We start from the raw sequence: 144,179 nt of genomic DNA on the forward strand, positions 1-144,179 counted from the left end.
GTAATATAAGCAACAAGAAAGTGCCAACAAAAAAGCCAACATCGGCATTGGCTTGAAATACGACGTAAAAAGCGTTATTTTGTTTTTTTCAACGGTTTTTTCAAATTTTTCAAAATAACTAATATTTGTGGTGGTACACAAATAGAAATTGTTATATTTTAGCCGTCTCTGAACCGATTATGATCAAACAAAGATGATTTTGTCTTTTAAATATTATGTTCTTTCAAATTTGACACTCAGTTTTTCATTATCTCACAAAAAAAATATTTTGTGTAGCGCCCTCTGCAACAGAACTCAACTATCCCTTTAACATTACATCTTAAAGCTAATGCATTGAGTTTGACCGATATACACATATCTATCTATATATTTATATAATTGTATATATATATATATATATAGATACAATGTGGAAGGAAATGAGAGCATAACGGTTGCGTAGCTTCAATCAAAATTCATAATGCTGTTTACCCTCCTGTTATACAGTTGACTACTTATTCAAACCCCTTGCAAATTTGACGGGTCCCCTCCCCCTTTTTTTCTTAACTAAAGAATGAAAGGTGGACTGGTTGAATGACAGCCTTTGTCGAATGCTTCCAGGTGTAAGCTTTAATATGTCACATTCTCAAGAAACACAAACCGCGACGAATCAATCCTTCACATACTTAACAAAATACAAAACTTGGTAAGGGTACGAATGCTTAAGTTGTTGACTGTATGGATATATTCATATATTATATACTCTGACATATGTATTTCTTGATTTTAATATGCACAATCTACTCAGAGACTAATTGAATGCAAGCATAATTATATATATGATTAGTACTCAAGATTATTTTAATTAACCGAAAAGGATTAACGCTTGTGCTTGTGCGTTCTATATTCTTAAAAATAAGCATTCTAGATTTAGGCATTTAGGGTGCATAAGAACTCAGTATAAACATTTTGAATGGAGGTACGAATGATTTAGTTGTTGACTGCATTGATATATTCATATAGTATATAGTACTCTGACATATGTATATCTTGCAAAGCCTGATTTTAATATGCACCATCTACTCAAGAGACTAATTGAATGCAAGCATAATTATATGATTAGTACTCAGGATTATTTAAATTAAACGAAAAGGATTAATGCTTGTGCTTGTGCTTCGTATATTCTTAAAAATAAGCGTTCTAGATTTAGGCATTTAAGGTGCATAAGAGCTCAGTATAAACATTTTGAATGGCGGTACGAATGATTTAGTTGTTGACGGTATGGGTATATTCATATATTATATACTCTGACATATGTATTTCTTGAAAAGTCTGATTTTAATATGCACAATCTACTCAGAGACTAATTGAATGTAAGCATAATTGTATATATGATTAGTACTCAAGATTATTTTGATTAACGGAAAGAGAATAACGCTTGTGCTTGTGCGTCGTATATTCTTAAAGCCCAAGTCCACTCGAAAAATAACTTACTTTCAATAGAACCAGAAAAATCAGAAAAACTAATCAAAAAAAGTTTGAGCTAAATCGAATAACTAATAAGAAAGTTATGAAATTGTAATGACATGAAAAACTTTGAAAATCACTACACAAATTGGCAACTCACTCATGAGTCTGTGACGTATGGTCCTCACTATCCACTAATTATTTTCTGTATATTGATAATATAAATTTCCTATTTTCACCCTAAGAATCTTATCTCTTCACACCAGCATCCAAGTTAGATTGTTAGTAATATGTGTTTGTGTGGATGCACAAATATAGAGTAATTTTTGTCCAGTCAAATCATGAAAAAATTGAATTTTGATAAACTATTTATATAAAAATCAATAATTATGAAATACAATATTCAGAAAATAGTATCAATTCTTCAAAATTCATAACAGTTTTGGGGATATGTCATGCACGCAATATGATACAAATCATATAACCTGGGCAAAGGTAGTGGGAAAATCGAGTTTTGGGGGATAAAAAGGGAAATTAACGGGATTAAACTATGTAAAGCAATTAATAAGTTGTGAGGACATGACGTCACAAACTGATAACCATCTTGGCAATTTGTGTTGTGATTCGCATTGTTCCATAGTTTTACATACTTTTTCAAAAATTCATAACTTTCTTATTAGTTATCCGATTTTGCTCAAACTTTTGTTGATTGGTTTGTCTGATTTTTCTGCTTTTATTGAAAGTAACTTATTTTTCGAGTGGACTTGTCCTTTAAATAAAAACTTTCTAGATTTAGGCATTTAAGGTGCATAATAGCTCATTATATACGTTTTAAATGGAGGATATAAACCAAGATGTCCATACGTTTGAGGGTGTAAGCACCATGCTATGACTTTTCATATGAGAGTCAAGAGCTGTTTTCAATATGCCAATGAGTTCCGACTGGTTCTCACTCTAAGTACAGTAGTAAGAAGATGGAAATATTGAAACATGACCTGGATCTGCACATTACAAATCTCTTCTTTTTCAGATAAAGTTCATTATTTTGTTGAGTACTCTGCACTTTAAAATGTTGTAAGAAGCATAATAAATATAAGGAAATAAAGAAAGCATTCTTCCACGGCTACATATTTTTCTCTTTTTTGATATATGAACATCTTTGCCTGGAGAATATTCCTTTAAATCAAATTGTATTCGTTCTTTGGCGTGACGCACCCTCTATTAACGGAACTATGTCCTATTTGCATGCCAACAAAATGAAAAGGTTAAACTCCAACGATATTTGAAGACATTAACAACTTACATTTTCCTTCAAAACGAAAGGGCTTGAAAATGGCTTTTAGTGGGAAAATAATGACCATTAGTTCTCTTTTCGAAAAGTGATTGCATTCACCTAAGGCGAGGCGTCAAAAATAAATATACCAGCCAGCGGCAGCTAACTGCACTTGTGCGTCCTGGCTGCATTTTTAAAATTAGCTCAGCCGGCTACCGCTGGCGGTAGGAAATGGCATTCAAAAGCATGCGCCGGCTGCCGCCTTTTGAATGGAAACCGAGCCTCAGATCCAAGCCTGGCGCAAGCCGGCTGGGCTAATAAGTGAAAAATAATTACTTCGGCCGTAATTGCAGCCTCGATGCGCCAATACGTGAGGCGGCAGCCTGCTGGTATCGATATTTTTGACGCCTCGCCTAAGTAATAGTCTAATTTTAAGCCCATTTGACTGAACGGTCGTACGTTTTGTGCTGCACAAAGATTCAATCAGTTTAAATTCGGCCATTACACGTAGTAGGTTTAATATTGATGTAGACAAATGCTCGTGTATCTTTACAGCCCATTTCATGTTTGTCATTACCAAGGAAACAAAGATGTCAGTCTGTCACTCAATAGTGTCTGACTGTGAGGTCTAGAAGGTAAACGGGTTTCCTTGCATAATTTGAATACTAGGACACTGTTTATGTTTAAATTTCACATATAGGACATACGTGACATATTCATTACTCCTGACAAGTTCTACATGATTTGATGTTGGCTGCAAAAAGAGACACAGTACCTTTAAAGAAATGAATTGAAAACAAGCTGGGCCATATTATGGAGTTAACCGTTACAGAATGCGAATAAACGGATCTAAATTCAGGCTCTAATGATAACGTCCAGGAGAAGAGATTATCATTTGTTAAACGTTCAAGACGACGAGTCCAATCATAGATTGATATCAACATTTTTACAGGCTCCCCGTAAACTCATATGTAAATCAAAGGGAAAAAACATAATTATAAGGTTTTAAGAAACGGCGCTATGATAATGTTGAAATGAGAAATGAGATGTATGAGTATAATCGTCATTATGGAAAATTCAATTGTGATTACTTTGTCGGGGTATGAGGCATGCGCGTTTTAGCCTTGACTTTAGGGGGTGACGCATCATGCTGATACATCTTAAAATTAGAACCTCTCCAGTGAGGAAGGGGCCGCGTGCGTGTTGCCGTGAGACCCAAATAATTGAATAGCCTGTTTAGACAAGAGGAAAATTATACGAAACTCGTACTCGTGTATTCAAAAGTGACGTCGCATAAAGAATCATCGTAGGGTGAAAGGGGCGTACACATAATTAGAAACGTCGTTTAAAAGATAGTTTTTTTTTTAAAAGGTCAGTTGACATAGCAGCTGGCCAATCATCAGTGCGCGCTCACAAATAATATTTCGGTGCATGAAATTGCATAAAATGTGATTTTTGTGGGCATCGATTAATATGACAGAGGTTCAAAAAGCTGTAGAGATCATGCATAACATTACAGGACTTTTACGGTTCTTAAATGAAGGTGCTTTTACATGACCTTAAAACAAAATATTTTAAGAGTCCTTTAAAAATAATTATTCTCCCCCTAGCATCTCATTTAAATGATGTGAGATGAGAATTTACGATTTTTTTTCTTCATTTCATTTCATTTATTTTTCAGTTCTGAAAAATAATAAAATCAGTATACATTAAACATATATGAAGAAATTATGAACTTATTTTAAACAGAACTGGCCAGGGCTCCAAGATAAGCGAAGGTTTATGTCTTGTGAGCACTGACAATTAATTTCATGTACAAGGAAAATACATACATCAGGGGGTTCCTGGTGATGCAAAAGTACAGCGAAGAGAAAAATGAAAGGTATAGACTGAACAGAGAGAGAAAGAGAGAAAGAAAGAGAGAGAGAGAGAGAGAGAGAGAGGGAGAGAGAGAAAGAGGAAGAAAGAAAGAAAGAGAGAGAGAGAGAGAGAAAGGAATTACAGTTGATTGCGCACTTCACTCTTCGTTTTTTGTTTTTATTGTTGACAAAACTGCGCATGCGCATTCTGTAGAAAGAAATAACTAGCACTGGAAAACAAGGTGTTTGAGAATGGTTATAAGTCCCCTAGAATGATTTTTAAAAAATGAGAAAAATGTGACTTATGTGAAATTTTGAGAAATAGAGTACCAAATCATAAGCTGAGGAGACGTCGCAAAAATTAGCAGGGAGTGCCTTTGACCTTCCCCAAATGTCAACTCCCATAGGTTCACGTGCAAAGCTTGCTTGCTTACTTGCTTAAGTCGGGTCAACTGCCCGAGCTGTGATGGCCATCCACACATTCCTGTCCAGCATGGCTGCTTTTATCTCTGACAGTTCAAGTCCCGTATCCTTCTTGAGTAGGTCTGTATAAGTAAGAAAAGGTCTTCCAGGTTTCTTCTTCCCGTGTTTAGGCTTCCAGAGTAAAAGCTGAGATATTGGTTCATTGATGTTCCTACAGCTGTGGCCTGCAAAACGTAGTCTTCTTTCCCTGATCTTTTCTGATACTTTTGGTAGATTCCCGTACAGCTCCTTATTGGTCATATGCTGGCTCCAGTGCACGTTGAATGCTGTCCTAAGAAGTCTGGTGTAGCAACCATCTAATTCTTTTGCCAACTTTGTTGTAACTGTCCATGCTTCGCAGCCGTATAGAAGCACTGATTCAACTGTAGCAACAAACAGACGTTGTTTGAACTGCCTAGGAAGAGTAGATTTCCAGATTCTTCCAAGCTTGCTACACGCTCTCCATGCTGCTGACTTACGAGCTTTCACATCTTTTTCTGTGCTCACCATCAGTGCTTCCAGGTACTTGAAATCAGGTACATTCTCCAACTGAATTTCATTATTTGTTTTTATAGTGATGATCCCCCTGTGATTGAATGACATGAACTTGGTTTTGCCTGAATTCATCCGGAGCCCGACCTTGCCTACCGATGTCTCCACCCTGCTCAGGAGTTTTTGGGCTTGCTCTAATTCCTCAGATAGCAGGGCTATGTCATCGGCGAAATCTAGGTCTGTTATGATTTCCGGACCAACTCTCCTACTTCTCCTTCTTTCTAGTTGGAATCCAAGTTCTTCTTCATGGCCGTCTATAGCTGCTCGCAAGGCATAATCGAGGACTATTACAAATAGGTAAGGTGCAAGCGTGTCACCTTGAAGCACACCAGCCATGATTTCAAAGAGGTCAGTCTCTCCATCAGGTGATATTACTTTTGCTTTGGTGTCTTCGTACATCTTGCCAATAGCATTCACCAGTTGTTCCGGTATGCCATATGCAGTAAGGATCTTCAACATCTTGCCTCTGTGGATGGTATCGAAGGCTTTGCGAAAGTCAATAAATGTGATAATAGCCGGGAGCTGATTTTCTTTTACTCCTTCTATAAGCCTGCGAAGTGCCAAAATATGTCCCACTGTGGTCCTTCCAACTCTGAATCCATTTTGGTTGGTTCTCAGGTGACTATCAAGTACTGGTCTGATCCTGTTCAAAATCAATCTATTGAAAGTTTTGGCCACGATGGAGCTTAGACTGATTCCTCGATAGTTTCCTCCTTGGCTCAGGTCTCCAGACTTTGGTATTGGTACAATGTTCAGTATGGACCATTGGTGGGGCTTTTCTTCATTGATCAGAGCGTTGTTGCAGAAACTCAGAATGATTTCATCCAGGTCACATCTTTTTAGAACCTCTGGTGGTATGCCATCTTCCCCAAAGCTCTTCCCTTCTACTAGTGACTTTATTGCCTTTGAATATTCTTTCAGATCAAATGGCCCTGTCTTGATGTTCAGACTCTCTAGTATAGGCAGAATTTCTTCATCCTCATCATCTATATCAGGAGGGCTTCCAAGAAGATTCTTGAAGTGGTTGAACCAGTTTATGACCCTGTCTGTGTGTCTCCTTTTAACTGCCCTTTCGGGGATGCTTTCCTTCCGGTTATGTCATTTATGAGTCTCCAGCTCTGCCCATGTTTACTGTTGGCATGCGCTCTCTCCACATCTTTTAGTTTACTATCAAGATCTTCTTGTATAACTACATTGTATGCTTCCTCAAGGTTGTGCTTGGCTTGCTTGTAGATCTGCCGATTTTCATCAGGTGTATCTTTCTGGTACTCCATGTAGGTTTTATTGATCTTATTTCTAGCACTGATTACACGTGTATCGTTGGGAAAATGCAACTTTCTTGTCTTCTTTTTCACTGGGATAACTTTCTCAGTAGCCTCCTTATGTGCTGTTATGAATCGCTCATACCTCTCGGTAGCTGATTCTTCCTCCTTCTCTAGGGGCTGGAACCTGTTGCGTACTTTAATGCTGTATAGCTTCTGAAGGTGGTTGTCAGTGCTGAGAAGTTTCCAATCGTGCTGTTTTCCTTTTGCCAAGGTTTTGCTCTTTCGAAGGCTCAAACGGACTCTTGCAGATACTATTCTATGGTCGGATCCTACACTGGCAAAAGTACTATACGCCTCGACATTATTCAAGCTGTTCCTCCACTTTTTCCTTATTAGTATATAATCCAGTTGGCATTTATTTCCACCTGGGCTAATATAGGCAGGCGCGTAGCCACGGGGGGGGGGCACGGGGGGGCACGTGCCCCCCCTAAAATTTCCAGGATCGGTTGAAATTTTGTAGACCCCTTTTTTTGACCTCGATCGATTACATGTATGTGCCCCCCCCCCCCCCAAACATCAAACTCTGGCTACGCGCCTGAATATAGGTCCACAATTTCCCTTTCTTCTTACAGTACTGACCACTTGCTATAACTAGGTTCTTTTCAACTGCCATGTCCACTAAGTACTTTCCATTTCTGTTGGTTGTTTCATGGTAAGTATATTTAGCATCCTCAGGTCCAATTCTGGCATTGAAGTCTCCAACCACAAGAAGAACATTGTGTGCTGGTATGGAGTCAATTGCTCTTCTTAAATTGTGCAAAGACAAGATGATTATTCTTACCCTAGAATCTCTTTGAATTGATTTACCTGTAATTTTAAGACATGGTAAACATAAGAGAGGCTCATAAATTTGCAGGAAAGTGCATTATATTTGCCTTCCCAACCACTTTACAAGGCGATTGGCTTCTCTCTTCTAGATTAAATTACAAAAGGTTAAAAAACGAGCGCACGTGTAGTGCTGGGAGAAGGATTTGAAGTATCTTCAAATGATATGTTTAGTCGCTTAAGCTACAGTCCCATATACGTCCCGGACCGTCCCGGACCATCCCAGACCCCATTCGGGGTGATCCGGGATTCGGTCCGTGTTGACACCGTGTTGGCACCGGGGTGGTCCTGGATGGTCCTGGATGGTCCTGGGCGGTCCGGGAGTCGACCCCGGATGTTTTTGACGGTCAAAAACTGCCGGGGTGGTCCGGGACGGTCCGGGACAATAGTTTGATCCGGGGTGATCCGTGTAGCCACCGTGCTGGGTCCGGGGTCATCCGTAGTGGCGCCGGGGCGGTCCGTGTTGATCCGTGGCAGTCCGGGAGTGAGTTATTGACCCCGGATCACCCCGGCGCCCCTACGGATGATCCCGGACCCAGCACGGTGGCGACACGGATCACCCTGGACCAGCACGGGATGATCCGTGTTGGCACCGGGATGGTCCGGTGTCATCCGTGTTGGCACCGTGTTGGCACCGGGGTGGTCCGGGACGGTCCGTGGCGGCTCCGTGCTGGGTCTGGAATGATCTGTACTGCTGCCGGGGCTATGCCCGGACGGTCCGGGGCGGTCCGTAGTGGTACCGTGTTGGGTCCGGGGAGACGGTCGGCGGTTGCGATTTTTTGAACAAAACATCCCGGACCATCCCGGATCACCCCAGACCATGGTCCGGGATGGTCCGGAGTGGTCCGTGCTCGTCCGTGCTGGTCCGGCTTTATATGGGACTGGGGGTTTAGTATGGATGCCTATTCAGACACGTTTCCAGTTTGGACGTGCAGTGATGATGTATAAATCAATGCATGACATGGCACCGACATACTTAAAACAAGATTTACATCATGTTAGTTCACTACATGATTACAACACAAGACATGCTGTAAGGGATGCATTGTGTGTACCCAAAGCGGACAATTATAAAAAATAGTCCTCTAATTTCTGGAATTAGAGTATGGAACCAACCTAAAAGTCCTGTCAAAATGTCACCTACTTTGAACAGTTTTAAACACGCTCTAAAAGCCCTGTTATCTGTAGATGACGTGTAAGGGAACTTTTGGTGGTTTCGTGCGAAGGTAACCATTTTTTTCCTATTTGCAAAATTATGTAATTTGGTTGACATGGTTATCGTTATATCATGTATTCATACATGTAATGTATCCATTTTCAGCTATCTTGTAAACAACCTAAGTGTATTAGTTAAAGAGCAATTGGATGTAAATATGTATATAACAATGTTGGTATCCCGTGCGTTAAGCTAAATCAGATTATTAAATGAACGTTTTTAAAAATTGTATTTAATTTGAAAATTCCATTCAACTATTTCTTGTAAATGATCAAGGATGATTCTTGAATAATCAGTTATTTCAAGGGGATACCAATTAATTTGTATTTTACCTGTTTATATGCTTGTGTATTTATCTATTTTTTTTTAATGCTGTTATTTGTTTTTATTATTACCAAACAGGGCCTCATGGAAGACCACCAAATTGGTGATATGTGTGAGTATAATCGTCATTATGGAAAATTCAATTGTGATTACTTTGTCGGGGTATGAGGCATGCGCGTTTTAGCCTTGACTTTAGGGGGTGACGCATCATGCTGATACATCTTAAAATTAGAACCTCTCCAGTGAGGAAGGGGCCGCGTGCGTGTTGCCGTGAGACCCAAATAATTGAATAGCCTGTTTAGACAAGAGGAAAATTATACGAAACTCGTACTCGTGTATTCAAAAGTGACGTCGCATAAAGAATCATCGTAGGGTGAAAGGGGCGTACACATAATTAGAAACGTCGTTTAAAAGATAGTTTTTTTTTTAAAAGGTCAGTTGACATAGCAGCTGGCCAATCATCAGTGCGCGCTCACAAATAATATTTCGGTGCATGAAATTGCATAAAATGTGATTTTTGTGGGCATCGATTAATATGACAGAGGTTCAAAAAGCTGTAGAGATCATGCATAACATTACAGGACTTTTACGGTTCTTAAATGAAGGTGCTTTTACATGACCTTAAAACAAAATATTTTAAGAGTCCTTTAAAAATAATTATTCTCCCCCTAGCATCTCATTTAAATGATGTGAGATGAGAATTTACGATTTTTTTTCTTCATTTCATTTCATTTATTTTTCAGTTCTGAAAAATAATAAAATCAGTATACATTAAACATATATGAAGAAATTATGAACTTATTTTAAACAGAACTGGCCAGGGCTCCAAGATAAGCGAAGGTTTATGTCTTGTGAGCACTGACAATTAATTTCATGTACAAGGAAAATACATACATCAGGGGGTTCCTGGTGATGCAAAAGTACAGCGAAGAGAAAAATGAAAGGTATAGACTGAACAGAGAGAGAAAGAGAGAAAGAAAGAGAGAGAGAGAGAGAGAGAGAGAGGGAGAGAGAGAAAGAGGAAGAAAGAAACAAAATAGTCCTCTAATTTCTGGAATTAGAGTATGGAACCAACCTAAAAGTCCTGTCAAAATGTCACCTACTTTGAACAGTTTTAAACACGCTCTAAAAGCCCTGTTATCTGTAGATGACGTGTAAGGGAACTTTTGGTGGTTTCGTGCGAAGGTAACCATTTTTTTCCTATTTGCAAAATTATGTAATTTGGTTGACATGGTTATCGTTATATCATGTATTCATACATGTAATGTATCCATTTTCAGCTATCTTGTAAACAACCTAAGTGTATTAGTTAAAGAGCAATTGGATGTAAATATGTATATAACAATGTTGGTATCCCGTGCGTTAAGCTAAATCAGATTATTAAATGAACGTTTTTAAAAATTGTATTTAATTTGAAAATTCCATTCAACTATTTCTTGTAAATGATCAAGGATGATTCTTGAATAATCAGTTATTTCAAGGGGATACCAATTAATTTGTATTTTACCTGTTTATATGCTTGTGTATTTATCTATTTTTTTTTAATGCTGTTATTTGTTTTTATTATTACCAAACAGGGCCTCATGGAAGACCACCAAATTGGTGATATGTGCCACCCTGTATAAATATCAGAAATAAATAAATAAATTGAAAAAAATAAAAAATTAAACTGTACATGGCGACATGCGCATTCGGGGAAAAAGAGACAACTCTTCATCTCTCATTAGATTAACACGGGAAAATAGTTGAATTTACCCTGGTATGACTTTGAAATCGGGTAAAATGAGACGCAGATGACATTTGAGGACATGGAATACCACAACATAAACTCGAAAAGCTGAAAAGACCTCGCATAAATTTGCAGAAATATGCATGGGTGCTTTTGACTTTCGAAACAATATGAACTCCCACGCAAGATGAAATGCGGTCGTATGCACTTATTGATTCAAAGCATGAAAGCAAATATTAAATCGCGCGTCTTAATATGGAATAGTTACAACAACAAGGAAATAGCCACCACATAATTCTAGATACTCGAGTGTCTGGTATATCGGGATTGGCCTCAATTAATCGTAACAAGATGAAGGAACCTGATAAATGTAGAATGATTGGTTTGCTTCTGGTAATGCATGTGATGGCATCTGTATACGCAGTTGGTGAGTTACAATTAACATTTTGGGTTTGTAAAATACGGTACAAAGCTTATCAATCTAATAATTCATAAAGGGGATTACACAGCATTGGTACATGGTTTGCCTATGTGTATTATTGTTTTGTGTGAATGTACTCTGCAAGTAATTTCCTCATAATTGTGTTGCAACGTATACCCGGGATACCAGATCACCGCTAAGTACAATCTTATGGTTTCCTTCTCCCTTATTATTTCAAAATTCACGTGTTGTTCTTGTTTTCAATCAGATGAAGATGACGTCTCCAATACTTTTTGTTTAAGTTGATTGCATTTGTTTTTATAATGGAGGGTGAGGCAGAAGAAGACACTTTTTTTTAAAAGTCAAACAAAGCTTTACCAATGATTACGGTTTGCAAGTGGAATATGAACAAGAAAAAAATGATCAGCAATTGAGAGAAATTAAACATATATATCTTTTACAATAATCATTTTCGTTTCAACTGAACTGTTTTGCATCCTCCCCAGATTTATGGGTTAGAAAACTTTGCCATAAATTATGGTCTAATGTGAATAGTCACATAAATGAGACTAACCCGAGACTGACGACCAACTGAACAAACTACATGTATATCATTACCTTATCTAGTTCTTTAGCATCTAGTATCTAGTTGCCATTGCTAGTTTGCAGCCCGTGTGGATACCTGATGGAATTCCATAATTTCGTACATCATGAAAAAATGTATGGAATATCTATTCTGAGTAATATTGATATAGTAATCGATTTAGCCATTAAGTGTTGTGATTCGACTAACTAAGTTCCACAAAACATATCAACAGAGGTAAAAATCTGCCCTAAAATCGCGCGTTTTTTCGCTAGTTTGTTTTTGAAATAGTAGAAATAATAATAATATTGCATTGTTTTGCTAAAATATGTCAAGATTACTAAAATCTTTATTTTTATATAAGAAGTTTTATTTATAGTGCATGATGGAACCAGTAAGGCCCGCTGAAAAAAAAATTTCTCAGGTTATATTCGTTTATTTATTCGTAGCAACCAAAGGTTGGATTGATAAAGTACATACTTTTTCAACATGATTATGAACATTATTCAATTGAGTACAATGAAATTAGTAAATTATGATTATAAATACATGTAGATCATTAATACAACGAACATTACAAATCATTCCCGTATATCATATTACAGGTAAATAATTACAAGGAAAAAGTAAACAAAATTTGAATAGAGAAGAAAAGGGAGCAAGAGGGGAGAAAAGAAAAGAAAATAAAGAATTGAAAAACTGCAATGATCAATCAAATAAATTCTGGTATCCAAATATAAAAATAGATAATATAATTATAACGAACGTCGACGTATGGGTATAAACTGATAACTACATGAACTGACAAATTATTCCAAATTAATGCTCTGAAGCAAAGATAATACATAATTAAAAACCAGCTGCATGTGTCGGGTAACAAGTTCAAAGGAATATGGAATGGTTGAAAATGTATATCGCACTAATCGCCTGCTTATTGTAAAGTACATACACTTCAAGGGATAAAACTATTCTTAACTCGATTTGTTTTACACCTGGGCAGACCCACTTGTTTATTTCTCCTAAGGTTATATTTTGTTTCACGTTTTGGTGGAAGAAGGACATTTAGTTTGTGTTCTGGTTTCTGTTCTGGTTTCTGTATTTGGTTAAATAATTGCAAGCACATATTATTTCTACGATCAGCTAGGGAATCAATGTTCAGCACATTTAAAGAGTCATTTGAACCAGATTCATGACCCCATACCGGAATTATGACCCTTTGGGATAACGAACGTTTGTGGTATCAAACGAACCTTGATCTACAAGCCTTCGGAAATCGAACCTTCGTAGTCATGAACCTTCGGAAAAACAACTTGTATTCCAATCAGTTATACATTACTCAAAGCTGGAAGATGGTAATCATATACTCTGGTAAATATTCATGACAACAATGTCCAACCTGTCGGTAATCTAAATGTAGATGGCGTCAGTTTTCAACGTAAACCTGTCAATAATCTGCATATTCATGACGTCTCACATGTGGACATTCGGTATATTCATGATATTAATCTAGTCAAAGCAATTTTATTCTTTATCTGAATGCATCAAGATAATCTTTTATAAAGATCTTTCGCACCCTTAAAATATTTTTGTTACATTGACAAAGGAATTTAAAACATGAAATGTTTATATTCTTATCACAACATGATGATAGCGCCTTGAGCATTTAATCAAAATGGATAATGGCGCTTTTTAAATCTCATGTATTATTATTATTATTATTATTATTATAGTGATTGTTATTTAGTTCGATTCTTGTTTACATAATAACAAAAAATGACCTCGGGGAACATATATCCATGTGTTAAACATGCGATTGCACGGCAGAAAGTATTTGTTACTACACTCCGAGTTACCCAGTAGGGATATGACAAAAATGAAAGATGAAATTGTGGTAGACAGCGAAAGAATGAGAAAGAGAGAGAGAGAGAGAGAGGGGGGGGGCGAAAATGAGATGTTAGCTTTAAAAAATTACATTGTTTTTCCTTGTCTGTCATATCTATATATTTCGAAACTTCGTACCTATTTTCTGTACATTGTATTTGATAGAAAGAGAAAGAGAGGATAGAGAGAGAGAGAGAGAGAGGGGAGAAAGAGAGAGAAAGAGAGAGAGAGAGAGAGAGAGAACGAGAGAGCGAAAGAGAGATAGAGAGAGAGGAAGAGAGAGAGAGAGAAAGAGTGGGAGAGAGAGGGAGAGAGAGATTGAAATGGACGGGGAAGGGGGGGGGGTACCAGTCTTGCTGAAAGTCACATGTACCGTAGCATACACAACTGTGTCCTATAGTAACAACAAAAACATGTTGCATGGAAGTTTGGTCTAATCTCATCAGCTATTCCTTTGTTTTTTGTTTTTTTAATACTCGATGTGTACTTGAAATAATCATGCCAAACATTTTATAGACCCCTGGTTCTCCTGCCCCTCCCCTTCATCCCCACTGATTACAATTCCTGTAAGTTAAATATCTTCCATCATACAAAGACAGGATTACCAAGTCTTTTTCCGGAATGTTAATCACGCGATTGTGATCCAAAAGCTGATTGGGTTAGGAGTAGATCGCTGTATCATCCCTACTTGACGTAGCTTTTTGTCTCAGAGAACGCAAACTGTCAGCTACCATGGAACAACCTCCCAGGAGAGATCCATCACTTGTGGAGTGCCGCAGGGAACACGTTTAGGCCCGATACTTTTTTTTGTATTGGCCAACGATTCTGCACAGACGACTGAGAACCGCTGGAAGTACGTAGATGACCTAACTTTGTTGGAGGTCATTAACAAATTTCAACAGTCCCAATTACAGTCTCACGTCGATTGCCTTACTAGTTGGTGTCAGGAAAATGATGTTATTCCGAATGCCGCTAAGTGCAAGGCTATGCAAGTCTCCTTTCTCCGATTTCCACAGCATCCTCCTGATCTCCTCATCGACTCAGCTAGCCTGGAGATTGTTTCCGCGATTAAGTTGCTCGGGGTCATCATCCAATTTGACCTCAAGGGGGATCAACAAGTCGATCGCATCATCTCAAACGCGTCGAGGAGATTGTTCATCATCAATAAGTTAAAAAGGAATGGGGTCAACACACAAGATTTGGTGACAATCTATCAGCTCTACATTCGCCCGGTACTGGAGTTTGCGGCTCCCGTTTGGACTTCTGGTATAACGAAGGCTCAGGCTGAAACCATCGAACGTATTCAGAAGCGAGCCTTGAGGATAATCGTTTACCCAAATTTACTGCCATATAGTGAACTCCTAAAAACTTTAAAACTAGAATCCCTTAGTAATAGGCGTCTCGAACTAGCAACTAAATTTGCCAAATCAGTTTTAACCTCTCCCGACCATCACCATCTCTTGCCACAAAGTAGAGAATCAATCACAGGTCGCAATCTTCGGAACTCTACACACATGACATTACCTCGTATACGAACTCAAAGACGCATGCTTTCTCCCATTCCTTACTTCATACAACTTCTGAATTCAACTTCTTAGCTATGCCCTCATATGTTTGCTCTTGCTTGTACCGTTTGTATCCTGTATACCATAGTGACTTTTTAAATGTTAATTAATTATTATTGCATAATGATTATGTCAAGTATTAGTATTGTGATCTCTCAAAGCTATTTTAATTTGTTTTTACTTTGAATTCCAAGTCCTTTCACCAGCAATGATAGAATTATATTTAATTATTTATGGTAATTGTATATAATTTGTTATGGTATATTTGATTAATACTGATTCAATTTGTTTTGAATTTGAATTTTAAGGCCATCAAACAATTAGTTCTTTCACGTTTAATGTGATAACCTTTTATACTAGAATCTATTAATATGTTATTATTTAGCGTTAAAATTAAATCTAATCGTGTTTTCACTAGCAATGATAGAATTATGTATAATTATTTATGCTGTATTCCATAAAAAGTTATATTCTTCATAGTATTTTGCTCTTGCTCAGACTCTGGACGGTTTATGTATTATGTTTCATTGACTCACCTCTTTTGCTTTTGATATGTAATTGTTATTTATAGTTTGTTTAGATGTCAAGGATATAGTCTGCTATTTCTTGCTGAACTTCTTAGGTTTTTAACATTGTAATTTGATTTAGTAGGCTACATATTAAGTCTCTGTTTTTTAAAATACTTATTAATGATTTAATTTATCCATGTTTTTTTTTACCTTGTTATATTTTGTTATGCATTTTATTAAAACTGACTTGTTTAGTCTTCGGACTTTTTAATCAGTATTTTTCTTGAATAAATCCAAATATCTATCTATCTATCTAAGGGCGCGTTCATGCTTGATTTTGACGGCCAGAATCAGGCATCTGTTACGCGTTTAGTTTAAAACACGATTGCGTTCATGCTCACTATTGTAGAATCACCGAAAAACGGCGATCACGATCGCCGATCGTAAACTCCCAAAAAGATGCGTTTACAATTTGTAAACGCGTTTAAATGGGGTCAACGCACTGACCTCTAGTGGGTCTACGTAGCATGCGCACACAGGTTTGCGAATCCAGCTGAAGGCCACCCAAGGAGAATTGCCTGGAGAAGTGAGCATGAACAGTACACCGTAGAACTGCGATTACGATGAGCGTTTACGATGAGCGTTACAAATCGCTCATTCTGCCTTCAAAATCAAGCATGAACGCGCCCTAAAGCATTGCAAAATGCTCACTCCTCGAGATTTTTGGTAATATTTCTTGAAATTCATGGTTTAAAGGACGCATATGAAACTAGCCCACATTGCTCCCCATTGCTCTCATGCAAAAATGAGACAATATAACGAGAACTATTAAGTAAACAATAGACACATTGAACTTAATAAGGCCCATCACCCCGCCCCCGGCCCCGAAATAATCAACACGTAAAGATACGAGAACGACAATTATTCCACGACTTTTTGCTGCATGAAATCGTGTAAAATAAGACTTTTCAGGACATGGACAAACATAACGTAGTTCCAAACAGCTGCAGAGACCATACATACATTTGCAGAACTTTTACGACGCTTAAATTAAAGTGCTTTCGCATGACCTCAAGAGCGTAGCCAAGATTTTATTTTAGGGGAGCGGTAGTGAGCACCCGAAGCGCGCTCCTTAGGTGGTGGGTGCAGGGAGGGGAGTTCCTCCCGCGCAAAAGCGCGGAAGCTTTGACGTCTCATTAGATTATTAGATAAATAAGACAACTCGTTGTACCCTTCTCGACTCTAAATCCTTGTTTGAATTCAGTCCCCGCCCCCTCCCCCTCTCGCGCGAAGCGCCGAAGCTTTAACGTTTCATTAAATTATTAGAGAAAGAAGGCTATTTGTTCTAACGTTCTCGACTCTTAATCCTTGTCTAAATTCAGTTTGACGTTTCATTAAATTATTAGAGAAAGAAGACGATTCGTTGCACCGTTCTCGACTCTTAATCCTTGTCTGAATTTTCAAAAATGTTTCTTTGTCTGCTCCTTTTTTCCCTACACCTCTTACTTTTTTCTCTTCTCTCTCTCTCTCTCTTTGGCCGGCTTTTTTTTTAGGGGGGGGGGGGCACCGCCCCCATCGCCCCTGGCTACGCGCCTGTATGACCTAGACACAATCTCAGCACACAGAACGCTCAGACGCACAGATAAGTCTTCATGTACGATTATTTTCCCATCTCATTTAAATGATGCGAAATGCGAATTTCATGACATTTGAGGCTCAATAGCTGGAGAAATGGCCGCAATACAAAAATATTAACTCAAAAAGCTGAGGAGACGTCGTGTGAATTTGCAAGGATATATTATGTGTGCTTTTGATACGTGGGTTAACACGCGAAGACAAGTTCTTAAGAATGTTTATTCTCCCCCTAGAATCTCTTTGAATTGAAGTGAATACGAAAACACATGACATTTCAAGACATACTAGACAAACAAAAGAGAGACACTTGAAGGTGGAAGACTGGGCATACATTAGCGGTAATATGCATGGGTGATAATGACCTTCGATACAATCAAAACTCCCAAAGAAAGTCTGACAGCTCGTATGTTGTCATTGCTTCAAAGAATGAATGGAAATCAATCGCGCGTCAAAATTTGGAATAATAACAATAACAAGGATATAGCCACCTCACCATTACAGCATAGACCTACTCGAGTGCCTGGTATATCGGGATTGGCTTCAATTAATCGTAACAAGATGAAGGAACCCGATCAAATTAGAATGATTGGATTTCTTCTGTTTATGCATGTGATGACAACCGTAAATGCTGTTCGTGAGTTACATTTAATATTTTCGTTTGTAAAGTATAGTACAAAGCTTATCAATATTCTTAAGGGGGATAACAGAGCATTGGTACATGGTTGCCCATGTGTATTATTAATAGGTGCGTATGTACACAGTAACTTCTTCATATTGTGTTGCAGCATACCCAGGATACCAGATCACCGTTTAGTACAATCTTATGGTCTTTTTCTTTAAAAATTCACGTATTGTTCTTGTTTTTAATCAGATGAAGATGAATCCTTTTACTTTTTATTTAAGTAAAATGCAATTGTATTTACAAGGGAGGGCGAGGCAGAAGAAGACACATGATGTTTTAAAAAAGTCTAACAGATATTTGTCAATTATTACAGTTGGCAAGTGAAATAAGAAAAAGAAAAATGATCAGCGATTTAAAGAAATGAAACATATATATTTTACAATAATTATTTTCGTTTCAACTGAACCGTTTTTCATCCTCCCCAGATTTACGGGATAGAAAACTTTGCCATAAATTATATCCTAATGCTCAGTCACATACATTGGACTAACCCGAAACGTACGACCAACCGAACAAACTACATGTATATCACTATCCAGGGGCGTACGCAGGGGGGGAGGGGGTTTAGGGGTTAAACCCCTAAAAAAACCTAACCCCCCTTTGTTTTGTTTTTTTTGTTTTTTGTTTTTTATTATTAAAAAAAAGAAAATGCCCACGGCTAACCTAAAAAAAGGTGACCTTACCCCCCCCCCAACGAAGAAAAATGTCAAATTTTCAAATTTCGAGACCAGAAAAAAAAAAAAAATGTCCGCTTACCCCCCCCCCCCCCCTCCCCCCCTCCCCCCCCCCCCCCCCCCCCCCCCCCCCACTGAGCGACTTTTCGGCTGGCTGAGTCGTTGCGATTTTTTTTGGACTCCAAAAAAAAAAAAAAAATGTCCGCTTACCCCCCCCCCCCCCCCCCCCCCCCCCCACTGAGTGACTTTTCGGCCGGCGCGATTTTAAATTTTTCGGGAGCAAAATATTTTGGGCCCGATTTTAAACCCCCCCCCCCCCTTGAAAACATCCTGCGTATGCTACTGTCATTATCTTATCTGGTTGATAACAGGGGTCCTAATGCAGAATCGATGCATTTTTCTGTTTAGTTATGGCTCAAGTGTCTAGTTCCCATCGTCAAATCGTGTCCCACGAGGTTCAAAAAGGGTCTTTTTGAAGCCCGTTTGGATGCCTGATGAAATTCCATAACTTGCATATCTATCGAACTGTACATCATGAAAGAATGTATGAAAGATCTTTTCTGAGTAATATTGATATAAGTAATTGATTTAGCCATTTAGTGTTGTTATTCGACTAACGTACTTCCACAACAAATATGAACAGTGTTAAAATTTGCCCTAAAAATCGCGCGTTTTTTCGCCATTTTGTTTCTTCATATAGTAGAAATAATGATAATATTGCATTGTTTTGCTAAAATATGTCAAGATTGCTAAAATCTTTGTTTTTATACAAGAAGTTATGCATGATGGTACAAGTAAGGCCCGCTGAAAAAACATCTCTCAGGTTTTATTCGTTTATTTATTTGTAGCAACCAAAGGGTTAGATTGATAATACATACATTTTCAACATGATTATGAACATTATAAAATTGAGTACAATGAAATTAGTAAATTATGATTATAAATACACGTAGATCATTAATACAACGAACATTACAAATCATTCGCGTATATCGTTTTACAGGTAAATAATTACAAGGAAAAAGTACACAAAATTTGAATAGAGAAGAAAAGGGAGCAAGAGGGGAGAAAAGAAAAGAAAGTAAAGAATTGAAAAAACTGCAATGATCAATCAAATAAACTCTGGTATCCAAATATAAAAATAGATAATATAATTATAACGAACGTCGACGTATGGGTATAAACTGATAATTACATGAACTGACAAATTATTCCAAATTAATGCTCTGAAGCAAAGATAATATATAATTAAAAACCAGCTGCATGTGTCGGGTAACAAGTTCAAAGGAATATGGAATGGTTGAAAATGTATATCGCACTAATCGCCTGCTTATTGTAAAGTACATACACTTCAAGGGATAAAACTATTCTTAACTCGATTTGTTTTACAGCTGGGCAGACCCACTTGTTTACTTCTCCTAAGGTTATATTTTGTTTCTCGTTTTGGTGGAAGAAGGGCATTTAGTTCGTGTTCTGGTTTCTGTGTTTGGTTAAATAATTGCAAGCACATATTATTTATACGATCAGCTAGGGAATCAATGTTCAGCACATTTAAAGCGTCAGTGTGAAGTAGGTTGGGGTGATTATTCTCAGAGCATGCTTTTGTATTGATTCCAATAAATTAGATTGCACCTTGGTTAGGCCCCCGTGAAAGACTTGACATGCATATTCCAATACAGACCTTATGCAAGCTTTGTAGTACCTACACAAATCGCCTTGAACAAGACTGGATCTACGTAATTGGACCAAGAGAAACGATTGACTTTCAGCCTTTGCATAACCTTTTCCACATGAGTATTCCAATTGATCCATATATCTTAATTTCTTGGACACAGTCTACAGGTTTGCCATCAATGGTAGATGAATGAACAACCGCATCTTTAGTAAAATTTATTACCATTTCGTTTGTTTTCTGTGGATTGATCTGCATATAATTCGTCTAATGCTCGTTGTAAGGAGAACTGGGATTCTAACTTTCATGCACATAATAAGGCCCATTGACTATTGTGTTCCAAACATCGTAGACTTCTCTGTACTAGAGGCCGCACTGTTGAGATACTCACATTCACTCACATGTAGCCATATGATTGGCGTGTTTAATTTTACATGCTTCAAATTCCATTGTACCTTTACATCATGTTGTACATTACTAAATAGTTTTCGACCATTTCATTTTCAAAAGGATCAGACACACCTTGATCTGGCATCTACCTGACTCTTTCTCATTTCTCCACCGCCCTTATTTCCTCTTTGTCTCTCTCCGTCCACCTTTCTTCTTTCCCCTTCTCTTTATTACACAAATACCAATGCTTATGAAAAGAGGCATTAATAACAACAATAATAATAACGTTTATTAACCCAGGGTAGCCACTTCAGTTATGAAACTGCTCTTCCAGCTGGCCCTGCATAACATAATATAATACTACCCTTCTCCAATCTAATATGCTGAGCGCCTAGCTAGAAGGCAGAAGGTCCCATTGTTATCAGTCTTTGGTATGACTCGGCTGGGGTTCGAACCCACGACCTCCCGTTCATTAAGAGGGCGCTCTAAAAACTGAGCCACCATACAAATTATAAACAGTTCTGGTAATAAGAATTTTAATTCCATAAATCAGAGCACACATGACATACACTGAGGTCCGAATCTCCAAAAGAGGTCTATAACCTAAACCATGGTCTCCCAACATTTTTTTTTAACAGAGGAAAAGAAAGTACAGCTCTGAGAATCAAGCCGTTGTTTTTAATCTCAGTGAATATGATTTCATGTCATTCATACGAGGGTTTGTTAAAATCGTGTGCCTTTTAGAGCAACCCATCACAATTTGCTATGTGGTGTGGCTCTTACTCGGTTTTTGCATGCAAGCCCACATGTGATCTTGTTGAAAGTCTATACAGAACTGGTATTAGGGACTTTTCGATTTGCACGGCGAGAACGTGGACTGCAACTGCCAGTGCCTTAAAATGACGTCACACGTGACTGACAGTGCCTGAAAAGGAGGTCACACGTCCACGTCCACGCAAAGCGAAAAGTCCCTATTGTTCGAATGTCTACAAAACCTTATTCCTAACAACATTAGGGCCCTATTTCTTGAAACATGAAACTATCAATAATAAATGCCAAAATCCAATGACAAATTAGCTGTCAGCCAATCAGATGCCACGATTCAGTTGCTTGTAAAATTCATTAGGGGCTTCGTTTCCGTGGACGAGGACGGCGTTCCCGTCCTCTAACGATGCGAATTGGCGTCAGACCCCCGTCCTGTCCACTAGTTAATAACCCTTTTCGTTTTTAGTCGACGCCCGTTCTCTTCAGGATGACGTAATGGCCCCCGCACGCGCTTATTCAATTTCTCCTTTTTTTACTTCTTATCTTATTCTTCGTTTATTATTCTATTATACTCTCTCTATTTTCCTGATGTTATTCTTTGTTTTTTCCTTCTTTCATCTTCTCTTCTATCTTTCCATTGTCTATTCTTTATCATTTTCTCTTTTTGTCTTTCCTTATGTTATTCTTCGTTTTTTCCTTCTTTAACCTTCTCTTTCTGTCTTTCGTTATGTTATTCTTTTTTTTTCCTTCTTTCACTGTCTCTTTCTGTCTTTCCTTATGTTATTCTTTATTTTTTACCCTTTCCCTTCTTTCACCTTCTGCTTCTGTCTTTTCTTATGTTATTCTTGGTTTTTTCCTTCTTTTACCTTCTCTTTCTGTCTTTACTTATGTTATTCTTGGTTTTTTCCTTCTTTCACTTTCTCTTCTGTTTTTCCTTATGTTATTCTTTGTTTTTGTCCTTCTATAACCTTCTCTTTCTGTCTTTCCTTATGTTATTCTTTGTTTTGTCCTTCTTTCACTGTCTCTTTCTGTCTTTCCTTATGTTATTCTTTGATTTTTCCTTTTCCCTTCTTTTACCTTCTTCTTCTGTCTTTCCTTATGTTATTCTTTGTTTTGTCCTTCTTTCACCTTCTCTTTCTGTCTTTCCTTATATTATTCTTTGCTTTTTCCTTCTTTCACTTTCTCTTCTGTCTTTCTTTATGTTATTATTTGTTTTTTCCTTCATTCACCTTCTCTTTCTGTTTTTCCTTATGTTATTCTTTGTTTTTTCCTTCTTTCACTTTCTCTTCTGTCTTTCTTTATGTTATTATTTGTTTTTTCCTTCTTTCACTTTCTCTTCTGTCTTTCCTTATGTTATTCTTCGTTTTTTCCTTCTTTCACTTTCTGTCTTTCCTTATGTTATTCTTTGTTTTTTCCTTCATTCACCTTCTCCTTCTGTTTTTCCTTATGTTATTATTTGTTTTTTTCCTTCTTTCACTTTCTCTTCTGTCTTTCTTTATGTTATTATTTGTTTTTTCCTTCTTTCACTTTCTCTTCTGTCTTTCCTTATGTTATTCTTTGTTTTTTCCTTCTTTCACTTTCTGTCTTTCCTTATGTTATTCTTTGTTTTTTCCTTCATTCACCTTCTCCTTCTGTTTTTCCTTATGTTATTATTTGTTTTTTTCCTTCTTTCACTTTCTCTTCTGTCTTTCTTTATGTTATTATTTGTTTTTTCCTTCTTTCACTTTCTCTTCTGTCTTTCCTTATGTTATTCTTTGTTTTTTCCTTCTTTCACTTTCTGTCTTTCCTTATGTTATTCTTTGTTTTTTCCTTCTTTTTTACGTTCTCATTCTGTCTTTCCTTATGTTATTCTTTGTTTTTCCTTCTTTCACCTTCTCTTTCTGTCTTTCCTTATGTTATTCTTTGTTTTTTCCTTCTATTACCTTTTATTATGTTATTCTTTGTTTTTTATCATTCTATCACTTTCTCTTTCTGTCTTAACTTTCTGATTTATGCTGCGATGTAGCAAGATGACGTCATTCTGACGACGGGCCACTAGTTTTCTGACGAACCTCAAATCATCGGTGAACAGGTTCGCAAATTTGGACTGACGACGCCAGACGACCCGACGCATGCGCAAATCGCCGAAATGACGTCACATCTTTGACGTCGACTATGTCGACGTGACAAACGAAAAACCCCTGATAACTGTTGTACTGGAACAGCAGCTTGTCGAGCAGCCATGCGGACTATTTCACAAAAGCTGTTTGTGCTCCACTGGGCAAAGTACATAGATTCACTTACATTCACAGTAACAAATGAAACGGGATGCGTTTTTGCGGGTACTTGAGATTTAATAGAGGATGGAATCTTGTTACCCTGAATATCAACATCATGACAATAATAACAACTACGACACAAACTTTCCCAACTGAATATAAAATACGTTTACTTAAACGTTACACTGCTCCAATCTGCCCCAGGGAAGGACCCGGGTATCATTTTCGAATCTTTTGATCAATTTATACAAGTATCTGCACATGAAAAACTGGATGGAGCCGGCATGTCCAATCCATAGTACTCTCTGCATCAGGGCCGTCAACAGACGAGAACTTGTGTACAACCCCCCACAGCCCGTAAAAAGGCGACACTGTTTCCTCATTAAAGAGGGCGAACAGAGTTTACCTTCTCATATGGAATTTAACTGTGAGTACCACAAAGTGGGCTGTACGTATAACACCCCTCTGCATACAAAGAAGACACACGGTTCCACTGCATTAAACAGGCGAACAGATGCCTACTTTACAGGCGGGTACATGTTATAAATAAACAGGATACCTGTTATCATCGGGGCCCTTACCGGAAAACCATAAATATTGAGCTCTGAAAAACTGGATGGAGCCGGCATGTCCAATCCAAAGTACTCTCTGCATCAGGGCCGTCAACAGACGAGAACTTGTGTACAACCCCCCACAGCCCGTAAAAAGGCGACACTGTTTCCTCATTAAAGAGGGCGAACAGAGTTTACCTTCTCATATGGAATTTAACTGTGAGTACCACAAAGTGGGCTGTACGTATAACACCCCTCTGCATACAAAGAAGACACACGGTTCCAATGCATTAAACAGGCGAACAGATGCCTACTTTACAGGCGGGTACATGTTATAAATAAACAGGATACCTGTTATCATCGGGGCCCTTACCGGAAACCAATAAATATTGAGCTCTGCAAGATACAATGGCCAATTAAAATAATCCAAATCATATTCTCCAAAACACAACCTTCCCATGGGGTATTCTGCAGCAGTGTGTAATACACATAATAACCTTTATATGTATATATTAACATATATACACATACACATATATATATGCGAAGAGGCAAAAATGCCAATTTCCGCCACACGGGCACCGCCCGCCGCCACTGAGCGTATATATTTTTATCGCGTAATGTACGCATATAAACTGACATAGTAATTTCACCCTAAATTCTAATGGGTTACTTTCGTTTCACTACGCGTTTTAAACGCGAACACGAACTTGAACCTATTGAATTCAACCAATTACCTTAATTTCATTTCAATACCAACGTTGTGCGATTTCGAAGCTTGAGCTAAATCAACCAACTAACCAAAATAACGTGATAACCACCTTTCGTTTTCAACCAAAAACAATAAATTAAACACCTTAATGACCTCGACTGTGACTATGCTCATGAAAGCACTCCGCGATAACAGTAAGTATAGTAAAACAAAGCCACGAACGGCTATATATATATATGAACTAAGTACACAAACTTGAACGTGAACATATTGAATCCAACCAATTAGCCAAAATAACGTGATAACTACATGTACCTTTCGTTTCCAACCAAAAACTATAAGTTAAAAGCACATTTATGGCCACGACTGTGACTAAGCTCATGAAAACACTCTGCAATAATCGGTAAATAAAACAAAGCCACAAAACGGCTATATATATATATATATATGTACAAAGTACGCGAACTTGAACTTGAACATAATGCATTCAACCAATTACCATATCTTTTCAATACCCACGTTTTGAAATTTCAAAGCTTAAGCTAAATCAACCAATTAATCAAAATAACGAGATAACTACCTTTCATCTTAAACCAAAAGCAGTCTTCAATGAAAAACGCGTTCATGGTCCCAACTGTGACCAAGCTCATGAGAAAGCTTTGTAATTTTCATTAACTGAAATACACAGCATCAAAATCCGGGTATATGTAATAAACTTAACATGTTAATCGTAACCATTAGCCTAATAAGTCTCTTTCGCGTTACATAAAAGTTTTATGCTTTTAAAGCTCGAGCTAAATAAACCAATTACCCGAAACCTAATAACTACCTTTAAACATCAAAATGGGGAAACATATACTGTATATATATATATATATCTATACGTTAAATAAATCAACTTAACATCTTAATAAAAACCACTAGCCTGATAAGTCTCTTTTGCTATAACGTACGAGTTTTGTAATTACAAAGCTTGAGCTAAATAAAAATAGACCAATTACCCGAAACAAACGTGATTACTACGTTTCATTATGACTTGAATAACAAAAAACTCCACGAAAATCTATGCCATGTTTTCCAACCCCTTAATAAGGCTATGAAGAAACATATTATTTCCGGTCTCGGAGAGATGAATACCATCATTCCTAAACAGCTCGCGCCGCTCGTGCCTGATGCCCAGGTGAGTCAAAGCACTGCCCCCGATCGTGCGGCATATGCGCCTGGCGTGCTTGTTTAGAGCTCGCCGCGTCCGATCAATTTTGGGCTGCTCGTCTTTACTGAAGCCGCTGTAGGTCCTGCGAGGCAAAATATCCGACCAAATGATGCGGGCATTGGGGAAATGTTCGTGCAATTGTCCGAGTGTTGTATCCAAAAGCAAGAACAATTCGTCTTTTTTAGCTTGCCCGACGTCGTTCGTCCCCACGTGCAGAACGATGTGCGACGGAGAGGAACCTGGCAGCACCCGTTGGACATGTCCACTTAGTTGACCTAGCTTAAGGCCCCTCCTTCCTCTCCAAACGACGTTGGCTGCCGACCCCAAACCTTGTTTTCCCTTACGATGCGCGAAGGCGGCTAACCAGTGGATCGTGGAATCGCCTATGAGCAGGATTGTACGAGACTGGCAACCTACAGCAGGAATGAAAAAGAAAAAAGGAAAACTTCCGGCAGCTCATTGTTGTTGATAACTCGTTTCAAAATCACCAATGAAATGTAACAATATTGATCTTCAACTGCCTCATGCATAAACATGAGTCAATTATAAATACTATTTAAACATATAGATCAACCCAAATAGCTGATAATTTTTCTTAACACGCTTCCTTAAACTCAAATGATTAAAGAAGTAATATGGTACAATACATCATGAATTATGCAACAGGTAGCATATTAATACGAACATATCTCTTATGCGCGTCCGAGGACCAGCGCCCCGTGTTCTCAATTTCCCCTGCGTCAAACCGGTCATAGCGGCTAATGTGGCCGCGCCTTTTCTGAAAGAATGTGAGTAAATCGTGCCACTGGCAGATCCAAAAAGGACAAACACTATTAATTTGTCTGGCCGAAGGGGTCGCTTTCACGAATTGCATCACCGTAGTAGGCGGGGGTTGAATGCGTGCATGGTGCTGTGGCAGTCATAAGCCACAATTCACTATCAATGACAGCCCATGATCTAGTGGGTTCTCTTGCTTGCCTCAGCCTAAACTGCGCATCGTATGTGTGCCAGCCGTAGCCGCCAAATCTAGCCGCCGTCCGGACGGTGTCCATATACTTAAACATCTCTAAGGCCCGAACTATATGCTTCTCGGTATATATAGACGCAAATACCAAAAATGCGCTGGTCCATTGCTCTATTGAGGTTATTCGCGGCACCCCTCGCTGCGGTTGTACCTGCAATGTCGACCCCGACAGGGCAATAACCGTGGGTGCGCTGCCGTCTGGAACGGGGACATTTTTTAGCAAGGCCCCTAAATCAACAAACTCGCCTTTCCAGATTCTATCCCGCAATGCGCGAGGAACAGCTGACCCCAGCACCTCCCGAGGAGTTGCCAACAAGGGAGGGGCATTGATCATAAGCCCCACCTGCTGCGCCTGCTCAGGGCCTCCAATTGAGTTTAATGTATCAATACCCGCGCAAACCAACGGCCTAGAATCGTACTCACTTGCGGATGGACCCGGTCCCCGCTGCTCCACTCCGGGGTTCGGCTGCGGTGCCTGGACGAGAGGCTCTGATACGGGCTGGGAAGGCGGAGCTGTTGCAGTTGCAGTTCTCCGTGGACGTGAGGACCCAGTTCGGTCAACAGTTGTCCACCTGGATTGCTGCTTAGCCTTCGGCATTATAATTCCCGACGCGATGATACAATTAACAGAGTTATGTAGCTAATATAAAGTTAACCAGTTATGAACTCCAAATGTACACAATTCAAAATCCCGTCGCCGTATATAATTACTCTGAAGAACCAAGTTGTATTAAAATGTTCCCTTCTGTAAATCCGATGTGGAATCGAAGTATAATAGTTGCCGACTACAATGTTTCCTCAATAAAGTCCAATAAATTAATTTGCCACCGAACAATGTCTATGACCATCCTCTAAAAAATCTGCCAGGTGAATGAGGATTCTCACGCCAACACCGTGAGAACCAATATATCCCGGCTAAAATAATTCCATATATAAATTCGAAACATACATTGCGCACATTCCTTTTATAGATACGCGTACATGAAAGAAGCCGCGCGGCTGACTCAAAGGGTGTCGGCATGTTATTGTTTTCTATCAAGATGCCGCTAAGGGTCATCACAGAAGAGAAGCCGCCGCGAACTCGTGATGTCACTGATGAATGTAAACCATTTATATCGCCCTTCGTTCGATAAAATTTCTTATTCACCCTCAATGAGTCATTTGAAAATGACAAAAAACACCAGGTTGATTGATGCAAGTAGAGAGCCAAAGTAAGAAAAGAGGCGTTTACCTGACACTAGGACACAAACCGGTGTGTTGGCTTTATACCGGTGATTTGGCTCAGTCAGTAGAGCGTCCGCCTCACAACCGAGAGGTCGTGGGTTCGAACCCCGGCCGCGCCATACCAAAAGACGTTAAAAGACCGAGAGTTGCTGCTACCTTGTTTGACGTTCAACAATAAGGGGGAAATAAGGGTATAGAGCAACGTCGATCTGGCGCTGCTCAGTGGCTGCCAGGCTCACGATCAATTGGGCAAAAAGAATTTCTATTTACGGGTTTAACTTAATAAAATTTGGAGTGGACTTTAAAAGATTATTATTATTATTGATTAATATATAAATTTAAACACACCTTCTTTTCTCGAAAGATATGCAATATTTCAGAGATGTTTTTTGTTGTAGCGGCCACCCTTTAAATCGGAGGGGGCGTAACAACAAAAGTGGCCCTTTTGACGAAAAAAGTATTTGTAAATAATGTTCTGAATCACCATGAATTTGATAATTATGAAAGAAATTTCAATCATCTTCATTTTGAAACCAATTTTAATGGAATTGGGATCAATAAACATCTGAATTTTGAGTAAGAAACATTATTTAGTATTTTTTCTTTCAAAAAACACCTTATTTCAAAAGCTACGAAGATCTATGAACATTGCTTGACATGGAAAATACTATTGTTAAGATTATTTAAATGGTACCGATAATAGGCCTATGCCCATTATGCAGGGAAGCTCGTTCCTGCGTTGGTTATGGTTACGTTAGAGGCTATATTTAGAAACACGCCTACGACTGGTTGAATAATGCGTAGCTGATGCACACCTATGTTGTCGCTAGTGTCGCTAGGCATGCTGGGAAGGGTATGCCGGTAACAACTTAAGCGAATTACAGGACAAGTCATGCAAAATGCAATGACTTTTTAATGAATATCATTCTTCTTAATTCCGAATGTATACTGCCTTTGACGTATAAGCTTGATAATGCTTAAGTGACTATACGAGCTGGACAGTTAGCTTAATGGATACTATCCAGTCAAACAGCCAAAACGATACCAAACCAACACCAAACCAACCGATTCTGGGCCTTTTGAGGCATTGTAATTTCTTGTTCGGTCCCCGTTTATTTGACTGGGGTATTTAAAGAGGTATCATTTGATGCACATTCTAATGTCAATAAATATTGCTTAATATTAACAGAACCTCTGAGGACCCGTGTGCGTGGTGGAAGAAGTGGATCATTGGAAGGAACAGTTGAGGTTTACTACCAAGGAGCATACGGTACAGTGTGCGGCGATGACTGGGATTTAGATGACGCCCACGTCGTTTGTCATACATTGGGATATCCACGTGCTTCTGCTTATTACACCAACGCAACCTTTCGCGAAGGCACAGGGGAAATTATCCTGGATAATGTGCAATGCACGGGATCTGAGTCAAACATCGCCTTCTGTCAACACAACGGTTACCTATCTCACAACTGTGAGCATCGTCAAGATGCAGGAGTCACGTGTGAAGGCATTGGTAATTATACTTTTTCTTTAAGTTCTAGGGGGGGGGGGTAGTAATTACTCTGAATGAAATAAATCATTTTATATACCGCACATGAACATTTAAGGCCTATGATTGGTCAAAACTGCAGGATAGAAATTCACCATTAAAGGCTCGGCAGTAATAGTATAGATATATTGACTTCTATGAAAATAAACAAATATACCATGCACTAAGAGACTCTAGTTAAAATTATGGATCAAGGTGGCAGGAATAGCACTATTTTCTGAGGGGCGTAGTCCCGAAGAAACTGGTGGTATTTCTGTCGCCGAGGAATCCATTATTTCACAAGTGGCTTGAAATAGTGCATGATATATTTGTTTTATATTTTTCAAACCAACCTTCAAAAAATGATAATGATAATAATAATGTTTACTGTCACTGAAGTAGTGAAGAGTGAAGTGAGAGCAGCGCAGACGCGCGACCGCGACCGATAGCACATTGATCTTGATCGATCGTATATATATGACGTCATCCATGGTACAGTGCTATCGTATAGTGCACTATACCATGGATGACGTCACGGTTAAATCATAGCAATGTTATGTTTGGTCACGTGATACCATGTTGACCAATAACTTAACAGGATTTCATTGATCAAAAATATAATAACAGTTGCTTCTATAGGCTCAAGGAACATATCAGGATATAACATCCCCAAGAGCCTATCGAAACAACTATGCCTCGAATATTAAAGCAGTCAATATATCTTTAATATACCGTAAAAGAGCCAAAGAGTACAGTTTGCGACTAGCTTATATACCAATCATGGGGTTCTCACATTTACACAATTATCATCAAACAGTGCTCCAGTAGAACAGGGAAAACAGAACTGTGCTCGTATTTTTTTGCGGCATAGTTAAAAACACGACTTCACCTTCATCCAATCAGATGACAGGATTAGGAAAGATTCTTAAAGTAAGGTATATAATATAGTAAAATATAAGGTATATAATATTGACTGCTATGAGAGACATAGTTGTTTCTGTAGGCTCAAGGGGACGTTACATCTTGCTATGATCCTGAGTCGTCTTTAATTTAATACTGGGCAAAGCTCTACATGCGCGTATTAAGCAAGACTATCAGCCTTTTCACACACAGCTAAAATTCTATAAACATGATTAGTATAAACGTGTTTCGAACGTGTTTAAACTAATCACGAGCCTTTCACACACAGAAATTTCGTTGCGATCGTTAATAGTTTCGTGATTAACTACTGCTCGTAAAATGCGCAGTAGTGCCATTGCGCATTGAAGGTCATGTCATATCAATCAAAGCGCACGCTCCATCCAGTTTAAAAACGTTTAAACACGTATTTCCTTTCACACACAAAATGTCAAGCTCTCTAGATACGAACTTCGTATCTGCAGCCTGCTTTTAGGGGCGTATGGATCGCGACTTCGTATCTATCCCAACATCGTATAAACGATGTTCACACTGGGAAATTTTGTCTATAAACATGTTTAAAACTGTTGAGTGATTCTAATTATCTCTAGATGAATTTTAGCTGTGTGTGAAAAGGCTGAAGGACGCAATGGTTCCTCGTGAAGTTAGTAATGGGTATGCGCACAGTGCCACAGATTCACATGCAAGTACATTTTGGTAGGCATATGCTGTTAACATAATATTTAGCATTGACATGCGGGATGTGGTATATAAGACTGCTTACTGCGACTCGAGTCACGTATATATCTCGTGCGCAGGCCCCATACTGAAGCAGGGAAGCAAAATTTATTTCTCCCTTTATATTTTTTCCCTGCATGCTCCCGGCCGCGCAACTGCCAACTATCTAGTGGCCGCGCCAAGCTGGACTGCACTGTACTACACCACTGGCGTATTAGTCCGGCAGCCATCTCGGTATACCTTGTTTTAGGGTCTATAGTTTTTTTTTCTTCGGATTATAGTTCCTTAGACCATCAATTTGAAGAATTCGATTGCTGACACTCTGTCAGCATTGAGCAATTTGAGATATGTGACGTCATACAAAATCCCCTTTTTAACCAAAATTAATGATATAAAAAGTTTTAACAGCATTTTACTACATTAAATGGCAGTCAAATATTTTGATTTTTTTTATAGAATCATCACTAAATAAAAATTGCGATGCTCTATGATCACAAATGATATGCAAATTTGCATAATTCGGAATGGCGCCCTCTATAGACACATTAACTTGCATAGTTCAAAATGATGGCCAAATACCAATTTCTAACATGAGATTATCATATGTCATGAGTCAGATGCACTGGATACAGTGAGTAAAAATTGTGCTGCACATTTATTTTTATTTTGTAATTTGATACTCGAAGAAAACACGGTTGAATTTTATGCTCTCTGTCCCATAGATATGAGGTGGCATATGGTGATAAATGCCCATTTTCAGTGACAGCGTTAAGAAACTAGATTTGTATTCAAAGGTACTAGATTATTTTAAATTAACCTAAAAATTTCGAACTACCAATACGATACAGGACTATACCCGTTTATAAGTTTGCTTCAAAATCTTGAAATTTGTTTAAAAGCCCTCTAAAGTGTTGGGAACACTAACATATTCTATGCGGAAGAGGGTGTCATCTAACACTTAATTCTGCAATGTGAGGTCGTGACTGTAATGCGTGCTTCCACACGCATGTTTGCAAATGAGCTCTCTTAACTTTTTCTACAAACGCTTTAGTAGTTTGAGGTAGTGAGGCAAGGTTTGGGGGTATTTGGAGCTCCTAGTCTTCGGACCCTTGATAGCCACACGTTGATACGAGCCTCTGACATTCAGTTGGTTGTTGACTGTCCATAACATGAAGCAAAGCATTGAGTAGGTTGAGGGATGACATATGACCATGCTGCATCAACATTGCCAACTGAGTCCTAAGGGAGTCGAATCTTCTGCATCCCGTCAACGCATGTCCTGCCAACATCGATGAAATGATATCTCCTAACTTGTCTACATTGGCAGGAGCATCAATAACAGTTCGATTTGTGAAGGGCGTCTCCATGGTCATTGGCGTTTTATAAGTCCGTCATGTAGATAATGATGCAAAAGTAGTACGTAGACGTCTGTGTAATCCACTAGGACCCTAACATACTTCTTCTCATTAGCATCAATTCAAATCGCTTGCTGCACATTGATGTTGCCTGCTTCATCATAACTATGTTGTGGACAGACCTTTCCTTGGCATGACATCACTGCCTGGAATCACTTCAACAGGAACCTCATCTTGACGGTAAAGGCCTGCTTGTGCTTTTGCCTATTTCTGAGCACCCAATCATCCTGCAGACTCGCGCATATAATTATGATGTCGATCAACTGTAGTTTGTTGTCATGAAAGGATAGTGAAGTTAGCAACACTAGAGACACGTTTCAACAACTTCTCTCCCTAGCTTTATTGATCTTTCCAAAGCTTTTGACTGCGTACAACATAAACGCCTATTATGAGCTAGATGGGCTTTCCAGCACATATAATTCAACTGATCCAGTCGCTCTACCAATACCATGAAGCAACAGTAAGAACAGAGAATGGCTACACCGAAAGGTTCACTATTGGTCAAGTTGTCCGTCAAGACTGCATCCTATCACCATAACTTTTCAACATCTATGCTGAATTCATCATGAGAAAGGCATTTTATGGTCAAGTTTCTGTTGGTGGACGAACGATCACCAACCTAAGATACGCCGACAATACAACACTCTCTGGCGTATTGATGGGGAAGGTTTGGGGGGGGGGGGGGACAGTTGAACCCCCAAACAAAATTCAAACTGTTTTTTCTATATATTCGATACCAGTGATTTACAAATGTTGCTAAATTAAATGATTTTCCTGGGTTTTTTCTCACTTTTTAGTAAATTATTATTTGTTAAGCGTATGTTGGAAAATGACAACTCCTAAATTCACAGTCAAGCAAAAGATATGCTTATTTAAAAGCCTACATGTCAGGTTCCGCAGAACAGCGGGGCTCAGGGGACTCGAGCCCCCTCACTTTTTGTATAAAGTATGTTAAAGAGAACTAGAAAGAAAGAAAGAAAGTGACCCGAGGTGAAATGAGGTATCAAAATATGTTCATCTTACAGTTAATAAATGCCTGAAACCCTTGAGCTTCCGGGGGCTGTGCCCCTTGAACACCACGCCAATTTGCGCTCCTCTCTTCCTGGTCGTAAATACTTCACCCCCCCCCACCTCGCTTTAAAAAAAGTTCCGCGGGGCCTGCATGTAACATGTATGAGTGGTGGTGATGAAGAGATTGTTTTTCTGCCCCTCTAAGTGTTTTTGCTCAGTATGCCACTGACAACACTTATAACAAGAACATCAGAAGAACTACTAGAACTCCTTAAAAAAGAGTGAAGGATGCAAGCGAATAATTTGGACCCTACCTCAATGTGAAAAAGACCAAGATCATGATTGGTGGAAATTAACTACATGCAACAGAGCATGGTGGTTGATGGAGAAGAAGTTGATCAAGTGGACAAGTTTATATAATGTTCTTGGATCAATGATTGTCAAGGAGGGTGGAAGCTCGGCAATATCTGCCTTTGAAATGTGGTGTTGGATGAAGCTACTTGGGATATCATGAAGAGATTACAACACCAATGGACACAACTAATGTCCATCATCGGAGATCAACCGCCACTTGCTACCAGGATTGACAAGTACAAGCTACAATAGTTTGGTCACGTTAGCAGAAGATCAGGAGACAACCTTGATAAATTATCATTCAAGGTACCTTTGAAGGAACACGTAACAAAGGAAGACTCAAGCTCCGATGGACTGACGACCTTAGGGAAATCACTAGCCACCCTCTGAATACTAAAGACACTCTACCGGATTGCAGGAGACAGATGCCGATCAAAAGGTCTCATCAAACGGGTCATAAGGGTGAACCATGATCTATATGACAACGACGACGACGATGAACAGTAAGAGTTTCTTGGAGGGCAGCAGTAACGCAGGACTCAGTTGGAAGACTCTCGACCCGTTATGATCTCTAGATACTCTCGGATCTGTCAAACACCAAGCAAACATCATCAGATTTTCATCCACAGCAGAGCACAACCATCAATGACTGTCTTTGACATGAGAGTACTCGTTTCCAGAATCATCAAAAAGTGCTGTTGGGACTGGTGAAAGCTCTTATGACAAAAGGTCCTTGACATTGACCTCTCTTGAACTTGTCTGCAGTCCTATTACTCTGGAGTAGATCAACTTTTCATAGACTTTCGTACCCCAACATTGACTTCTTCATGGCTGCCACGGTTTGAACTTTCTTGGAAATTGTGTCATAGAATCCACCAGGTAATTTCTTTTGAAAATCATGCATCTGTCTAGTATAGATGTCAACTGTTTTATCCACATTCACTGACGTTGAAGCAATGCTGGTCTAAATAAAGCCTATCAATTGAATAATAATGTGTGCCGTAAAACCACTTCTCACCGATTTGATGAAAAATGAATTCTTTCATAGCCATTTTTTTTCTTGACATATGTAGGGTAGGTGTAGGGAATTGGAGACCACCAAGCTTGAACGCATCACTGTCTGTCAGTGTTGGCTCCAATATTGATATAGCGACATATGTGGCCTTCAACAACACTACTGCATATATCCAATTCATTTCGAAGACTACAATGCGTTCTTTCTCTGAGAAAATTGGCAAAATTGACCAAGATAAGCAATTTTGATCGTAAATTTTGCTCTGATATAAAAACACAATTTTCACTGAATGTTGTGGTGTATGCAGATATTTAGGGGTGGCTCTTGAAAATTAGTTTTAAAAGGAAATTTATGAAATGTGCCAACCATCACAGAAAGCTTATGGCCATTGTGTGTTGTGAATGGGTGTTGCAATTCACATTATGAATGGTGTCTGATCAGAAATGTGTGTAGGTAATGGGGGACTCCAGGTCCAAGATGGGGGCCTACTTCTCCCCAGTTGTCCATTTCATGTTGAAAGGCACTATCATGAAACATATTTAGTTGTACGTGTCACCATTCTAATTTGAATGCATTTAATTTTAAGAAGTTGTTTCAATGCTGTGAGTTTGATCAATGTAAAAGTCATATTGCCAGAACATTATTCTGAAAGCATTTTAACATAATTGAAAGCACCTTTATTACTGTAAACAAAAAACTACAGAAATATTTTGGGCCACATTGTTTTAAAATCGTTTCAAAATTACAGTAAGTTCATTGGCTGCATGTATCTCTTTCAAAAAGTGTTTGAACTAACTATAACAATCCCATTTTCATTCAAATTGTATTTAAAATGTCTTGATTTGTAACTGTCCCTTATTAAAAAGCAAGCAAAGGAAGATGGCTTTCATATTTAGAGTTCAGAAATAAACAATATGAGTGAGAGGGGTTGGAGAGACAAAAAGTTGGACGAAGTCTGTACTGTATTCATCATTATCATATTTGTCTCTCTAATCCCCCCTCCCCTGGGCTCTTTTTTTTGGGTGTCTTTCTGTTCTGTTTGTTTATGTATTTTCGCCTAAGTATAATGTCTGACGTATATTAACACCTTCAATATAGCATAATAAACATTTGTTGTCATATCAGTTTGATGCAACAGAGATTTATATTTAAAAGTTTACTTCTGATAATTATTATTGTACTGTTATATTCTTCTCTCCGTTCATTTTAGCTTCTTCTGAATGTTTACGTTATAGTTCTTAATCTCTTGATGAAATATAAACACTAGAAGCTAGTATTTAGTGGATGCAAACAAAACATTGCAACTGATGGGTTCGAAAATCAATAACATGAATAGACTTCCTGCTTTTTCACTGCAGATCATAACAAAGCGAATAAAAATGGGCAGACCGTAGTTCAGATAATCCGGCTTTTGTTTTCTTTCATTGGAATAATCCCCCAGTTCCATCTTCACACACAAACAGGCCGGTGAATGGGTTTTTGTTGTTGTTGTTTAGCAAGTCAGTTTATGACCATTATTGCCGAATACTATGAACAATTTGTTTTGAATTCAAATTCAAGTATTTATACTTACATTATATGCTTGTATAAATAAACATGAATAATCTACACAAATATATATATATTTATAAGATATATTATTAAAATGATTTTCTTTGGTCACGCTTTGCTTGAACTAGATTATGATTGTACTATGTCCATCGTACAGACATAATGAATTGAATTTGTACTTTCTTTATATTATATTGTTTTCTATAATACAAGCTTGAATAGAAACACATAATAAATACTTGAATTTCTATAATATTATTCATTACTTGACTGAATGGCAAAGTGATCGCGATCAATATCAAGTCATACATATCATGTGCATTATATAGTTCATAACGCTTTCTTTCATACAAGTACTCCAACAAAGCTCCAAAAGCTTATTGACAGATGTAATATACATCGGACATTATACCAAAGCACAAAAGGGTTATCTATAGAAGAAGGTGGACAACATTATAAGAGAAAGAATAACGATTTCTCTTTTTTTTATACAAACATTAACAGCATAAATACCCTTACAAAAACAGAATAAATCTTGAAGAGAGAGAGACAAGAAAAATGTGAAAAGGACCCAACAAATAAAAATAAATAAATAAGAAGATTCTAGAGCGGAAGATGATGGGGGAAACGTAATAGTTTGGTAGTATTGGCAAATTTTGACAATAATAGTTTGTAAGTAAATTAACAAAGTATATACAAACAAAAACGACACAAAATATTTGAAAGATTTTAGAACTACCGGTATATAGAATGATTATACGAAAAGAGTTATGTCTGAGGCCTATTTACATCTATGTTACGTAAGAGAAACAATGAACTTGGGCAAAGGTAGAGTTCGTTGTCATGGTGTAAACTCGAACAAAGGAAGGGCGGATTATAAGGTACTAGGGTGCTTGCCGTCATGAGATTTCTTCAGGGCGAGCGCGGATTACGCTGCTCCCAATATATTACCAGCAGTATCAGAATTTCATATGGAGGAAAAATGGACATGCTTATGAAAAAAAAAACGATTATAATGAATAATATGAAAGTACAACAAACAGGAGCAATTGGTAGTGTTAGTTTATATGTTGCACGATTGGAGAAATAAAGTATCTTGAATCTTGATGCAAGAGTATTGATTTATCCTAATAAGATTTTTTTTTGTGATGTGAGCAAAATTAACGCTAATTTCTAAACGAATGTCAATCAATGATTTGTTACCTTCCTTCCATTACCCCCACCTAACAACAAACAAAGAAAAGCCGGAGACACATTCGTATACTTGGGGGAGGGAGGAAGACAAAAAATGTATAATGAGTTCAGTTTTCACATTTTAATGAGATTTATTGAATGGAAGAGTAAAATCAACCCAAATTTGTAAACGATTATAAACGAATTTTTATAATTCATTGCTTTCCTTTCATTATTCATCACCCTCCCCATCTAAATAATGATAATAATAGTATGATGATGATGATTATAATGATAATAATAAGCCGGAGAAACACTAGCGTACGGGGGGGGGGCACGGTGCAGAATGCGGATATAGAGGCAGACTGCACCCATAATGGGTGGCCAGTGAAGAAACAAAAGAGAGAGTGGGGAGAAAAGAGAGAGAAAGAGATGAGAGAGAGGAAAAGAGATGAACAGGAGCAAGAGAAAATGTTTTCTTTGGAGAGGGCTTTATACCAAGTTCAAAGAAAAAAAAAATATTTAAAACCTTCCGTAAAATGTGTTTTGCCTCTATGAGTTAAATGACAATGGAATAGCATAGTCTCCAAACAAGAATTCATGAATCAACACATTGGCTTTATGGCCAGCACGTAATTGTTTTTAACGGCGAGATAGAAAAAAAAAACACCAGTCTTTATTTCCATTAATTGCTGGAGAATTAAATTTGAATGGGGCGCCCATAACCCGTGTGTCTAGATTGACACCTCCAAGTTACCTCCCCGAAAAAAATCTCCTTTTTAAAAATTAATTCGGTTATATATATATACACAGATAAAACGTAATTGTTTAAAATGCTAACAGTTCATTACAATACAACAGCTTGTTGAATTTTTTAAACAGGCCTTATTACTTGTAAACAACCCTTTTAAACGGTGCTTTTATTGTGCATAATGATCCATTCCAAACATACAGAGTACAGTGTTAATAAGACACGAACTCAAGCTAAGCTAAATAACTTAGTTTAGCCGCAGAGGGAGCTAAACAAGTATGACGAATCTTTCAATGGGTTGAAAATTTTCTGGCTTGAAAAGGACGTCACGGTGTTCGGACACACACAATGCGTCTTCTCGTGGGCAAATCGTGCATCCGGGATTAACTCAATACGGCTTTCATGCATGCGCTCTCAGGTTAAAAACACGCAGCTTCTCGCACATGAGAATTAATCCAAGGCGCCTACTACATGTAGGTAATGAGAGACCTTTGGTGATGACGTCATTAATCATTGTTATCTTATTAATCAGTTACATCATGACTACAATTTCGTTACCAAATAAAGAGAAAAAATACTAAAGAGAATACAAAAATATCTGTATGTGTAACATTGTTCATGTTTATGTAAATTATGCAAATGTGCTTAAGGGTCTTCCATTCCCCACACCTACCCTATCTAAATTTGTACCAAACACGATGAAAGATTAATGCAGCACAACTGCAATTGTTGCCCCAAAAAAGCATTTAATATGATTTCAACGTGACATAGATTTAAGAAATTGGCATTTGGCTGGCACACATATTGTATTCAAATTAATATGTTTATAGAGGGCGCTATTTCAAAATATGCAAATAAGCTGGTCATCTATGGCCATGCAACATCACGAAACATTTTTTTAGTGATGGTCCTAGAGAGATACAGACATTTGGCTGCCAAAAATTGTAGAAAAAATCCTTATTATATATTTATTATTCATTTTTAAAGGAAAATCATGTACTTTGGCGGCCATTTTGTATGACGTCATATATCTTAAATTGCTCAAGGCTGACAGAGTGTCAGCAATCGGATTCTTGAAATAGAAGGTCTAGGCAATCAAAATCCATTGAAAAAAAACTATAGACCCTAAAACAAGGTTAGGCCAATAATCTGGATTTTGCTGCCGGACTATAGGGCCTATTCCAAAATCTTCCCAACCCGGTAGACGCAAGTGGAAGATCATCTCGTTCAAACACAACAATAATGGTTCTAATTGTCATCTTTACGTCATGAGTTTCACGTAGCTAGTCCAAAAACCTTGTGAGGGGGTATGCTATTAAAATTTTTCCTTTTTTCCTTCTGCGGCGATAAAGCGCAACCACAAAGTACAACGATACTTACATGCCGACAAACATGCAGAGCGACCAGGGAGACAGCAGTAGCCTCCGCCCGGCAGCGTAATTTGTTTCCCACTTGTGCTTCGGACCCCAGTATGAACGAAGGGTACGATGCGAAGCTCCTCACACACGAACAGCGCCTTGGCTATGTCAGCATGCATGGTGTGCGTGCATAGCCATGACACAGCTAGACTTGGTAATAGTTTCATTTGGGCTCTATACCCTTACAAAAATGTACCATGGTAACCATGGTACTTTTGTCCAAATTACCATCCACCATGATAACCATGGTGGATGGTAATTTGGACAAAAGTACCATGGTACATTTTTGTAAGGGTAGCATGTCTACCTTTAGCAAATTTATTATAGATCTACTGTTTTACACCTCTAATAATAATATCAGCTCATGAAATTGCTGTGAATAGTTATTACTTTGCACTAATTAAAATTTATTTTGGCAATTAATGATAGGCCTTATCGTCATCAAAGCCGCTATATAGGGACTCATTTCTAAAGATTTTACGGTTGAGAAATTCATTATAGATCTGCACCTCTAGAAGGCTCTAATAATATCAGCTTAAGAAATTGCCGTGATGTTCATAGCTCTCAGGTAAGAATCCCTGCAATAAAAGAAGTAACAAAATAAAGCTGATATTATTAGAGCATTTTAGAAGTGTATATAGTCTAGATGTATAATAAATGCTCAACCGTAAACTCTTAAGAAGTGAGTCCCTATATAATGCCTTCGATGACGATAAGGCCTACCTTTGATTGCTAGAGTTACTTTACCTTCGTGCTAATTGATAGTTTTTCACAGCAATTACATTAGCTCATATCACTAGAGGTGTAGATCTATAATAAATTTGGTAAAGATATGTACGAGCCTATGCACGCCCACAGTGCGCTGTGTGTGTGAACCTAAAGCTTCGCATCACCGTTTCGAATTTCGCATCCGTCAAATCTTTAGCACGCGTATAGCTTGTTATTAACAAGATGAGCTCTGATTGGCTGTATGAAAATGAGTTTATACTGGGGTCCGGAGCTCAAGTGGGAAAAAAATTACGCCGCCCGGCAGGCCAGGACGGGCGCTTGTTTGCCAGCTATATACACTTTCGCCAGTTTTAGTTAGCTGCTGTGCTGGTATGCTATATGGTCTTCGAGACGGCACTGCTAGCTAGAGCTAGCTAAAGCGCGCGGACGCCAAAGGCAAAGAGTAGCTAGCTGCACTGGTACGCTGAGAGATGGCGCTATATAGTAACAACAATTTTCACGATCGAGCAATTTGAATTTTGAATTGGACCGTTGGCGAGCACTTGCGAACTGGCATTCTTAGACATTTATTTTGAGCTAGATTATCATATTTTGACATTATATGATGACTTTGTCTTTATATAAACTCTTATATGCATATTTCTAGTATTTCAAACCATGAAATACCTAGGTTTAGTAAGGGGAAAATTTCGCTCCCACTTCTCAACCTTCTCTTTAAAAGCAGAAAGGGTCAAACATAAGTTTCCAATGATATTTAGAGCAATGTCAGACTTGACACTCAAGGCGCTCCCGAGTATTACCCTGGCTTAAGCACGGCTGCCATCAGGGGCGGATCTAGCCAGCGACAAGGGGGGGGGGGGGGGCAAATCTTGAGAACAAATTTAGCGCCGACTCAGCCGGCTGGTAAATAAGTGGGGGAGGGGGGGGGGGGAGGTGTAACAAAACTTTTTTTTGGGGGGGGGGGGTGTGGAAAGGAGAACCACTTATTCTGTTGGGGGGGGGCGAGAATATAACTTTTGTTTTTTTTGGGGGGGGGGTCAAGGGGGGGGCGATTTTTTATTTTAAGAAAAGGTTAAATTTACGTTATTATCCTATTTTTTACTGTTTTTTTAGTTTAGGCGAGGTAGGGAGGGGGGAGGGCCTCTCAAATCTGCACGTGGAACCGCGCCTGGCTGCTATTACGGCGCTCTTGCTCTAGCAAATGTATAAATAGATACATCCTTTTGGAACTATGTTCAGTGCTATGGAATTAGGTTAATTTTAGGTAATTGGAACAGTTACAACAATGAAACCCTCTCTCTTTATTAATGCATAATAAATAGCTCAAAAACTCGCAAACTCGGATAATGATGTACGTTTAAAGGTAAAGACCAGTTATGGTCATGCGATTGCATTGTGAAATCGATCAGAAAAGGTTGATCATCTAGCATCTAGCATCTGCAAGGTTCTGGAATCATCAAAATGATAAGAAATTTGGCCCATTCTTCGTAAAGTTACAAGCACTATACACAGAAAGATGTATATGGGACTACCCTATATCTCTCACAGTCCATGAGAGAAACAAATTTACCAAATATATGAATTAGTAGGCGGTTTCCCGGCGAATTTGTTATCCTCACGTATTAGTCAAAACATATTCTTTCACATGATTGGTAATGAGAGCTTCCATTTCATTTTTTGAAATTGGGGCGTTTCCAATACTGGTCTTTACCTTTAAAACAATCATGGATTTGTGAACACGTGTTAAAAACGCATAGGCTAAGACAATGGAGGTATGCGCGTAATCAAATAAAATCTTTGGATAAGGGGACAGTTGAGTTCTTACTTCAGACCGTTAATGCCTTCAAAGTGCATGGTTATTGCTCTATTCTCTTTTATGGCATTTATATGCTCATTTAGGAACTAACATTGGTTTGAAGGTAATTTAAGACCCCAAAATGTGTGAAATTTACCATTCAGCTCTACTTTCCCCAAAATACGGTGACAGTTAATTCATAAATCAATAATAACAATACACGGGCCGGCTGGATGTGCGTATTACAGCCAACACGAAAAAGCCAAGAAAAAGCAAACATGGGCATTGGCTAAAATAAAACGTATTCGCCGCTGTCTATTTTTTTCAACGGCTGGTTCAAAATTATCGAAATAGTTATATTTATCGATCAAACAAAAAGATTATTCTGTCATTTAAATTGTTTGCTCTTTCAAATTTGACCCTCATTTTTTTCGTTATCTCACAAAAAATAAAAGCAAAATTGTGTAGCGCCCTCTATACCAAAAACTCAACTATCCGTTTGATGGCAAAATACTGTTTTCGTATTACTTTGTTCACTGTGCAAATTAATACAAAAATCAAGGATTTACTGGCGAACCTTGTCAGTGGTACTAGGTTTCATACAATTGATAATAAAAATGTTATATGGCTATTTTTGTCTTCGTGGTAAAAAAGGTGTATAAGCACGCTCTTTGGTATTATTGCACTCGTCGTGCCACTCGTGACATGTTTTTAGTTCGACGTGCGATATAGCCTCTTGGCTTACCAATCGAGGTCATATTTCAATATTGAATTAACAATACCTTAACGATGGATACAGAAAAAATGTGGGAGCCAAATGTTTTAAATGATACTATGCTTTTTTTTTTAAAGAAAGTACAAAACTGTGCGACGTGAAATAGTTTTTTTTCGGTAGGCCCACAGATAATAAGACCTTTATTAAATTCAAAGGTATGAATTAACTCTGCTTTGTATGGTTACCTATATATTGTTTTAAAATGCTCCCCTATTCCCCCCCCCCCCCCCTCTCTCCTTTTATTTCCTAATTGCTTTTCTTTTTCTTTCACCTTCAAAGTTAACGCCTATTTGAGAGACGGGAGCAGCAGCAGAGAAGGTCGGGTCGAGGTCTACTATCAAGGATCATATGGTAATACCGTCTGCGACGATGGCTTTGGTATGACTGATGCGAATGTAGTTTGTAGAATGCTAGGTTATACCTTCGCAGAGTCCTTTTCATGCTGTGCGGCATTCGGCGAAGGAACTGGGGACATTCTTCTGAATAATCTCCAATGTACGGGAGACGAAGTGACGATTGGACATTGTATGCAGAATCCATTTGGAATGCACACATGTGGACACAGTGAAGACGTAGGAGTAACGTGCATTAAACGTAAGAATAACAATGATAATAATATTACAAGAACTTAAAGGAATTAATTCCTGCCAGATACCCACTTGCTTCACATGGGTCGAGTGCGGCAAATCAATGAAGATTAAAGTCTTACAAAGGACATTAGTTTCATGACAGCAACTCGCCGACACTCCCTTCAAGTATCAACTGTCAGGAGGACGGTGTAAAACCAAAGCTAACTCTGTTCTCGCCTTATTTCCAATTTAGATAATAGGGCCTATATTCCTACAAGTAAACTGATTCTAGTCGAATTCATGGACTTCACGTGTTAAACCCCACCGAATAAATAGATCACATTAGATTGTTTTTTAGTTTCAGTTTTCAGTTTTATTTTTCATTTCCAACAGAACAGTAATTTTGATAGGAAATAAGATACACAGTACAACATTCAATAATATAATACATACACTTTACATGGTTTAAAGTTGTGAAATAGAAAGTATACATAAATATCCAGTATATTGGATTTTTTAAAGTTTTTTTTAAAAGTAAACCTGTGGAAATGGAGGGATCTACTGAAAAGCAGAGCTTGTAAAATGTGGAACCTCAAAATAATGACAAACATAGATTTTGTAACATGTAAATATATTGACTTGAACAATATATATATATACATATATTCAATTGTTCGGGGACGCCATACCATGGTAATTGTGATTTTGATTGTTTTTATTTTTTTTTAAAATAAATTGAATTGAATTTATTTTCTTCTGCAGAACATTCAAATCAAATTACATTTCAACGAAACAACATGTACAAACTTAAATAATTTTGTTGAACGTGTACACAACATAATAGTATTAGAAATGTTGACATTGAAGCAAAATGTAACTGGTAAAACACTATCAGTCTATTAGTCAGTTATATATACACTGTTGGTCATAATGGTGGAATATTTATTTTTACCCCAGTTTAGGGAAGGATTTTTAAAAATTATTTGTTTCTAATAGATCTAGATAATGGCAAACATTCTCAGATTTTATTTAATATTAATTTGCGAGTGTTTGTTTTGCGTGACTGCTAAATCATATGTGTGCTACTATGCTAATCAGCTAGGGAACCTACGTCCTTACATTTACTGATTCAACGAATATGAAGTGCCTATACGTGATTAGAACTTGAACCAAAATATAATTTTCTTGATTGTCCGATTACATTGAAACTTTCACATTTATGTTTGTCTAATTTCTCTGCTTTCTTTTGAAGTACTAGTCTGCCAAGGTTTTTGTTCTCTCTTTTTAATTTGGAGTATTTCTAAACCGATTTCTTTTTAATCTGGCATACATTCAGACCACAAATACAACATTACTTCATTTGTATTAGTTCCCGTGCGTCTTGTTGACGGAGCTTCAGCCAATGAAGGGCGAGTCGAGGTGAACTACCAAGGATCATGGGGTACAATCTGTAATGACTCTTGGGATATCAAAGACGCTACCGTCGTTTGTCGAATGCTAGGTTACCCTGGAGTCTCTTCTGCTTTGGTGGGCTTCGGAGAAGCCACTGGTGATATCATCCTCGACAACGTTGAATGTGACGGGTCAGAAACGCACATCGCACAATGCACACATGGCGCCTATCAGATCCATAACTGCGAGCATTCTGAAGACGTTGGTGTTATATGTAGCGGAGAAGGTAAAGTTGCAATTTCCGAAAATGTAATACTATCACTCCAAAAAAAAAAAAAAAAAAAAGTAAAAGACGTGCAGTATATTCCCTGTATTAACGGCGGCCTATCCTGAAACAAATATTCAATTCAATTCAATTCAATTCAATTCTGGTTTTATTGTAAATAAAAACATACTGAATAAAAAGTCCGGAGACTCATACAATTCAGTTTACAAATTATAAATACATACAAGAATAAAGAAATCAATACTTTTAGCAATCTTTTTTATATTAATTACTGATTCTAATGAACTAAACAACTAATTTCAAACAATCTTGAAATAATACATGTTCTAATTATGCAGTTGTAACATTTAAATAGTAAAATATGTTGTTACCCTTTTCTAAATGTCATATGCAATTAAGTAATACACTTTCAAATTAATAAATAGTCTTTTTTAACCTAGTTGACATTTCTTTTAGAAATATATTTTTATATACCGGTAGATGATTTTCGGAGAGATATGATAATACAAAATATACAATATATGTTTACTTACAGAGTATAGTCCTATCATTATACAGGTACTATGAAATATTAATTAATCCGATTAAATGGCATGACAAGAAATTCGCAAAGAACAGAGCGTCGTTCAGACAGTCTGACAACACTCAGCGACTGCAGAAGTTGAGCATAAGATATGGTGTCGGGAAATGTACCAGTGATGATACCCAATGCTCTCCTCTGCAGTCGCTCAATGCTGTTTACTTGGACAACAGTTAAACTAGATGACCAAACAGGTACACCAAATTCAAGACACGGACGAATGTACATCATGTATATCAATACCAAGTCCCGAGTGTTGACACCGTTCCTTTTAAGTTTGCTCAGTACATATAGTTTTCGTGATGCGTTTTTGACGATGGTTTTGATGTGTAGATCCCATTTAAGATTATCTTGGATTGTTATACCAAGTAATTTCATATAAGATACCACTTCAAGCTGATTACCATTGATCTCCAAATGGGGGGCAGGCGGTGCATTACGTAAGAATGAGATCAGCATGGTTTTGCACTTCGTTGGATTGGGCCTCATGTCGTTTATTTCACACCAATCAACAAGAGAATCAACGTGTGTTTGTAACTGCGGAGGGTCCGACTAGTTGACAACCTCTAGAAGGCTTAGATCATCGACATATTTCCAGCGGTTTTCTGTAGACAACGCGGCACCATTAACCATTATCAGGAAAATAATGGGTCCTAATTTAGTTCCCTGCGGAACACCACAAGAGAGGTGGAGAGATTTGATGTAACCCCACGATAACGAACAGTTTGCGTTCTTTGCGTCAGGAAACTACAGATAGTCGGGAGAATGGAGCGGTCAACTCCTATGTCAATCATTTTTCTGATTGCTGTGACATGGTTGATATGATCGAAAGCTTTACTGAAATCGATCATGCATGATTATTTATGAATCATGTTATTGGACTTCAAAGCACAATATTTATCATTTTCTTCCCAGAAGGTTTTATTTCACTTGTTATTATTGGTTCTAGGACACCTACCCCCTTGACATCCCATCCCCGGATAACCACCCCAGTCAGCTACCCATAAGACAAGTACTCCCCTAGGGCAAACACCTTCTAGGACGACTACCCCTCGGACAACTATCCCTCGGACAACTACCCCCGGATAACCACCCCAATCAGCTACCCCATAAGACAAGTACCCCCTAGGGCAAACACCTTCTTGGACGACTAAACCTCGGAACAACTACCCCCGGACCGTTTACCCCGGACAACCATCCTCTAGGACAACTACCACTGGTAGGACTATATAAAGGGGTAGTTGTCTGGGGTGTAGTTGTCCTGGGGGTAGTTGTCCTGGGGGGTAGTCGTTATAGAGGGTGCTTGCCCTAGGGATAGTTGTCCTAGGGGTAGTTGACTGGGGTGGTAATCCGGGGGTGGATGTCTAGGGGTAGGTGTCCGGATACGATTATTATTACTTGATATCATCATCCAAATATTATGGCTCACTTTTTGTTCTCTCAGTGGCCCTTCTCGTACATAGCCAGCCGCAAATGGGGATTATTTGACGAAAAATCAATGCTTTTATAAAGCCCAGATAATTTCGCAAACATTAAAAAATTAGTTAACAGTTAACAGTTAGGTACTTGTAGAAAACCAAGATAAAACACTTGTCAAAAGAAGGCATCTGCACCTATTATACAATAAACTCCCAGTTTGTAATATCTCGTTGGTTTGAAACAGATTTTATGTAGTGCAGCTATAGGCTATTATAACAAAAATGCCAGAAATACAGAAAAAGGTGTTCTGGCCCATATGCAGAGACTACACAGTTCATGCATACAACTCGAATGAAAGAAGAAACTTGTGCTGACCTATACGTCGCCGACTGACTGCGTGGAAGACCTTGCTATATATTCTACAGACCCGATACATGTTAATAGGGCGGGCGATCTGCCATTTTGAAGAAAAGACCTATTGGCCAAATTATTGGTTCAAGCCATATTTGTATCATGGATTGGTTTTATTTTATTTTTTCTATTTTTAATAATAATAATATCGTTTAACAATTTTTAATGAATCTCATTCAGTTATACATTGAAATTCATTTTGTAATTTGTACTTGTAGCTGAACTCAAGGTTCGCCTCGTAGGCGGTCCGGATGAGAGCCAAGGTCGTGTTGAGTTGTTCTACTTCGGATCATGGGGTACTGTCTGCCATCACACCTGGACCTCATTGGACTCGGAAGTGGTTTGCAGAATGTTAGGATTCGTCGGGGCTATCGCATATTCATTCTCCTCATTATACGGACGTGGGACAGGGGAAGTGATACTACGTCAGCCGAGATGCTCTGGAAAAGAATCGAGTCTTCTTGAGTGTGATCCAAGTTTTAATCTGGGCAACACTGGGTGTGGACATACATCCGATCTCGGAGTTTCATGCTTAAAAATGGGTAAGAATTCAACCATATTGAAAAGTCAAGAATTTCGCGAGGATGTGTCATGGTATGTCACATGACACCCTACTTGTTATTAGTGGCGTATGTAAAAGGGGACAAGGGATCACGTGCCACCCTTACATGTAGAATGGCTAACAAAGGGTAAAGATGCTCGAGAGCGGAGCGGTGGACAGTCGTGTAGGGAAAGGCAGCAAAATACAAAAGACAGAAACAAAGAAGAAGAAAAGCATGAAAGGACCCATTCCCCTACACTACAACAACGGCCCATTCCCATGGCGTTTAATCTACTGGTGACCGGTGTCCACACCATCCCTTGACCTCTTAATGGTAGGATCGACGCGTCAATCCAACTATTAATATTATGCCAATAAAGTTTAACGATCTTCAATATATGGAAGTCGAGTTTTAAGCATGTGCTTCGGTGCAGCGCAATTCCCAGTCAATTTGAACACTCCGTCACTACGAACTTTTGTGACTCACAAAGGTTTCAAGTGATGGATCCTAGTCTCACTCCTGAGGGCTCGTTCGACCAAACACAGTCAGACACAACTTTGGAAAACGGAGTACGGGCAAATATTTGGAAAACAGCTTATAACTATCAGTAAAAATCAATGCGTGTAGGCATTGTGTTAAAAATACATTGGACAAATCTTTCAAAGTCAACCTACGGTCAACATAGATTTTAGGGGGAAATAATACTGTGGGTCAGTTATCTTCAAAATCTATGAAGAATGGGTCATGTAAAGAAACGTTCCTCATTGCAAACAGCAGGTTGACTCAAGATGATCCCCCCCCCCCCCCATTTCTACCACGCACTGAACGATGAGGGCACTATATTCACTGTGCGATATCCGCTGTTTTGTGATCATTTGCAGGCAGTACTCGGTTTTCCCAACTTTAACAAAAAATGTTTTAGCCCTCCATAGGCTATTTTATCGAGTCAAACAAAATATTCTACAATGCAATGAAATGAAGTCTTTCTTTAACTGAAACGAAATCGAATACTTTAAAATTTCTCTCCTTGTTGTTCACACAGTGACTGTTACTTATTAAAAAATAAACGTTTTACATACCACCTTTAGAATAAATATATCTCTCGTCTTCATAATATTGAATAATCTTCAAAGAACTAAATTTTGGAACTTTGTTTATTAAGCTTTTGTACGAATAGTTGCCACGTCCTTTTAAGGCACTAGCAGTGCCTTAAAAGGACGTCACATTGCGTTCACGTTCTCGTCGTGCAAATCTAGAAGTCCCTACTGTTGTCATTTGATTTCAGATGATTTCCGGGTGCGTTTGGTCGGCGGAAGATCTGACAAAGAAGGCCGTGTTGAGATTCTATACCTTGGTACTTGGGGGACAGTGTGTGATGACAACTGGGACCTAAATGATGCCAACGTGGTTTGCAGAATGCTCGGCTACGAACGGGCGGATAACTTCTCCTGTTGCGCTGCCTTTGGACTAGGATCTGGACCTATTGTTCTGGATGAAGTGGAATGCGAGGGTACAGAACCAAACATAGGCCATTGTCGAAGGAGTGATTACGAAACCCATGACTGTGATCACTCGGAGGATGTTGGTGTCTCATGCATCGAACATGGTAATTGTTCACTTTCGAACCTGCGTCCTCGGCTGGATCAATTTTAACTTCCACTGTTAGCTGGATTACAGGCGCACGCCATAACGCGTAGTTGCGATCACCTAGGCAATAGTCTGATTTTCCGATCCTTTAACCGAATGGTCGTACGTTTTGTGCTGCACAAAGATTCAATCAGTTTAATTTTGGCCATTACAAATAGTGGGTTATTAATGTAGATGCTCATGTACCCTTTCAATTCATTTCATGCATGTTACACTGTCGCTCATATAGTTGAGCGACAGAGTATTACCAAAGAAAAAAAGATGTCAGTCAGTCAATCAATAGTGTCTGACAGTGAAGTCTAGAAGGTAAACAATTCTCCTTGCATACTAGGACACTGCTAATGCTTAAATTTCACAGATAGGACATACATGACATATTCATAATTCCTGCAAAGTGCTACAGAATTTGATGTTGGCTGCAAAAGGGACATAGTATGTTAAAAAAACATAAGTATGTTAAAAAAACATAAGTATGTTAAAAAAACATAAGTATGTTAAAAAAAACATATTCGGATCTTTGGCAAGAGTTCTGAAAGGAGATTCTCAATGTTTCCAAATAGCATGTTGTTCAAAACGTTATGACCTTTCTTTCAGTCCTTATAAGGACTACTTACAATATGCTTCCGTAAACTTGTGCATTTTTCTACCTGTTTCGCAATGCGAACCTACAAAACTCGTGCATTGCAAGTAAGGTAAAATATAAGTAAATTTAGTATAAAGGTTTTGATTCCCTTTAATTCAGGGCCCAAGCGTACTCTAGCGACACTATAAAGGCGCCACCGAACTACTTCGTCTTTTGGTTTGGTTATCTCATCCCCACTCCATTGACTCTACATCCACATTAAACTGGGGAAATAATTTTGCAAACGTTTTTCACGCGTTTTAAATGCAATGTTAGATGCAAAACTCGCAAAAAAGGCCGTAAAAAAGCCACCACAATATACATATTTTTACCTTCAATTCAATTCAAGTTCGGTTCACTTGTGCTTCGCGTACTGAAGGCTCATTGGATATGTTGTTGTACTGGAAACTATTGCACGCTTTTTTTAATGAAAACAAAGTAGGATAGTCAAGTCACATTTGCTCTACGGTTGGGACACGGCGGCCGAGGCTCCCGAAATCGAAAGATACATGCGACGGCCGCAGATGATCTGCTATGGCCACAGGGTCACCCTAGGGAGTATTCCTATTTTCTTCACAACCGTAGGGGTCGCTGTGGGATTATAGTGCGGAGTTATACATTTTTGTTATTCCCAGGTTCCAGTTTTTTTCATTTCCAGGTTCATATCCAGTTTCGCAATAAGACCATTAGACCTTGCGTCTGCCTTGGTATTTGTCAAAAACCTACTGCCGCCGCAGGGACGCCCTAAGACGACCGTGCGTCATCACTTCAAAGGCCGTACGGCAGCCTGTTCTTCATATTATATTCCCTGCAATAATGACTGATTCAAGCCGCTGAAGATGGCGTTATCAACGAAATCATATATACGGTCAACACTCACCAGCCCGCGTCTTATTTTTTCGTGTCACAGCGAGCCCAGATTCCAGTATGAGCTAATTTTCATACATAACAAGCTACGAAAGCTTGCAATGAGGTCACACAAAAATAGACTTTGATTATTTTCTGTTTATTTACTATTTATGAAGGGAAAACAAAAACTGTGATTCGAACCTTCAAGACAACTCCAAGGTTCTATTAATAATACGCTGTCCTGATGAAAAGTTGATTTGTATAATTACTATTACCCTATTAACAACCCTACCGGATTTCATGTGCGCATGCGCTGGTTTCCTTCGCGAGTGCGCATGCGCAGGTTTCCTTCGCGAACTAAATCTGGTCTCGCTAGGGTACGAAAAAATAAGAGGCCACCAGCCCAGCCTAAGCACTTAGCATTTTTTTCGCCGCGCGTCCTAATGTAATGATCACGCCATCTTCGGGTGGCAGCAAGTAGCAAGTTGGTGTGGTGGAGATCAAAATTAAATAGGCCATACTGTAGACTACCCCAACACATGTGACTGCAACCGTTTGTGAATAATGTGACCGTGGGAATGCTGCGGCGGTCCTAAAATTGCTATTGGCCGTATATATTTTAGACCCCACAGCCGCGGCGGCAAATGAAACACATGTAACCGCGTTTCACCAATCCTTTGATAATGATTTAGGAGTGAGTTGTATAGTGATTAATTAGTGATATAAATGTGATATGCCTAATTTATATTCATTCATTAAATTAACAGAAGTGGAACAGGAATCCTCTACAACCATGGCACCGAATGGCAGTGAAATGGGTCTATCCCAGCCTGTCACATTTGGTGAGTTAAGTTGCAAGTTACTATTAGCCTTCAAAATGTTTACCTTATAGATTTGATCATTTTCTATTTCATTCTTCTAGGCTTAAGTGTTTTATCTTTCCATTGTCTCTTAGACAGGAGAGTCATAATGTATAAATCAGTAACACGATCGTAAATACTCCCGATAGATCACCCCAGGCAATCTTCAATAGCCTTGTGCGTTACCTAGTGATGAGTGTGGTGCTTGACAATCACGTATAGCGTAATCAGAACATAATTTGTATTGAATATATTACGAGGTCGATATTAGTTTCATATTATATTATATATTATATAGGTATTGAAATTCTCCTCGAGGTGATTTAATAAACTTTTCTCCCATCTTGTCCGGTATATTATTGTTGCCGGTCAGTGACAGAAGCAGTGAATGCTCACATTGATACGGTCTATCATAATTGGGATTTCGTACGGTTTCCAAACGGTCCTAATCTTAGTCACGAACCTTCCTTTTATACGGTACACATTACACATTGATATGCTATTTGATTTTATGTTTGCGGCTGCATGTCTTTTTTAAAGATTCCAATATTATTTCTTACCCAGGTTTAATTGGATTCCTCTCCGTTGCAGTTATTGGTATCCTTTTGGGTTGTATCGTCATGACATTAATGGTGCGGAAGTACAGGTATGCCTCACAGCAAAGCACGTTACATTGATATTGCATTTAGCTTCTTTTTTTGGACTGAAAGAGAAGGTTGAGTTCTGGAAATTGGAAACAACAATTTGTGAGATTTGGCCGTTCTTTTGATGTCAGTTTGGAAGTCTTTGCCCGTATTCAATATACTTCAAAGATTTATTAGTAAAAAACTCCATTGATCTAGATCCAACATCAACTCTAGACTACCAATACTTTTCTATCAAACGACTTCGGAAAGCCCCACATGGCTATATTATGCTGCGGTTAAAGTCCATGAAGGTAGATCTTGAAACGGCCGGCCAGTTCTTGTTATTTACGCTACCGTTTACATCATCTCCTGCTAGCCTAAACTGAATCAAATTGCTAAATCTAACCTTTTTCAGACTCATAATAATGCACAAGATTTGTCTCATCGAATATTATGCCGATAACACATCATTCCCTGTTTACACATTTGCATTCCAAGGACCATGAGATAATTTCTTTGCGACATTATGTTCAAAATTTAGAAGTATAGTCCTGAAGGCTATATTCAGGCTATGCCTAGATTAGCTATCATAGCGCTATTTGCATTACATGCATGCAAACTGATAACCTGAGCTGCATTTTGTACGTTTTATTTTTATTCCATTTGATCGAAACCCGAAGCGACACTGCGTGGCACTCCCGAAATAGTCCCTATCCAAACAGCCTCAGAAGTATCCTTACATGTAGGGTAGAATTCTTACGTATCTGAGGTATCTCATTTGTACAAGAAAACGACAAGCTAGTTAAGCACTTTCTCTTAATTAGATAAAATCTGAAAATATCAACTACCTCCTAGGGGGAAATTACTTAGCCCCCAATGCTTTTATAGAATACGCATTTTTGCTAAGACTTTTCTCTAAGCAAAGACATAAGAGAAGCAAAGAATTGTCATGAATAAAAAGTTTTGGGGTCGGTCGAAAAGGGCAATACAACGTTTTTTTTAAGGCCTTATTTAAATTGCTGCCAGACAGTTTCTTCCACAATTTCAATGTCATTAACTTTATATTTTATCATATTAATATATAGGTAACTAGAGAAAATGCTAACTCTCTTTTACTTTCATCTTCTTGTCTCTGTTAATTGCCTTGAGGAAATAATTTATATTTTTACTGTCATGTTTAATTGGGTTCTCTACAACTACAGGAGATCAGCGAATCAGGCTAGTAGTCAGCAGCAAGGGACAGCGAAACAAAACTGTTACAACGGACCACAACATGGTGAGGAAGGTTGCTTGGAACTTAACGTTGTCCCTCCCAAGCTACCAGAGAGATCTTCACGAGATCAGGGTGAAACATACGAAACGCCACGACATGCTGACAATGGAGATGTTTATGAAGATATTAAGACCTAAGAAGAAGAAGAATACAAAATCTAGTAGTACTTCTCTAGCTCTCCCCTTTCCATTTCTCTACTCTTATCACTCTTCCTACCTCTCTAACCGTCTGCCTTTTATGTTTTACCTCCTTTTTCTCTCTCTTTTAGTTATCTTTCTCTGTTCTGAAAATATATATACATTTTGAAGAACAACGTAATTCTTTGACCATGTTAATCGTTCTTTATATTTTCCATTTGCTTTGTAATTCACTTTTATGTTTAATTATTTGAACCTGCAAGATTTAACTTCAGTTCAATGCATCATATCTCTGATTTGAAGCATTTCTTAATGTTCAATTTGAATATATTAAATCAATATTTACTATGTTTTTATTTACTTTGTATGAAATTCTGCATTTCTGCAATTTTCTTAAAGAATAATTTAATATGGAGCATACGTGTGATTATTACGCAAGATTATTTTAATTGAATCTAAATGATGGTGTGCTTTGTTTTTACTACCACGTTTGCTTATGCGTTCTCTAATATATAACAAAATTTATATCTAGATTTATGTATTAAAGGTTTTGCATAAAAGCTCAGTATAAACGCGTTTAATAGGACATATATTCAGGATTTTCTCTAGAAACGTCCTTTCGTTTAAGATTGTGAGAGATTATTTTAAAAAGGTAGTACTTCATACTTCGTTTCCCAGTTACTGTAGATACGTCTTGTCGTTAAAGATTGTGAACGATAAACAAAAATAAATATAGGTAGTATACTCTATGATGAAACTTGTAAATACAGCAGCTCTACATGTACAAATGCTTTTTGAAATGGTGAGAAAAGATGGAACTTTGGTTAGATGTACACAATCAATCACATAGCATAACCGTCATAGGTAAGGTATACTTTGTATTACTTCTATTTACCTCATACTGTAACCATTAGAAACATATTGATTTTTTGTTTAAAAGTAATCATAAAGATTTTTGATATGTATAATCATGATTCAATGTAATGTGATAATATTTCACTGGTATACATTACATTTAAAAGCTAATGCACTGAGTTTGACCGGTGCACACATATCTATCTATATATATATAGTTATATATTTATATATACAAAGTAGAAGGAAATGAGAGCATAACGGTTGCGTAGCTTAAATCAAAGTTCATCTTGCTGTTTACAGGTACTACGTCTCATTTGCAGGCCAACAATTAAAAGGTTAAATTCCAACGGCATTTGAAAGATAATACATATCTAGAACTTCCCTAAAAAAAAAGGGGGGGGGGGAGGGGGCTTGAAATGTTTTTAAGTGGGAAAATAACGACTATGAGCTATAGAGCCGGTAAGTAATAGCCTGATTTTCAGACCATTGTACCGAATGGTCGTACGTTTTATGCTGCGCAAATATCCAACCAGTTTAATTTTGGCCATTACAAGAGGTGGGTTATTGATGTAGACAAATGCTCCTTACAGCTCATTTTATGTATGTTATTACCAAAGAAGAAAAAAGCCAGTTAGTCACTAAATAGTGTCTGACAGTAAAGTCTGGCAAGTAAACGGGTTTCCTTGCATACTTTGAATATTAGGACACTGCTAACGTTTAAATTTCACAGATAGGGCATACATGACATATTTATAATTCCTGCAAAAGTCTACAGAATTTGATGTTGGCTGCAAACGGGACATAGTATCTTTAAACTCCTGTCATGCAGTTGATAACTTATTGAAACCCGTTGCAAATTTGACGGGTCCCCTCCCCCTGTTTTTTTAACTGAAGAATGAAAGGTGGACTGGTTGAATGACAGTCTTTGTCGAATGCTTTCAGATTGTAAGCTTTAATATGTCACATTCTCAAGAAACGTTAACCGGACGAATCAATCTTTCACATACTTAACAAAATACAATTTTTTGTAAGGGTACGAATGCTTAAGTTGTTGACTGTATGGTATATTCATATAGTATATAGTACTCTGACATATGTATTTCTTGCAAAGCCTTATTTTAATATGCACCATCTACGCAGAGACTAATTTCATGTAAGCATAATTATATATGTTAAAAACCTACTTTTTTGTTAAATAGCCTTTTTCATTTGCATATGCAGCCCCCTCGATTGTCCACTATCTATTATGTATAACTTAATATTTGGCTGTAATTCCCTCTCTTTCTATTTTTCTTAAGCGCTTAGAGACATATTTTGTGATAAGCGCTATACAAATGTTGTTAATTATTAATTATTATTATATGATTAGTACTCAAGATTATTTTAAATAATCGAAAAGGATTAACGGTTTTGTTTGTGCGTTCTATATTCTTAGAAATAAGCATTCTAGATTTAGGCATTTAAGGTGCATAAGAGCTCAGTATAAACATTTTGAATGGAGGGTACGAATGATTTAGTTGTTGACTGTATAGGTATATTCATATATTATATACTCTGACATATGTATTTCTTGAAAAGTCTGATTTTAATATGCACAATCTACTCAGAGACTTATTGAATTTAAGCATCATTATATATATGATTAGTACTCAAGATTATTTTAAATAATCGAAAAGGATTAACGGTTTTGTTTGTGCGTTCTATATTCTTAGAAATAAGCATTCTAGATTTAGGCATTTAAGGTGCATAAGAGCTCAGTATAAACATTTTGAATGGAGGGTACGAATGATTTAGTTGTTGACTGTATAGGTATATTCATATATTATATACTCTGACATATGTATTTCTTGAAAAGTCTGATTTTAATATGCACAATCTACTCAGAGACTTATTGAATTTAAGCATCATTATATATATGATTAGTACTCAAGATTATTTTAAATAACCGAAAAGGATTAACGGTTTTGTTTGTGCGTTCTATATTCTTAAAAATAAGCATTCTAGATTTAGGCATTTAGGGTGCATAAGAGCTCAGTATAATCATTTTGAATGGAGGTACGAATGCTTTAGTTGTTGACTGTATACGTATATTCATATACTCTGATGTATTTCTTGAAAAGTCTGATTTTAATATGCACAATCTACTCAGAGACTAATTGAATGTAAGCATAAATATATATATTATTAGTACTCAAGATTATGTTAATTAACCAAAAAAGGATTAACGCTTATGCCTGTGCGTGGTATATTCTTAAATAAAAGCTTTCTAGATTTAGGCATTTACGGTGCATAAGAGCTCAGTATATACGTTTTAAATGGAGGATCATCAATAGTGATCTGTCAGTTTATGACAGGTTCAGTGACCCATTCAAAATTCTATATCAAGTGTCTCTCCAAGTTTCTCTCCAAGTTCCTCGGAGGATTTATACCAAGATTTCCATACGTCTGAGGGTGTAAGCACCATGCAATAACTTCTCATACGAGATTCAAGAGCTATTTTCAATATACCAATGAGTTCCGACTGGTCCTCATTTTCAGTAATAAGAAGATGGAAATATTGAAACATGACCTGGATCTGCACATTACAAATTTCCTCTTTTTCAGATAAAGTTCATTACATTTGTTAGGTACTCTGGACTTCAAAATGTTGTAACAAGAATAATAAATAGAAAGAAATAAAGAAAGCATTCTTCCACGGCTACATGTTTTTCTCTTTTCTATAAACTACTCTTCATATATATTCATGGCAAGATAAAGAGCCGTGCATGCTTTAAAAAAAAAAGTTTTCAACTGCTGGTGCAAGTTATGATAACCGTGTAGGATACTGGTAAGTCAGAATGAAATCATTTCTGTTTTTGTATGAACTGCTTGGTTTTATGAGCTGTGATAAAAAAATAAAAAATAAAACAAGATTGCAGAGTATCAGCATATAATCATTCCAAGGTTATTACATTGATGCGTGATATTCCCTTTGACCTATAATACAAATAATTTTAAAAAATCCACTTCTCTGCGCATATCAATTTATATTTACATCTAAAAGGTGCTCTCTATTAAAGTTCTAAATTATTTATTGATTCCTTTTGCGTCAAGAGAATTGACCAACCTTGAATATATTAGAAAAAGACTATTCGATATTAGAATATTTTTGCCTGGAGGATATTTCTTTAAAAAATAAATTTGTATTCGTTCTTTGGCGTGACGCACCCTCTAATAACGGAACTATGTTCCATTTCCATGCCCCCCAAAATGAATAGGTTAAATTCCAACAGCATTTGAAAGACATTAACAATTTAGATCTTCCCTCAAAACGAAAGGGCTTGAAAATGGACTTAAGTGTCAAATCGACTTAAGTGATTGCAATCACCTAAGTAATAGTCTGATTTTTAGACCTTTTTTACCGAATGATCGTACGTTTTGTGCTGTAAAAAAATTCAATCAATTTACTTTTGGCCATTACACGTAGTGGGTTATCGATGTAGACATATGCTTATGTAACTGTACAGCTTATTTTATGTATGTTATTACCAAAAAAACAAAGATGTCAGTCTGTCACTCAATAGTGTCTGATAGTAAAGTCTAGAAGGTTAACGTGTTTCCTTGCATAATTTTAATACTAGGACACTGATTTAATATGTATAAATTTCACATATAGGACATACATGACATATTCATAATTCCTACAAAGTTCTACAGAATTTGATGTTGGCTGCAAAAGGGACACAGTACGTTTAAGGAAATGAATTGAAAGCAAGCTGGGCTAAATTATGGAGTTAACCGTTACAGAATGTAAAAAACCTCAAATGTTGAAAATGAGATATTTACCGCATGCCATGTTCAGCAAAAATATCTTGAATTGAAATTATATTGCGTGTAAAGAACTCCTCATCAAAAATCTTTCTTTTTTCAATAAGAAATTGTTATTGTTAAAATAGTATAAACCCAATACACACACACAACACGCGCGCACACACACTGCAAAAGGGGTTACCTGACCTGGCCCCGTCTTACAAAGAGTTACGATTGATCAAAATCAATCGCAGTTCCTCCAATCAATCGCAAGTTTGCAGTCTCCTACCTCTTACGTTTATATCGATTGATATCAACTCTTTGTAAGACGGGACTCTGGTATGAGGGGCTATCTCGAAAACATCAATAGAGGGCAGCTGTCGTAACCTGTGGATAATTGGAATATGGCGCTGAATATGGAAAGTTGTTACTTTTAAAGCTGAATCTTTGGTCCATTTTTCGCCTCACGCACACCGCCAAAAGCTTCCAAATTCGAGCTGACTGCCTGCTCAACAAAGAATACGTCCGACGTGTATCAAAATCATAGGTGCAGTGTACAGTATAATTCGTACAGGGTGCGTGTCAGGGATTGACATGAAATAACACCCTGCAGGTTAAATAATTATTTTAAGCTCTTGAACAAAGACTAAACGCTTTGTGGCAACAAATATGATCTACTTGAGGCACATCAACCACAAGATTGACCCCAGTTTTCTTCATTTTGGCCTTAGAAATTGAAAGTGTGTTGTAATTCGCGCTAGTATTATTGTAGTATAATCAAGGAAGGTTCTGTATACTCTGTTATGTTTTTATTGCATTCATTACATCCAAATTTATGTGTAATTTGATTCTCGAATAAGAATGATGTGTTCAGATTGCCCGTTTCTTGGCATTGGTACTCGGTCATAAGCCGTGGAAGTTGAGTGTGGAAAGCATGTTTATGTTAACACTTATCAACAAAGTGTAAGTAGATGATGAAACTTGCTGTAATTATTTCCCAGGTGTTTTAGGAACCTGCCTTAACGATGCTTAAGTGTTAATTAATTTGCAGATTATCTTACATATTGGGACTATTTTACCTTCATCTAGGTTAAGATTTGATTACAATTGATTGTGTTGCAAAACCTACACAAAACCTAGTCTGCATGCCAGTTTCGCCATAATACTCGTAGAAGTGCGCTGGTGGGAAAGTCTACACACACTAGTTTAGTATTTAGTTATCTGTAGATGCCTCATTGTATGTAGAGGACAAAGGCAGCCAGTCTAGCGTTTACTTAAATTAACAAAGCATTTACCCTAAAGTTGTCATTGTCATTGACATTGGTTGCTCGCTGATGATATTGCCATGCATGATGTATGGCCAGGCTTACGTGTAAAAACATGTGCGCACACGGGATGTTCCGCGGAGTGATATAATCCAAGAATGTGGGTGATTCGCCACAGGGGAAGTCTTGTATCAGTCGCTTGCATTAATTCAGAAATAAGACTAAAGACACCTTTAAATGTATGTAAAGGATTATTGCATTATTGAATTTGTTCCAAAGAAAGATAACATATTTAATGTGTACAAGGAAAAATAAAGAAACATTTTTAATTAAAAAACAGTTGTGTCATAGGAATTTCTGTATTGCATGGAGACTTAAATTTTACTTTTTGTTTGACGTCTAACTTGTCGACAATCTGAATGTTTATGACGTATTACCTGTCAAAAATCCGGTTATTCGTGACTTTCATTTATAACCTGTCGACAATGTTATTCTCCATCTGAATGCATCAAGATATCCCTTTATAAAGATGTTTCGTAACCTCAAAAATATGTTTGTTACATCGACATAGAAATATAAAACATGATATTTTTTATATTCTTATCACGAAGTGAATGTTGTTTTGTGATGCTCATGCCTGTCTAATTCTTTTCCTCACTCTTTCTGTATGACCTCTGAAAAGAGCAGCGCCATTCAACTAATGGTTCTGTATAGAGTGGTCCATCCGTAGTAACTAATTATTTCCTATTTTCATTTAACATACTGTATGTAATATGTATAATTGTTTTATACGGAAAATAAAGCCGAACCAAACCAAACTAAAAGATATGTTTACATAATAAATAAAAACTGAGGAGGAAATATTTCTATTTATAAATAATAATTATAAAAAACGGTGATTATAAAGCGCTCACCACCGAAGTCTATAACCGCTACAACAAACAACAAACAAACGCTATGTGAAACATGTTTAATTGCACGGGTGAAAAGATTCGTTACTACATTTCTAGTTAGCTAGTAGGGATATGGACAAATGGGAGACGAAAATTGTGGTATAGACAGGAAGGTAGTGAGAGAATGAGAAAGAGAGAAAGAGAGAGAGAGAGAGAGAGAGAAATAGAGAGAGAGAGAGAAGAGAGAGAGAGAGAGAGAGAGGGAGAGAGAGAGGGGGAGAAAGAGATAGATAGAGAGAGAGAGAGAGAGAAAGGGAGAGAGAGAGAGAGAGAGAGGGAGAGGGAGAGAGAGAGAGAGAGAGAGAGACACACACACACACGGGGGGGGGGTACTAGTTTTGCTAAAAGTGACATGCACCTTATGCCTATTATACATAACTGTGTACTACACAAACATGTGGCATACAAGTTTGGTCCAATCACTTCAGCTATTTCTTGTCATATTTCACTAACATAAAGAGAATGAAATAGCCCTAAATATGACCTAAAATAAACCGGGTCCAAACAATTGGTAATACGGGAGAAAAAAATACAAAGACAGGTTCACCACGTATAGTTTACCGAACGTCAAGTTTCCAGCCACATTTTACATTTTTTTTAAAGACTCGTGATGCTAAGGGTGTCATCTCATTTTAGAAATCCATCTGGCAGTTAAAAGCATTACAAAATGCTCAGTCCAAAATATCATTTGAAATACTTCTTGAAATTTCTGTTTTAAAGGATGCATATGGAAGTATCCGTTATTGCTCACATGAAAAAATGACAAATTATGAAATAAAATGAGAGCTTTTATTAGGAAACAAGAGACATGTTAAAGTTAATAAAGCCCATCCCCCTGCCACCGGCCCTGAAATAATATTTCGCTGCATGAAATTGCGTAAAATGTGACTTTTGTGGGCATGGATTAATATGACAGAGGTTCAAAAAGCTGTAGAGACCATAGTCCATGGGCCAGAGGGGGCTACCGTGCACACCCCCCCCCCTATGATGCTACTTCTTGGGTGTCATTTTGTTCATTGGGATCCATAATATCAGAAAAAAGATGTTCCCAAGAAAAAACTCATTTGGACACTGTTTTTTTGCTCCTTATTTGCAGATATGTAAAAATTTCAGTTTTTCGTGTTTTGCACACTTTCTTAGGGTTTGTGAATGATGTGCTTACATTTTACCCTGTTTCTCAGCAGATATAACTCTAATCTCCACCAAATTTATAAAAGATCTTCTTATTTTGTCTGCTATTATCATGAAATAAGTTTTCAAACCCCCTAATTTGGTGTAAAATTATTCATTGATATGTTATCTGATGTTTCCTGCAAAAAAAAATTCAGTCAACTCTTGTTGACATTGTTTTTTCCCATTATTTGTTATGTAAACATATAAGTTTCCCGTGTATTGTACATTTTCTTAGGGTTTGTGAATTATGTGCTTACATTTTACCCTGTTTCTCAGCAGATATAAGTCAAACCTCTACCAAATTTATAAACGATCTTTGTAAACTATACAATAATAGGTAGACAAAATTATTCTATTTTATTTTATTGTCTTCAATTGTTAATGACGTCATAAATTTGCATATATTTAATATGCAAATTTCTGTCTCAAAACCTGTCAAAATCACCTAAACGTTGTATTTTGTATGCCATTATCATGAAATAAGTTTTCTAGCCCCCTAATTTGGTGTAATATTATTCATTGATATGTTATCCGATTTTTCCCGAAAAAAAAATCTGTATTAGTCAGCTCGTATGCGCCCCCCCCCCCCCGCTTATTACAATTAGTACATTCTGTACATATAATGTACATTTAATCCAGGTTATATATCAACTCTTTGGTACAGTCCACAAATCACAAAGTCCTGCCAGAGGTTTGACAAATTTGTTGCGTTGCTGCAACAGTTTGATTAGCTTGACTTTGCCGGTTCCTTTAAATATGCGCTTTTGGAGTCACAGCCTGAGAAAGCATGTAAGTCCAAGGAGTGCTGGGCAAAATTAGTGCAATCTTTGAGCCGCTGCTTGTTGCCTCTCCCTGTATGGAAGAGTAATGTAATGTTTGGAGTGAGATGAGCATAATGAAGCAATGTAGAAATATATCGCTGTTTGGGCTTTTGATCTGCACATGATCACAACCTTGCTCCTTTACCGTATTGGCAGTAAAGGATCACGCGTGAATCTGTTTCTTCTTGGGTTGAGTTGAGAGATGGAATCTCAGAATACAGTGTCTCTCTCCCATTCCGAGAAGTGAGCAGTTAGGCTTCTCCTTCTTTGATGAATATCATCTTTTCCCATATAGCCTCTTAGCCCGGCTCTTAGCCATGTTGTGCTTACTCCAGACATCCAGAAGAACTTGAATAAGTTGTTTCTTATTCTCATCATTCGTTAGGAACTGCTTCCAGTCAAATGGTCTTTTGGTCTTGCCTCCTTTAATCATCATCTTCTCTGCACACCCACGCTGTGTCCGTTCACTTGACTTCCCAGAGTCTGGCTTGTACATGTCTGTGCTGAAAATGACATCGCATTTGGACAACACTCCATTGTGAATTTTGATGCAAATATCGTGGAAGTATGCAGGCATCTCTTTTAGGTAGTAGAAAACCATTTCCCACTACCAACTAATTGCCAGTGGTTGGAGGTTGTGAGTTCTCTACATTCTTCCGGAGATAGTGTAGGCCCTTAAATGTATCTGTCTTAGCAAAGAAGTTGTTCCAACGTTCCAATTGAGAACAGGGATCAAAGAATTCCCGTAGATCAAGTTGGCTTTTTCTCTAATCGCTCTTTGATGAACATCTCTTTCTGGTATTTCCCTGTGGTAATTGCATGCATGTCATCTTTCTCAACCTCAGCTGGAACGCGGGCACCGGAAGAGAAAACATACAATCCATTCTTGTCATCAACATCAACTTGATTGAGGAAGCTTTTTACATCATATATGGCCTTTTTTTTAAATACACATCCCTCACTTTTCCTTATCTGAGTTGGTTGTTGATCTCTGTGCTTATTTCCACGGTGAGCATCAAACGTCATATCTGCATATATTTAAGCCCACCTCTGATATACACTGTAGTTCTCAATTATGCCAGGGAGACCGACACCACTACCAACCCCACTGCGAGATTTGCCATGCTTCAAGATTATCTCCTCAATTGTCTTGTCGACAGCACGGTTCCCTGGAATGAGCGACCTGGCAACACTTATTGCAACTCTTTCGAGCAATGTCATGGCACCATGATGTGAATCTTCAATGTTTACCAAGAATACATCAAGGTAGGTCACATATTGGGAGTAATTGTGACCAGGTCAGGCATAAGGAACAGGCAGTGCAAGTACAATGGACAGTACTGTTATTTTCTTTCACAGACCTGATCAATGAAAGATCAATCCAAACGCAATCAACATACGACATCAAAATTTGTGCCGTCTTCCAAAGAGATCCTCTTCGAACATCAGCTTTGAAGCTCTCATATTACTCTATCAACGCCTTCAGATCTGCATTAGCCACAACCTCAGCAAGCCTCTCCTTTGTTGGTGATCGAATTAGCTCTTGGAAGATATTCTTTGATTCCTCAGCTATACCAACAAGTGCATCATCTTTTCCAGTCATTGACAGGAACTCATAAAAAGGAGCCTTTCTAAGCACTCCACCATTGTCTTGTGACAATGCAGACTCCTGTCGCAGTTCTTTCCTGTTATGACGTCTTTCATAGACCCAGAAGACATGAGACCAGCTTCCAAGAGGATATCTTCAAGTCCGGATCCTTCCATTTTCTTTCCCAGCATTTTGGGGTATGCACAAATCAAATGGAAAGTGCCAATCAACACAATGTGTTTCTTGTAAGTTTATGGATGACTCCAAATGAGAGGATATGCCTACAGGCACACGCCCAAGTCAAATGTTGTTATGACATGGCCAACCTTGTGGCTTGCTTCTTCTGCAGCTCTTAGGCACTCTTGGATTGTATCGAATTCTGTAATGGGATATTTTCTTACAGGATAGTAATCTATGGTCGTCACATTTGAGGGCACCTCCCATGTTACTGAAACAAATCCAGCCCCAATCTGGAAGCTCTTGACCTGTCTCTCCACTACTTTTTCGGACAAGCATCCACGCAATATCATTTCTGGCACATTCTTTGAATGCTTTATATCTGTTGACATAGCAAGGTGGAAGAGGACCTTCATTTTCATTAGCCAAGGAACTTTCTTTGGTTCATGTACGTGCTACTGAGGGTACTGTGCTATTTGAAGATTCAACTGTCTCATTGTTAGAAATCTCCAGCAGCATAATCCCATGGGCTGTGTGGACAGAGCCAGAACCACCTAAGCTTGAAATGTATTGGTTGAAATCGTCAACGTCTGAATGGAAGACTGATAGCTCCACGTGATGGCGGACTACCTGTCTAGATAGAATACCGAAAGTCTACTGTAGCGCTTGTGCTATGGCAGATTCAAGCTCAAGTGAAAATGAATAGCTTTCTGAATGAACAAGCCGATTCAGGAATGTGATCAATTGAGCACTGCCAAGAGATGTCTCAGAGTCATCCATACCAGTATATGCTTGGACATTTTCCACTTTCCATTTGTGGCTGCCCTAGATATATCTTGTCCTAGAGATATGAGAAGTTTAGTCACTCTTTGTGACGGTCGAGATGGATTTCCACTCAACAAATGGTTCAGAAACTTCTCTAGCTTAGTAGGAATCTGGTCAACTGTGGGCTATTTCCGTTGTTCTCTAGCTGTTTAGCTACTTCATCGTATTTGCCACTTCTCCATTAATCTGGCATTTAGTTCACCACATATTTCTACCGACAGTTCTGTGATTTCTTGCTTCTGCAGCAAACAGATCAACTTCCAGGATTCTCAAAAGTAGGTCTTCATCACCCCCTCTCTTTGCAACATCTACAACATTTTGCCACCCACCAGAATCTAACATTGGTGTACTTTCTGTTGTCCAAGAGATTTTCACTTTGATTGATTTTGGGCCTTCCTTTTTACAAGAGATACAATCAGGATTGAGGATGACTTCATCAATTGACGATCTGGGTGGACGGGATGTTGAAGGTTCTGTGGCATCAGATAAGATCTCTGACAGTCGATTGAGATTCTTGGTAAAAAGTTGGTAGCACTCCCGATGATAACCGTGCACATCTGAAATGTCTTCAAGAATGAGGATGCATGCTTCTTCCATTGCTCATTGTGTCAAGTCAGTTGAAATTCGTGAAATTGTACCCCGTTTGTTCATTCATTTGTATAAACAACAAAACTATATTATAGCATATAATGGGATTAATGACCAACTGCTGAATAAGTTTGCTTTGTCTGATCCCCCCTCTTCAGGCTGATACTATAACAGGAAACAATGATGTATGTGGTAAATTACTGTATTTGATTTAGTTTGATGTTAACAGGCTAGCCCCAATAGTAATTGAAATACTGCTTGTTGAGCTTTTGTTTTTTTAAACAGGAACTTTAATTGAATGTACATTATATATACAGAATGTATTAATCGTAATATGCGGGGAGAGTGGGGGGGGGGGGGGGTGCCGGGGTGGGGATACAAGTTGACTGATACTGAACAAAATTTGCGGGAAACATCAAATAAAATATCAATGAATAATATTACACCAAATTAGAGGGTTTGAAAACTTATTTCATGATAATAGCAGACAAAATACAACTTTTAGGTGATTTTGACAGGTTTTGAGACAGAAATTTGCATATTAAAAATATGCAAGTTTATGACGTCATTGATAATTGAAGACAATAAAATAAATTAAAATAATTTTGTCTTCCTGTTGTTGTATGGTTTACAAAGATTTTTTATTAATTTGATGGAGGTTAGACATATATCTGCTGAGAAACGGTAAAATGTAAGCACATAATTCACAAACCCTAAGAAAATGTACAATACACGGAAAACCGATATGTTTACATAACAAATAATGGTAAAAAACAATGTCTAAATGAGTTGACTGAATTTTTTTTGCAGGAAACATCAGATAACATATCAATGAATAATTTTACACCAAATTAGGGGGTTTGAAAACTTATTTCATGATAATAGCAGACAAAATACAACTTTCAGGTGATTTTGACAGGTTTTGAGGCAGAAATTTTCATATCAAAATATATGCAAATTTATGACGTCATTAACAATTGAAGACAATAAAATAAAATAGAATAATTTCGTCTACCTATTATTGTATAGTTTAAAAAGATCGTTTATAAATTTGGTAGAGGTTTGACTTATATCTGCTGAGAAACAGGGTAAAATGTAAGCACATAATTCACAAACCCTAAGAAAATATACAATACACGGAAAACTGATATTTTTACATAACAAATAATGGGAAAAAACAATGTCAACAAGAGTTGACTGAATGTTTTTTGCAGGAAACATCAGATAACATATCAATGAATAATTTTACACCAAATTAGGGGGTTTGAAAATTTATTTCATGATAAATAGCAGACAAAATACAATTTTCAGGTGATTTTGACAGGTTTTGAGGCAGAAATTTGCATATCAAAATATATGCAAATTCATGACGTCATTAACAATTGAAGACAATAAAATAAAACAAAATAATTTTGTCTACCTATTGTTATATTGTTTACAAAGATCTTTTATAAATTTGGTGGAGATTAGAGTTATATCTGCTGAGAAACAGGGTAAAATGTAAGCACATAATTCACAAACCCTAAGAAAGTGTGCAAAACACGAAAAACTGACATTTTTACATATCTTCAAATAAGGAGCAAAAAAACAGTGTCCAAATGAGTTTTTTTCTTGGGAACATCTTTTTTCTGATATTATGGATCCCAATGAACAAAATGACACCCAATAAGTAGGATCATAGGGGGGGGGGGTGCACGGTAGCCCCCTCTGGCCCACGGACTACCATGCATAACATTATAGGACTTTTACGGTTCTTAAATGAAGGTGCTTTTACATGACCTTAGAACAAATGTTTTAAGAGTCCTTTGAAAATAATTATTCTCCCCCTAGCATCTCTTAAAGGGAGTGGATCGCCAGTTTCCATGTGCAGAAGGCCATAATTCGCTGACACCAGACTTGGTGGAAATACCATTAATGGGGGTACAATTTTGCACACAGCAAACCCATAGTCCAGTCAAGAATTACCCCCAATCTCTGGGAGAGCTCGAGAGTCTTCGGCAAATCAAAGCATTACATAAGGTCCAATGGTCATAAAACTCAAGGCTAACCCTGGTGATTGACAACACCTGTTATTGGGTAAACACCCGAACGGTGTCGAATTCCCCATGAGAGCCGACTACTCAGTGACTTTAAAAGATGTGAAATGAGAATTTATGAAATTTGAGGCTCAAAGGTTGGAGAACACTCCTCTTAATTTTGCGAAACATTGCCTCCATTTTGCCTTTCCAATCACTTTTTTGTCTTCATTTCATTTCATTTATTTTTCAGTTCTGAATACATAAAATCAGTATACATTAAAACACAAATGAAGTAATTATGAACTTATTTCGGGAGCGCCAGGAGGGTCAAATCTGACTGACATGAGCGCTATACAAGAACCCACTATTATTATTATTATTATTATTATTTTAAACAGAACTGGCCAGGGCTCCAAAATAAGCGAAGGTGTATGCCTTGTGAGCACTTACAATTAATTTCATGTACAAGGAAAGTACATACATCAGGGGATTCCTGGTGATGCAAATGTATATAGAAGAGAAGAATGAAAGGTACAGGCTGAACAGAGAGAGAAAGAGAGAGAGAGAAAGAGAGAGAGAGAGAGAGAGAGAAAGAAGGAGAGAATAAGAGAAAGAGAGAGAGAGAGAGAAAGAAGGAGAGAACAAGAGAACGAGAGAGAGAGAGAGAGAGAGAGAGAGGGGGGGGGAGGAAAGATAAAGAGGAAGGGGGATGAAGTGAGATGGAGTTACAGTCGATTGCGCACTGCACATGTCGTTTTTTGTTTTGATTGTTGACAAAACTGCGCATGAGCATTCTGTGTAAAAAAAAATAACTAGCACTGGAAAACAAGGTTCTTGAGAATGTTTATAAGTCCCCTATAATGATTTTGAAACCGAGAAAAATGTGACCTATGTGAAATTTGGAGAAAAAATAGAGTACCAAATCATAAGCTGAGGAGACGTCGCAAAAATTTGCAGGGAGTGCCTTTGACCTTCACAAAATGTCAACTCCCATAGGTTCACGTGCAAAGACAAGATGATTATTCTTACCCTAGAATCTCTTTGAATTGATTTACATGTAATTCTAAGACATGGGCAAACATATGAGAGGCTCATAAATTTGCAGGAAAGTGCATTATATTTGCCTTCCCAACCCCTTCACAAGGCGATTGGCTTCTTGATTAAACTGTGCATGGCGACATGCGCATTCGGGGGAAAAGAGACAACTCCTCATCTCTCATATAGATTAACACGGGAAAACAAGGTTCTTGAAAACGGTTTTAATTCCCCTGGTATGACTTTGAAATCGGGTAAAATGAGACTCATATGACATTTGGGGACATGGAATACCATAACATAAACTCGAAAAGCTGAAAAACCTTGCATAAATTTGAAAAAAATATGCATGGGTGCTTTTGACTTTCGGAACAATCTGAACTCCCACGGAAGATGAAATGCGGCCGCATGCACTTATTGATTCAAAGCATCGATGCAAATATTAAATCGCGCGTGAAAATATGGAAAAGTCACAACAACAAGGAAATAGCCAGCACATAACTCTGGATACTCGAATATCTGCACTATCGGGATCTTCTTCAATTAATCCTAACAAGATGAAGGAACCTGATGAATTTAGAATGATTGGTTTGCTTCTGTTTATGCATGTGATAGCATCTGTATATGCAGTTGGTGAGTTACAACTAATATTTTGGGATGGTAAAATACGGTACAAAGCTTTAAGCATTAGTAAAGGGTTTGCCTACATGTATAATTGTTTTGTGTGAATGTACACTGCTAGTAATTTCCTCATATTTTGTTGCAACGTATACCCGGGATATCAGATCAATGTTTAGTACAGTCTTATGGTTTTGTTCTCCCTTTTTATTTAGAAAATCACGTGTTGTTCCTTTGTGTTGTTCTTTATCTGTTTTTTTATATAAGAAGTTTTGCTTATAGTGCATGATGGTACCAGTAAGGCCAGCTGCAAAAAAACAACATCTCTCAGGTTATATTCATTATTTATTCGTAGCAACCAAAGGGTTGGATTGATATAATACATACATTTTCAACATGGTTATGAACATTATTCAATTGAGTACAATCAAATTGGTAAATTATTATTATAAATACATGTAGATCATTAATACAAAGAACATTACAAGTAAATAATTACAAGGAAAAGGGAAACATAAACTTGAATAGAGAAGAAAGGGGAGCAAGAGAGGGGAAAAGAAAAGAAAGTAAATAATTGAAAAAGCTGCAATGATCAATCAAATAAACTCTGGTATCCAAATATAAAAATAGATAACATAGTTATATAGAACGTCAAGGTATAAACTGAAAACTACATGTACTGACAAATTATTCCAAATTGATGCTCTGAAGCAAAAATAATATATAATTAAAAACCAGCTGCATGTGTCGGGGAACATGTTCAAAAGAATAACGAATGGTTGAAAATGTATTGCACTAATCACCTGCTTTACCAAGGGATAACACTATTCTTAAATCGGTTTGTTTAACACCTGGGCATACTCACTTGTTTGCTTCTCCTAAGGTTATATTTTGTCTCTCGTTTTGGTGGGAGAAGGGCATTTAGTTTGGGTTCTGGTGTCTGTATTTGCAAGCTTTGTAGTACCTACACAAATCGTCTTGAACAAGACTGGATCTACGTAATTAGACCAAGAGAAACAAACGACTTTCAGTCTTTGCATAAACCTTTTCCACATGAGTATTCCAATTCAAGTTATCATTGATCCATAATCCTAGCAACTTTATTTCTTGGACACAGTCTACAGGTTCGCCATCAATTGTAAGTGGATGAACAACCGCATCTTTAGTAAAATTTATAACCATTTCGTTTGTTTTCTTTGGGTTCATCAATGACCAATGACCTAAGGTTATACTTTGTCTCTCGTTTTGGTGGGAGAAGGGCATTTAGTTTGGGTTCTGGTGTCTGTATTTGCAAGCTTTGTAGTACCTACACAAATCGTCTTGAACAAGACTGGATCTACGTAATTGGACCAAGAGAAACAAACGACTTTCAGTCTTTGCATAAACCTTTTCCACATGAGTATTCCAATTCAAGTTATCATTGATCCATAATCCTAGCAACTTTATTTCTTGGACACAGTCTACAGGTTCGCCATCAATGGTAAGTGGATGAACAACCGCATCTTTAGTAAAATTTATTACCATTTCGTTTGTTTTCTTTGGGTTGATCTGCGTACCAATGATCTTTGACTATGTAAGTAATTCGTCTAATGCTCGTTGCAAGGAGCACTGGGATTCTATCTTACATATATAGGGAATATTGCGGTTTTCATGAACATGATAAGGCCCATTGACTCTTGTGTTCGAAACATCGTAGACTTCTGTGTATTACTATAGAGACGGCCCTGTTGGGATACTCACATAGCAGCATGATTGGCATGTTTAATCTTACATGCTTCAGATATCATTGTACCTTTACATCATGTTGTACATGACTAAATAGTTTTCGACCATTTCATTTTCAAAAGGATCAGACGTACACACCTTGATCGGGCATCTGCCTGACTATTTCTCATTTCTCCACCGCCCTTATTTCCTCTTTGTCTCTCTCCGTCCACCCTTCTTCTTTCCCCTTCTCTTTATTACACACATTTCAATGCTTATGAAAAGAGGCATTTAATTAAAAACAGTTCTGGTAATATCATAAATCAGAGCACACATGACATACACTGAGGTCCGAATCCACGAAGAAGGTCTAACCTAAATTGTGGTCTCCCAATATATATATTTTTTAAAGTAAGGAAAAGAAAGTACAGCTAAGAAAATCGAACCGTTGTTTTTTCCAGTCTTAATCTCAGTGAATATGATTTCATGTCATTTATTCGAGGGTTTGTTAAAATCGTGTGCCTTTTAGAGCAACCAAACACGTTATGCTATGTGGTGTAGATCTTACTCGGTTCTTGCATGCAAGCCCACATGTGATCTTGTTGAAAGTTTATAGAGAACTGGTATTAAGGACTTTTCGATTTGCACGACGAGAACGTGGACTGCAACTGCCAGTGCCTTCAAATGACGTCACACGTGACTGCCAGTGCCTTAAAAGGAAGTCACACGTCCACGTCCACGCAAATCGAAAAGTCCCTAGTGTTCGAATGCCTACAAAACCTTATTCTTAACAACATTAGGGCCCTATTTCATGAAACTTGTTATCAATGATAAATGCCAAAATCCTATGACAAATAACCTGTTAGCCAATCAGATGCAACGATTTTCAGTAGCTTTTAACAGTTATTGATAACTGTTGTACTGGAACAGGGCCTTTAGCAGCAATGCGGAATATTTCACAAAAGCGGTTTGTGCTCCACTGTGCAAAGTACATAGATCAAGTCAAAATATTTACTCGACCCGCCGATTAACCCTCGATGAGTCATTTGAAAATGACAACAACAAATGACAACAAGTGATGCAAGCGGAGAGCCAAAATAAGAAAAGAGGCGTTTACCTGCCACTAGGACACAAACTAAACACACCTTGTTTTTTTTCGAAAGATACACGATATTTCAGAGATTTTTTTTTGTAGCGGTCACCCCCTAAATCGGAGGGGGCGTAACCAAAAAAGCGGCCCTTTTGACGAAAAAAAGTATTTTGTAAATAATGTTTTGAATCCCCATGAGTTTGATAATTGTGAAAGAAATTTAAATCAACTTCATTTTGAAACCAATTTCAACGGAATTGTGATCAATAAACATCTGAAGTTTGAGTAAGAAACATGATTTAGTTTTGTTCTTTCAAAAAACACATTTCTTTGAAAAGCTCCGAAAATATATGAACATTGCTTGACATGGAAAAAACCCTGTATTATTAAGATTATTTAAATGGTAACGATAATAGGCCTATGCCCATTATGCACGGGGTGCTCGTTGCTGCGTTGGTTATGGTTACGTTAGAGGCTATATTTAGAAACACGCCTCTACGACTGATTACGTGTATATGCGTACCTGATGTCCCCCTGTGTCGCCAGGCATGGGAAACAAGGGCATACTGGTTACAACTTAAGCTAATTACAAAACAACTCATGCAAATTGCATTGAACTTTTAATGTATATCATTCTTCTTTATTTCGAATAAACACCGCCTTTGTCGTATTAGTCCGATAATGCATAACTGACTATACGACGTTAAGCCGGACAGTGACCCTAATGGATACTATCCAGTCACACGGCCAAAACGATACCAGACCGACCGATTATTGGCCTTTTGAGGCATTGCAATTTCTTGTTCCGTCCATCGTTTGTTTGACTGCGGTATTTAAAGAGGTAATCATTTGATACACATGTTAATGAATATTGTTTAATATTAACAGAACCTCTGAGGACCCGTTTGCGTGGTGGAAGTGGATCATTTGAAGGAACAGTTGAGGTTTACTACCAAGAAGCATACGGTACAGTGTGCGGCGATGACTGGGATTTGGATGACGCCCACGTCGTTTGTCACACACTGGGATATCCACGTGCTTCTGCTTATTACACCAGCGCAAACTTTGGCGAAGGCACAGGGGAAATTATCCTGGATAATGTGAATTGCACGGGATCTGAGTCAAACATCGCCTTCTGTCAACACAACGGTTACCTATCTCACAACTGTGAGCATCGTCAAGATGCAGGAGTCACGTGTGAAGGCATTGGTAATTATATTTTTTCTTTAAGTTCCTGGGGAGGGGGGGGGGTAGTAATTACTCTGAATGAAATAATTCATTCTATATACCGCACATGAACATTTTAGGTCTATGATTGGTCAAAACTGCAGGATGGATAATTCACCATTAAAGGCTGGGCAGTAATAGTATAGATATATTGACTTCTATGAAAATAAACAAATATACCATGCACTAAGAGGCTCTAGTTGAAATTATGGATCGAGGTGGCAGGAATAGCACTATTTTCTGAGGGGCGTAGTCCCGAAGAAACTGGTGGTATTTCTGTCGCCGAGGAATCCATAATTTCACAAGTGGCTTGAAATAATGCATGATATATTTGTTTTATATTTTTCAAACCAACCTTCAAAAAATAATAATGATAGTAATAATGTTTACTGTCACTGAAGTAGTGAAGAGTGCAGTGAGAGCAGCGCAGACGCGCGACCGCGACCGATAGCACATTGATCTTGATCGATCGTATATATATGACGTCATCCATGGTACAGTGCTATCGTATAATGCACTATACAATGGATGACGTCACGGTTACATCATAGCAATGTTATGTTCGGTCACGTGATGCCATGTTGACCAATAACTTGACAGGATTTCATTGATCAAAAATATAATAACAGTTGCTTCTATAGGCTCAAGGGATCATATCAGGATATAACATCCCCGAGAGCCTATCGAAACAACTATGCCTCGAAGCAGTCAATATATCTTTAATATACCGTAAAAGAGCCAAAGAATACAATTTGCGACTCGCTTATATACCAATCATGGGTTCTCACATTTACAAAATTATCATCAAACAGTGCTCCAGTAGAACAGGGAAAGCAGAACTGTGCTCGTATTTTTTTGCGGCAAAAAACACGACTTCACCTTCATCCAATCAGATGACAGGATTAGGAAAGATTCTTAAAGTAAGGTATATAATATAGATATATTGACTGCTATGAGAGGCATAGTTGTTTATGTAGGCTCAAGGGGACGTTACATCCTGCTATGAACCCGAGGCGTCTTTAATATTTACTGGGCAAAGCTCTACATGCGCGTATTAAGCAATACAAGGACGCAATGGTTCCTCGTGAAGTTAGCAATGGGTACGGGCACAGTCCCACAGATTCATATGCAAATACATTTTGGTAGGCATATGCTGTTAACATATATATATATTTAGCATTGACACGCGGGATGTAGTATATAAGACTGCCATCTGCAACTTGAGTCACGGTATATTTTTGAGATCACCTTCGGCAATAGTTTTACCCGCAGTCGATGTGTAGACAATGCAAAATGTAATTAAAGGGGCACGTTCCCGCCAGTGTAGTTATCGGAACATGCCATCTGCGTAAGAGCCGTATTCTGTTGGTGTCAATAGGCAGCTATAGCACTGTCCGCCAGCGCGTACGTATTTTGAACGCCCTCTGGAATACAGGGGAACATGCCCCTTTAAAAGCAGAAAGGGTCAAAAATAGGTTTCAAAAATTGTCTAGAGCACATATCAGGCTTCTTCTCATCCCACAATTATAATAATAAAATTGGGTTCTTGTATAGCGCTCATATCCGTCAGACTTGACACTCAAGGCGCTTCAGATTATTACCCTGGCTTTAGCACGGCTGCTATTAAGGCGCTCTATAGCTCTAGCAAATATATATTTCAGATCATTTCGTTTATTTCCATTTCCAACAAACTAAACTAAAATACATATGGTTGCATTGTAAATAGTAAAACAATTAAACTTAACAATATAACTTTAATTGTTCCGCAGTGTACAACAGACACATTAAACAAGTTGGTCATGGTGTCATGGAGGGGACTGTTGAAAAGCTGTGATTGTAGAGATTGCATTACCCTATAACTTATAGTTGCAAAAATAGTATATCAATAATAGGGAAACGCCCAAACACGTAAACCGGATTGATATAACATAAACAGAATTGAAAAGGACAGGGAAAGAAGGGAGACAAGGAACGAGAGAGTACATGTAGGCACATCCTTCTGGAGCTGTGTTCAGTACTATGGAATTAGCCTTGTAGGCTGTAGCAACATAACTGTGCAACTGATAACTGTGCAATTTAAAAACAATCATGGTTTAGTGGACACGTGTTAAAAACGGAAAGGTTTAGACACCGGAGGTATGCGCGTAACCAGTAACAAATCTTTGGTTAAAGGGACAGTTGAGTTCTTGGTTAAGACCGCAAATGCCTTCAAAGTGCAATGTTATTGCTCTTATTTTTATTTATGACATTTCTAGTGCCCATTAATGATCTTTAAATTGCTATGAAGGTAATTTTACACCCCAAGATGTGTGAAATTTAGATTGAATCCGATCATACCAAATTAGCTCCACTTCAAAAAAAATACGGTGACCGTTAATTAATTAATTAATAATAACAATACACGGGCCGGCTGGTTGTGCATACTACAACCAACACGAAAAAGCCAACCGTAATATGCCATTATTGGCATTGGCTGCAAAACTATCAAAAACTTGTAGGGGACCCAAAACATTAGAAATGGTTATATTTATGGATCTTTCAGCCGTCTCTGAACTAGTCTAGTTTTGAACTCTATATTGATTTTTGTTATTCGCCGACTATAAACGTTAAGCCGAGTGATGGCGCGATCCTTAGTCGTTTATAGTCGGCGAATAACAAAAATCAATATAGGGTCCAGAACTAGACTATCTCTGAACCGATTTTGATCCAACAAAGACGATTTGTCATTTAAATTGTATGCTCTTTGAAATTTGATACTCAGTTTTACATTATCTCACAAAAATAGGTAATGGTAGCCCATTTATTTCTTTACAATGCTCCCCTATTCCTTTTCGAATTGCTTTTCTTTTTCTTTTTCTTTTTCCTTTAAAAGTTGACGCCATTTTGAGAGACGGGAGCAGCAGCAGAGAAGGTCGGGTCGAGGTCTACTATCAAGGATCATGGGGTACCGTTTGCGACGATGGCTTTGGTATGACTGATGCGCATGTAGTTTGTAGAATGATAGGTTATACCTTCGCGGAATCCTTTTCGTGCTGTGCGGCATTCGGCCCAGGAACTGGTGACATTCTCCTGGATAATCTCCAATGTACGGGAGAGGAAGTGACGATTGGACATTGTATGCAGAATCCATTTGCAACACGCATCTGTGGACACAGTAAAGACGTAGGAGTAACGTGCATTAAACGTAAGAATAACAATGATAATAATATTACAAGAACTTAAAGGAATTAATTCCTGCCAGATACCCATTTACTTCACATGGGTCGAGTGCGGCAAATCAATGAAGATTAATGACTTGCAGAGGACATTAGTTCCATGACAGCAACACGCCGACACTCCCTTCAAGTATCAACTGTCAGGAGGACGGTGTAAAACCAAAGCTAACTCTGTTCTCGCCTTATTTCCAATTTAGATAATAGGGCCTTTATTCCTACAAGTAAACTGATTCTAGTTGAATTCATGGATTTCACGTGTTAAACCCCACCGAATAAATAGATCCCATCAAATTGTTTTTCAGTTTCAGTTTTCAGCTTTATCTGTCATTTCCAACAGAACAGTACATTTGATAGGAAATAAGATATACAATACAACATTCAATAATATAATACATTTTACATGGTTTAAAGTTGTGAAATAGAATGTATTCATAAGTATCCAGTATAATGTTTTTTTTTAAGTTAAACAAAAAAGAGTAAACCTGTGGAAATGGAGGGATCCACTGAAAAGCAGAGCTTGTAAAACGTGGATCATTAAAATAATGACAAACATAATTTCTGTAACATGTAAATATATTGACTTGAACAAAATACATAGATAAAATTGTATCCTTTTGAGAGTTACCAAAATCGGAGACGCTATACCATGGTAATTTTGATTTTGATTTTGTTTTTATAAATTGAATTTAATTATTTTCTTCTGCAAAACATACAAATCAAATTACATTTCAACGATACAACATGTACAAACTTAAATAATTTTGTTGAACGTATACACAACATAATAGTATTAGAAATGTTGACATTGAAGCAAAATGTAAATGGTAAAACACTATCAGTCTATTAGACCCTTGTTACAGTGAGTAAAAGGCCTGGCCCGGCCTTTTGCTCACTGTAACAGGGGTCTAAGTCAGTTATATATATACAGAAGAAGAAGGGCTATCACAATAAGTGTTTGCTTGATAGCATGACAGCCTGGGACGGGATAATGGTGAAGAAGGGATGGACATCGAAAGAAGTAGTAGTAGTAGTCATTCTATGCAGACCGAATTTATTTTATTTTCCACATAATGTATTTAATGACAAGATAATAACAATAATAAACGTTATGATATAACAGAAAAAATTAGCATTGAAATATTTTTGATTTTTTTTAAAGGCTTGTAATGCAAAATAATTTAGTTACAGATATGGAAAACGAATTTATTTGGAAGCAATGCTTGCTAGGTGTAGCTTCGCACAATAATACATTAAACTTAATACATTAATAACTGAATCTTGGAAGATTACGGAGTCAAATAAACATGACGGACACAAAAACGAAACAAAAACAAATACGTCAAACACAGGTGTAATACCTGTTAGCGAAGGTGAACATCGTCGTTACATATGATGCATTTTTCTACATTATACACTAAATATGACCAATTTTTGTGTGAGAACAGGTACAGTATGGTTTCGGAATACGCACCTTATTTTGGGATTATCGAGTAGACGAGTACCCTAATTTTCGAAAAGAGCAGGTATATACATGTACACTTTCAAAATGATCGTTAATATCATGAACATGACCCCTTTCGTTAAATGTCTTCCTTTTGTGTGAGGAAACTAATAGAAAGTTGTCCCAAACTACGTCACAGTGACATTACCGATTCAACTAATATGAAGTGCCTATACGTGATCAAAACTTGAACCTAAATATAATTTGCTTGTTTGTCCGATTTCATTAGAATATTCTCCTCTTTGTTTTTCTAATGTTTCTGCTTTCTTTAGAAGTACTAGTCTGCCAAGATTTTATCTCTCTTTTTAATTTGGTGTATTTCTAAACCAATTTCTTTTCAATCTGGCATACATTCAGACCACATATACAACATTATTTCATTTGTATCAGTTCCCGTGCGTCTTGTTGACGGAGCTTCAGCCAATGAAGGGCGAGTCGAGGTGAACTACCAAGGATCATGGGGTACAATCTGTAATGACTCCTGGGATATCAAAGATGCTACCGTTGTTTGTCGAATGCTGGGTTATACTGGAGTCTCTTCTGCAATGGTGCGCTTCGGAGAAGCCACAGGTGATATCATCCTCGACAACGTCGGATGTTACGGGTCAGAAACGCACATCGCACAATGCACACATGGCGGCTACGAGATCCATAACTGCGATCATTCTGAAGACGTTGGTGTTATATGCAGCGGAGAAGGTAAAGTTGCAATTTCCGAAAATGTAATACTATCACTCAAAAAAAAAAAAATTAAAGCAAAGAAGTGCATTTCAATATATTCCCTGTATTAAAGGCGGCCTATCCTAAAACAAATATACTAATGAATCATGTTATTGTACTTCAAAGCACGAAATTAATCATGTTCCTCTCAGAAGGTTTTATTTCACGTGTTATTATTGGTTCTAGGACACCTACCCCCTGGACATCCACCCCCCCCCCCCCGATAACCACCCCAGTCAACTACCCCCTAAGAAAAGTATCCCCTAGGGCAACCACTCTCTAGGACGAATACCCCCGGGCAACTACCCCCCGAACAACTACCCCCAGACAACTACCCACTACGACAACCATCCTCTAGGACACCTACCCCCGGTAGAACTATATAAGGGGGTAGTTGTCTCGGGTGTCGTTCGACAGAGAAAGAGTACAACTACGACAAAGAATTATACCACTAAGCCTGGAAAATGTTCTGTCTTCAAAGAATCAACGAACTATATTAAGATATATACGACAAACAAAGAAATATGATATCCTTAACCCCCCCCCCCCCATCTATCTATCTACCCTCCCTTTTTGTGTGTTGTTTTTGTTATTGCTTTTGTGTACTATAAACGTATTATGTAAAGTCACTGTCTATCCGTCGATATGTCCAGTGCATGCTTCTGTTCTATTTGTTTTTGTTTTGATTTTAAAAAAAATGTTTCAAAAGTTTCTTTGCTCATTCCTGACAGAACGACATAGGCCAAAACATGGAAACTCAAGTGACGTCATGCTTAGAAGTACACTGTGTATCTGAGTGGCCTAGATCCGCAGGATTGATAAGCTCGCTCAATGACTAGACTAGGCGTAAATAGTCAAATCTGACTGAGCGCCAACAACAACGGGTGTAGTTGTCCTGGGGGAGGGGGGGGGGTGGGGGATGGGGTACTCGTCCTAGAAAGTGGTTGCCCTAGGGGGTAGTTGTCCTAGGGGGACGTTGACTGGGGTGGTTATCCGGGGGTGGATGTCCAGGGGGTAGGTGTCCGGATATGGTTATTATTACTTGATATCATCATCCAAATATTATGGCTCACTTTATGTTCTGTCAGTGGCCGTTTTCGTACATAGCCAGCCGCAAAAGAGGATTATTTGACGAAAAATCAATGCTTTTATAAAGCCCAGATAATTTCGTAAACATCAACAAATTAGTTAACAGTTAGTTACTTGTAGAAAACCAAGATAAAACACTTGTCAAAAGAAGGCAACTGCACCAATTATACAATAAACTCCCAGTTTGTAATATCTCGTTGGTTTGATACAGATTTTATGTAGTGCAGCTAGGCTATTATAACAAAAATGCCAGAAATAAAGAAAAAGGTGTTCTGGCCCATATGCAAAGACTACACAGTTTATGCATACAACTCGAATGAAAGAAGACACTTATGCTGACCTACACGTCGCCGACTGACGGCGTGGAAGACTTTGCTATATATTCTACAGACCCGATCCATGTTATGCCTCTGTCGCATATACACTCCGGGGCCCGTACGGCGAGTAAAACAGACATTTTGGGAATTTCCGGCCGGTGTCCGGCCGGCGGCCGTCAAGTTCCTACGGGCGCCGTGACAGTTTTCTAAGCCGTACGGGCGCCGTGGTGCTGAGTCGGCTGCTCCCAATTCTCCCGGCGTTTTTATCTGACCGTTAGCCCGTAGAAAGCCCGTAAAGGGCCCGTGGGGCACCTTACGGGTCCCGTGCGGGCTCCGGACGGTGCCCGGACGGGCCCCTCACGATTTTGGGGGTCAATTTTCATGAAAAATCTTAACGGGCGCCTTGCGGTGCTCAAGGGTTCCGTACGTGTACCCTACGGCGCCCTCACGGGCCCCTCAAGAGACCCGGGTGATATGCACAACAATAGGCGTCTGCCGTCCGGGGGCCATTTAAAATGAATATTGCCCGTGCGGGTCCCTCACGGCGGCATCTCGAAATGTACAACGCAGTTTTAAATACAGGAGATGCGGATACCAGAGGACACCTACAGAGTGAGTCGGAAAAAATGTTCCACTTTTTAAAAGTTGTATTGTTTGAAGTATGAATATTTAATCATGAGTTTCATGATATGTCTTGATAGATTTATCCTCCCAGTACATTTAGGTACCATTTTCATTCGAATCTCTGCATGCATGACTGAACATCAGACAATCTTTACAAGACTGCTAGATCGATCTCACTTAATTGAGCCAAGTTGCTGGGTGAGGAATAAAATAATGTTTTGAACAAAGACAGCCAGTTTTTTTCAATTATCCAATTAGCCAGACAGACAAAAATACACAAACACACGCACACGCACACACACAAACACACACACACACGCACACACACGTACGCACACACAACACACACGGTGACAATTGTTTCATACTTACCCCTTTTGTGATTGAGCATTGATTTTTTATCAAGATCACTGAATGTTTAAGTGGCATAACCATAAAAATCTTTCCCTTTTGTACACATTCACTACCACCATCATGTCATCATCATCATCATTGCCATCATCTTAATCTTCATCATCATCATTATCATCATCATCATCATCATCATCATCATCATGAAGCACAACATCCGCCAATACGCACCAAGAGGACAGCGGCCACTCAACTTATCGTACGATAACAAGAATTCCCGACAAAAAGTAACAGTTTGGGTGGGCCTTGTCGGGAATGGAATGCTCATTTATGTGCGTGTGTGTGTGTGTGTGTATGTGTATGTGTATGTGCGTGTGCGTGTGTGTGTGGGTGCATGTGCGTGTACGCGTGTCTGACTGCCTTTGTTCAATGCACTGTTTTATTCCTCACCCAGTAACTTGGCGCAAGTGAGGTCTGGCAGTCATGAAAGATTGTCTGATATTCAATTTCAATTCAATTTCAATTTAGTATTGTCCATTTCTGGATATTTTATTCAGTGATGCATGCAGAGATTCAAACGAAAATGGTACCTAAATGTATTAGGAGGATCATGCTCTATCAAGATATATCATGAAACCCATGATTAAATATTCATACTTCAAACAATACAACTTTTAAAAAGTGGGACAATTTTTCTGACTCGCTCTGTAGTTCAGTACACCGCACGGCACCCGGCCGGGCGCCTTGAGGACCCTGGCCGGGCCCCGGCAGGGGACCTTCCGGGACCCATCGGTACACCTGGTCATCGGACGGAGCCCGTAAGGTTACCGGTCGGCACTCGGTCGGCACCCTGCCGGCACCCTTACGGGCGCCTTGCATTTCACTCGACCAATTTTCTCCGGGCACCTCCCGGGCGCCGCAGAATATGTGACCACACATGCCGTAGAAATGAAAATCGGACGGTTCCCGTACGGTCTCTAAATCCACGGCAAGCCGCCGGGTAGGGAGAATCGTACGGGGCCCGGTTTATATGTGACTTAGGCATTAGTAGGGCGTGCGATCTGCCATTTTGAAGACAAGAAAAATTTGGCAAACTGTTGTTTCAAGCCATATCTGTAACATGGCTTGGTTTAATTTAATTTTTCTATTTTTTAATAATAATAATATTGTTTAACAAGTTGAAATTCATTTTGTAATTTCTACTTGTAGCTGAACTCAAGGTTCGCCTCGTAGAAGGTCCGGATGAGAGCCAAGGTCGTGTTGAGTTGTTCTACTTCGGATCATGGGGTACTGTCTGCCAATACAACTGGACCCCATTGGACTCGGAAGTGGTCTGCAGAATGTTAGGATTCGTCGGGGCTATAGCATATTCAACCTCCTCATCATACGGACGTGGGACAGGGGAAGTGATACTATATCGTCCGAGATGCTCTGGAAAAGAATCGAGTCTTCTTGAGTGTGATCCATTTTATGATCTGGGTATCACTTATTTGTTTTGCAGTGGACATGCAACAGATCTCGGAGTTTCATGCTTAAAACCGGGTAAGAATTAAACCATATTAAAAAGTCAAGAATTTCGCGAGGATGTCTCATGGTATGCCATCTTGTTATTGGTGGCGTATGTGAAAGGGAACAAGGGGTCACATGCCACCCTTACATGTATGTATGGCGAACTAAGGGTAAAAATGTTCGTGCTCAAGTAGGGAAAGCAACATACAAAAGAAGGAAACAAAGAAGAAGAAAAGCATGAAAGGACCCATTCCCCTACGCTACAACAACGGCCCTCTCCCATGGCGTTTAATTCACCGGTGACCGGTGTTCACACCATCCCATGACTTAATGGCGGGATCGATGCGTTATTTCCAAGCATTAATATTATGCCAAGAAAGCTTTACGATCTTCAATATATGGAAGTCGAGTTTTAAGCATGTGCTTCGGTGCAGCGCAAGTCCCAGTCAATTTAAGCACTCCGTCACTAGGAGCTTTTGTGACTCACAAAGGTTCCAAGAGATGGATCCTAGTCTCAGTCCTGAGTTCTCGTTCGACCAAACACAACTTTGAAAGCAGCTCAGTAAAAATCAATGCGTGGAGGCATTGTGTTCAAAATGCTTGGGAAAAATCTTTTAAAGTCAACCTACGGTTAACGTAGATTTTTTTTGGGAAATAATACTGTGGGTCAGTTAGTTTCGAAATCTATGAAGAATGGGTCGTGTAAAGAAACGTTCCACATTGCAAACATATCAAGCAAATATATAAAGCGAATATTTACGAACAGCAGGTTGACTCTAGAAGATTTCCCCCCATTTCTACCACGCACTGAACGATGAGGGCACTATATGCACTGTGCGATATCCGCTGTGTTGTGAGCATTTACAGGCAGTACTCGGTTTCCCAACTTTAACAAAAAATGTTTTAGCCCTCCATAGGCTATTTTATCGAGTCAAAAAAAAATTGTTTACAATACAATGAAATGAAGCCTTTCTTTAACTTAAACGAAATCGAATACTTTAACATTTCTTTCCTTGTTGTTCACACAGTGATTGTTACTTAGTAAAAAAAAAAAAAAACGTTTTACATACCACCTTTAGAATAAATATATCTCTTGTCTTCATAATATTGAATAATCTTCAAAGAACTATATTTAGGAACTTTGTTTATTTAGCTTTTGTACGAATAGTTGCCACGTTCTTTTAAAGGCACACTGTCCTACTTGTAGCTACTTGATCCCTCTATATAGAAAACTTCCCAAATCGGTGGCTGTTGGTCCCCCATGATCCTCTTTTTCTTATGTTAAATGAGAGCTGAGTTAATGAGATAGCCACCTGTCACAGTGACCTCGCTGGCTCGCTGTGTGGTCTAATCCCTTCTAGCTGCAGTAGTAACGCCTACCTTTAAGGCACTAGCAGTGCCCGGCAGTGCCTTAAAAGGACGTCACATTGCGCTCACGTTTCCGTCTTGCAAATCTAAAAGTCCCTACTGCTGTCATTCGATTTCAGATGATTTCCGGGTGCGTTTGGTCGGCGGAAGATCTGACAAAGAAGGCCGTGTTGAGATTCTATACCTTGGTACTTGGGGGACAGTGTGTGATGACAACTGGGACCTAAATGATGCCAACGTGGTTTGCAGAATGCTCGGCTACGAACGGGCGGAGAACTTCTCCTGTTGCGCTGCCTTTGGACTAGGATCTGGGCCTATTGTTCTGGATGAAGTGGAATGCGAGGGTACAGAACCAAACATAGGCCATTGTCGAAGGAGTGATTACGAAACCCATGACTGTGATCACTCGGAGGATGTTGGTGTCTCATGCATCGAACATGGTAATTGTTCACTTTCGAACCTGCGTCCTCGGCTGAATCAATTTTAACTTCCACTCTTAAGGCCCGGTCACACAGAGGGGACGCATGGGGGACGCACGGCCAGCGCATTGGAAATTTACAATTTGGGCCAGTGCGTTGTCGTTCGCTAGGCGTGCATCATCATTCGTTACTCGTTCGTCGAGCGCGCTGGACCAACGCTGGACCAGCGCTATGCATTCGTCGTCATTCGCTGTGTGCGTCGGTTTTTTTTTAGCATGCTCAAAAGTGTGCGCCGAGCTCGACGCATGAATGTATGAGTTTTGCATCTAACTTTGCATTTAAAACGCTTTAAAGCGCGTGAAAACGTTTGCAAAATTATTTCCCCTGTTTAATGTGCATGTACAGTCAATGGAGTGGGAGTGAGATAACCAACCAAAAGACGAAGAAGTTCGGTGGCGCCTTGGTGTCGCTAGAGTACGCTAGGGCCTTGAATTAAAGGGTATCAAAACCTTCAAACTAATTTACTTATATATTACCTTACTTGCAATGCACGAGTTTTGTAGGTTTGCATTGCGAAACAGGTAGAAAAATGCACAAGTTTACGGAAGTGTATTGTAAGTAGTCCATATAAGGACTGAAAGAAAGGTCATAACGTTTTGAACAACATGCTCTTTGGAAACATTGAGATTCTTCTTTCAGAACTCTTGCCAAAGATCCGAATATGTTTTTTTGAACATACTTATGTTTTTTTTAACATACTATGTCCCTTTTGCAGCCAACATCAAATTATGTAGCACTTTGCAGGAATTATGAATATGTCATATATGTCCTATCTGTGAAATTTAAACATTAGGCCGTAAGAAAGCCACCGCAATATACAGATTTTTACCTACAATTTAATTCAAGTTCGGTTCACCTGTGCTTCGCGTACTGAAGGGTCATTGGATAGGTTGTTGTACTGGAAACTATTGCACGCTCTTTTAATGAAAACAAAGTTAGTCTAGTCACATTTGCTCTACGGTTGGGACACGGCGGCCGTAGGCTCCCGAAATCGAAAGATACCTGCGACGGCCGCAGAGAATCTGCTGTAGCCACAGGGTCACCCTAGGGAGTATCCCTATTTTTTTCACAGGCCGTAGGGGTCGCCGTGGGATTATAGCGCGGAGTTATACATTTTTGTTATTTCCAGGTTCCAGGCTTTTCTTTTCCAGGTTCATTCCCAGGTTCGCAATAAGACCATTAGACCTTGCGTCTGCCTTGGTATTTGTCAAAAACCTACTGCCGCCACAGGGACGCCCTAAGACGACCGTGTGTCATCACTTCAAAGGCCGTACGGCAGCCTGTTCTTCATATTTTATTCCCTGCAATAATGACTGATTCAACCCGCTGAAGATGGCGTTATCAACGAAATCATATATACGGTCAACACTCACCAGCCCGCTTCTTATTTTTTCGTATCACAGCGAGCCCAGATTCCAGTATGAGCTCATTTTCATACATAACCAGCTACGAAAGCTTGCAAAGAGGTCACACAAAAATAGACTTTGATTATTTTCTGCTTTATTTACTATTTATAAAAGGAAAACAAAAATTGAGATCAAACCTTCAAGACAACTCCAAGGTTCTATTAATAATACGCTGTCCTGATGAGAAAATGATTTGTATAATTACTATCATCCTATTAACAACGATACCGGATTCCATGTGCGCATGCGCTGGTTTCCTTCGCGAGTGCCCATGCGCAGGTTTCCTTCGCGCGCTAAATCTGGTTTCGCTATAGGGTACGCAAAAGTGAGACGCCACCAGCCCAGCCAAGGCACTTAGCATTTTTTTCTCCGGGCCTCCTAATGTAATGATTACGCCATCTTCGGCTAGCAGCAAGTAGCAAGTTGGTGTGGTGGAGATCAAAATTAAATAGGACATATTGTAGACTACTCTAACATTTGCGACTACAACCATTTGTGAATAAGGTGACTTTGGGACTGCTGCGGCGGCCCTATAATTGATATTGGCCGTACATATTTTAGACCCCACGGCCGCGGCGGCAAATGAAGCACACGTAACCGCGTTTCACCAATCATTTGATAATGATGTGGGAGTGAGTTGTATAGTGATTAATTAATGATATACATGTAACTATAGGCCTAATTTATATTCATTTATTGAATTTACAGAAGTGGAACAGGAATCCTCTACAACCGTGACACCGAATGGCAGTGAAATGGGTCTATCCCAGCCTGCCAAATTTGGTAAGTTAAGTTGCAAGTTACTATTAGCCTTCAAAATGTTTACGTTATAGATTTGATCATTTTCTATTAAATTCTTCTAGGCTTAAGTGTGATATATTAAGCAAATATTAACAGACTACGAGGGTAATGGTACAACTATCATCGCCGAGGTGATCTCGGGGCTACTATCATCCCGAGCCATAAGGCGGGGGATGATGGTAGCCCCGAGATCACCGAGGCGATGATAGTTTGTATCCATTGCCCGAGTAAAGGAGGTTATTATTTGTTTTATATCCGACATCGGCAATGTCTATTTAAAGTGAATTTTACATAATTAAAAGATACAACTAGGTTTTCGATCGCGGTGTTCTGATTCTGCGGGTGCTCCCAAGCATCAATCATGATGATCGTTGAAGCCTAAAAAGGCTGAACAAAACGGGATCCAAAGGCAAAGTCAACAAAAATACTTACAATAATGTAAATCCATCATTCTCAGTAGTCTATAATCCAATATTATCCAAATGACAAATGTTTAGAAGCAAACAAAATGTCTAGATCTAGGCCCAGTCTATCTAGAGCTAGTAAAAAACTAAGACGCAAGGTCGCGCCGCCACAAAATGTTAAGTGGTTTTAATTTGTTTTGCTTTTGTCGCGCATGAATGATATGCATCGATTGCGCTTATTTCAACGCATTTGTTTCATGTTTACGCGATTTTAGGTTCAAAGCACAACATGCAGCATACATGTAATACAGTTGATGCGCGCGCATTTTACTTTTCAAACGCTTAAATTAAGCGTCGTTGACTTGTACTAGTTTAACACTGGCATTTCGCGTAACCTACTTTGCTAGGCTTATATGGGCAAATGGGGCAGCAGCAAAAAAATGCGTTACAAAAGTACTATCTCAGGTAGATAGTAATTTGGCACATATAGCTCACGGCCATGAAGTGATGGGAAACCTATCATTGATCATATGACCTCGTTTAGACCAATCAGATTGCAAGATTCTTAGTATGCGGGATATAATACCATTTCTCTTAGACAGAGTCATATTGTATAAATCAGTAACACGATCGTAAATACTCCCGATAAATCACCCCAGGCAATCTTCAATAGCCTTGTGCGTTACCTAGTGATGAGTGTGGTGCTTGACAATCACGTATAGCGTAATCAGAACATAATTTGTATTGAATATATTACGAGGTCGATATTAGTATTATATTATATTATATATTATATAGGTATTGAAATTCTCCTCGAGGTGATTTAATAAACTTTTCTCCCATCTTGTCCGGTATATTATTGTCACCGGTCAGTGACAGAAGCAGTGAATGTTCACATTGATACGGTCTATCATAATTGGGATTTCGTACGGTTTCCAAACGGTCCTAATCTTAGTCACGAACCCTCCTTTTATACGGTACACATTACACATTGATATGCTATTTGATTTTATGTTTGCGGCTGCCTGTCTTTTTTTAAGATTCCAATATTATTTCTTACCCAGGTTTAATTGGATTCCTCTCCGTTGCAGTTATTGGTATCCTTTTGGGTTGTATCTTCATGACATTAATGGTGCGGAAGTACAGGTATGCCTCACAGCAAAGCACGTTACATTGATATTGCATTTAGCTTCTTTTTTGGGACTGAAAGAGAAGGTTGAGTTCTGGAAATTGGAAACAACAATTTGTGAGATTTGGCCGTTCTTTTGATGTCAGTTTGGAAGAATATCACAGGATGTATGTCACCTGAAAGGGATTGCCCTTCAATAACTCTTATTTTCGAAACAGTACGAGAAATTGCATAAAAGTCTTTGCCCGTATTCAATATACTTCAAAGATTTATTAGTAAAAACGACTTCGGAAAGCCCCTCATGGCTATATTATGCTGCGGTTAAAGTCCATGAAGGTAGATCTTGAAACGGCCGGCCAGTTCTTGTTATTTAGGCTACCGTTTACATCATCTCCTGCTAGCCTAAACTGAATCAAATTGCTAAATCTATCCTTTTTCAGACTCATAATAATGCACAAGATTTGTCTCATCGAATATTATGCCGATAACACATCATTCCCTGTTTCCACATTTGCATTCCAAGGACCATGAGATAATTTCGTTGCGACATTATGTTCAAAATTTAGAAGTATAGTCCTGAAGGCTATATTCAGGCTATGCCTGGATTAGCTAGCATAGCGCTATTTGCATTACATGCATGCAAACTGATAACCTGAGCTGCATTTTGTACGTTTTATTTTTTTATTCCACTTGATCGAAACCCGAAGCGACACTGCGTGGCACTCCCGAAATAGTCCCTATCCAAACAGCCTCAGAAGTATCCTTACATGTAGGGTAGAATTCTTACGTATCTGAGGTATCTCATTTGTACAAAAAAACGACAAGCTAGTTAAGCACTTTCTCTTAATTAGATAAAATCTGAAAATATCAACTACCTCCTAGGGGAAATTACTTAGCCCCCAATGCTTTTATAGAATACGCATTTTTGCTAAGACTTTTCTCTAAGCAAAGACATAAGAGAAGTAAAGAATTGTCATGAATAAGAAGTTTTGGGGTCGGTCGAAAAGGGCAATACAACGTTTTTTTAAAGCCTTATTTCAATTGCTGCCAGACAGTTTCTTCCACAATTTCAATGTCATTAACTTTATATTTTATCATATTAATATATAGGTAACTAGAGAAAATGCTAACTCTATTTTACTTTCATCTTCTTGTCTCTGTTAATTGCCTTGAGGAAATAATTTTTATTTTTAATGTCATGTTTAATTGGGTTCTCTACAACTACAGGAGATCAGCAAATCAGGCTAGTAGTCAGCAGCAAGAGACAGCGAAACAAAACAGTTACAACGGACCACAACATGGTGAGGAAGGTTGCTTGGAACTTAACGTTGTCCCTCCCAAGCTACCAGAGAGATCTTCACGAGATCAGGGTGAATTATACGAAACGCCACGACATGCTGACGATGGAGATGTTTATGAAGATATTAAGATCTAAGAAGAAGAAGAAGATTTTGTTTAATAGTAGTACTACTATTGTTCTTCTTTTCTCCCTTTACCTCTCCCCTTTCCATTTCTCTACTCTTATCACTCTTTCTACCTCTCTACCCGTCTGCCTTTTATGTTTTACCTCCTTTTTCTCTCTCTTTTAGTTATTTTTCTCTGTTCTGAAAATATATATACATTTTGAAGAACAACGTAATTCTTGACCATTTTAATCGTTCTTTATATTTTTCATTTGCTTTTTTAATTCACTTTTATGTGTAATTATTTGAACCTGCAAGATTTAACCTCAGTTCAATGCATCATATCTCTGATTTGATGCATTTCTTAATGTTCAATTTGAATTTATTAAATCAATATTTACTATTATTTTTATTAATTTTGTACGAAATTCTGCATTTCTGCAATTTTCTTAAAGAATAATTAAATACGGAGCATATGTGTGATTATTACGCTAGATTATTTTAATTTAATCTAAATGATGGTGTGCCTTTTTTTACTACTACGTTTGCCTATGCGTTCTCTAATGTATAATAAAATGTATATCTAGATTTATGTTTTAAAGGTTTTGCATAAGAGCTCAGTATAAACGCATTTAATATGACATATATTCAGGATTTTCTCTAGAAACGTCCTTTCGTTAAAGATGGTGAAAGATTATCTAAAAAATGCGGTACTTTAGACTTAGTTTTCAATTTTACTGTAGATACATCTTGTCGTTAAAGAATGAAATATAGGTAGTATACTCTATAATGAAACTTGTATATACAGCAGCTATATATACATGTACAAATGCTTTTTGAAATGGTGAGAAAAGATGGAACCTTCGTTAGATGTACACAATCAATGACATAACATAACAGTAATAGGTAAGGCATACTTTGTGTTCCTTCTATTTACCTCATACTGTTACCATCAAAATTACCATTTAAAAGTAATCATAAAGATGTTTGTTATGTGTAATCATGATGCCATGTAATGTCATAATTTTTCACTGGTATTTAACATTTCATCTAAAAGCTAATGCATTGAGTTTGACCGATACACACATATCTATCGATCTATAGGCTATAATAATAAGCGAGTTCGTAAATAGCTCTGGACCGCATGACCCCAAAATATCCACAGATCTTAGACACTGTGGATTTTAGAATAATCACCTGCCAAAGTGATGGGGGTGCTCTATGAATACCTTTTGTTTGCCTCTTGAGAAGAATACTTCCACCTGTGTATCAGATAAATGTACTGTTGGTGCATAAATAAATACTGACAACATAATTTTCATTAGCACGATCCGAGTATTCGTCTCAATGGTTTTACAATTTGGGTACGAATGACCTTTATCTGCCCATGCGCAAATCCTAATTACGAACTCGCTTATTATATATATATATATATGAACAATGTGGAAGGAAATGAGAGCATAACGGTTGCGTAGCTTCAATCAAAGTTCATATTGCTGTTTAAACTCCTGTCATACAGTTGACATTTTATTCAAACCCCTTGCAAATTTGACGGGTCCCTTCCCCCTTTTTTTCTTACATGTAACTGAAGAATGAAAGGTGGACTGGTTGAATGACAGTCTTTGTCGAATGCTTTCAGATGTGAGCTTTGATATGTCACATTCTCACGAAACACAAACCGCGACGAATCAATCTTTCACATACTTAACAAAATACAAAACTTTGTAAGGGTACGAATGCTAGAGTTGTTGACTGTATGGGTATATTCATATATTATATACTCTGACATATGTATTTCTTGATTTTAATATGCACAATCTACTCAGAGACTAATTGAATGCAAGCATAATTATACTCAAGATTATTTTAATTAACCGAAAAGGATTAACGCTTGTGCTTGTGCGTGGTATATTCTTATATAAAAGCATTCTAGATTTAGGCATTCAGGGTGCATAAGAGCACAGTATAAACATTTTGAATGGAGGTACGAATGATTTAGTTGTTGACTGTATAGGTATATTCATATATTATAAACTCTGACATATGAATTTCTTGAAAAGCCTGATTTTAATATGCACCATCTACTCAGAGACTTATTGAATTTAAGCATCTTTATATATATGATTAGTACTCAAGATTATTTTAAATAACCGAAATGGATTAACGGTTTTGTTTGTGCGTTCTATATTCTTAAAAATAAGCATTTTAGATTTAGGCATTTAGGGTGCATAAGAGCTCAGTATAATCATTTTGAATGGAGGTACGAATGCTTTAGTTGTTGACTGTATACGTATATTCATATACTCTGATGTATTTCTTGAAAAGTCTGATTTTAATATGCACAATCTACTCAGAGACTAATTAAATGTAAGCATATATATATATATATATATGTATATATGATTAGTACTCAAGATTATGTTAATTAACCGGAAAAGGATTAACGCTTATGCTTGTACGTGATATATTCTTAAATCAAAGCTTTCTAGATTTAGGCATTTACGGTGCATAAGAGGTCAGTATATTCGTTTTAAATGGAGGATCATCAATAGTGATCTGTCAGTTTATGACAGGTTCAGTGACCCATTCAAAATTCTATATCAAGTGTCTCTCCAAGTTTCTCTCCAAGTTCCTCGGAGGATATATACCAAGATTTCCATACGTCTGAGGGTGTAAGCACCATGCAACAACTTCTCATACGAGATTCAAGAGCTATTTTCAATATACCAATGAGTTCCGACTGGTCCTCATTTTCAGTAATAAGAAGATGGAAATATTGAAACATGACCTGGATCTGCACATTACAAATTTCCTCTTTTTCAGATAAAGTTCATTACATTTGTTAGGTACTCTGGACTTCAAAATGTTGTAACAAGAATAATAAATAGAAAGAAATAAAGAAAGCATTCTTCCACGGCTACATGTTTTTCTCTTTTCTATAAACTACTCTTCATGTATATTCATGGCAAGATAAAGAGCCGTGCATGCTTTAAAAAAAAAAAGTTTTCAACTGCTGGTGCAAGTTATGATAACCGTGTAAGTCAGAATGAAATCATTTCTGTTTTTGTATGAACTGCTTGGTTTTATGAGCTGTGATAAAAAAATAAAAAATAAAACAAGATTGCAGAGTATCAGCATATAATCATTCCAAGGTTATTACAGTTTAGGTAAAATCAAATGACATTGCTGCATGATATTCCCTTTGACCTATAATACAAATAATTAAAAAAAATCCACTTCTCTGCGCATATCAATTTATATTTACATCTAAAAGGTGCTCTCTATTAAAGTTCTAAATTATTTATTGATTCCTTTTGCGTCAAGAGAATTGACCAACCTTGAATATATTAGAAAAAGACTATTCGATATGAGAATATTTTTGCCTGGAGGATATTTCTTTAAAAAATAAATTTGTATTCGTTCTTTGGCGTGACGCACCCTCTAATAACGGAACTATGTTCCATTTCCATGCCCCCCCCCCAAAATGAATAGGTTAAATTCCAACAGCATTTGAAAGAAATTAACAATTTAGATCTTCCCTCAAAACGAAAGGGCTTGAAAATGGACTTAAGTGTCAAATCGACTTAAGTGATTGCAATCACCTAAGTAATAGTCTGATTTTTAGACCTTTTTTACCGAATGATCGTACGTTTTGTGCTGTAAAAAGATTCAATCAATTTACTTTTGGCCATTACACGTAGTGGGTTATCGATGTAGACATATGCTTATGTAACTGTACAGCTCATTTTATGTATGTTATTACCAAAAAAACAAAGATGTCAGTCTGTCAATCAATAGTGTCTGATAGTAAAGTCTAGAAGGTTAACGTGTTTCCTTGCATAATTTTAATACTAGGACACTGATTTAATATGTATAAATTTCACATATAGGACATACATGACATATTCATAATTCCTACAAAGTTCTACAGAATTTGATGTTGGCTGCAAAAGGGACACAGTACCTTTAAGGAAATGAATTGAAAGCAAGCTGGGCTAAATTATGGAGTTAACCGTTACAGAATGTAAAAAACCTCAAATGTTGAAAATGAGATATTTACCGCATGCCATGTTCAGCAAAAATATCTTGAATTGAAATTATATTGCGTGTAAAGAACTCCTCATCAAAAATCTTTCTTTTTTCAATAAGAAATTGTTATTGTTAAAATAGTATAAACCCAATACACACACACAACACGCGCGCACACACACTGCAAAAGGGGTTACCTGACCTGGCCCCGTCTTACAAAGAGTTACGATTGATCAAAATCAATCGCAGTTCCTCCAATCAATCGCAAGTTTGCAGTCTCCTACCTCTTACGTTTATATCGATTGATATCAACTCTTTGTAAGACGGGACTCTGGTATAAGGGGGTATCTCGAAAACATCAATAGAGGGCAGCTATCGTAACCTGCGGAAAATTGGAATATGGCGCTGAATATGGAAAGTTGTTACTTTTTAAAGCTGAATCTTTGGTTCATTTCTCGCCTCACTCACACCGCCAAAAGCTTCCAAATTGAGCTGACTGCCTGCTCAACAAAGAATACGTCCAGCGTGTATCAAAATCATAGGTGCAGTGTACAGTATACTTCGTACAGGGTGCGTGTCATGGATTGACATGAAATAACACCCTGCAGGTTAAATAATTATTTCACGCTCTTGAACAAAGACTAAACGCTTCGTAGCAAAAAAATGATCGTACTTGAAGGTACATCAACCGCAAGATTGATCCCAGTTTTCTTCATTTTGGCCTTAGAAATTGAAGGTATGTTGTGATATGCGCTAGTATTATTGTAGTATTATAATAATCAAGGAAGGTTCTGCATACTCTGTCATGTTTGTATTGCATTCATTACATCCAAATGTATGTGTAATTTGATTCTCGGATAAGAATGGTGTGTTCAGATTGCCCGTTTCTTGGCATTGGTACTCTGTCATAAGCCGTGGAAGTTGAGTGTGGAAAGCATGTTTATGTTAACACTTATCAACAATGTGTAAGTAGATGATGAAACTTGTTGTAATTGTTTCCCAGGCGTTTAGGAACCTGCTTTAACGGTGCTTAAGTGTTATTTAATTGGCAGTTTATCTTAAATATTGGGAATATTTTACCTTCGTCTAGGATAGGATTTGATTACAATTGATTGTGTTGCAAAACCTACACAAAACCTAGTGTAATGATATGGATATTCTCGTGTTTACGTTTTCCTCAAAAGTTCATTGACGTACATGTACAAGGCAAATTCCTGGTAGATTTCGCTAGAACTATTTTTACAAACATACATGGTGAATTCCTTGTATGCTATTTTTAACACCTGTTCCGATACGTTGCGCTCTTTATTTTGGCTCTACTTTTTCGGCTTGGCCGATTGGATTAGGTGTCGCTGGGCGTGTCGCCACAGTTGACTTAAATTTAATTAGGCAAATTTGGGAAATAGATTTGTATTACAATTGGAAGGGTTTTTCCTTGTTGCCGGGTCTGTTCACACTATCGAAATAGTATGAGAGGGGAAGTGAGAATTACAGGTGTGTAATAGCCAGAAGCATGCGGGCTCGCTAGTGTGGACGGACATAGCAACATTTATCCCTTTTTATATTCATTAAATTAATTTCCAGGGTTGTTGGGTCTCCGGGTGATTTGCATCTCTTGTTTGAAAGATTAGAATGTAAGAGACACAGGTGGGTGCGTGAAAGAAGTATGTGAGGAATAGAGATGCGGATCATCCGGAGCGCCTTATATCCGGGGGGGGGGGGGTAAATTCGCCAAGAAATATAGGACCTTTTTTAATACGGAAACTAATTATGGGTGGATTGATATTACGCAAAGCGTCTGTGTGACACGCCTCAATTTTTGGGAGGACGAGGCGTGTCAGTTCGGGGAGATAAACAACCGAGTTGCGTCTCTGGAGCGGGACCTCTTTTCCGTTACGATACCGACATGAGTTGCTAATTTGCTTCAATTGGGTTGCCCAGCCCCAAAACATGAACTTCGTGATTTATTAATTCTACGTTTATTTTAATAAATCTTCAACTCCAATCAAGAATTTGTTTTAGTGACTTTGATTTATCTTCGTTTTCTACACTTCAAGAACTAAAGTTATACTTTAACATTTTCTGAGTCGGTACTAGGCGGGGCGGCTTTGGCCATCGGGCCGTCTCGCCGTGGATCGCTTCACTAGCTTGGCCAGTTTCGCAATAATACTCGAAAAAGTGCGCTGGTGCGGAAAGTCTAAACATATTATACTAGTTTAGTATTTAGTTATCTGTATAGATGCCTCATTAATGTATGTAGAGGACAAAGGCGGCCAGTCTAGCTTTTACTTAAATTAAGAAAGCATTTACTCCTATGTGTTAATTGATTGTGCAAATAACATGTTATGAGTTCAATGCTATCTTTATATATATATATATATATATATATATACTTTTTTGTCTTACATCAAATTATTAAATTGATATCAAGAATATTTTCAGTAATTCATTAAATGCAAATAGCAATTTATTGGTGCCATTAACTTTCTCTTTCAATTGCTTCCATTTACAACGGGTGGGTTTAATAAACCAAAGAGGGAGAGAGAGCACAGGACAATTTCAAACTGATTCTAAACTTCTCCAATACCCCAATGTGGGTGATCGACATGATACAAAGATTGTCATTGTCATTGCATGGTTGCTCGCTGATGATTGCCATGCATGATGTGTATGGCCAAGCTAGCGTGTAAAAATGTTCGCACACGGGATGTCCCGCGGAGTGATATTATCCAAGAATGTGGGTGAGTCGCCTCAGACGAAGTCTTGTATCAGTCACTTGCATTAATTCAGAAATAAGACTAAAGACTTAAATGTATGTAAAGGATTATTGCATTATTGAATTTGTTCCAGAGAAAGATAACATATTTAATTTATATAAGCACAAATAAAGAAGATAAGTGATATTAAAGTTAAAATCATTTTTTATTAAAAAACATTTGTGTCATAGGAACTTCTGTATTGCCTGGAGAATTAGATTTTACTCTATCTTTATCCTTTATTTTTTTTCTATACAGGAATCATACACAAATATAGAATACTCACCACTGCCAAGATGCTTGTAATCACCAAGTTTGGACCTAGTTTTAAGGGTGATTAAATGAAGCTTAACCAAGTGAACGCCCTCTTTGTGGTCATTCAGACAACGTGTCAGAGTTTTAAACGATCTTTGATATGACAGTGCGGTTCAAAATTAGGCGCTGGCAAACCGTTGAACCTATTAGAATTAGCTGAACACACGTAACATGCGATTCAAAACCAGAGCACCAAGCTGCGGTCAAAGGTTAACGGCAAACTGCGCATGTTCGTAGACTCGATTCAAATAAATATAAATTATTTTCTTTAAGACGGTGTCCTTAAAAAAATCAACAATGCTTTTTTAAATATTATAAAATAGCTTTTACCTTGTAACACACAATAACAAGGAAAAAACCCGCACGACATTTTAGATGCTCGAAAATCTGGTATATCGGGATTGGCTTCAATAAGTCTTAACAAGATGAGAAAACCTGACGTATTTAGAATGATTGGTTTGCTTCTTTTTATGCAAGTGATGGCATCCGCATATGCTGTTGGTGAGTTACAACTCGTATTGTTGGTGTTTTGAGTATGGTACAACGCATATCAATCTTACAGTTCTTAAAGTAGTTACCCGAAGAATCAAAGTGTTTTATACTGATGCAAAATTCATACCATTGCGAAGGGGAAGCCTTACTGATGAAATATAACTAATTCCCTCTTCAAAATATGTTTAGAGCCCGCGGTAATCATTTCTCACAAATATTAATTTTGAGATCCAGATTTTCTGCCTTCAGCGGTCCTCCGTGATTTCACATGCGAGACACAGCTAGCCACAAAATTGCATTTTTACGCCTTTCCATGATATATATACATAGATATTCAGCAAATTATTCGTGTTTTTAAAGAGAAAATCTTTCCATCCATATATAATTTGTCCATAATCATCAGTTGTCGTGAATTTTCTTCGGGTGACTACTTTAAAAGGACTTGGTAACATTGTCCAGATGAGATAAAATGGTGCTTCAATGCTAAATGTACAATTAAGATAATCTTAAAGCTTGAGTGAAAACATACCATTATCAACGATAAATTGGGAAAAATGATCCGATCGACTCCTTAATTCTCCCAACTATATTTATCACAATTTAAGTGAATGTAAATCGCCAAAAGGCAATAATTGGCTCTATATACCTTTCCAGACATTTAAGTGTTCATATTTTTTAAAAGCCTGTCTTATGTCTTATTTTCATGGAAAACGGTTAGGGAAATTCAATAATGATTGGGAGAATTTACTGTTTGAGGGTGTTGCACAGTGATGCCTTCAAAGAAAACCATAAATATCTTTGTTCAGGATTTGTTTGCATGTTAGTGGGTTAGTACAGTAGAAAGAATATAATAAGTAACATTTCATCCAAAAATGACGCAGTTATTTCATCAATCTTCAACAATGTTACCGAGTCACTTTAAGGGGGACTACAGAGAATTGGAACATATAATTTCACGTGTATTATTATTAGGTGCGAATGTACACTTCTAGTAATTTTCTCTTATTTTGTTGCAACATACCCAGGATACCAGATCACCGTTATTTTTAACCTTTTTATTTCAAAGCCATGTGTTTTTCTTGTTTTTAATCAGATGACGATCAAGCCTATAAATTTGTTTAAATTAAATGCATTTGTATTTATAAGAGAGGGCGAAGCAGCTAGAATAATACATTAAAAAAAAAAATCATCTTTATTTAATATTGCTTTCGACTTTAAAAAACATAACAAAACATATATGAATATACATAAATAATAAAACCAATAGAATCAACGACAAGACTAAAGCTGATTATACAAGATAAATATTTTTATAAAGCAACACATTAATAATAACTTATTATTATGTTTTTTTTAAATCTAACCAAAATTTATCAATAATTACGGTTTAATAGCAAGTGAAATATATGATAAAGAAAAATGATCGGCGATTGAGAGAAACGAAACTTGCTATTGCAATAATTGTTTTTATTTCAAATAAACTGTTTTTCGTCCTCCCCAGATTTATGGGATATCAATTTTGCAATAAACTATGTTCTAATGCTAAGTCACATACATAAGACTCACTCGAGACTGACGACCAACCGAACAGACTATATAATTACCAATCTAGTCAATAACGGGGTCCTTCTTCAAAATATACACCATTTTTTATGTGGGGGTTGGGGGGGGGGGGTTGTGGGTTTCAGCTGTTAGTAATACCTAAAATATCTAGTCTTTTGGCAAATCGTGTCCCAGTGGGTTTAAAAATGGCATTTTTGAAGCCCGTTTGGATACCTGGTGAAATTCCATCATCTGCATATCTATCGAACCGGGCATAATAAAGGATTAAAGTAAATAACTGTTCTGAGTAATATTGATATATTAATTATTGAATGGTTCTTCCATGTATGCTGATCGTCATAGATTTAAAAGGAAAAATAAAAAAATAACTGTCTTGTGTGCTTAAGTATTAAGATTGGCACAAAGTTTTGATTGTATGATCAGGATGTTCATTGCAAAAACACTACCTCCTCGCCTTAAAATGAGATGCCTAACTTGTACACTATTATCTTTGTTGCTGGTAAAATAAAAAGCAAATACTATCATGTTTTCCTAGTTGTATCAAGAGTTTAATGATGATTATAACATATTATGAAATATTTTTAGATAAACCTCCACCTCCTCCTCATCCGTGCCCCTCCCCCGCCCCTATTTCCAGACCACGCTCTCTCTCTCTCTCACTTTCTTTCTTTATCTGTCTATCTCTCTATCTGACCCCTATTTCTCACATTTTTGTCTCTACCATCCATCTATCTATTTCAAATCTCCTGATTATATCGTTCCAACTTTAGTTCTGGCTCTCATTCCATCCTCCCTCCTCTCTCCCTTTCTTTTTCTCCGGCTGCTATTAAACCATTCTTGTCTCTCCCTTTCTCTTTTATTACCCTCTTTATATTACTTCCCTTCCTCTTCGTCCTCCCCCTCTCCCTCTCTACCCTGTGTTCTATCTCAAACTGTTGCCCCTCTCGTCCTTTTCTCTCTGTCTCTGTCTGTCTCTTTCTCTTTTTCCCAATTGCACCTATTTCCTTTTTTCTCCTTCCGTCTACCTTTCTTCTTTCCCTTTTATTCTATTTTTCTCCAAACAATTCCCATTTCCATTTTCTCACCTCTCTTACCGGGGTTCTCTCCCTCCATATACATTATTTTTTTATTCAGTCATTAATAACTCATTAATCCAGACGTTATGTTATGTGCAGTGGACATTGCTCTATTTGTGCATATAAGCCCATAGGAGGTGTTGTTGAAAGTCTACAAAACTGGTATTGTTTGAATGTCTATAAAACTGTATTCATTAAAACATCAGATCTAGAAGCATGCGGAATACTTTACAAAAACTCCCAGCTAGCAAGCTGGCGTCGGGCCGACGTCGGGAGTCATCGGCAATATCGCGTTCGGCAAACTGATGTCGGGTCAAAATAAGACCAACGTCAGAAAGTGGTAAGTATTAAGAAAGTTAGAAAACAGTAAGCCGATGTTCAGCCGACGTCCATTATCCGACCAATTTATGACATCACAAAGTTGATATTGGGCTGACATAACGCCAATGTCATGAAGTGGTTGTGATCAAGTATGTCGGTAAATGGTAACAAAATTGATGATGGACCGACGTCATACAAATACGACCAATTTATGACATCACAAAGCTGACATTGGGCCGACATTACGTTAATGCCAGAAAGTGGTTGGAATCAAGTAGGTCGGTAAACGGTCAGAAGAATGACGTTTGTACGACGTCATGAATCCGACCAAATTATGACGTCACAAAGCTGACGTTGGGTTGACCAAAAAGGTTAAGCGTTTTCCCTTTACGAACAAGTTTCTCGATCTCCATTTTGAACAAAACTCGCACTCAAACAAGTTATGGAACCAAGTGAATAAAGTTTGACTTACATAAATGGAACTAATTCTTTTACCAGCGTCAAAGTCTCAGCCAAACTCTGGATCCCTAGGTTACACGAGCCAGCCACTGATTGACTTAGAAATAGATAGTATATATATATATATATATATATACACAGTATAGCAACAGACAGTGTAATTGATTACATATAATATATCTCGCCACTTAAGAAAGTAACGGAGGAAATATGCCTATTACAAAATATTATACTTATCTACCATGTCACAAACATTAAACAAGTAAAAAAAGAAACACATTTAAACAAAATATGTATTTTATGTATATTGTCAACGATGAAAAAAATAGAAATATAGAAGTGTGAAGCTAGTAGGTATTTATAAAGGTTTGTTCAAACTTAGACTGAAAGGCATTTTTGGAGTGTATGTTTTTAAAATGAGATTCAAAAGCCTTCCATAGTTTAGTCACTTTATAAATTACAGAGTTACGTTGCTTTGAATTTAAACGGAAGTATGGCAAGATAATATTGGGTTTATTTCGTGTATTAAATGAATGTTTTAACATGCTATTGCAAAAGTAATCGTCTAAAGTTGCAGGAAGTAGTGCATTGACGTGTTCGAACATAACAAGTACCAATTTGATTTAAAATCATCAAAAAGTTTTTAGGTATTTAATTCTTTAAACAGCGACGTGATGTTGGAAAAATAATGTGAATTAAAGAAAATATATAAACTTTTCAAATTATTTGAACTGGTTCCTGACCAAACAAGACTACAATATGGCAAAATAAAGGCGTTATATCATGAATAATTGTTTGCAATGTATAACTGAACGGAGCTTACACAATATGCCGATATACACACTTATTTTTCAATGAATATTGTTACATGGTCTGTCCAATTTAGTTTTTCATCGATTATGACCCCAAGGAAGTTTATCTATTTTAAGTGATGTTTTAATAGTTTTAGGTACTTTGGGCTGACCAGAATATCATATATTTTGTTTTATACGTATTAATTTGTAACCTTTTAGCCTTCAGTCAAACGGAAATGTGTAAAAGTTAATTATTAGCTATATCTATCTTTATTTGTTTTGGCACTTAATGGTTGTACAGTCTTCTGCATATGATACGTTCAGGAATTTAGGAAAAACGTAAGCAAGGGAGATATTGGACGGTAATTTGCAATAAGGTGTTTATTACCTTTGTTTATATACTGGAATAACTTTAGCAATTTTAAAATGGACAGGCACAATGCCTGTTGGAATTGACAGTATAGAAATAACAGAAAGGGGTTAAGGTATTGCATGAATTATTTTTTTTTAGTGAATTTAGTATTTATGCCATGATGACCATTATTTTTCATTTTACGAGCAATATATATAATTTCAGTTTCATTAGTGGGAAGTAAGATCATATAAATAAAATCATATTTAAAGACCGGTTACCGAGAAGACCTTCGAAATGTTTGCTACATTTTTTATTTTTTATTTATTTAGAAAATCCAATATCAAGATAATGGATGTAATTATTGCGTATATTTTTCTTATTTTTCTTTACTATATAATTTATGCATAAGGTATTGTTTTGCGTGTACGTATAATATTATTCAACATATTTCTATATTTGCTATACATAAGTTAATTTCTATGTGAGGGTTCATGAATAAATTTACAAATTACACAATACAATACAATACAAAGTTTATAATAGCTTTCTTTATTATGTGTTTAAATTTTCATATACCTGATATTTATTTCGATTGTTCCTTACAAAATATTCAAAAACAACTTCCCTAATTTAGTTTCATACATCCTTCTCTGTCTAATGCTGGTTGTCTTGGAAACGGTTTTTCACGTCGGCTTCGCATCGGCGTTTCGGTTCCTCAGCCGGTTAACACTTGACTGGACTTGGGTAGCTCTCTGGTACCTTGGGTATCTGGGCTTGAAGAGTGTGTTACTGTACGATGGTTTCTAGGACAATTACCCCCTGGGCAATCACCCCCCGGAGAATTACCCCCCCCCCCGAGGACAACTACCCCCTAAGGACAATTACCCCCCGGAAAATTACCCTAAGAAAATTACCCCCGGAGAATGACCCCCCCCCCCCCCGTGGGGAAAATAACCCCCAAGGAAAAATAACCCCCCCCCCCCCCGTGGACAACTACCCCCGAGGACAATTATCCCCATGGACAATTATTCCCGAGGACAACTACCCTCCTCCCCGTGGACAACTACTCCCGAGGACAATTTCCCCCGAGGATAATTCCCCCCGAAAAATGACCCCCGGATAATTCCCCCCCCCCAGGTTAACTATTACCTGAGGAAAATTACCCTCTGGGACAACTACCCCCGTGGACAATCAGGATTCGATAGCAAAAGATGATCTGACACATTGAGAGATGGCTACGAGACCAAAAGATCCCATGCATGAACTCATATTCAAATACTTAGCACGTAATTTTCCTCATTACTACACATTTCCCTTTATATATAATATATGCTACGCAAGTGCGGTTGCTGATTTTCACGAAGGATAAAGTTTGAGGTAATTGTCTAGTGCTTTTCAAAATGCATAGAAATACATTTCTTTGGAGCAGCGTTATTTCAACTTTTTATAAGATATAAGACAAATATATACATACTGTATATATATATATATATTTTCGGGCGCCTTGCTGTAAAAATATTGTCGGCGAGCGATGAAGAAAGACAATTTATCCTCTTTAAAGTTTTATTTTTTCAAATAATTACATACCCTAACCGTTTCTGATATTTGTTTTTCACAAAATCAACGTTTTCCAAATGTAAACTAACATTCTCTTGCGGCACGCCGGTTGAAAAACGCTGCGCTGGAGTTACAGCATCATATGAGACGAATTACCAGAGAGCGGATATTTATTTTCTTTTGACATGGCACTGACATTAAACTTGAAGGCAATTTCTATTTCGAAATAATTTACCGTACAAGGAAACATATACTTCAGCCTGACAACAGTAATATATAAATAACGTGAAGAAAACCTTAATTTTGAATCATGGATGAGGGCCCATTATATACATATAATACACGATCAGCTGATTACAAAAGTTACAGAGGATGCATAACTGAAATCTTACATCCTAATTTCTTTGTTGTGCCATTGTTGGTGAGAGAGGCTGTAATGCGTACTCATCTACGCGCAATGTATTGTTAAATGTCTAAGAAATGTAATTTTCGATTTTTACTCGGTGGTAAAGCTACGGGGGAATTGGGCAACCTCCGCCTTCTCCCCCACATCGAATTGAATAATTTGAAAAGACTGAAATGAACTTCATAAGAGAATAAAAGGTTATGACATTTTTAGTAAATAGCAGTTTGGAGAGAAGCTCGCATTATACGTCAAAGTGTTACAAATTCCTTGGGGGTGATTGTCATTGGGAATTAGTTGTCCTCGGAGGTAATAATAATAATAATAATAATAATAATAATAATAATAATAATAATAATAATAACAATAATATAATAATAATAATAATAATAATAATAATAATAATAATATGTCTTGTTTGTCCTCGGGGATAATTGTCCTCGGAGGTAGTTGTCCTCGGGGTAATTGTCCGCAGGGGGTAGTTGTCCTCGGGGGTAGTGGTCCGCGGGGGTAATTGTCCTCGGGGGTATTTAAAATGTCCTCGGGGGTAATTGTCCTCAGGGGGTAATTGTCCTCGGGGGGTAATTTTCCTGGAGGGGTATTTGTCCTCGGGGGGTAATTCTCCGGGGTGATTGTCGTGATACGTGTACGAGGGGCTATCTCAAAATCGTTAATACAGGGCGACTGTCGTAACCTTTGGAAAATTAGAGTGTGGCGCTGAATCTGGAAAATTGTGTCTCTTCAAAACTGAATCTTTGGTCCATTTCTCACCTCTCTCACATCAAAAAGCTGCCAAAATTGAGCTGACTGCCTGCTAAAACAATGAAGACGTTCGGCGTGTATCAAAATCATATGTGCAGTGACGAAAACCTCGTGCAGGATGCGCTTCAAAAGTAGGCACGGAAATGTGCATAGCTCGCTGGCAACCCCCCCCCCCCCGCCCTTACTCATTTAGGGTGCGTGTATGCATGTTCCCTCTCTTTGAAAGCACACCCTAAGTCCGGTGCGTGAAGTCAATACGGGCCGATTTGTTTGTTTTATTACGAGCCGGACTTTGTTGCGCGAAAAGTACCCCTTTACCGGAGCTTTAGGGAACATGAATGAGGGGGGGGGGGACGGGCTGGCAAACCGCCGAACCCATAAAAAGCTTAGAACACGAATCATGTGATTCAAAACAAAAGCACCACGCTGTGGTCAAGGTTATCGGCAAGCTGCGCATACCCATAGACTGGATTGAAATTAATCTTCCTGTTTTGTTTAAAGGCGATATCCTTAAAACACCAACAATGTTTTTTTAAATAAAATTAGCTCTTACCTTGTGACACGCAATGACAAGGAAATAACCTGCATGTACTTTTAGATACTCGAAAATCTGGTATATCGGGATTGGCTTCAATCAAACCTAACAAGATGAAGGAACCTGACGTATTTAGAATGATTGGCTTGCTTCTTTTTATGCATGTGATGGCATCCGTATACGCTGTTGGTGAGTTACAACTAATATTTTTGTTTGTAAGTATGGTATAAAGCTTAAAAATCTACAATTCTTAAGGGGAATTCAGAGCATTTGTACATGGTTTGCCCATGTGTATTTTTATTAGGTGCGAATGTACACTGCTAGTAACTTCCTCATATTTCGTGACAAAATAGCAAGGATACAAGATCACCGTTGAGTACAATCTTATTGTTTTCTTCTAACCTTTTTCTTTAAAAACAAATCTTGTTCTTTTTTTCAATCGGATGAAGATCAAGCCTATATATTTATATATAATTTCAATGCATATAGGGCGAGGCAGAATGAGACACATTATGATCTTTTAACAAATCAAGCAATATTTCATGCATAATTACGGTTAGCAATTAAGTGAATATGAAAAAAGTATAATGATTAGCAATTGAGAGAAATGAACCTATTGCTATTAAAAATAATTATTTGCTTTTCAACTGAACTGTTTTTCATCCTCCCTAGATTGATGGGGTAGAAAATCATGTCAAAAATTATGATGAAAAAAGAAATGCTAAGTCGACAAACCGAACAAACTATATAAATACCTAATCTTGTAAATAATCGGGGTCGGCGTTAAAAAATAAACATTTATTTTTTACTCGGGAGAGGGGGGTGGGAGGGGGGGGGGGTCAGCTATTATTTATGCCGAAAGTGTCTAGTCCTCATTGCAAAAATCGTGTCCAAATGGGTTCAAAATTCGCGTGCCTCTTCCCTCCAGCTCCCACTCTTTTCTCTCCCCCATGTTTTTCATTCTCTCTATCTCTCTCTCTCTCTCTCTCTCTCTTTCTTTCTATCGCTCCCTCCTTTCTCTTTCTCGATCTGTTTATCTCTCTCCATCTGACCCCAATGTCCCACATTTGTTGTCTCTTTCCTCCCTTTCTCTCTTTCAATTTTTCTGTTCTTCTTCTTTCATCAATAGTTCTGTTTCTCAGTCCATCCTTTTTCTCCCCCTCTCTCTCTTACGCTCCGAACCATTCCAGACTCTTACTTCCTCTTTCATTCGCCTCGTTACTTCCCTTCCTCTTCGTCCTCCCTCCCTATAACCTCTATGTCCCCCTGTGTTCTATCTGTCTGTTTGTCTCTGCCTCTCTCTTTTTTTCCCCTTTCTTTATTTCCTCTTTTTCTTCTCTCCGTCTATCTTTCTTCTTTCCCTTTGTTTTGTTCTGAATCTTTGGTCCATTTCTCGCCTCTCTCACTCACACATTAAAAAGCTGCAAAAGTTGTGCAGACTGCCTGCAAAAAAAGAAAATCAAGTACGGTGTGTATAAAAAGCATAGGGGAAGTAAAACAAAAAATCGTGCAGATTGCGGTTCAAAAAATTGCACCTAAATTTTGCATAGCCCGCTGACAAACCGCTGAACCAATCAAAAGATGAAAATACGAATCATGTGATTCAGAACAAAAGCACCATGCTGCGGTCAAAGGTTATTGGCAAACTGCGCATACTCATAGAATGGATTGAAATTAATATTCCTGTTTGTTTTAAGGCTGTATCCTTAAAACATCACCGATGTTTTTTCTTTTTATAAAATTAGCTCTTACCTTGTAACACACAATAACAAGGAAATAGCCAGTACAGAATTCTGGATACTTGAGTATCTAGTATTTCGGAATTGGCTTCATCAAAAGGGATACTTGAGTTTATATGTTGCAGAGGGCGCTACACAAAATATTTTTTGTGAGATAATTTAAAACTGAGTGCTGCTCTCAAGAGTCTTTTATAGCAACCATCCAGTTGTTTTGCCAGGCTACTCGTCAATGTCCAGGCTTCTGAACCATAGAGCAGTACAGTTTCCACTGAAGCCCTAAAGAAGCGGACTTTCAGTTTTCTACCGAGGTTTGATTTCCAAATGGCTGTAAGCTTGTTCAAAGCCGTCCAGGCTTTCGCCTCTCGGATATTCAGGTCTTGTTTTGACTGATCAACCCACGAGCCAAGGTACTGAAAGTCTTGAACCTGCTTCAGCTTTGTCCTGTCAGCAGTACAGATCTCGCCTTCACGAAGGTTGTACATCATGAATTCTGTCTTAGTACTGTTTATTTGTAGACCGACTTGGCTTGCTGCAGACTCTACTTGTTCTAGGAGCTTCTGTGCCTTTTCCAGATTGTCTGAAATTAGTGCAATATCATCAGCAAAGTCGGTATCTGTGATCATTTCAGCAGGATATCTACTACTTTTCCTTTCCTGTAGGGTGGAGCCTAGATCCTCGAACCCTTCAGTAGCCATTCTTAAAGCATAATCCAATGCAATGATGAATAGGTATGTTGCTAAGGTATCTCCTTGAAGCACTCCTGCTAAGATGGTAAAGGAGTCAGTCTCTCCATCTGGTGAACGTACTTGAGCTGTGGTATCTTTGAACATCACTCCTACTGCTCTAACTATTGTGTGTGGTATTCCATACGTTCTTAAGATCTCTAATATCTTCTTCATACTTTTTCAAAATGTGAGGGGGGGGGGGGGGTGGCGTGGGATGAAGTTGAAGGTGGCGTGGCCCCGAGCCCAGCCGTTCTGCAAACCCTGACAAATAGGCATATTTTCCGCCCGACTTTAAATATGGGAATTTCTAATTTAACGCATAAAAAGCTATGACTTACAAAAAAAATGAGAAAAAATACCGGAAATCATGTCATTTCAGCAACATTGGTAAATCACTGTTATCGAATGAGAAATAACACCTCCTCCCATCAGTACGCCAGCGTTCAGGGGCTCATGTCTTCTCACCCCTTTAACAAAAAACAGACACGCTTTCCCATTCTCTCACAATATGACCACGATATGCGCGTATCGCTATTATAAAAACCTCCATTAATAAATATAGGTGGCATGCGCAATGTTTTTCCTGTTCACTTTCCTTTTCTTTGAAAGGAACTTTTTATGTGACTTAATTCAGATATGTATTTTTGTTCTTTTAGGCTAAAAATACAAACCATCTTTACTCCTTTACTGTTTTTTTTTTTTTTTTTTTTTTTTTTTTTTTTGGGGGGGGGGGGGGGTAAAAATGCGTTTTGCCCCCCCTCCTCCCCATTTTTTTAGTTGGGGAGGCAGCTGCTCCCCCCCCCGCTTCCGGCGCCTATGCTACTGGATACTCTACGGCACACCGCCAAGCCAATACTAAACTGACATAGTCCGGCAGCCAAATCCAGATTATTGGCCTAACCTTGTTTTAGGGTCTATAGTTTTTTTTTCAATGGATTTTGATTGCCTAGACCTTCTATTTCAAGAATCCGATTGCTGACACTCTGTCAGCCTTGAGCAATTTAAGATATATGACGTCATACAAAATGGCCGCCAAAGTACATGATTTTCCTTTAAAAATGAATAATAAATATATAATAAGGATTTTTTCTACAATTTTTGGCAGCTAAATGTCTGTATCTCTCTGAGACCATCACTAAAAAAATGTTTCGTGATGTTGCATGGCCATAGATGACCAGCTTATTTGCATATTTTGAAATAGCGCCCTCTATAAATATATTAATTTGAATAAAATATGTGTGCCAGCCAAATGCCAATTTCTTAAATCTATGTCACGTTGAAATCATATTAAATGCTTCTTTTGGGCAACAATTGCAGTTGTGTTGCATTAATCTTTCATCGTGTTTGGTACAAATTTAGATAGGGTAGGTGTGGGGAATGGAAGACCCTTAAGCACATTTGCATAATTTACATAAACATGAACAATGTTACACATACATATATTTTTGTATTCTCTTTAGTATTTTTTCTCTTTATTTGCTAACGAAATTGTGGTCATGATGTAACTGATTAATAAGATAACAATGATTAATGACGTCATCACCAAAGGTCTCTCATTACCTACATGTGTAGGTAATAAGGGACAGTTACAAATCAAGACATTTTAAATACAATTTGAATGAAAATGGGATTGTTATAGTTAGTTCAAACACCTTTTGAAAGAGATACATGCAGCCAATGAACTTACTGTAATTTTGAAACGATTTTAAAACAATGTGGCCCAAAATATTTCTGTAGTTTTTTGTTTACAGTAATACAGGTGCTCTCAATTATGTTAAAATACTTTCAGAATAATGTTCTGGCAATATGACTTTACATTGATCAAACTCACAGCATTGAAACAACTTCTTAAAATTAAATGCATTCAAATTAGAATGGTGACACGTACAACTAAATATGTTTCATGATAGTGCCTTTCAACATGAAATGGACAACTGGGGAGAAGTAGGCCGCCATCTTGGACCTGGAGTCCCCCATTACCTACACACATTTCTGATCAGACACCATTCATAATGTGAATTGCAACACCCATTCACAACACACAATGGCCATAAGCTTTCTGTGATGGTTGGCACATTTCATAAATTTCCTTTTAAAACTAATTTTTAAGAGCCACCCCTAAATATCTGCATACACCACAACATTCAGTGAAAATTGTGTTTTTATATCAGAGCAAAATTTACGATCAAAATTGCTTATCTTGGTCAATTTTGCCAATTTTCTCGGAGAGAGAACGCATTGTAGTCTTCGAAATGAATTGGATATATGCAGTAGTGTTGTTGAAGGCCACATATGTCGCTAAATCAATATTGGAGCCAACACTGACAGACAGTGATGCGTTCAAGCTTGGTGGTCTCCAATTCCCTACACCTACCCTACATATGTCAAGAAAAAAATGGCTATGAAAGAATTCATTTTTCATCAAATCGGTGAGAAGTGGTTTTACGGCACACATTATTATTCCATTGATAGGTTTTATTTAGACCAGCATTGCTTCAACGTCAGTGAATGTGGATAAAACAGTTGACATCTATACTAGACAGATGCATGATTTTCAAAAGAAATTACCTGGTGGATTCTATGACACAATTTCCAAGAAAGTTCAAACCGTGGCAGCCATGAAGAAGTCAATGTTGGGGTACGAAAGTCTATGAAAAGTTGATCTACTCCAGAGTAATAGGACTGCAGACAAGTTCAAGAGAGGTCAATGTCAAGGACCTTTTGTCATAAGAGCTTTCAACAGTCCCAACAGCACTTTTTGATGATTCTGGAAACGAGTACTCCCATGTCAAAGACGGACTTATAGAATTTGACAAAAGTTGAGATGTCAGCCAGGCATGAGGCACTGGAACAACGTTGTACAGTCATTGATGGTTGTGCTCTGCTGTGGATGAAGATCTGATGATGTTTGCTTGGTGTTTGACAGATCCGAGAGTATCTAGAGATCATAACGGGTCGAGAGTCTTCCAACTGAGTCCTGCGTTACTGCTGCCCTCCTAGAAACTATCTCTTACTGTTCATCGTCGTCGTCGTTGTCATATAGATCATGGTTCACCCTTATGACCCGTTTGATGAGACCTTTTGATCGGCATCTGTCTCCTGCAATCCGGTAGAGTGTATTTAGTATTCAGAGGGTGGCTAGTGATTTCCCTAAGGTCGTCAGTCCATCTGAGCTTGAGTCTTCCTTTGTTACGTGTTCCTTCAAAGGTACCTTGAATGATAATTTGTCAAGGTTGTCTCCTGATCTTCTGCTAACGTGACCAAACTATTGTAGCTTGTACTTGTCAATCCTGGTAGCAAGTGGCGGTTGATCTCCGATGATGAACATTAATTGTGTCCATTGGTGTTGTAATCTCTTCATGATATCCCAAGTAGCTTCCTCCAACACCACATTTCAAAGGCAGATATTGCCGAGCTTCCACCCTCCTTGACAATCATTGACCCAAGAACATTATATAAACTTGTCCACTTGATCAACTTCTTCTCCATCAACCACCATGCTCTGTTGCATGTAGTTAATTCCCACCAATCATGATCTTGGTCTTTTTCACATTGAGGTAGGGTCCAAATTATTCGCTTGCATCCTTCACTCTTTTTTAAGGAGTTCTAGTAGTTCTTCTGATGTTCTTGTTATAAGTGCTGTCAGTGGCATACTGAGCAAAAACACTTAGAGGGGCAGAAAAACAATCTCTTCATCCCCACCACTCATACATGTTACATGCAGGCCCCGCGGAACTTTTTTTAAAGCGGGGTGGGGGGGGGGTGAAGTATTTACGATCAGGAAGAGAGGAGCGCAAATTGGCGTGGTGTTCAAGGGGCACAGCCCCCGGAAGCTCAAGGGTTTCAGGCATTTATTAACTGTAAGATGAACATATTTTGATACCTCATTTCACCTCGGGTCACTTTCTTTCTTTCTTTCTAGTTCTCTTTAACATTCTTTATACAAAAAGTGAGGGGTTCGAGTCCCCTGAGCCCCGCTGTTCTGCGGAACCTGACATGTAGGCTTTTAAATAAGCATATCTTTTGCTTGACTGTGAATTTAGGAGTTGTCATTTTCCAACATACGCTTAACAAATAATAATTTACTAAAAAGTGAGAAAAAACCCAGGAAAATCATTTAATTTAGCAACATTTGTAAATCACTGGTATCGAATATATAGAAAAAACAGTTTGAATTTTGTTTGGGGGTTCAACTGTCCCCCCCCCCCCCCCAAAACCTTCCCCATCAATACGCCAGAGAGTGTTGTATTGTCGGCGTATCTTAGGTTGGTGATCGTTCGTCCACCAACAGAAACTTGACCATAAATTGTCTTTCTCATGATGAATTCTGCATAGATGTTGAAAAGTTATGGTGATAGGATGCAGTCTTGACGGACAACTTGACCAATACTGAACCTTTCGGTGTAGCCATTCTCTGTTCTTACTGTTGCTTCATGGTATTAGTAGAGCGACTGGATCAGTTGAATTATATGTGCTGGAAAGCCCATCTAGCTCATAATCTTCCATAGGCGTTTATGTTGTACGCAGTCAAAAACTTTGGAAAGATCAATAAAGCTAGGGAGAGAAGTTGTTGAAACGTGTCTCTAGTGTTGCTAACTTCACTATCTTTTCATGACAACAAACTACAGTTGATCGACATCATAATTATATGCGCGAGTCTGCAGGATGATTGGGTGCTCAGAAATAGGCAAAAGCACAAGCAGGCCTTTACCGTCAAGATGAGGTTCCTGTTGAAGTGATTCCAGGCAGTGATGTCATGCCAAGGAAAGGTCTGTCCACAACATAGTTATGATGAAGCAGGCAACATCAATGTGCAGCAAGCGATTTGAATTGATGCTAATGAGAAGATGTATGTTAGGGTCCTAGTGGATTACACAGACGTCTACGTACTACTTTTGCATCATTATCTACATGACGGACTTATAAAACGCCAATGACCATGGAGACGCCCCTTCACAAATCGAACTGTTATTGATGCTCCTGCCAATGTAGACAAGTTAGGAGATATCATTCCATCGATGTTGGCAGGACATGCGTTGACGGGATGCAGAAGATTCGACTCCCTTAGGACTCAGTTGGCAATGTTGATGCAGCATGGTCATATGTCATCACTCAACCTACTCAATGCTTTGCTTCATGTTATGGACAGTCAACAACCAACTGAATGTCAGAGGCTCGTATCAACGTGTGGCTATTAAGGGTCCGAAGACTAGGAGCTCCAAATACCCCCAAACCTTGCCTCACTACCTCAAACTACTAAAGCGTTTGTAGAAAAAGTTAAGAGAGCTCATTTGCAAACATGCGTGTGGAAGCACGCATTACAGTCACGACCTCACTTTGCAGAATTAAGTGTTACATGACACCCTCTTCCGCATGGAATATTTTAGGGTTCCCAACACTTTAGAGGGCTTTTAAACAAATTTCAAGATTTTGAAGCAAACTTATAAACGGGTATAGTCCTGTATCGTATTGGTAGTTCGAAATTTTTAGGTTAATTTACAAGAATCTAGTACCTTTGAATACAAATCTAGTTTCTTAACGCTGTCACTGAAAATAGGCATTTATCACCATATGCCACCTCATATCTATGGGACAGAGAGCATAAAATTCAACCGTGTTTTCTTCGAGTATCAAATTACAAAATAAAAATAAATGTGCAGCACAATTTTTACTCACTGTATCCAGTGCATCTGACTCATGACATATGATAATCTCATGTTAGAAATTGGTATTTGGCCATCATTTTGAACTATGCAAGTTAATGTGTCTATAGAGGGCGCCATTCCGAATTATGCAAATTTGCATATCATTTGTGATCATAGAGCATCGCAATTTTTATTTAGTGATGATTCTATAAAAAAATCAAGATATTTGACTGCCATTTAATGTAGTAAAATGCTGTTAAAACTTTTGATATCATTAATTTTGGGTAAAAAGGGGATTTTGGCGGCCATTTTGTATGACGTCACATATCTCAAATTGCTCAATGCTGACAGAGTGTCAGCAATCGAATTCTTCAAATTGATGGTCTAAGGAACTATAATCCGAAGAAAAAAAACTATAGACCCTAAAACAAGGTATACCGAGATGGCTGCCGGACTAGTGCGAGGCCTCCGGGCGATGCCCGTGCGGGGATTGTGCAATGCCACCTACGACATGTATACGGGCTACGGGCTTACGATTTTTTCAAATTTGTTTAACTTCTCGCGAAACAAAATCGTAAAGGCTGCGGAGCCCGTGAATCCGTACGAAAATCTCACGGCCGCCTCCTGCCACCGCACTGAGGGCGCACGGAAAAGGGGATACGAGCAGGATACGGGCTCCGTAGACTAATCGCAGGCCAAATGTAATCCAGGCATAAGCTGGAAAGTCACCCGAATGAATACTATACACTATATACAGTCACACCATCAAACCGATTCCAAACCGACTCCAAACCGACTGATTCTTGGCCATTTTAGGCAACGCAATTTTTAGTTCGGTCCTTATTTCGCTCTGGTGTAGGTCTCGTTGGTGTGACTGTGGTTTTTATATTAGAGATAATCATTTAATGCACAGTATGCTAATGTCAATGACTATTGTTTAATACAAACAGAACATCTATGGACCCGTTTGCGTGGTGGGAGAGGAAATTTTGAAGGGACAGTTCACGTTTTCTACCAAGGTGCATGGGGTACAGTGTGTGACGATGACTGGGATTTAGATGACGCCCATGTAATATGCCACACATTGGGATATCCAAATGCTTCTGCTTATTACACCAACGCATTCTTTGGCGAAGGCACAGGGGAAATTATTCTGGATAATGTGCATTGCACGGGATCTGAGTCAAACATCGCCTTCTGTCAACACGGAGGTTACCTATCTCACAACTGTAGGCATTTTGAAGATGCCGGGGTCACGTGTTACGACATTGGTAACTGTATTTATGTCTTTTTCGAGGATGTTTTTGTGTGTATGGGGGGGGGGGTGGGGAGGGTGTTGTAGTATCTTACTAAGACTCTAAAGAAACTACTCTTTGAAACGGTGGGTTCGTTAACACTCTACATCTGTTATATTCTGGTTATATTCAGCTTGTTGAGATTAGTTTCATCTCTCATTGCCATCTTCTTACCCATAGGTGGTGTTGCACCTCTTACATGGTGGGAGGGAGGGGGGGGGGTGGTATTAATTCTGAATGATTGTTTTTCATTCTATAAACCCATATGAAGCTTCTAGGCCTTTGGTTGGTCAAAGCTGCAGGATAGAAATAACAAGCTGGACAGTATAGTATACAAATATTTACTGTCTTGAGAAATTCTGGTTGACGCCGGATAAAACAAATTTTATATACGAAATTCATATATTCTTGTTCGGTGATTGGTTAAACGTGAGACACATGATCAAAAATAAACACGCTATTTTCCCAAGCCGTAAATAGTACCTCCACTAAAAATAATATTTACGGCTTGGCAATGTCGGCCGTGTGAATGACCCTACGTGCAACGGTAGATCGATTGATAGTACAAAGGTGATAACGGGCAATTCCCACGAACGAAAATTCTATGATTTGTACAGCAAAATCTTTTAACGAATCAATGGACAATAAATATAATGAATGAAGTAAATAAACCAAATATATACACTGCCTTTATTCTAGTCTCTGCATTAACTTAACATTATATGGTCCCTCGGTGACTGCAGTAGTGCTATTTTGCTTCGGTGCTGCGCGCCTCAGCAAAATAGGGGGGGGGGGGGGGTTCTGGGTCGAAACACCCCTCCCCCTCAAAAATTTTTGTTGATAAAAAAAATAATACAATTTTTGTTTTGCTAACGGGAGACCCCAAAAAGTTGACCTTACCACACCCACCCCCTACCCCCCCCCCCCCCCCCCAACGAAACGAGATATCGATCGGCCAAATTCTCAAATTTCGGGACCAAAAAAAATTGTGCTCCCCCACCTCCCCCCCCCCCCCGCTTATTCAGCGGCTGACTGAGTCGTTGCGAAATTGTAACCAAATCCTGGAACCCCCCCCCCCAAAAAAAAAAAATAAAAATAAATAAATAAATAAATAAATAAATATATATATATATAATAAATAAATTTAAAAAAATAAAAATAAATAAATAAATAAATAAATAAAAAATAAAAAATTACCTCAGATATACCACTCAAGGGCAGCCATTATGTAAAACAAAGCACGCTTTTTCCAGGAAAAAAGAATTGGTATAGTCTCAGTAAAATCACGCGTAACCATGTTTACCAATCATTTTATTTAGATATAAGAGTGAGTTGTATAGTAATTAGTTATTGATGTGCATATTCCTATAGGCCTAATTTATATTCATTAATTGAATTAACAGAAGAGGACCAAGAATCCTCTACAACCATGACACCGAATGGCAGTGAAATGGGTCTCTCCCAGCCTGCCATTTATGGTAAGTGTAGTTGCAAGTTACTACTAGCCTTCAACACGATTAATGAATAGATATGGTTAATTTCTTTTAAGTTCTATTAAGTGTAATATATTCCTATTGGTTTCAATTGTCTCTCAGACAGAGTTATGAATCATAAGTCAGTAACACGATAAAAAACTTCCGAAAAATCACCCCAAGGCAATTTTCAATAGCCTTGTGTGTTACCTATGTGCGTGCATGACACTCACAAATTGCGTTTACTACGAAGATGATTTCTATATATTAAATGTATAACCAAAGAGATATCCTCCTTGGTATAACGATCGAGGTCTTTAAATTCTCCTCAAGGTGATTTCATGAAAATTTCTCCCATCGCGGCCAGTGTCTTTTTTTTGACACCGGTCAGTAACAGATACAGTTAACGTTCACTTGAGAAGGGATTTAAAGGGACACGGGAAATATAAACAATATTATACAGTATTGTTGTTTACATATACATGTGAGAGATGTTGTTCAATACTAAAGGAATGGCAGAGTTGCCATTTTGCCGCCTTCATTCGAATGTGATCTCCATAAGTCTTTGAAATGACATAACAGTCGTTTGACTTTCTTTAGACTCTTTGTTTAAACGTTTTTTCTGATTAGTTTTTTCATGAAAAGCGGCTCATGTTAAAAACCGATTTCTTCTTTCAACAATTTTTTTCTTCTGTGTTTGTTTTTAGAATGGTGCATTATACTAACTTAAAGGTAAAAACAAATGGGGGACAAAAAGAGAGGGTTCGCATGATCATTTTTTGACAGTTAAGCGGAACAAATTGATTTTTAGGACATTTCGAACAACGATAATTTGCTTTTATATAAAGATAATTAGAAAAAAAGAGTGTTCTCATCCGAGGTACACAGTCTGTTTTAGTTAAATTCAATTATTTAGGATATTATAATTTTTAGTTTTCCGTAACCTGTTAGTTTTAATTGTTTTGAATGTTATATAACGATCCGAACAGCATTAATACATGCATGTGCAATGTTCACATTGTTGCAGGTCTATACGAATTGGAATTTCGTAGGGATTCTATACATTCCTAACCTTAAAGGGAAATCCAAACCAAATAGACAACTACTCTAACAGAAAGCAGAGAAGCAAACTGATAAAAGTATCAATTAAATCTGACTCAATATAAGAAAGTTATGAATTTTTGAAAGTTGTAATCATTATACGTATGGGCACTTCAAATTAGCTGAGGCGATAATGTGAATGCGATCTAGTGCCGGACTACTTCCCCATCTGTTCCAACATATAAAATGACTTTAATAAATGTGGCTTTTCAAAAAATCGTGGCTCAGGAGGGTCTATTCATTTTTTTAATGCTGTCTATAATATATTTTGAGTAGCGCCCCATGGGAGAAGGAACTTACGAGATAGGCCTATTCAGATATTAGTGATACTTTTGTAAACGGCAAATGGGAGAGTTATCCACATCCTACGTCACTATCCAATGACTAAACTTCCAATTTTAGATTCTCATAGAGTTAGCGATCTCACATTTCAAACATTCATAACTTTCTTACTATTGGTCCGGTTCATTTCAAACGTTTTCCCTTTTTGTTTCTATTATTTGTCTGTTTTCATACAAATCAACTTATAACAGAGGTTGGATTGCCTTTTAAGCCACGGTCTCATCTGAGCCCACGTAGGCGCATACGTACTGCAGTTACTTTGCATACGTGGACATTTTTTTTCTACGTGGGCGAATTGCACCTAGGAGTGGTCACATCACCTGCGTCCGGTCAACGTAGAAAATTATTATATACCCTGCAAATAACAAAGAAAACATTTGCTAGTAATACCCAACACGTGTCCATCCACGCACCTTACATGCACCAGCCACGCGAGGGTAGCCGAGACAAATCATTGCAGACTAAAAATTGTGCATGTCCAAATTTTCTCCACGTAGGAAAATTAGGGTAAGCGGAGGTCAGGTAGCTTGAAATTACTTGCGTCGTACGCGCGGGCCGGCCACAGGCGGAGGGCCATGCACGTACAACCCCGAAATCTCTACTTGGATCCCTCGCTTTACATGAACATTACTAAATACGGTACACATTAATATGCTCTTTAATGTGTTCTTTGCCGCTGCTTTTTTATTTAAAAAATGCCTATATTATTTCTTACCCAGGTTTAATGGGCGTCCTCTCTGTTGCAGTTATTGGTATCCTTTTGGGTTGTATCATCATGACAGTGATGATGCGGAAGTACAGGTATGCCTCACAGCAAATCAAGTTACATTGAGATTTCATTTGACTTTTTATTTGTAGACTTATTGTTAAACAATAATTTGTGAGATTTGCTCGGTTTTTAATATCAGGTTGGAATTACATCACAGAATATATTACTCTTCAATTACTCTTCTTTTCGATACAACACGAGAAACGGCTTACAGGTCTCGGCCCGTATTCAATAAACTTTAAAGACATTTGTTTTAAGTCCTAGAAAAATGTTTTCTCAAATTTGTCTAGTTCAATTCGGTTGCATTAGCCATATTCTTAACATGGTTGGCATTTTGTATTAGATGATAGATAAGACAAAATTCAAAGACCCGATGACGTCATGTTGGTAAGTCATAATTATTGGTCGAGTCGAGCGACTCTACTGCATCTCAATTTGCCTAGAGTACCGAAGCTGAGACATACAAATTGTATTTTTTAAAGAATTTCTCAATTTGAACTTAATTTTCCGAAAGAGCATCACAAATAATGTCGAAACAAATTGAATATGTTAAGTATAGGCTGAGATATGACCCTCCGAATATATAGATTTTATTAGGATATCACTGTTATTTTGCTCTGGTTCGTAATAATGATAATAATAATAATAATTGGATTTACATAGCGCCTTTTCCAAAGGATACGAGGTGCTGCTCTCTTAGACTTTCAACAATTTAAGAGGAGTTGTACAGGTAAGTTTTCAGTTGTTATTTTTATCTAATGTTATGAACCAGAGCTAAAATGCAGTGATAAGGACTAAGAGATAATTTCTTTGCGACAGTTAATTTATAATTTACAAGCATAGTCCTGCAGGCTTTATGCAGGCTATGCCTAGCCTAGCTAGCCTCTAGTGCTTAATGCATGACAATAATGCAACTGCGCGTCGACGCTATGTCTATGTGCACGTACGTACCCGAATCTTACGTTGATATATCAACAGTTACTGATAACCTGAGCTGCATTTGTGCGTCTTATTTTCATTCCATTACGCCACACCCGAAGCGTCACTGCGTGCGTTACAATTCCGAGATAATATGTAAGATTTGCTCGTTCTTTTAATATCAGGTTGGAATTACATCACAGCATATGTCACTTGAAAGGAATTACTCTTACTCTTATTTTCGAAACAACACGAAAAACGGCTTACATGTCTCGGCCCGTATTCAATAAACTTCGAAGACAATTGTTTTAAGTCCAAGAAAAATGTTTTTTTTCTTCAAATTTGTCTAGTTCAATTCGGTTGCATTAGCCATATTCTTAACATGGTTGCCACTTTGTTTTAGATGATAGATAAGACACAATTCAAAGACCCGATGACGTCATGTTGGTAAGTCATAATTATTGGTCGAGTCGAGCGACTCAACTGTATCTCAATTTGCCTAGAGTACCGAAGCTGAGACATACAAATTGTATTTTTTAAAGAATTTCTCAATTTGAACATAATTTTTCGAAAGAGCATCACAAATAATGTCGAAACAAATTGAATATGTTAAGTATAGGCTGAGATATGACCCTCCGAATATATAGATTTTATTAGGATATCACTGTTATTTTGCTCTGGTTCGTAATAATGATAATAATAATAATAATTGGATTTACATAGCGCCTTTTCCAAAGGATACGAGGTGCTGCTCTCTTAGACTTTCAACAATTTAAGAGGAGTTGTACAGGTAAGTTTTCAGTTGTTATTTTTATCTAATGTTATGAACCAGAGCTAAAATGCAGTGATAAGGACTAAGAGATACTTTCTTTGCGACAGTTAATTTATAATTTACAAGCATAGTCCTGCAGGCTTTATGCAGGCTATGCCTAGCCTAGCTAGCCTCTAGTGCTTAATGCATGACAATAATGCAACTGCGCGTCGACGCTATGTCTATGTGCACGTACGTACCCGAATCTTACGTTGATATATCAACAGTTACTGATAACCTGAGCTGCATTTGTGCGTCTTATTTTCATTCCATTACGCCACACCCGAAGCGACACTGTGTTGTCCCTGTTAAATGCTTTGAGGAAATATGGTCTTTTCAAAATCAATTATGTGTAATTGGGTCTCTTCATCTACAGGAGATTGGCAAATGAAGCTAGTAGTCAGCAGCAAGGGAAGTATCCTCAGACGGTCGAACAAAACAGTTACACCGGGCAACAACTTGATGAGGAAGATTACTTGGAACTTAACTTTGTCCCGCCTGAGCTACCAGATAGATATTCACGTGATCAGGATGAATTATACGAAACGCCAGGACATGTCGACAATGAAGAAGCCAGTGAATATGAAGCTAGTAGTCAGCAGCAAGGGAAGCGTCCTCAGTCAGTCGAACAAAACGGTTGCAAGGGACCTCAACTTGATGAGGAAGGTTACTTGGAAGTTAGCGTTGTCCCTCCCAAGCTACCAGAGGATTCATCGCGTGATCAGGATGAAGTATACGAAACGCTAGGACCTGTCGACAATGAAGAAGCCAGTGAATATGAAGCTAGTAGTCAGCAGCAAGGGAAGTGTCCTCAGCCAGTCGAACAAAACGGTTGCAAGGGACCTCAACTTGATGAGGAAGGTTACTTGGAAGTTAGCGTTGTCCCTCCCAAGCTACCAGAGGTATCAGCACGTGATCAGGATGAAGTATACGAAACGCCAGGACATGTCGACAATGAATAAGCCCATGAATATGAAGCTAGTAGTCAGCAGCAAGGGAGTTATCCTCAGACAGTCGAACAAAACTGTTACAACGGACCTCAACTTGATGAGGAAGATTACTTGGAAATTAACGTTGACCCTCCTAAACTTCCAGGGGGGTCTTCACGTGATCAGGGTGAAGCATACGAAACGCCACGACATGTCGACAATGAAGAAGCCAACGAATATATTCAGATCGAAGAGGAACTAACAAAATTCTAGTAATAAATCTACATTTCATCTTCTTTCCTCATTCTCTATCTTCCCTCTCCATCTCTCTACTCTAACTCACTCTTCCTACCTGCTCTTTCATGTTCTACCTCCTTTTCTCTGTCCTCTAGTTATCTTTCTTTCTTCTGAAAATAAATATAATTTCTGAATAACAATGTAATTTTTTGATCATGTCAATCGTTCCTTATATTTGACATTGATTGTGTAACTTACTTTTATATACGTTTATATAAATCTACAAGATTTAATTTAATTTCAATGCATTTTATATCTATTATAATACTATGTTCCTTCTTACTTTGTACGAAATTCTGCAATTCCGCTATTGGGCTCCAAATGAATATTTCAATGAACCGTTACTGTTGCTACTACCACTACTACTATTTATACTACTACTACTACTTCTACTACTACTACTACTACTACTACTACTACTACTACAATAACTATTACTACTACTATTAGATGTGAGTCGGTCTAGCGGCAAGTTCACTTGGTCAGTTCTCTGTCTTCGACTACAAACTGGCTCAGGGCGACCCTGGTTCGAAACTGAGTCACGTATTTCGGATCGTGACGTTAAAGGTCGGTCCCCAGACGTAAGTAATCATATATGATTGATACACGTCTGTGTACAAGCCAAATTACACACACACACACACACACACACACACACTACTATTACTACTACTACTACCACTGCTACTACAAGTACTATTACTTCTACTTCCACAACTGCTACTAATACTACAACTACTACTACTTAAACAACTGCTACTATTGATTCTACTACTACAACTGCTACTACTACAACTACTACTACTAATACTTTGCAATCCACCGATTCACAGAATTTAATGATACATAATAACATTACAGAAATTTCTTAATCGCAACATACCCACTCAAGGCGTCCTCATGTAAGGAAGGTATCATGGAAATCATGTCAAATGGTTAGGTTGTTAGAAGCGTTCAAGGTGTGGCAAAATTTTGAGATGTCATGGTATAGTGGTTCATTCACTTGACTCTCAATCCAAGGGCTACTGTTTCGAATCTCAAGCCCAGTGCTAACGCCATTTAGCAAGACGTTAATTTTACATTTGCCACTCTCCACCCACGTGTAAATGGGTACAGTTACCCTACAGCACTCCATAATTATTTGGCCGTCAGCTATTGATTTTGTCCCCTATAAGTCTAAGAAGCTTCCATTATTTGTATTAGTAATAATAGCAGTAGTATGTAGTAGTAGTAGTAGTAGTAGTAGTAGTAGTAGTAGTAGCATTATCAACATTCGTTTATTCTGTTAATGCAAGTTTTGACTGAATGAATAGATGGATATCACTGAGCTGTAGGTCAAAAGATATGCAGATGATTCTTTCTATAGTTGATTTGAATAAAGATTCATATTATTTAAAGTAAATGTACATTCTTTAATAGACATGATAGAGTAGCATTAACTCTCTGCATCCTTCTCCCCCTCTTTCTTTTTGTATGAATGTTAGAGACAATAATGTTATATTAGCACTTTTATATGATTTTGCATTGCATTTTTCTTATTGTACTTATATGATAGTATAATATGTTGTATATATATATTTGATTTGTTTTTTGTCTTCTCAGATAGTTTAATGAAATGAAATATGTGTGCAGCAAACATATTCCAACTTCACGGAAAAAACACTGGTGTGTTATTATATATATATTTATATATATAATTATTATATATATATATATATATTTCTCTATGTACTTTTTGCTAAGCCTAATTTAGATATGCACTATTTACTCATTGAATAATTGAATATGGATCATATGAGTCATTATTACTCAAGATTTGCAGAACTGTGCCGATTTTTGTATTTTCAAGGACGCATAGGAGTTCAGTATAATTATATGCTTTAATGGTATAAGCCTATATATTCAAGATATCGAGATGTATAGTACTGAGAACGAGAAAGATATAAGCCATGCGTACACTACCTGATCCGACTGCAATTCGATGTGGAATAAAAGGTTATTACATTAGTTATGTGAATCTAAATAAAGTACATCTTGCTGATGTAGATTGTAAATAATAATAAAAATACTAATCCATATCAATTCCTTCGCGCTCATTTTGGGAGATCAACCGACCCGCGCGCATTTTATATTACATGACATATGGTAAAATTCTCGACATCTTTTTACACTTTTCTTTACCATTAAAAATCGAAATTGAGAATAATATCCTCAATCGAGATATGAGAAGAAGGAAACATTTCCTTTACATTCCATGTAAAACCATGCCCTTACTTGAAAAAAAACCTCCGTCACTTTGACGTTGAACTTTACAATCCATTTAAAAAAAATTACTCTCTCATACACAATGTCAATGGATCGGTCGCACTGTGCTCGATTGCCATTCAATAAACCAATCTTTAACTTTGCAGCAACGCGTTTTGCGTCAAATTTGTAAATCCTCAATCACAGACAATGACATATGATACGTAAGCTTTTCATACATATAAATTTCATTTTGATTGATTCATTTTTAGCTCCGTCAATTTTCATGTCAAATCATGCTTCATGTCCCATTTTAGAAGCCCGACCCAGGGTTTTGTGCCAGCTAGCCCTGTATGCATGTACGTAATGTTATGCATACACATATAACTGAACATGCATAAGTACAGTACATGTACACACGCAGCGCAGCGCGTACCAGCGCACTGCACTACATTTCATTGGGTCAGTACCATTATGAAAATAGGGGAACAATGAGTGGGATGGGTTTAGTGCCGTCACAATAAACTTGCGCATTACACGCGTACGTATAATTAGAGCAATTTATGCACCCCCAAGAAATAATGAATACAGCCCGACCTCTCTACACACAGAACTGCACAGATACCGCACAGTCCGGTCAAGGCGGTACGCGTAGCGTTAAACTGCCAAATTTACAGAAATTGTGAGGAGCGCTTTTGCTATGAAAGGAATTGATATGATCAGAGTTTTAGTGACTTTCTTCCTTTTAGTCAGAATAAATGCCGAATCGACTTCACATCGTACTACTAGTCTCACGTCACTACGATTTTGAGCTGATTTAGCTTTTCCTCGTTCAAGGAAGCTTGAAACCACCTAACTTGTATATTTTATTAGTCACATGACTAATCAGATCCTCGATCATTGACATTTTACATGTTGAAATATTCATATAAAATGAAGGTGTAAACAAACAACAGGTAAAACGCAATAAGTGACTCCGGAGACAGCACTTGCACAAATGACCACCATATTTTATCTTATACTTGAAGACGTTCCACTCTGTGCATTTTAGAATATTCGCTGCCAAAGTGATTGAGGTGCTTCATAAAAACATTTTGTTTGCCCTCTTTGAAAAAAGTACGCCCGCACATTGTATTGCATATGCTTAAACAAAATAATGAATTCATACCTTCATGAATACGTATCCAGCATTTGTCTCGCTGGGTTTTACTGTTTTGTACAAATGATCTTTATCTGCCCATGCGCAGATAATTTCTCCAAAGTGGCTTATTAAAACGTAATGTCGAGAACGTTATGCAGTCTGTACCGGTGATGAATATCCATTTAAAACATTGATCAATCAAACGAGCCTCATAAATCCTAAATTGAAATAAGTTATGGTTCATTTTTCATCAGGTTTTTTTACTCCGAAAAGTAAAACAGGGTTTTATTTTATTTTGGAATTATGAACCCTTTCTCATTTTTCGGAATTACGAACCGCATTTCATTTTCAGAATTACAGAGCCTATTCCATTCGGAAGTACGAACCCCTTAAAGGTAATGCAAAGTTTTGGGAAATTTTGAAAATTGGATGGATAGTAATTCATTAAAATATTGATATAGTTGGTTACCTCTGTGGAAGTATTATACGCACTAGAAAGTTTAGCCCCTAAAACACTTCTGCTCTCGAGAAATTGAATCCTCAAAATGTTCAGGTGCTTCCGGTAAATTTCAAATATTTTAAATAGCGTCTAAGGCTGTTCCGTGATTGTTGCGAGCATGAAAATGTCAGAATATGTCGTTCTGATATATAATTTCCAAACGGAAACAGCAAATCGGTCGATTGTAGTCAAGAAACATTGTATTATTTAAAGCTATATTAATATCAGTCTTGAGAGGGAGCTATACAACATAAAGAATTTATTAGTTTTAATTTCATCACTTTAGACTCGATTTCGACCGCGACAACAATCATCGAATATTGTAAAATTGCATTATGCTTCCATTTGAACCAGATTTATGACGCCTTACCAAAACTTTGTATTACCTTTAACTTTTTCCCGGAATTATGACCCTTTGTGATAACGAACGTTTGGTGTATCAAGCGAACCTTAATCTACATGCCTTCGGAAATCGAACCTTCGTAATCATGAACCTTCGGAAAAAACAACTTGTGTAAAAGGTACTATGTCCCTTTTGCAGCCAACCTCAAATTCTGTAGAACTTTGCAGGAATTATGAATATGCCATGTATGTCCTATCTGTGAAATGTATACGTTAGCATTGTCCTGTATTCAAATTATGCAAGGAAACCCGTTTACTTGCTAGACTTCACTGTCAGACACTATTGAGTGACTGACTGGCTTTTTTCTTCTTTGGTAATAACATACATGAAAAGAGTTGTAAAGGGTACATGAGCATTTGTCTAGATCAATAACCCACTTCTTGTGATGGCCAAGATTAAACTGATTGAATCTTTGCGCAGCATAAAACGTATGACCATTCGATACAATTGTCTGAAAATCTAGACTATTACTTTTGGGCTCTATAGCCCTAAAGTCGATTTGACAACTAAAAGTCATTATTTTCCCACTTGAAGACATTTTCAAGCCCCACCTCTTTTAGAGAAGTTCTAAATAAGTATTATCTTTCAAATACAGTTTGAATTTAACTTTTTCATTGTTTTGGCCTGCAAATGGGACATAGTACCTTTAACCAATCATTTATACAAGTACTCAAAGCTGTCATTTTATGCAAGGAGATGGTACTCATATATTCTGATAAATATTAATGATAACAATTCCCAAGCTGTTGGTAATCTAAATGTTGATGGCATCACTTTTCAGTTCACTTCAGTTCATTTTATTCAAAACCACACAAAGCATGATACAATCTGTTACATAAAAAAGAGACTGGTAATAATACATCAATCAACATATTCTAACTTGATTAAATCATAAACTGAATGGTTTTAGGACCCCTGTATAAGCTAAGCTTGAGAGCGGGGCCCTATAGTCAACAAAATACATACATTTACAGTAAAAAGAATGTTACGTATGATTATATACGATGGATGAAAATACTAAGCTACAGAATATAGAACATACAAATACTCTCTCTCTCTCTCACACACACGCGCACACACACACGCACACGCACATACACAACAAACACACTGATGAGTAGGTCCTTAGTGCCTTTTTAGTGGTCAAAAAGCATGTGTGAATAAGAAATTACTAAGATGCAAAGAAAAACTATGTCAGTCTTTCAAGTAGGTACGTTTTACATAACCTTCTAAACCTAGAAATAGTTGTACTATTTTTTGTTATATTATCAGCCAGACTGTTCCATTCTTTAATGCAAGAGATATGGAGAGAGGTCAGAGTGACATTTGTTCTTGCGAAAGGCTGATGAATAAGACACCTTTGACGTGTATTATAATTATGAATTTGCGAGTTCTGATGAAATAAATCTTTTAACTTACATGTACATTCATGAGGCATAGACTTAAGATTAAACATAAACAATATGCAGTTGAACGACACAAGTCCACTTAGTGGTAACGACGCGAACCTGTCAATAATCCGAATATTCATGACGTCTAACCTGTGGATAATCGAAATATTTCATACGTTAAATCGAATGAGGGCAATTATATTCTTTATCAGAATGCATCAAGATAAGATTTTTTAAAGATCTGTCGTACCTTACAAATATTTTGGTTACATTGACAAAGAAATTAAAAACATGACTTTTTATATTCTTATCACAACTTTATCATAGCGATTGTTGCTTTGTTCGATTTGTTTTACATAATAAAAAAAGACCATCGGAGGGGAAATTTATAAACATGTATATGTTAAACTTGCTATTACAGGGGATAAAGTATTCGTTACTACTCTCCAAGTTACCAACTACTAGGGATATTGGGAATTATATACCTCACTTAAGAAATCCAGCCATCTGATTGGTCGAATTGCATTCATAAACTTCAACTGTTCCTGTAAAATTCTCGGTAACCATGCATAAAACATTTCAATATTTTTAATAACCATGGTTATTAAAAAAAGTTGGTCAGCCTCCATGGTTACCCCATAGGTTTACATGTTAAAAAATGGTTTGAGCGATGGAGGATGCCGTATGTGTGCGAAGGATTGGTCGGTAATTTCAATACAATTGAATCTCAATCGATCTTACCGACAATTTTATCTTGCATTGTTGACATGAAGACGAAAATAAACTTCCAAAAACAAAAAAACAACATCTGCCGATAGATCTTGATCTAAGTTCGTGCCAATATGCATTGCAAAAGTAAAAGAAGAGTCCGTATATGGAGCTTTTGCGAAGCATTCATCACACGCGAAGCCGGTTTCAATCCATTTTAATGTATATATTGTACAAAACTGCCATACATGTTAACAACGCGCGATGGCCGAGAGGTCTGAGGCGCTGACTTTAGACACATCACCTTTTGTACGCAAGAGTTCGAATCTCATCTTCGACCAAAAAAAAAAGTATTTTTTATTTTTTATTTTTTAGTCTATTTTTTTTCGGCATATAAAAGTATTAATGACTGCTTTAATATTCGAGAAATAGTTGTTTTATTACGCTCAAGGGAAGGTTAGAATTGTGCTATTCCCCGAGGCTTGCCGAGGGGAATAGCCCAATTGTAACCTTCCCTCAAAGCAGTCATTAATACTATAATATTAGATGAAATTGTGAGACAGGGAGATAGCGAGAGAATATGAAAGAGAGAGAGAGAGACAGAGAGAGAGAGGAGACAGAGAGACGGGGGGGGGGGGGCGGGCGCTACTATTCTTGCTGAAAGGCCAATACAGAACTCTGTGCTACACAAACACGTTGCATCATTTCTTCCAATCACTTCACCTATTTCTTTTACTGACAAAAAATATAATGAAATAGCTTACATATCATTAGATAAAGACCAGTTATGGTCATGCGATTGCATTGTGAAAGAAACGTTTTGGAATCGATCAGAAAAGGTTGATCCTCTAGCATATAAATATTGGTGTGTACTGCAAGGTTCTGGAATCATCAAAATGATAAGAAATTTGGCCCAGTCTTGGTAAAGTAACAAGCACTGTACACATAAAGATGTATATGAGACTATATGCACACGTGCGCGACACGTGCGTTTATCCCTCACAAACCAATGGATAAACTAATTTACCAAATATATCAATTAGTAGGCGGTTTCCCGGCAAAATTGCTATCATCATTGTATTAGTCAAAACATATTCTTTCACTTGATTGGTAATAAGAGCTTCCATTTAATTTTGTTTTTAATTGGGGCGTTTCCAATACTGGTGTTTACCTTTAACCTTTCCAGATATCAGAAATAGGTGCCCGATATCAGTAATAATTAACCCTATTTTAACTTTTTACTGGGGGGGGGTCGATTTGACCCCCCTAAGATCTCATCTGTTTCACAGCCGATCGCCGCGAAAATGTGCATGCATGTCAAGTGAAGTGTATAGAATACTATCGTCATTTCAATTTTTAGAAAAGTTTACTCATGTAAATATTTATGGTAATTTATGCAAATAATTTCATACAATTCATATTTTTACCCATAAATCATATATTATTCTTATCTAAGTATTCTTATTCACTACATATATTCGTCAGACCATTTGGAATAATAATACAACAACACAAATTGGAAAAGCCAGGTGATTCTCAATGTTAACTCTTGTTTTGATAATTTCTTATGTATTTCAGTGTTTTTTAACTTGTGTATTTTATTGTTTTGGTTTTTTAATTTCATTTTTAACTACAACTCAACTTATTTTGACCCCAAAACAAACACCTTAACTTTAAACAAGACCAAATAACCAATGTTTTATCTCTTTTTAAGAAAAATGATATTTCCATGTGTTTTGTACACAAATTCAATAAATTAGCGATTTTCGGGCTGACATGCAAAGACAAAAGGTCACGTGAATCTGTAACTATACGTCCGATCTAGCAAATATGCTTTAACTGGCATTCATCTATGTTTTGGAGAGCACCAAAATCAGGTGCGGCCCTCCCCCTATTTTAATAGTGCCCCTATTTTGTTAAGTAAACGAAATGTGCCCCTTTTACATAGGAAAGTGCCCCTTTAACTTTGTAAATAAGAGCCCCCTTTTACATAGGAAAAGTGCACTTATTAATTTGTAAAAGTGCCCTTCCCTTTTTCACCTCTAATAATTTTAATTAAATTCAAGGTTTATTAAAAACATTAGTCGCAGCCCCCTGGTTGAATTATGGTTGGGCTACACAAATTAGAAAACGGACAGGAGAAACATGAAGAATAGAAGTAACATAGGAAGATGTAAAAGTACATGTAGCCTACATTGAAAAGTACGAATTGCATACATGTACTTTCAAAGAGTCATTAAGACAAAATACAAATATAAAAATAGAAATTAAAGTATTCTTTTCATAACATTATTGACGTTTGATATTGAAAGTATTTTTGTGTATTACTTAGAAAAATGATTAAAAAAATTACAATTATGGCATTCCGTTGACAAGTGCCCCTTTTCATTCACATAACTAAAGTTAGACCATGTTCTCAAATCAAATATCCTTTGCATATTGCCCCTCCTTGACATAAATGCCCCCTTATTTTTGAAAAGTGCCCCTCTTCCTAATGATAATTACCCCTATTAAAAAGAGCCCACACCTCTTCTGTGCCCATAAAGGCTCCTCTTCATATCTGGTCATTGTCCCTTTTCAGGTGCGATACATGCCCCTTTTAACAATGATAATTTCCCTTTTAACAATGATACGTGCCCCTTTTCACCTCTTATAAATTTTCCTGTCACAATCAGATCTGGGCACCTTTTCCGTCGACAAATTAATGCCCATTTCCTATTTTCATAAGTGCCTTTTTTCATTCCTGGTGAGTGCCTCTTTTTTAAGGTGTAAACAAATGCCACATTTTCACCTCTGATAATCACTCTTTTTACTTTGACATGAGCTTCTTTACTTTTCTGATAAGTGTCCCCTTTGCCTCTCATCATTAAACGCGCCCCTAATTTCAAGCTACTAAGAGCACCTTCCACTATATAAAGCTCCGTCGCTACGCTCACTCGCATTTCTTGATGATATACTTATGTTACTTATCAAAGGTATTTTCAGTCTTCCGTTATGAGAAGGTGCTTAAAACCCAATCAGGATTGGGTTCTTTCCTCTTTATAAGATCTAATTTTTCGCACTGCAACCTCACAAATCTTAAATTTTTTCCTCGTTCGCAAATTGATTTCCCATCACACCCAACTGCAAACTTTGATTCTTAAGCAATATCTTGTATTGTGTACAAAGTGAAACAATATATTGAACTAATCCCTGATTTTTTAATCACAATATAGGGGTATATAATATAAATGTATAACAACCATTATATTTGAGATTTCCCTTTGTAGGTGTCCTTTTTTTCTCCAGAAAGTGCCTTTTTTTGTTGTTGCCCGTCCCCCCCCCCTTTGGAAGTCGCTTGGCCGCACCTGGCCGAAAATGATGCATTTCCCTCTCCTAAATCGCATATGACTCGTAGGAAACTTTAATCACTCGCTTGAAGATCTTGATAACTCGTTGGTAGATAGGTACATGTCGTACACAGTTAAAATTGTTGTGAACAAGTTGTTCAACCTCGGATTAACGGGTGACCTGATCTGAGAGTTGTTTAACATGTTAAGCATCTCGAGTTGTTTAAAGTTTGAACACTTAGTTGATCAACATTTTGAACAACTTGTTTAAAATCACAATTTAAACAACCGGTGTTGTTTTAAAACGGTTGTTTAAAAAGGATCTGTTGTTCAGTGGGGGTTGTTTACACCAACTGGGTTGTTTAAAGAAAGTTGTTTAAAAAGGAGCTGTTGTTCAGTGTGGGTTTTTTACACCAACTGGGCTGTTTAAAGAAAGTTGTTTAAAAAGGAGCTGTTGTTCAGTGGGTTTTTTTTCCCCCAAAGGGGTTGTATAACGGGGTATAATTTGGGTTTGATACTCTGAATAAGTGCACCACTACTTCTGGGCCTCTATATAGGTATATGAAGACTAACAATATGGTAGGGTAATTCTTCAATTCATGAATTAGCGCCAAAACAGTGCCCATTTTGCATGAGCACGCATGCACGCACGTATAAACTGCATATATAGGGATGCATGCAATCTCTATGACAAGGAATTAAGCACACGTTATAACCGAGTACACGATCAGTAGGGCGCTTTAGCACTCTTGTTACCGTCGTGATATTTAAGCGCTTTCGCAGTCTGCTAAAGGCGACGGGGACGCAAAGCCGTATCCAATTCCCGCGCTGAACTGCACGCCTGCTGCCTTTCGGTGCTAGTGCTCTGGTGCCTTGAGGCTTGGCCGGAGCGCCGGGGCAATGGACCCGACGGTGAGCGGTAGTGCACAGCATGCAGGCACGTCATGCATAACGATGAAAAAGGGCCCCGAAAGTAGGCCTAAACGGCCAAACTATCAATTTATTATAGATTGAGGTATAGAATAAGCTACTTATCGAGCAGACATTGGAAACACTAGTAGATTCCATGTTTTTATCTTCAGTAGTCATGGTAGTACCCTGCATTGTTAGATTTGGATAACAATTATTTGTCAGCTTTCTCTCTTATGTCGTGTTTAGGGAACGAACGCTATGTTGGCCGAGTACCGTTCCGAAAATCGACGGGACGGAGAGATTTCAGGTTCGCGCATGCGCAGTTTTTTTTTTCGCTCTCATTACCGTCTCTTGTGCGTACCGTCTCGTTGCTAAAGTGCCCTAGTGCCGCACTGCATGACGCGACAATTTTAAGTCTACCTATATTCTGACATTTGCGTACAGAAACTAAACATTTTAACTGTGAACTTACGCTATAAGTTAAAGACTTCAAATTGGTTAATAGAAAAGTGATTTCAATTAAGCCACTGAATCCTCAGTCACTTAGAAGCGCGTCGGTAGCTTGGTCGGCCATGATGTGAAATAAAGCTTTTAGCCAACGTGCACTTTACTGGCACGTGCCACATGACGTCATATGTAAACAACACTATCTAAAAGCTCTTGTATAGTAAATATAGCATTCATTACATTTTAAACAGCGAATGTTTAACAAAATTACTTTTGTTTCGAGCAACATTGTTTCCAATTTGTTCAACTGTTGTTTAAGATAGTGTACAACTGTATTAAAATGAACATCACTTTTTTAAGCAGCGTTTTTACTGTGTACACAGGTCATCGCAACTCATATCGAGCTCGCGTGACTCGTAATGCGCTCAGTTCACTCGTCCATCCATCGTAGGAAACTCGATGTTGCGTCGTTAGTAAATTTCAAGCAAGTTCACGCGGGTTTACCAGTGTTGAAGCTCGCACCAGCTCGCCACTTCTCGAGGCTCCAAGTCGGCTAAGTGGGAGCCTTGCTTTAGAGAGTAAAACTGCCTTTATTAAAGTCATCTAGGTCCGATCGGCAATGTGTTTCAGATGTTCAATTCTCATCTGATAGCATCGTTTTATTTAGCGGTATACTTGGCGTCAATCTCACTCATGACAGCCTTTTTCAGCCCCAAAACGTGTTTCCTTGGCTGTTCTTTTTTCTTGAAAGGTAATTTGATATTTAGCGCCTATTTACTCTTTTATTGCACTTGCCGTGAGAGTATAAATCATTCTTTTATGAGTGGATTAGGGATGACTCCATTTTGTAGTGGAAATTTACTCTCAATGATTGGTAGTTAACTTTCAGGTGGAAGTCCCGCTCACGGCAGCAATTTCAGCCCAAAGTGGCTTCCCTTTAATAATAGCTGCTCGTTCTTTTTCACGTAAATCTTTATACAATGTACTTTCTGAGGAAAAAGTGCGATGAATGACTTGGATGGCGGCCTCAAAAGAAAAAACTTAAGGTGAAATTTAAATGAAAATGTTTTCATACGATCTTTGTGTATGAGCTTGTGATTGTAATGTGTGTGTGAGGGTGCGTGTGTGTGTGTGTGTGAGTGCGTGCGTATGTGCGTGTGTGTATGCGTGTGTGTTCGTGTGTTTAGCGAATGGTAGATGTACAAGAAATTCAGATGCTCTCAGTAAAAGTAATTGCCAGCATCGATCAGTAATTGATGCTTGGAATGAATGGAAAGATGCCTTTATTAATATTTGTAATAAATGTGCTCCAGTGAAATCGACCCGAGTAAAAAAATAAAACATGTCCCTGGATTACACCTGATATTGACAAGATGATTTATAAAAGAGATTATTTAAAAGCTAAATCTGATTCCTTGCAATCAAATGAAATTCTTAAAGAATATCGCAAATTAAGAAATCGTATTACTGGTCTTATAAATAAAAATAAACATAACCATTTTAATGATATCACAAATAAGTACAAAGCAGACTCGAAAAAACTTTGGAAAGAATTACAAAAGGTAACAAACCAGAATAATCAAACAGAAAGATACAACCTTGACTGCAATGATACCAATGATTACTGCATTAATATTGGCAAAGAAATTTCGAAAAGTTTTGTTCACAAAAATTATATAGATTGGAAACACCCTAAATGTATTCATACTTTTGAAATTCAAGAAATTCAAGCCTCCAAAATTTTGAACTATCTAAATTGTCTCGATAACATTAATCATCTTGATATTTTAGATTTCGATACCAAATTACTCAGGCTGGCAGCTCCCCTCATATCCGAATCTTTATGTTCGATTTTTAATGCTAGCCTCAAGTCAGGTGTTATATATAGTGACTGGAAGATCGCCCGCACTATCCCTGTATATAAAGGAAAAGGTAATAAAGATGACATCACTAATTATCGCCCGATTTCCGAAGTTTGCCACGTATCTAAAATGATAGAGGAGGAAGTTCAGTTACAATGACTTAACTATCTAAAAGAACACGATATGATTAATGTAGACCAGTATGCATTTCTCCCTCATCATTCTACGATTACCTGCCTACACCGTGTAATTGACGATTTTCATGAATCCCTAAATAATAAGGAATTTGTTGGGTCATGCTTTCTTGACATATCCAAATGCTTTGACTGCGTCGATCATGATCTTATTTAAACCAGAGAAATATGGCATATATGATAAAGAGTTGAAATGGTTTTCAAATTATATTACTAGAAAAAAAAAACTAGTTTGTTCCAAGGGTAAGAACTCAGCTATAAAGGAATTATTAGTTGGGGTTCCACAGGGTAGTGTACTTGCCCCTGTCCTCTTCTTATTATTTATCAATGATATATCTGAAGGTCTTAATAATGCAGTATGCTCTATCTATGCTGACGATGTACTTATCTATGTTACTGGTGATAATATTTATGATGTGACTCTTAATGTACAAAATACAGTGAATGTTTTAAATAGTTGGTATAAAAGGAACCATCTTTAATAAGATAAATATAAGTAAAACCAAAACAATGTTAATTACGACTAAGTCATCAGAATGTCTAAATATTCACATTGACCATGAACTCATTGAACAAGTCCATTCTATTAGGTACTTTAGGTAACAACTAGTGAACTATCTTATAAGTCATACTAATGTCCGAAAATCTTTCTCCTTGTCTCCGATCTCATCACGAATTTGTCACAAAGTTCATCTATGCTTACACTGACCAGGATTGTCTGATGTTGCAGATTGCTACTTTTGCGCTTCGCGCTTAACATTTAGCTCGTTGCTTTTGAACGCTGCGTCTTGCATCTGGCGCACTGCATTTCTATGATGCTGTTGATTGAACAAAGGGAATAAATTCATCAATTCGTCCTTGTTTTCACGAAGTGACGGTAGTGAGGAAAATCGTAACGCAAAGTGAATGCAATTTTTTTTCACTACCGTCACTTCGTGAAAACAGCGACGAATTCCTGATGAAGCCGTATGAACGAGAATTCAATTTATTCTTGTCTCATATACGGTTGTCACATTTACTTCGTATATATGTATGTATTATGAAAATGAGATAAAAAAATGTGTATTTTGACGGTCATCTTGCGAGTAATAACCATTGACTACTCTCATCGGGCTCTCATCATTAATTTTTTTTTTTTAGGGTGAATTATTGGGGGGGGGGGATGATTGTACAGGCCATCCCCCCACCTGAAATATTGGGGGGGGGGGATATATCCCCCCCATCCCCCGGGATCGACACCCATGCACGGGGTGCTCGTTGCTGGGTTAGTTATGGTTATGTTAGAGGCTATATTTAGAAACACGCCTCTACGACTGATTACATGTATATGCGTACCTGATGTCCCCCTGTGTCGCCAGGCATGGGAAACAAGGGCATACTGGTTACAACTTAAGCCAATTACAAAACAACTCATGCAAATTGCATTGAACTTTTAATGTATACCATTCTTCTTTATTTCGAATAAACACCGCCTTTGTCGTATTAGTCCGATAATGCATAACTGACTATACGACGTTAAGCCGGACAATGACCCTAATGGATACTATCCAGTCACACGGCCAAAACGATACCAGACCGACCAATTATTGGCCTTTTGAGGCGTTGCAATTTTTTGTTCGGTCCCTCGTTTGTTTGATTGGGATATGTAAAGAGGTATTTTCATGCACATGTTAATGAATATTGTTCAATATTAACAGAACCTCTGCGGGTCTATTTGCGTGGTGGAAGAGGATCTTTTGAAGGGAGAGTTGAGGTTCTCTACAATGGTGCATGGGGTACAGTGTGTGGCAATGACTGGGATTTAGATGACGCCCACGTCATTTGTCATACATTGGGATATCCACGTGCTTCTGCTTATTACACCAACGCAATCTTTGGCGAAGGCACAGGGGAAATCATCCTGGATAATGTTAATTGCACGGGATCTGAGTCAAACATCGCCTTCTGTCAACACAACGGTTACCTATCTCACAACTGTGAGCATCGTCAAGATGCAGGAGTCACGTGTGAAGGCATTGGTAATTATATTTTTTCTTTAAGTTCCTGGGGAGGGGGGGGGGGTGGTAGTAATTACTCTGAATGAAATAATTCATTCTATATACCGCACATGAACATTTTAGGTCTATGATTGGTCAAAAGTGCAGGATAGAAATTCACCATTAAAGGCTGGGCAGTAATAGTATAGATATATTGACTTCTATGAAAATAAACAAATATACCATGCACTAAGAGGCTCTAGTTGAAATTATGGATCGAGGTGGCAGGAATAGCACTATTTTCTGAGGGGCGTAGTCCCGAAGAAACTGGTGGTATTTCTGTCGCCGAGGAATCCATAATTTCACAAGTGGCTTGAAATAATGCATGATATATTTGTTTTATATTTTTCAAACCAACCTTCAAAAAATAATAATGATAATAATAATGTTTACTGTCACTGAAGTAGTGAAGAGTGCAGTGAGAGCAGCGCAGACGCGCGACCGCGACCGATAGCACATTGATCTTGATCGATCGTATATATATGACGTCATCCATGGTACAGTGCTATCGTATATTGCATTATACCATGGATGACGTCACGGTTACATCATAGCAATGTTATGTTCGGTCACGTGATGCCATGTTGACCAATAACTTGACAGGATTTCATTGATCAAAAATATAATAACAGTTGCTTCTATAGGCTCAAGGGATCATATCAGGATATAACATCCCCGAGAGCCTATCGAAACAACTATGCCTCGAAGCAGTCAATATATCTTTAATATACCGTAAAAGAGCCAAAGAATACAATTTGCGACTCGCTTATATACCAATCATGGGTTCTCACATTTACAAAATTATCATCAAACAGTGCTCCAGTAGAACAGGGAAAGCAGAACTGTGCTCGTATGTTTTTGCGGCATAGTTAAAAACACGACTTCACCTTCATCCAATCAGATGACAGGATTAGGAAAGATTCTTAAAGTAAGGTATATAATATAGATATATTGACTGCTATGAGAGGCATAGTTGTTTATGTAGGCTCAAGGGGACGTTACATCCTGCTATGAACCCGAGGCGTCTTTAATATTTACTGGGCAAAGCTCTACATGCGCGTATTAAGCAAGACAAGGACACAATGGTTCCTCGTGAAGTTAGCAATGGGTACGGGCACAGTGCCACAGATTCATATGCAAATACATTTTGGTAGGCATATGCTGTTAACATATATATATATATATTTAGCATTGACACGCGGGATGTAGTATATAAGACTGCCATCTGCAACTTGAGTCACGGTATATTTTTGAGATCACCTTGGGCAATAGTTTTACCCGCAGTCGATGTGTAGACAATGCAAAATGTAATTAAAGGGGCACGTTCCCGCCAGTGTAGTTATCGGAACATGCCATCTGCGTAAGAGCCGTATTCAGTTGGTGTCAATAGGCAGCTATAGCACTGTCCGCCAGCGCGTACGTATTTTGAACGCCCTCTGGAATACAGGGGAACATGCCCCTTTAAAAGCAGAAAGGGTCAAAAATAGGTTTCAAAAATTGTCTAGAGCACATATCAGGCTTCTTCTCATCCCACAATTATAATAATAAAATTGGGTTCTTGTATAGCGCTCATATCTGTCAAGACTTGACACTCAAGGCGCTTCACATTATTACTCTGGCTTTAGCACGGCTGCTATTAAGGCGCTCTATAGCTCTAGCAAATACATATTTCAGATCATCTCGTTTATTTCCAACAAACTAAACTAAAATACATAGGGTTGCATTGTTAATAGTAAAACAATGATAATATCATTTTAATTGGTCCGCAGTGTACAACAAGCACATTAAACAAGTTGGTCATGGAGGGGACTGTTGAAAAGCTGTGATTGTGGATTGCATTAAAATTATAGTTGCAAAAATAGTATATCAATAATTAGGAAACGCACAAATAAACCGGATTGACATAACATAACAAGAAGTGAAAGGGACAGGAAAGAAGGGAGACAAGGAACGAGAGAGTACATGTAGGCACATCCTTCTGGAGCTGTGTTCAGTACTATGGAATTAGCCTTGTAGGCTGTAGCAACAGTAAGGCATGTGAAATCTCTCACTAAATGCATAAGGAATAGCTCTAAATATCGCTAAGTCGGATAACTGTGCAATTTAAAAACAATCATGGTTTCGTGGACACGTGTTAAAAACGGAAAGGCTAAGACACCGGAGGTATGCGCGTAACCAGTAACAAATCTTTGGTTAAAGGGACAGTTGAGTTCTTGGTTAAGACCGCAAATGCCTTCAAAGTGCAATGTTATTGCTATTATTTTTATTTATGACATTTCTAGTGCCCATTTATGATCTTTAAATTGCTATGAAGGTAATTTTACACTCCAAGATGTGTGAAATTTAGATTGATCCGATCATACCAATTTAGCTCCACTTTAAAAAAATACGGTGACCGTTAATTAATTAATTAATAATAACAACACACGGGCCGGCTAGTTGTGCATACTACAACCAACACGAAAAAGCCAACAATATGCCATCATTGGCATTGGCTGCAAAACTATCAAAAACTTGTAGGGGACCCAAAACATTAGAAATGGTTATATTTATGGATCTTTCAGCCGTCTCTGAACTAGTCTAGTTTGGACTCTATATTGATTTTTGTTATTCGCCGACTATAAACGTTAAGCCGAGTGATGGCGCGATCCTTAGTCGTTTATAGTCGGCGAATAACAAAAATCAATATAGGGTCCAGAACTAGACTATCTCGATTTTGATCCAACAAAGACGATTTATCATTTAAATTGTATGCTGTTTGAAATTTGATACTAAGTTTTGCATTATCTCACAAAAATAGTTAATGGTAGCCCATTTATTGCTTTACAGCGCTCCCCTATCCCTATTCGAATTGCTTTTTCTTTTTCTTTTGTCCTAAAAAGATTACGTCAATTTGCAAGCTGGGAGCAGCAGCAGAGAAGGTCGGGTCCGGGTCTACTATCAAGGATCATGGTGTACCGTATGTGACGATGGCTTTGGTCTAACTGATGCGCATGTAGTTTGTAGAATGCTAGGTTATACCTTCGCGGAGTCCTTCGAGTGCTGTGCGGCATTCGGCCAAGGAACTGGTGACATTCTTCTGAATAATCTCCAGTGTACGGGAGAGGAAGTGACGATTGGACATTGTATGCAGAATCCATTTGGAATGCAAAACTGTGGACACAGTGAAGACGTGGGAGTATCGTGCATTAAACGTAAGAATAACAATAATAATAATATTGAAATAATTTAAAGGAATTCATTCATGATAGATACCCATTTACTTCACATGGATCGAGTGTGGCAAATCAATGATGATTAATGTCTCGCTTGATAGCGTGATAGCCTGGGACGGGGTAATGACCTAGCGGGGATGGATACCGACAGTAGTAGTAGTAGTAGTCACTCTATGCAGACCGAAGCTATTTTATTTTCCACATAATGTATTTAATGACAAGATAATCACAATAATAAACGTTATGATATAACAGAAAAATTAGCATTGAAATATTTTTGACATTTTTTTTAAAGGCTTGTAATGCAAAATTATTTAGTTACAGATATGGAAAACGAATTTACTTGGAAGCAATGCTTGCTAGGTGTAGCTTCGCACAATAATACATTAAACTTAATACATGAATAACTGAATCTTCGAAGATTACGGAGTCGAATAAACATGCCGGACACAAAAACGAAACAAAAACAAATACGTCAAACGCAGGTGTAATACTCGTTAGCGAAGGTGAACATCGTCGATACATATGATGCATATTTCTACATTATACACTAAATATGACCACTTTTTGTGTGAGAACAGGTACAGTATGGTTTCTGAATACGCACCTTATTTTGGAATTATCGAGTAGACGATTACCCTAATTTTCGAAAAGAGCAGGTATATACATGTACACTTTCAAAATGTTCGTTAACATCATGAACATGACCCCTTCCGTTAAATGTCTTCCTTTTGTGTGAGGAAACTAATAGAAAGTTGTCCCAAACTACGTCACAGTGACATTACCGATTCAACTAATATGAAGTGCCTATACGTGATCAGAACTTGAACCTAAATATAATTTTCTTGTTTGTCCGATTTCATTAGAATATTCTCCTCTTTGTTTTTCTAATGTTTCTGCTTTCTTTAGAAGTACTAGTCTGCCAAGATTTTATCTCTCTTTTTAATTTGGTGTATTTCTAAACCAATTTCTTTTCAATCTGGCATACATTCAGACCACATATACAACATTATTTCATTTGTATCAGTTCCCGTGCGTCTTGTTGACGGAGCTTCAGCCAATGAAGGGCGAGTCGAGGTGAACTACCAAGGATCATGGGGTACAATCTGTAATGACTCCTGGGATATCAAAGATGCTACCGTTGTTTGTCGAATGCTGGGTTATACTGGAGTCTCTTCTGCAATGGTGCGCTTCGGAGAAGCCACAGGTGATATCATCCTCGACAACGTAGGATGTTACGGGTCAGAAACGCACATCGCACAATGCACACATGGCGGCTACGAGATCCATAACTGCGATCATTCTGAAGACGTTGGTGTTATATGCAGCGGAGAAGGTAAAGTTGCAATTTCCGAAAATGTAATACTATCACTCAAAAAAAAAAATTAAAGCAAAGAAGTGCATTTCAATATATTCCCTGTATTAAAGGCGGCCTATCCTGAAACAAATATACTAATGAATCATGTTATTGTACTTCAAAGCACGAAGTTTATCATGTTCCTCTCAGAAGGTTTTATTTCACGTGTTATTATTGGTTCTAGGACACCTACCCCCTGGACATCCACCGCCGGATAACCACCCCTGTCAACTACCCCCTAAGACAAGTATCCCCTAGAGCAACCACTCTCTAGGACAACTACCCCCGGTAGAACTATATAAGGGGGTAGTTGTCTCGGGTGTTTTAGAATTATACCACTAAGCCTGGAAAATGTTCTCTCTTCAAAGAATCAACGAACTATATTAAGATATGTTCGACAAACAAAGAAATACGATATCCTTTACCCCCCCCCCCCATCTTTCTATCTCCCCTCCATTTTTGTGTGTTGTTTTTGTTTTTGCTTTTGTGTACTATAAACGTATTATGTAAAGTCACTGTCTATCCGTCGATATGTCCAGTGCATGCTTCTGTTATATTTGTTTTTGTTTTGATTTAAAAAAAAAATGTTTTAAAAGTTTCTTTGCTCGTTCCTGACAGAACGACATCGGCCAAAACATGGAAACTCAAGTGACGTCATGCTTAGAAGTACACTGTGTATCTGAGTGGCCTAGATCCGCAGGATTGATAAGCTCGCTCAATGACTAGACTAGGCGTAAATAGTCAAATCTGACTGAGCGCCAACAACAACGGGTGTAGTTGTCCTGGGGGAGGGTGGGGGATGGGGTACTCGTCCTATAAGGTGGTTGCCCTAGGGGGTAGTTGTCCTAGGGGGACGTTGACTGGGGTGGTTATCAGGGGGTGGATGTCCAGGGGGTAGGTGTCCGGATATGGTTATTATTACTTGATATCATTATCCAAATATTATGGCTCGCTTTATGTTCTCTCAGTGGCCGTTTTCGTACATAGCCAGCCGCAAATGGGGATTATTCGACGAAAAATCAATGCTTTTATAAAGCCCAGATAATTTCGTAAACATCAACAAATTAGTTAACAGTTAACAGTTAGTTACTTGTAGAAAACCAAGATAAAACACTTGTCAAAAGAAGGCAACTGCACCAATTATACAATAAACTCCCAGTTTGTAAAATCTTGTTGGTTTGATACAGATTTTATGTAGTGCAGCTAGGCTATTATAACAAAAATGCCAGAAATAAAGAAAAAGGTGGTCTGGCCCATATGCAAAGACTACACAGTTTATGCATACAACTCGAATGAAAGAAGACACTCATGCTGACCTACACGTCGCCGACTGACTGCGTGGAAGACTTTGCTATATATTCTACAGACCCGATCCATATTAGTAGGGCGTGCGATCTGCCATTTTGAAGACAAGAAAAATTTGGCAAACTATTGTTTCAAGCCATATCTGTAACATGGCTTGGTTTGATTTAATTTTTCTATTTTTTAATAATAATAATATTGTTTCACAAGTTGAAATTCATTTTGTAATTTCTACTTGTAGCTGAACTCAAGGTTCGCCTCGCAGACGGTCCGGATGAGAGCCAAAGGTCGTGTTGAATTATTCTACTTCGGGTCATGGGGTACCGTCTGTCATTCCAACTGGACCCCATTGGACTCGGAAGTGGTCTGCAGAATGTTAGGATTCGTCGGGGCTATAGCATATTCAACCTACGCAGCATACGGACGTGGGACAGGGGAAGTGATACTACGTTGGCCGAGATGCTCTGGAAAAGAATCGAATCTTCTTGAGTGTGATCCAAG

The 144,179-nt window shown here is 37.9% G+C and overlaps 3 protein-coding genes across 3 annotated transcripts in view; all 3 read left to right on the forward strand.

Moving 5' to 3' along the window:
* Positions 1 to 29,486: 29,486 nt before the first annotated feature.
* Positions 29,487 to 56,171, forward strand: LOC577650 (deleted in malignant brain tumors 1 protein-like). The gene is made up of 9 exons (XM_030983656.1): positions 29,487 to 29,523; positions 29,960 to 30,283; positions 44,200 to 44,514; positions 45,859 to 46,167; positions 48,796 to 49,119; positions 50,405 to 50,725; positions 53,005 to 53,079; positions 53,662 to 53,743; positions 54,926 to 56,171. The coding sequence occupies exons 1-9, from the start codon at positions 29,487 to 29,489 to the stop codon at positions 55,131 to 55,133; spliced, it is 1,995 nt and encodes a 664-aa protein (XP_030839516.1). The 3' UTR covers positions 55,134 to 56,171.
* An 18,328-nt stretch (positions 56,172 to 74,499) lies between these two features.
* LOC577142 (deleted in malignant brain tumors 1 protein-like) lies at positions 74,500 to 91,502 on the forward strand. Its single transcript, XM_030983254.1, has 8 exons — positions 74,500 to 74,844; positions 77,735 to 78,046; positions 79,969 to 80,277; positions 83,889 to 84,221; positions 85,676 to 85,996; positions 88,150 to 88,224; positions 89,711 to 89,792; positions 91,003 to 91,502. The coding sequence occupies exons 2-8, from the start codon at positions 77,833 to 77,835 to the stop codon at positions 91,208 to 91,210; spliced, it is 1,542 nt and encodes a 513-aa protein (XP_030839114.1). The 5' UTR covers positions 74,500 to 74,844; positions 77,735 to 77,832; the 3' UTR covers positions 91,211 to 91,502.
* A 52,495-nt stretch (positions 91,503 to 143,997) lies between these two features.
* Positions 143,998 to 144,179, forward strand: part of LOC115923245 (neurotrypsin-like) — a 2,442-nt gene continuing 2,260 nt past the window's right edge. The window contains exon 1 of the mRNA XM_030983657.1: positions 143,998 to 144,179. This exon is cut by the window's right edge and continues 65 nt beyond it. Coding sequence (XP_030839517.1) covers positions 144,052 to 144,179 — 128 coding nt within the window. The 5' untranslated portion in view covers positions 143,998 to 144,051.

Source organism: Strongylocentrotus purpuratus, unplaced genomic scaffold (genome assembly GCF_000002235.5).
Source record: "Strongylocentrotus purpuratus isolate Spur 01 unplaced genomic scaffold, Spur_5.0 spur5_scaffold_13, whole genome shotgun sequence".
Lineage (NCBI taxonomy): Eukaryota > Metazoa > Echinodermata > Echinoidea > Camarodonta > Strongylocentrotidae > Strongylocentrotus > Strongylocentrotus purpuratus.

Excerpts from the sequence above, each read along its gene's own strand:
- LOC577650 (XM_030983656.1), top strand. The coding sequence starts at position 29,487 with ATGCAGGGAAGCTCGTTCCTGCGTTGGTTATGGTTAC. Across the intron at positions 46,168-48,795 it reads TGTTATATGTAGCGGAGAAG|CTGAACTCAAGGTTCGCCTC; the intron begins GTAAAGTTGCAA and ends TTGTACTTGTAG. Across the intron at positions 49,120-50,404 it reads AGTTTCATGCTTAAAAATGG|ATGATTTCCGGGTGCGTTTG; the intron begins GTAAGAATTCAA and ends ATTTGATTTCAG.
- LOC577142 (XM_030983254.1), top strand. The coding sequence starts at position 77,833 with ATGACTGATGCGCATGTAGTTTGTAGAATGATAGGTTATACCTTCGCG. Across the intron at positions 78,047-79,968 it reads AGGAGTAACGTGCATTAAAC|TTCCCGTGCGTCTTGTTGAC; the intron begins GTAAGAATAACA and ends CATTTGTATCAG. Across the intron at positions 80,278-83,888 it reads TGTTATATGCAGCGGAGAAG|CTGAACTCAAGGTTCGCCTC; the intron begins GTAAAGTTGCAA and ends TTCTACTTGTAG.